The sequence below is a fragment of the Vigna umbellata genome, chromosome 3, assembly GCF_029865625.1.
Source record: "Vigna umbellata cultivar VRB3 chromosome 3, Vumbellata_1.0, whole genome shotgun sequence".
NCBI lineage: Eukaryota > Viridiplantae > Streptophyta > Magnoliopsida > Fabales > Fabaceae > Vigna > Vigna umbellata.
The window spans coordinates 18,559,941-18,704,119 of record NC_142167.1 but is presented as its reverse complement, the minus strand read 5'-3'; the positions used below and the strand labels follow the sequence as shown (position 1 = coordinate 18,704,119).

At 31.4% G+C, this 144,179-nt stretch overlaps 15 protein-coding genes, 2 long non-coding RNA genes and 1 pseudogene across 24 annotated transcripts; 10 read left to right on the top strand and 8 right to left on the bottom strand.

Moving 5' to 3' along the window:
• The first annotated feature begins 4,913 nt into the window (after window positions 1-4,913).
• LOC124832314 (uncharacterized) lies at window positions 4,914-6,204 on the top strand. Its single transcript, XM_047306494.1, has one exon. The coding sequence runs from the start codon at window positions 4,981-4,983 to the stop codon at window positions 6,073-6,075; it is 1,095 nt and encodes a 364-aa protein (XP_047162450.1). The 5' UTR covers window positions 4,914-4,980; the 3' UTR covers window positions 6,076-6,204.
• A 977-nt stretch (window positions 6,205-7,181) lies between these two features.
• On the bottom strand, window positions 7,182-11,870 carry LOC124832344 (uncharacterized). The gene is made up of 13 exons (XM_047306535.2): window positions 11,743-11,870; window positions 11,139-11,644; window positions 10,553-10,755; window positions 10,276-10,473; window positions 10,070-10,141; window positions 9,841-9,936; window positions 9,536-9,615; window positions 9,286-9,364; window positions 8,964-9,174; window positions 8,659-8,855; window positions 8,387-8,486; window positions 8,131-8,220; window positions 7,182-8,026 (listed from the first exon to the last, which is right to left on the bottom strand). Exons 2-13 carry the CDS (start codon window positions 11,638-11,640, stop codon window positions 7,302-7,304), a joined length of 2,553 nt encoding a protein of 850 aa, XP_047162491.1. The 5' UTR covers window positions 11,641-11,644; window positions 11,743-11,870; the 3' UTR covers window positions 7,182-7,301.
• Window positions 11,871-17,496: 5,626 nt separating this feature from the next.
• Window positions 17,497-24,514, bottom strand: LOC124832343 (uncharacterized). Its single transcript, XM_047306533.2, has 13 exons — window positions 24,375-24,514; window positions 23,291-23,796; window positions 22,076-22,278; window positions 21,796-21,993; window positions 21,551-21,622; window positions 20,953-21,048; window positions 20,389-20,468; window positions 20,207-20,285; window positions 19,774-19,984; window positions 19,492-19,688; window positions 18,930-19,029; window positions 18,609-18,698; window positions 17,497-18,516 (listed from the first exon to the last, which is right to left on the bottom strand). Exons 1-13 carry the CDS (start codon window positions 24,386-24,388, stop codon window positions 17,774-17,776), a joined length of 2,589 nt encoding a protein of 862 aa, XP_047162489.2. The 5' UTR covers window positions 24,389-24,514; the 3' UTR covers window positions 17,497-17,773.
• An 8,781-nt stretch (window positions 24,515-33,295) lies between these two features.
• LOC124832312 (fasciclin-like arabinogalactan protein 19) lies at window positions 33,296-34,782 on the bottom strand (annotated as a pseudogene).
• A 1,127-nt stretch (window positions 34,783-35,909) lies between these two features.
• On the bottom strand, window positions 35,910-37,402 carry UCNL (AGC (cAMP-dependent, cGMP-dependent and protein kinase C) kinase family protein). The gene has a single exon (XM_047306492.2). It carries the CDS (start codon window positions 37,344-37,346, stop codon window positions 36,075-36,077), a length of 1,272 nt encoding a protein of 423 aa, XP_047162448.2. The 5' UTR covers window positions 37,347-37,402; the 3' UTR covers window positions 35,910-36,074.
• Window positions 37,403-56,660: 19,258 nt separating this feature from the next.
• Window positions 56,661-60,045, top strand: LOC124832355 (AP2-like ethylene-responsive transcription factor PLT2). Its single transcript, XM_088109763.1, has 9 exons — window positions 56,661-56,809; window positions 56,916-57,099; window positions 57,187-57,553; window positions 57,648-57,730; window positions 57,869-58,080; window positions 58,168-58,241; window positions 58,588-58,638; window positions 58,748-58,824; window positions 59,043-60,045. The coding sequence occupies exons 2-9, from the start codon at window positions 56,961-56,963 to the stop codon at window positions 59,789-59,791; spliced, it is 1,752 nt and encodes a 583-aa protein (XP_087965889.1). The 5' UTR covers window positions 56,661-56,809; window positions 56,916-56,960; the 3' UTR covers window positions 59,792-60,045.
• Window positions 60,046-63,564: 3,519 nt separating this feature from the next.
• On the bottom strand, window positions 63,565-66,198 carry LOC124832342 (A20/AN1-like zinc finger family protein). The gene is made up of 3 exons (XM_047306532.2): window positions 66,038-66,198; window positions 65,821-65,914; window positions 63,565-64,412 (listed from the first exon to the last, which is right to left on the bottom strand). Exon 3 carries the CDS (start codon window positions 64,396-64,398, stop codon window positions 63,880-63,882), a length of 519 nt encoding a protein of 172 aa, XP_047162488.1. The 5' UTR covers window positions 64,399-64,412; window positions 65,821-65,914; window positions 66,038-66,198; the 3' UTR covers window positions 63,565-63,879.
• Window positions 66,199-75,774: 9,576 nt separating this feature from the next.
• On the top strand, window positions 75,775-76,319 carry LOC148201781 (uncharacterized). The gene has a single exon (XM_088111129.1). The coding sequence runs from the start codon at window positions 75,905-75,907 to the stop codon at window positions 76,121-76,123; it is 219 nt and encodes a 72-aa protein (XP_087967255.1). The 5' UTR covers window positions 75,775-75,904; the 3' UTR covers window positions 76,124-76,319.
• Window positions 76,320-76,919: 600 nt separating this feature from the next.
• On the top strand, window positions 76,920-79,470 carry LOC148201780 (uncharacterized). The gene is made up of 3 exons (XR_015784732.1): window positions 76,920-77,296; window positions 77,422-77,506; window positions 79,207-79,470. It is a non-coding gene; the product is annotated as an uncharacterized LOC148201780 (long non-coding RNA).
• An 8,077-nt stretch (window positions 79,471-87,547) lies between these two features.
• On the top strand, window positions 87,548-91,878 carry LOC124832339 (PI-PLC X domain-containing protein At5g67130-like). The gene is made up of 9 exons (XM_047306524.2): window positions 87,548-87,747; window positions 87,882-87,971; window positions 88,056-88,178; window positions 88,264-88,401; window positions 90,195-90,293; window positions 90,406-90,709; window positions 90,932-91,155; window positions 91,270-91,356; window positions 91,497-91,878. The coding sequence occupies exons 1-9, from the start codon at window positions 87,742-87,744 to the stop codon at window positions 91,686-91,688; spliced, it is 1,263 nt and encodes a 420-aa protein (XP_047162480.1). The 5' UTR covers window positions 87,548-87,741; the 3' UTR covers window positions 91,689-91,878.
• Window positions 91,879-93,935: 2,057 nt separating this feature from the next.
• On the bottom strand, window positions 93,936-95,052 carry G1 (transmembrane protein G1P-related 1). The gene has a single exon (XM_047306531.2). It carries the CDS (start codon window positions 94,910-94,912, stop codon window positions 94,178-94,180), a length of 735 nt encoding a protein of 244 aa, XP_047162487.2. The 5' UTR covers window positions 94,913-95,052; the 3' UTR covers window positions 93,936-94,177.
• A 287-nt stretch (window positions 95,053-95,339) lies between these two features.
• Window positions 95,340-99,378, top strand: LOC124832340 (zinc transporter ZTP29-like). The gene is made up of 12 exons (XM_047306525.2): window positions 95,340-95,599; window positions 95,673-95,731; window positions 96,777-96,869; window positions 96,965-97,057; window positions 97,165-97,246; window positions 97,356-97,411; window positions 97,499-97,555; window positions 97,829-97,869; window positions 98,118-98,185; window positions 98,390-98,446; window positions 98,529-98,646; window positions 98,988-99,378. Exons 1-12 carry the CDS (start codon window positions 95,470-95,472, stop codon window positions 99,025-99,027), a joined length of 894 nt encoding a protein of 297 aa, XP_047162481.2. The 5' UTR covers window positions 95,340-95,469; the 3' UTR covers window positions 99,028-99,378.
• Window positions 99,379-108,532: 9,154 nt separating this feature from the next.
• LOC124832315 (zinc finger protein WIP5-like) lies at window positions 108,533-111,027 on the bottom strand. Its single transcript, XM_047306495.2, has 2 exons — window positions 110,358-111,027; window positions 108,533-109,264 (listed from the first exon to the last, which is right to left on the bottom strand). The coding sequence occupies exons 1-2, from the start codon at window positions 110,922-110,924 to the stop codon at window positions 108,830-108,832; spliced, it is 1,002 nt and encodes a 333-aa protein (XP_047162451.2). The 5' UTR covers window positions 110,925-111,027; the 3' UTR covers window positions 108,533-108,829.
• Window positions 111,028-120,414: 9,387 nt separating this feature from the next.
• LOC124832338 (E3 ubiquitin-protein ligase BIG BROTHER-like) lies at window positions 120,415-125,027 on the top strand. 3 transcript variants are annotated; one of them, XM_047306523.2, is made up of 9 exons: window positions 120,415-120,625; window positions 121,408-121,527; window positions 121,624-121,791; window positions 122,007-122,238; window positions 123,071-123,108; window positions 123,251-123,295; window positions 123,830-123,957; window positions 124,423-124,531; window positions 124,636-125,027. In XM_047306523.2, the coding sequence occupies exons 3-9, from the start codon at window positions 121,651-121,653 to the stop codon at window positions 124,687-124,689; spliced, it is 747 nt and encodes a 248-aa protein (XP_047162479.1). In that variant the 5' UTR covers window positions 120,415-120,625; window positions 121,408-121,527; window positions 121,624-121,650; the 3' UTR covers window positions 124,690-125,027. The 3 variants fall into 3 exon arrangements, with proteins under 3 accessions (XP_047162479.1, XP_047162478.1, XP_087964625.1); XM_047306522.2 differs by having other exon boundaries at window positions 120,419-120,625; window positions 121,617-121,791; XM_088108499.1 differs by lacking the exon at window positions 120,415-120,625 and adding an exon at window positions 120,674-120,821 and having other exon boundaries at window positions 121,617-121,791.
• Window positions 125,028-130,517: 5,490 nt separating this feature from the next.
• Window positions 130,518-131,487, top strand: LOC124832317 (uncharacterized). The gene has a single exon (XM_047306499.2). The coding sequence runs from the start codon at window positions 130,631-130,633 to the stop codon at window positions 131,189-131,191; it is 561 nt and encodes a 186-aa protein (XP_047162455.2). The 5' UTR covers window positions 130,518-130,630; the 3' UTR covers window positions 131,192-131,487.
• A 1,979-nt stretch (window positions 131,488-133,466) lies between these two features.
• LOC124832352 (uncharacterized) lies at window positions 133,467-135,262 on the top strand. 6 transcript variants are annotated; one of them, XR_015784872.1, is made up of 5 exons: window positions 133,467-133,706; window positions 133,874-134,015; window positions 134,268-134,317; window positions 134,439-134,507; window positions 134,954-135,262. It is a non-coding gene; the product is annotated as an uncharacterized LOC124832352 (long non-coding RNA). The 6 variants fall into 6 exon arrangements; XR_015784874.1 differs by having other exon boundaries at window positions 133,874-134,051; XR_015784871.1 differs by lacking the exon at window positions 134,268-134,317.
• Window positions 135,263-136,069: 807 nt separating this feature from the next.
• On the bottom strand, window positions 136,070-138,484 carry LOC124832351 (uncharacterized). Its single transcript, XM_047306543.2, has one exon. It carries the CDS (start codon window positions 138,267-138,269, stop codon window positions 136,374-136,376), a length of 1,896 nt encoding a protein of 631 aa, XP_047162499.2. The 5' UTR covers window positions 138,270-138,484; the 3' UTR covers window positions 136,070-136,373.
• A 2,140-nt stretch (window positions 138,485-140,624) lies between these two features.
• Window positions 140,625-143,530, top strand: LOC124832336 (uncharacterized). The gene has a single exon (XM_047306519.2). The coding sequence runs from the start codon at window positions 141,234-141,236 to the stop codon at window positions 143,325-143,327; it is 2,094 nt and encodes a 697-aa protein (XP_047162475.2). The 5' UTR covers window positions 140,625-141,233; the 3' UTR covers window positions 143,328-143,530.
• Window positions 143,531-144,179: the final 649 nt, after the last annotated feature.

Below are 144,179 nucleotides of genomic sequence, written 5' to 3'. Positions count from 1 at the left end.
CAAATAATTGTTAGATATGAGATCTAATATTTAGATAGATTGGATTTTTCTTTCACCGGTTAATACTATTCTTATTATTTTTTACTCTCCCGTTGTGACTGTAATTTAAGATTCTTCAGCCAAATAAATAAATATATTTTTTGAATTTTTTATTAAAATATCTGAATTCTACGGATATTACTTTTAGGTAGAAAGATTAGTACTGTTTGAGAATTAATTTCACGATGAGGACTTTCTGCTCTCTGATTTCTGAAAGTGACCCCACATGCCATTTACATTCATGAAACCCAACCTAGCTAGCTAACTACAACCTTTATTTATTGCGCCTTTCATTTACATTAATTAACATTTGAATTAAAAAATTAACACCCAAATTAGTAGTTTTTTCTTTCTGAAAATTGTACTAACTATTTTTGTGTGATATTCAATATTTTGTTTGTTTCATATATAAAAATAAATAATCCATTTTTTTTCATGATTTTTTTTTCTTAATTGTATGTGATTTATAAGAGATTGGAAGATGTTGAAAATTAAGAAATCAATTTAACCAGACAAATTAACGATAAACCATTTTCTCATAGTCTCCTTTATTGAGTAATGACGTTGTTCCCAAGTTTCTGGATTGCTGAATTTCATATATCAATCATTGTCGTAGTTACTATCTATATAATGGGACCACGATCAATTTATTGGGCTTGTGAGTTGCGTGCATTGTAGGATCCAGCCCATTAAGGGTTATTTGAAAACAACATTTTTTACAAACTTTTGGATTATGCTGTTCAATTTTTTATATATATTTTATTGAACATATTTCATTAATTTTAGCTGTTTTAAAATTTCAAATAATACCATTATGATTTTAATATATTTTTTTCATTTTTAATTTCTTAAATAATATAACAAGTATAGTATTCATTTTATCAACGTTATTTTGCGCTTTGTTTTATTATTGATGTACGATTATCCGTCAACGTTGTGGTAGAAGGATTTCTTTATTATACAAAAATTTCAGAATATTGATAATAAATTAAAAGAAGTAAAGAATAATAATATCTTATTGTAATGCATTAATTGTTTGTTTGGATTGTATCATTAAATTAAAAGTAAAAGAATGCAAAATAAAAAAATGAAAAAAATTTAAGTTGAAATTAATATTTTTGTTTTATTATAACAAGTGAAAACACGTGAGAGTGTTAGTGCATTTATTTATTTTATTTTCAAAAACTAATAAAATAATAATAATAACTATTTTTTATTATTATAATCATGAAATCAAAAATGAAATTTTATTATAATTTTATTATAAATACTTTTTATTCATTTTATAAGTATATTTATAATTAAAATATGGTTAAGTTTAAAAAAGTCAATTAAAAATAGTTAAATTTAAAGAAATGATAAAATTAATAAAATCAATATTTTAATTTAGAAAATATATTTAAAAGATAAATGTAAAAATTAAATATGAACACCGAAAATAAAAAACTTATATATATATATATATATATATATATATATATATATATATATATATATATATATAACATAACATAAATATAAATAAAAAATCAACCCAAGTGGTCATCAATGTACATTAACAACTAACATATCATATTATAACATTAGAATTTTAACATCTTATAACTAATAAAATAGAAGTTTTTAAAATTGATAAAACAAAACAATTTTATCTTAAACTTATAAATATAATATTAATGTAATTACCTAAAAAAACAACATAATAATAAATATATTTAAAACAACTACAGATAAAAATAAATGAACAAAAACAAAATTTTACTTCATCTCTATCTTTTATAAGAGATGTTTCAACAACTATCTTCTATATGCTCACATCAATGAGGTGATTGTGACAAAAGAAACAAACAAAAGACTTAATAAACACCAAAAGAAATGCTAAGGTAAGTTGATGTGCAAAAAGATTTGGCCTAATATAATCATAAAAATATCAATTTATAAATTTGACGTGTATAACTTACAACTAGTCATATATTCATACAAACAGTTGACACTAAACTTATTATTCAAATACATGTCTTTGACATGTATAGGGTTTCAATGTAGGCCTGTACTTGTAATGGTGTATATGTTTTACATAATCATAAATAAGTGAGTTATCTCCCTACCACATACAAGATTAGTCTCATTTACGTCTAAGACCAAACATTGTCCATATTATAATTTTATGCGACTCTCACCACATAACTCATTTTACTTTATTTGTGTGAATAGTTAATAAAGTTAAGGATATTTCCTTTATGACCCCTATATGACAATTCATACACTAAACATTACCACCAAACAAATTTTCACATTGAAATTCTTTTAATAACTTTTTCAAACATATTCTCAACCATGTTATCACTCAATAAAAACATCATAGTACATCTTAAACATACAAGAAAACCATAGTAAATCAATCTAAAACAATTCATAGCATAAGAAAATTATAATATACACATTGATGCTTATAAGTGATGCCAAACATCAAACTCTTCACAAAAGGTGACGCTCAACCTAAACCTTTCACAAAAGGTAACGCTTAGCGACACTTCTGGCACTCAACGTCATTCTTTTTGCAAAATGTTATGCTCAACGACACCTTCATGTCACTTGGTGTCCCGAAACCAATATTGATCAAGACATGTTGTTAAACATGACTCTCAACGGTGCCCTACCATTGATCAAAGCTAAAGCATTGAAATTTTATTGCGTTTAGCGGTATAATACTGGTACCCAACGGTATAGAGTTAAAATGCTCTCAAGCTTGGACAATGAACTGACACTAAGTTCTAACTTGCGATTGCTCAACACTATATCATATATCATATAATTTTTTTGTGAATTGTGAAAATGAAACTTGTTCAAATTGTCCAATTGGTATTCCCTTCTTAGTACTTGGGTCAAAAACAATTTTTAAATGTCAAAACACATACCAAATAACTCAAATGATCAAATCCCCATTTGTCAAATCAACATAAACACAACCAAGAAATTCAACTAGGTAGCATCGAAAATAAACCAAAATGAGCATATTAAACTTATCATATGACTCAATCATGCAAATAACAAATCTCAAGATATCTATAATTTAAAAGCGATGAAATTGATTTTCCTTACTTGACCAATAGCTCATAAGATCATAACTAGCCAAACTCTTTCTAACTTGCACATACTCTATCTACACATAAAAACATAACAAGGATGATCATGATATACTATTATGATCATTGATCAACATAGACTCAGAAAGATGACTAAAAGGATTATGCAAGTGAAAAAAAGCTCACATACAACAAATAGCATAAAAGATCAATAAAATATAAAAATAGAGAAACTAATAAATCCAAATTGAAAAGTTCATATCAAAGTTCAATCCTACAATCTCGATTTAATCAGACAAATAGAAAGAAAGAACCATTAGAAAGAAGTTAGAGAATTAAAAAAAATAGTTTATTGAAACGATGTGTTTTAAAATAATGAAATTTGTTCATAATAAAACTATTTATATTAAAATAATCGAGTCTCAAACCACTTGAAATGTCATTTTTTTAGATTTTTACACATAAAATAGAAAAAAAATGTTATATATATGAATACAATATTTATATTGTGATTCATTATTTAAAGATATAATTGATTGTAACAAATTTCTTTTGTATCTGTTCATTAACACACTATTTTTGTTTTATATTATTTTTATTTTAATTGCTCTTCTTTCTCTTATTTTTGCATTTTCCCTTGCTTTTCCTTGTGAGAAAAGGCTCAATTTGGTTGTTTTGTTTGGATTTAACGTTTTAGCTATTGCACATTCATTTGTGTGATGAGTAGGGCTAGTCTTTTTGAATTCTGATTGTGACTCCAAAAGTACAGAAAATGAGCAAATCCTGTTACTAGGAACGTTAGTACAAATTAATTTTCCTTTAAACAGGGATCCATTGCTATAGGGTTTTGGAAGTTTCCTACTTCTTTCAGTAATCAAACACGTTGACCAAAATATTGGCTTAAGTGGTAGTCTAAGTGTTTACTAAATTTTATGTCATCCTAAAATGTCAACTTGCGTTCCCATTTTCATCATTTATTCATTATCATTAATGTTATTTAAATAACACTGAAATAGAATCTCCAGACAAGGTCTTACACAAAATTTATAGTCTATACGTGATGATCCGAGTTTTCCTCAATGATACAAAACAAGAGAAAAAGCTAATGGAACAAATTGTACTACATATATGTATATACCGACACGTCTTTGTAGACTGAATTCAAAGTTATTGTTTTTCATTAAGTTGGCTTAAGATAGTCTGTAAGTAACAACTGGTAATTTGATTTTCTACAAACACCACTATTAAATAAATAGTTTCAGTGTCTTTTAAAGGAGGTAGCAAAATTTATATCTTATTTTTTTAAATGTGGTACTTAGAAGAGTTCATATTTTTACTAAATTTTTTGGTATTGTCTTTTGATATTTTAATATTTTTTAATATTTTAAAATATGAAAATCAATATTATAGATATATTTTGAATTTACAGCGGAATAGGGATACGACAGAAAAATTCAATAGAAAATCTAAATTTTACTCAGACACGTCCCTTGTGTTTAGCATGCTCAGCCATTATTAAGAAAACAAATTAAGTTGACTATGCCAAAGGGTTTTGATTCAATTATTGAAATTTTTGCTGAGAAAAATGAAGTTGACTAAGGCGAAGAGTGCAGGAGCACGAGCAGGATTTCCCTATTCAATTATTAAATTCTGCTGATGAGCAGTGTAGCAGCATTCTTTTATTTTGTAATTAGAACTTGGAATAAATAAAAAGTTTTAAGAAAGGAACAGGATGGCGAGATTCAGTAAACAGATCAAGTTGACATTATAAATACCCATGTCAGGTCGATAACTCTCATGCATGCAGGCATCGCGCATCTCTGAACTTTCTCTTTCCCTCTCTTCCTAAACCACAATGGCTGGAATCTGGTTCACGCCGCTAACGCTGCTGTTACTACTCGCATTTTCCTCCGCAGTTCGCTCGTGTTCGCCGTCGGACCTGGCCGCGCTGCTACACTTCAAATCCGCTCTCCATGAATCTCGCAACGGAATATTCAACTCCTGGACCGGCACCGACTGCTGCGGCAACTGGCTCGGCGTCTCCTGCGACCGCGACTCTCGCCGCGTCGCCGAAATCAGCCTCCGCGCCGGTCCAGTCTACACCACGTTCGAGAAGCCTTACCGTCCGGATTACATGTCCGGTTACATATCGCCGGAGATTTGCAAGCTCACTCACCTCTCCACCCTCATCATCAGCGACTGGCAGGGAATCTCCGGCGAGATCCCGCGCTGCATCTCCTCGCTCTCCTTCCTCCGCATCATCGACCTCACCGGAAACCGCATTTCTGGCACTCTCCCAGCAGACATCGGGAAGCTTCGGTATCTGAGCCTCCTAAGCGCCGCCGATAACCTAATCACCGGCGAAATCCCGGCGACGTTGACGAGCTTGACTGGTTTGACGCATCTGGACCTTCGTAACAACAAGATCAGCGGGCCCATTCCGCAGAACATGGGCCAGCTTCAGATGTTGAGTCGGGCCTTTTTAAGCGGAAACCAAATAACCGGGTCAATCCCGGGCTCAATCTGTCATATATACCGTCTGGTGGATCTTGATCTGTCAAATAACCATTTATCCGGGCCGATTCCTGAAAGTTTGGGCCGGATGTCGGTTCTGTCAACGTTGAAGTTGGATAATAACAGGCTTTCGGGAAGCATACCAGGGAGGCTGTTGGCGTCGGGTATTAACGAGCTGAACTTGAGCCACAACATGTTAGAGGGTATCATACCTGACGCCTTTGGGGCTTCATGCTATTTCACGTTACTGGACTTATCGTATAATAACCTCAAAGGGCCAATACCGAAATCTATGTCTTCTGCTTCGTACGTTGGGTATGTGGACTTTAGCCATAACCACCTCTGCGGCCCAATTCCTAACTCCTACGGTAACACCGATGCCTCCTCATTCGCTTACAACGATTGCCTCTGTGGAAAGCCACTCAAAGCTTGTTAATTACTGCTATCGACTTCCCACACTCATTCACATGCACCCATCTCCATTCTTAACTGTGTCACTTTATTTCGTTCTGTAAAATAAAGCAGAAGGCTCCCATGTTTAATTAGAAGTGATTATTAACTCTAATTTTGGATTTCATTTCCATTTAGTTGCGTTTTTGTGTATGGTTTTTAGATTGAAAAGGTGATTTGGGGAATTTATTATATTCTGTTATCATGTGTGCAAAACGAATCACACTGAGGTTGACCATTCTATTTAGAGAGTAGCAGAGTTATTAATTCTGAACAATGGAATGCAGTTGAATTTAAATGCATGTTCGAAAATTTAATTTGGAGACAGTACACGTGAAGTAGCAGTGGCCACATGAATGAATGAATTTAGCTGTTAAAATGCATTTTGGAGACTTTCCAAACTTTTTTATCATTCAAATCCAAGTGTAAGAATGCAGAATAATAATCAAATAACAAACGAGTGTACTACTTTCAGTATTGCACACATGAAAAGTAACACAAGCATGTGTTCTGACAATAGTCAATTATCTCTGTCCCGCTTAAAATTGGTTTCAAACTAAAATAAATGCATACGAGAAAATTGAATTTTTTTAATGTATTTAATTAAATTTTACTATTTGAAATATAATATTATATAATTATCATAACACAACCGAATACATTATCAATTCATATTCACTATAATAAAGGTCTCTGTGTACATCACATTATTCAATTTTAATTTTTTAAATTCAATAAATTATAGACTATGTCTTCCGTAAATAATTAATAAAATTCCTTGAGAGGTAAATAATAATTTTATTTATTATTTCTACTTAAATTCAATTGTTACATAATTTTTATGATATTTGTATATATATTGACAAAAATATTTATTTTCTATAAATGACAGAAACCTTAAACACATTCTTAATGTCAATCTTTATTTGGCTTTTCAATTAAAGAAAGTTAATGAATGTAAATCAATGATATTTTTTTATTAATATTTTTTTACATTAAATATATTATATATATTAACTTATTCAATTTATAAATATTAATAACTTGTATTATAACATAAATATTCAGGTATTGCCAACACACAAATATGACTTGTTATAATAAATACTTTTGAATTAATATAAAAATAGTAAAATGAAACAATTTAAGAAACAAATACTGTCTCACCTTAGCGATGTGACATTATAATTTAAAGGAAAATGAGAAGTTGTATCAACCTGCAATGTTGAAATAAACTGTGTAATACTCATCTCTGAATGAGAATAACGGCTCCAAAAGAAAGTTCCTGTTTACGCCTTTAGCCACAAAACTGATAGGATTGTATTGGCTCAGTCCCTTTTGAGAAATAAAGCTTGTTGCTTCGTTGAACTTAGCATCAGAATCAGATTTGCAACTTAGCTTCACTCCTGCGCTAGAGCTCAAATCACTATACACATAGCAGCCCTTGTCACTCTGTGATTCTAAAGATATGCTTCCATTTCTTCCATCTAATCCTGGTACCACAACAAAAACAGAAGATGACGTGCCCTTGGAAGAATCTTCAATCACAAGAGGTTTATCTGCTCCTTGGTGAACCACGTTCATTCCAGGAAGATCAAATGGTTCTAACATCACTGATCTATCATTAGCATCTGCTAACGATGAAAACTTTGAGGAAGATTCTTTTGGGACAAGCCTAAAAGTTGCCTGAACAGCCATATCAGTTCCAGATTTAGGAAACTTTTGCATACCCAGAGTTTGGTTTGAATTTGCCAAAACAAAAGTTGAATTTTTGAAGTATTGGGAAAAAGAAACTAGTTGACTATTGTAACTGGCAGGAACAGGAGTAATCCAGTCTGCCCCAGATTTAAGGTGCCAATCACCACCGAGGGTATGACCGGCAAGAAGATAAGGACCATAAAGAATTGCTTGAGTAGATGCAAATTCAGGCCTGTCATCTGAATTCAGTTCAGAAACACTATCAGTAATAAGACAACTTAATTGTTAGAAATATATGCTCCGACAGAAAAATATCACCACACAGATTATCCTGCGAAGCTACCTTTTATGGCCTCTGTTCTTGGGGTTTGGGGGAACAGAAGGGTCAGGTTGTCATTAGCATTCCACTGTCTTGTGATTGACAGAAAATTTCCTGGAGGCAACAAAATAGAACACTCTCAATGTTTCATTTGTTAATGTGTTAGAAAATGTTTTGGTAGCACTCATTTTTATTTGGTGGTCTAACATTCTAGCAACTTGTGTGCATGAAATCATATAAGAAATAGAATCTCTGCTTTAGGATAGTAAAAGATTCACACCTGGAGTTGGAAGAGATAAAGTTTCACCATTTAATATCCCCTTGGCACCATCTAGACTAGTCCAAGTAGGCACTCGAAAGTTCAATGTAGTCCAAGTTTTCTGCAGAAGTAAAGCATTATGAAAAGGATTTAACACATTGAAAAATAAAATCATCACAGTAACAGTGCGAATCATGCCCATATTATGAAGACGCTTAATCTAAAAGGGTATCTAAGGTGAATATTATGCTGAATGATAGATGTCACAACCCATAAAACAATTTCACAGTTACCTCAGATGGAGAAAACGTAAATGTCACTCGTAAGTAAGGATCCCAGGAAGCAGCTGGAAAGACTGTCTGATTGAGCAAAATTTTTCCAGATTTCCAGTTAAATGAGCTCGATATGTACTGAATGATGTAAAGTGTAGAATTTCCCCCTTCTTCCTCGAAATATATAGAATCTCCCAACTTTGAGAATGATTCAATTCCTAACAAATAAAAAAGGTAAATTTAGAACAAAAATGGCTATAAGAGTGGTGAATTAAAAGAAGAATATGAAGCAGTCTTGAAAGTATATAAACAAAACAGATGCACACCCGTTCCATAGCAGCACCAGAAAGTGTCAAACGGTGTTCCCCAACTATGGTAAGTATGAGCCTTGGAAACCCCAGGACCAAGTGGAAGCATGTAAATCATCACTCCAGGATCTGTTCCTCTCTGAATGCTGAGCACTCCATTGGTTAATGCACGCTCATAATAGTCTGCATAAGATACTTCTTTGGTCCATCTAAACAGGTGGCGTGAAACCTGAAATTATTTACTTATATTAAGACAACCGAAACAATCACAAATATACACATTTTTAACATCTCCAGCATTTCATAACGAGGAAATACAATGATGAATGAATGGCTGTACCTTTAACATATTATAAGTTGTGCAGGATTCTTCATTCTCTGTTGTTTTTAAGTTATCTGCTATTCTCTTAGGATTTCTCCTATGAAAAAAAAAGGAAAAAGAAGTTAAGCAATAATATGGAGTTGATTATGAACTACTGCAAGATATAAACACTTCTGCTTGACGCCCTAGCAGCAAATAATTATTAAATGAAAGATTTAAAATTTGTACGGAATAGCAGAAACTAAAAATGAATGAAACATATTAATACCAGAATTCGCTGACAGATGTCCCTCCAGTTGCATAGCTGTGAGAAGAGTTTATGGTTTCCATGAAGAATGTCGCCATTTCCTAACACCAATAAACGAGAACAAAATCTCAGAAAGTTGAAAGCCATGGTTATATTCAAGGCATTACATATTGAAAGTTCAAAAACTGAAAAACGTATTACAACACAAAGCGATAGAAAAAAAGAACAAAAAACAGAATTTCATTTAAACTCAATATGAGTGAAGCAATTTAAGGAAAACAAAATTACATATATCAGTAATCTACATTGTAAGTAAAGCAATTGACCTTATGAAGTGGATCGCCTGTGATTTCATATCGCCTTTGAGATCCAACGACAATTGGGATATGCGTATTAGCATGCAAGTCAGCTATGTCATTAGCCTACATGGGAAAGCAGAATTTTAAAAATAGATACAACTTTTAGACCAGAATAAAAATGCTTAATTTCAACTTTAAAATATCTAATTGTTTCATTTGAAGGCCAGCATAACATATAGAACACAGTTACCATTACCTGCACTGCAAGCAACCCTAAAAAGCACGGCTTGTCAAAAAGTTGAGCCAAAAATATATGCTTAGAATCTCCCTACATAGAAAAACACAACAACTTCACTTACAAATTGATAATTGCGGGTAACTTGTGGTATAACATGAAATTACACAAACAAATAAAAAGGGCAATAATAGAGCCAAAGAAATTACACAAACCAATTAACTTACTGTTATGCTGTATAATCGGTAAAGAACATCATTCATTCCTCCAGTTTCCGTGTTCAGTGATTGATAGTGTCTATTGATAGTGTACTTTGTTATTACATTTTGCACTCTGTTGTAGAAGTAGTCAACCATCCGAATTACCATTTTTAGAGCTTGAGAGTTTCCAGCAAATGTATATTGATCCAAGAGACCAGCCATAATCTGTCAAAGCTGAATAGTTGAAATCCAACAACATAGGGTCGAAAGCACTTTCATTATCAAAATCAACTTATGAGGGTACCTTGTGAATGGTATAATATGGAGCCCAAACTATTTGAATAGCTTCAAATCTATCAAAAAACTCAGATGGAAATGCAGATAGATATCCCGTTCCAATTTTCTCCTGACAGGCAGACAGACCAGCAACAAGAGATGTCATTTTCTGTTTCAGCTCATCGTTCTGTGTGCTGGCCCACATTAGAGATGATGCGCTCAAGTAATGCCCTACACACAAAAAAAAAAGACATGATCTTTCTTTTGGTTCTTTTATCATTAATCAATGAATTTGGTCCCCCATCACTTCCCACATAGTCCAAATTCTATGCTGATTTTTTGGTGCTGTACAGTATGAGAAATACACTTATGTAGACAAAAACAGAGAAAACTCCACAGAATCCAAAAGACAGTAGTACTTTGATACCAGAATTATTTTACACCCATTCCACACTAACTCCTGAATTACCCCTCACTCTCTTCTTTAAAAATACAAAAATTAACTTCTGTAAAACTATTTTACCCCTATAATTATTGGTGATATAAATAAACCAAAAGTTAAATTAGCAAAAAAACAAAAGCAAAATCTAGAATGATTGATGAAATAAACTAACCAACAAAATGACCCCTGAGTTCTTCTTTGGGTTCTTCCCATCCTCCATATGGAGTACCAGGCGTGGGTAAACCCGCTGTCTTCCTGAAGCTCCAAATCAACCTGTCGACATCAAACATCAACAGATACTCCAAGTTTGTTCGCTGTGCTGTGCCATGGATGGAATTCTCATGCAACCTCACATCCTCAAGAGGCACTTCTTTCAGAAAACCTTGGGGTGACTCGAACACACCCATGTTCTTAATTTTCTTATACATAACCGCCCAATCATGTTGTTGTCGTTCCGACAAGAACTTCCTCGGCAGCATATCAGCCCACGCAGATTCATCCGTTGGCGTCAAATGGTAGTGAGACATCACCTCTTCCTTCCACGTTTCATTCTTGGATGACAATAGCTGATGCGTGAAGGTATGAGATTGCGTAGGAATGTTTGTACATTCTTTAATAGCAGCAGCACAACCGCACAACACCAGCACGACAAACACAGACACAAAAGCCTTCATCTTCCTGAAAAATTCAAAGTCAAAACCAACTCCATTAAAGAACCTAAAACCAAGCAATGCAACAACATACAGAATCATCAAATCAAAGTCAAAAACATTAACCTTCAAGTACTACTAAAGTGTACAACCAACTACAATTCCAACCTTTCACAAATTAAATCGAAAACTTGGACTTTGGTTTTCCAAATGAGATTAAATAGTTAATAGCATAAGAATGTAACACACACACACACACACACACACACACACATATATATATATATATATATATATATATATATATATATATATATATATATATATATATAAGGTCTATAAACAACAACTCACTTTTTCGCAACAGAAATTTTCTGTTAAAAACATACTTATTTTCTTATAAATTTTGACAGTTTTTATTTTGTTTTATTCATATTTTTATAAATATTTTGGATATTTGACTTTTGATTATATCCTTCTTCATTTAGAAAAAGAAAACACAAATTAACTAATTTTATAATTTTATGCAAAAAGAAAGTTAGCTAATTAATGTCCCATATAATTTTATAATTTTATGCAAATATAAAAGCAAGTTAATTAATTAATGTCCATATAATAAATGCAACAAAAAGGTATAAGTATTAATGCAAAATATTTTTTTTAAAATAATTATATTTAGTTTTAATAAGTTATGGCATGAAACATTACTTTTCTAGTTTCACATGAGAATATGTTATATAAGCCATTAAATATGATGCTTCTATTCATTTCATTCACACTTCTTTTTAAATCTTAAACTGTTTATTCCAAATACAATAAAAATTACCATGTTCTCATTTTTCATAAGAAAATTATTATAATTACTTTTATTATATTATGAACAATAATGGGTTTTGATTTTCTTTTCTTTGAATAACATAAATTGATTTTATAATTTAGAAGTTTCAAAAAATTCTGTAATAATGATTTAATATAAATTCTAATATAATATTTAATTTATATATTAAAACCGATAAGGATATATAAGTTATATTGAAGACAATAATTATTTGCTTAAATATTTTTAAAATTTATCTAATTTAAATTACTTAAAAAAATGAAAATTAACAATAAACTATTAAATAATATTTTTTATTTATTTAAAAGGTTATTAAAATATATTTTTTCTTATCTCAATATAAGAAAAAAAATTGACACTTATTTAAAATTGGAGTAATAGATAGTAATTTCTTTTTAAACAAAGTCATCATTTTTAAACATGGTACAACTATTAAATAGAATAATTGAAAATAAATTTTTAAAATTCTTTTTAGTAAACCCGTTTAAATATACTTATAATAAAAAAAATTCCTTATTATCTATTAGCAACAAGATAATAGTTAATAATTATGATTTCTAGATATATAATGTAATGCCATTTTTATTCATAAATTTGAATTACTTGTATGTTAATTTAAATTTAGAAAATATATAATATTTTTTAACTTATAAGGTCAATTAATAGAAAATTCATTTATTAGAATGTAGAGTTTATAAAACTAACTATTTAAAAATTGTTGAAAGTCTTGTATTAATTGAAGATAACATCAATCTAGAATATATAAATGATTACCTACCTCATCTTACATACAAACTGAGTTTTCAAAGAGTTATGCTTAAATTTACTTTTTAAGAAAAAAATATCTTCCAATTTTTAAAACATTTGTTTATAAATAATTAGTATGAAAACAAAATAAAAATATATTAACATTATATTTCCGAAATAATTAAAATAGTTAGATTACCATAGAACTATTAGAATGAATATATATATATATATATATATATATATATATATATATATATATATATATATATATATATATATATATATATATATTATAATGCATTTCTTGACGAACATAAAAAATAAAACTCTTTTTTTAAATGTTCTATTGATATTTTTTTAATAAACATTTTAGCTTTAGTTAAGGTTTCGTTTCTGATTCAATGAATTTGATTCTGTTATTTATATAATATTAACTCATTTTCTCATCTATAATATTTATAAATAAATATAAGTTAATTCTAGTAATTTATCTAAAAAACCACAAAACACCTCTTAATCAACACAAAAATAAACTCATTTTATTATGAACTTTAACTGTTTTTATTTTGTTCTATTCATATTTTTATAAATATTTTAGCTTTAGTTAAAGTTTAGTTTTTTATTTTATCTATTCATATTTTCTATAACACATTTGCTAATGGTGATTAATTCTCGCTTCTTCATCTAGAAGAAGCAAACACAAATAAATTAATGTTCATATAATTTATTCAAACAAAAAAATATTTATGTGTACATTTTTATTTTTTAAATTTACTTTTTAAATAATTTTTTAAAATTAAAATAATTATTTTATCAATTTAATTTTTTAAATGATCGTTTTTATAAATTTAATATTTTTTTTACTGTTTCTCAAACTGAACCATTTTCTTAATATCCAACATTTGACAACACTATTATTATCATATATATTTTTCACTACACTACTAATAAGAATATTTCAGGAAAAATATATTAAGAACAAATAAAACAGTGAAATTAACTTTCTTCCTAATTTTAATAATTAAGTTATTTTTTCTTATAAATTCCAAAATTTCACTTTCATTCAAAAGTCACATTTTTCAAAAAGAAAATTTTACTAAGATTTCAATTTTAGCATCTTATAACTAATAAAACGAGACATTACTGTCTATATAATTTATGCAATAAAAAAGTATAAGTATTAATGTAAACGATTTTCTTTTAATAATTAAATTTAGTTTTAATAAGTTATGGCACATTAATTTTCTAGTACGTACATTTCACATTAGAATATGTTATATACGCCATTAAATATGATGCTTCTATTCATTTCATTCATACGGTTTGTTTACTCCTTAAACTGTTTCTTCCTAATACAATAAACATTACCATGTTCTCATTTTTCAAAGAAAAATATTACAATTATTTTTATTATTATAATGAATAATGGGTTGATTTTCTTTTCTTTTAATAACATAAATTGATTTTATAATTTAGAAGTTTGGAAAAATTATGTAATAATAATTTAATACAAATTCTAATATATTATTTAATTTATATATTAAAACCTATAAGGATATAAGTAATATTGAAGACAATAATTATTTTCTGAAATATTTATCTAATTTAAATTACTTAAAAAAAATGAAAATTAACAAGAAACCATTAACAAATATTTTTTATTTATTTAAAAGGCTATTAAAGTACATTTTTCTTTTCTCAATATATATAAGAAAAAATAATAATTGACACTGATTTAAAATTGGAGTAATATATACTAATTTATTTTTAAACAAATTCATCATTTTTAAACATGATACAACAATTAAATGGAATAATTGAAAATAAATTATTAAAATTTTAAATTAAAACCGCTTTAAATATGTTTATAATAAAAAATAACTCCTTATTATCTATTAGAAAAAAAATAATATTTAAGAGTTTTAAAAGAATTGTGATTTGTATGCTAAATATAATGTGTTGTCATTTTTAGTCATAAATTTGAATTAATTGTATGTTAATTTAAATTTTAAAAATATATTATTTTTTAAAATTATAAGATCAATTAATAATAAATTTATTTATTAAATATAATTCATTCTTGAAGAATTATTAGGATGTAGAGTTTGTAAAATTAACTATTTAAAAATAGCTTAAAATCTCACTATAAAACCAATTTAAAATATATAAATAAAAGTTTTGTTAGATTTAAATTATATTCCTTAAAATATATTCCTTCCTATTTTAAATACTATTATTTATAAATAATTTACATGTAAACAAAAAAAAAAATTAACAATTTGTTTCTCTCTCATCTCCATACTCTCTCCATCTCCATACTCTCCCTCACCTACACACAACAATCTGTGACACCTTAATTTGTTACTCTTACTCTGTTCGTTCATTTGTTTTCCACTTTAATAGCAAAATAATTGATAATATTGATGTTGATTTTTGATTCGAGGACTCTTGTTATATATTTTATTAAATTTCATTTTTAAATTAAGTCACGGATGACAGAGAAAAGGTTGGAGAGAGAGATGAAAGAGAAAGAAATGATAAAGAAAAAGTTGAAGTGGGAGAGATGAAAGAAGAAGGATTGAGAATAAGAATTTAGGGGGTTTCTTTTTTTTTTTGAGAATGAAAATTATTAAAATACCCTTAACCTTAAAACTTAGAATCCATGATATATATATATATATATATATATATATATATATATATATATATATATATATATATATATATGGGGTTTGCTAACGCGCGCCTGTTTTTCAGTTGGTACATTTTAGCAATGTGTACCGGCCCCAAACCCTTACTCACCTCTCTCATTCCTCTCAACCCTTTCTCTTTTCTCTTTCTCACTCCAATCTTTTCTTTGTCATCCCTGTAGCTCCAATTGAAAAAATCAAAAACACTTGCTGTTAAACAATCTTACAAAAAACTGATTTTATAATGAGTTTTCATCTTATAATTTTTGTCTTATCTAATTTTATCCAATTTTCACAAGCATAAAGGAATTGGTAATTGACCTGAAAAAAATCAGAAATACTCGCTCTTAAACAATTTCTTACAAAAAATGATTTTATAATGAGTTTTTATTTTATAATTTTTGTCTTATCTAATTTTATCTAATTTTCACAACCATAATGACATCAAAGGAATTGGTAATTGGTCAGGAAAAAAATCAGAAACACTCAGTTGTTAAACAATTTCTTACAAAAAATGACTTTATAATAAGTTTTCATTTTATAATTTTTGTCGTATATAATTTTATCTAATTTTCACAAGCATAATGACATCCGAAAGAATTGGTAATTGGCCTGGAGGATTTTTTTTAGAGATGATGATTCAACAAATACAGATGATGAACCTTGAAGAGATCTTGAAATGAACCTTTGCCTTGAAGGTGAATATGTCAATGACTCAACTCTTTGCAAAGGAAAATTTTTTAAAGGCATGTGTTTCTGATTTTTTTCAATTGGGGCTACAGTAGGGATGACAGAGAAAAGATTGGAGTGAAAGAGATGAAAAGAGAAAGGATTGAGAGAATGAGAGAGGTGAGTAAGGGTTTGGGGGGTTTCTTTTTTTTTTTTTAAGTTTTGAGAATGAAAATTATTAAAATACCCTTAACCTTAAAACTTGGAATCCATAATATATAAGGGTATTTTTGTCTACTAAAATCCGGTACACATTGCTAAAATGTACCAACTGAAAAACAGGCCTACGCGCGTTAGCAAACCCCTATATATATATATATATATATATATAAAATAGATATTTATTTTAAAATAATGACTTTTAATAGAAAAGCATATGTAACGGTAGCTTTAGTGACATAAAGAAAATCTATCTTATAATAAAGCCTACATAATGTATCAAAAGAAAATCATCAATCAATTTGCTTTCTATTTTGAAGTCTCAATTTCTCATCTACTTCAACCCTTGAAGGCAATCATGATAAGAAAGAAGAGTTAAATTATTCTATAATATATAAAATTTCTAATCAAAAGACTAAAAAGGTAATATTGATATTTTTCTTCCTTTACATAGATAAGTGAGAAGAATAAACTTAAAACCATATCATTAGCTAAATTATGATCATGCCAGTATCATCATCTCATTTTAAGATATTATAAATATTATTTTTAATATTCTAGCAACCATCTCAAAAAATCTTTGAACTCTCTGGACTGTTTCTATCAAATCACATTATCAATGATATAGCATTATTATGCATGTGTTGATTAATTCATAAGTTAATTCTCTGCTGATAAATAAATAAGTTTAATATAGATAATTCACACATCAAATTGATAGAACACGCCAACTAAATTTTGATACACTGAAGTAACAAAAACAGCTACACTGAGTAGTGAGATATATCATCACTTCTCTTACCCCTCTCGGCTCTTTTCATTTATATAAATGAATACACAGAAAGGTCAAGTCACAGGAAGATATATCTATCAACTATTCTTTCTACATTTGCACATTTGCTTATTGATTGCTTGATCTTTTATAGATGAAGCTTGATTTTTTATAGATGAAGCACATTATACTGTTTATTTCCAAGGGGAAAAAATTGTATCAATCTTGAATGTTGAAATATACTGTATAAGGCTCATCTCTGAAGGAGAGTAATGGCTGCAAAAGAAAATTCCTGCTAACCCCTTTAGCCACAAAACTGATAGCATGGTATTGGCTCAATCCTTCCCTAGCAACAAAGCTTGTTGCTTGGTTAAATGAAGAATCAGAATCAGAATCAGATTTGCAACTGAGCTTGACTCCTGCACTAGAGCTCAAACCACTATACACGTAGCAGCCCTTATCACTCTCTGATTCCAAAGATATGGTTTCATTTCTTCCATCCAATCCTGGTACCACAACAAAAACAGAAGATGGCTTGCCCTTGGAAGAATCTTCAATCAGAAGAGGTTTATCTGCTCCTTGGTGAACCACGTTCATTCCAGGAAGATCAAATGGTTCTAACATCACTGATCTATCATTAGCATCTGCTAATGTTGAAAACTTTGAGGATGACTCTTTCAGGACAAGTCTAAAGGTTGCTTTAAGAGCCAAATCAGTGCCGGATTCAGGCAACTTCTGCATTGCAAATGATTGGTTTGAATTTGCCAACACAAAAGTCGATTTTTCAAAATCTTGAAAAAAAGAAACTAGTTGGCTATTGTAACTGGCAGGAATAGGAAGGATCCAGTCTGCATCGTTAGCTTCAATTTTAAGGTCGTTCCAATCACCACCACTTATATGACCGGCAAGAAGATAAGGGCCATAAAGAATAGCTTTAACAGAAGCATATTGTGGCCTGTCATCTAGGTTTGGTTCAGAAACACTGTCAGTAATTTTACCAATTTTTATTAGAAATTCTAGTATTCAACACTCATGGATTATCTCATCAAGTTACCTTTTATGGCCTCTGTTCTTACTGTAAGGGGCAGCTGAAGAGTGAGCTTGTCACTAGCACTCCATTGTCTTGTGATTGACAAAAAAGATCCTGGAGGTGCACAAAATAAAACATGAGAAACATGACTTTAATGTTTCAAGTGTTCATTTTTTCTGTTAAAGAAGTACACAAATATTATTATTTGCTGCAAAATATGTGCCCATGAATAATTTTCCTATTTATTATTTTGTGGCTAATCGTTCTAGCCACCAATGTGGAAATAAGACAAACGGAGGAATATCTGAGTTTGGATAATGAAAAGGAAGTTAGACACATTCACACCTGGAGTTGGCAGCGACAAAGATTCACCATTTAATACCCCCTTGGCACCATCTGGACTAGTCCAACTTGGTAGTCGAAAGTGCAGTGTAGACGAAGCACTCTGCAGAAGTAAAAAGATCTGAAAACTTGTAGAAGAAAAATGCAGAGGATCTTTCATTCCAAATCTTGTTAGTTTGTTCTCAAATATGGTTTTAAAATTTGCATTGTAAGTCCCACAAATTTATTACATTTCATTACAAATATTGTACCCTTCCATCATACTTTAGCTTATTCGTTTAGCAATTAAAAATTTAAAATAAGTCTAACTGACAAAGTATTCATAAGGTAATTTAGACATTCAAATAGGCCTTCTCCACCCAGTTCTGTTCGGAGGCCCCTACCTTCACATGATGAAGAAACATTTTTACCCTTTTTACTACCTGAAGCAGATTCAAGACATCTTTTTGGCACAAAGACACTAGACTGGACCAGTTATAATGAACCTGTTGTCCTCTAAAAGGTATCAAAGATGAATATTTAGCTAAATGAGATGCCACATCCTATAAAACAATGTCACATTTACCTCAACAGGAGATAACGCAAATGTGACTCGTAGGTAAGGATCCCATGAAGAAGCTGGAAGAGCTGTCTGATTGAGGAAGATTTTGCCAGATTTCCAATTAAATGAGCTTGATATGTACTGAATGATGTAAAGTGAAGGGCCTTTCCCTTCCTCTTCAAAATAGATAGAATCCCCCAGCTTTGAGAATGATTCAATTCCTAATAAACAGAAAAGGCAATTGAAATAAGATCGTGGTGCAGTATGATGCATTTTGGGAAGTATATAAACAAAACAATCGTATACCAGTTCCGTAGCAGCACCAGAAAGAGTCAAACGGTGTTCCCCAACTGTGTCCAGTTTTAGCCTTGGAAACTCCAATACCAAGTGGAAGCATGTAAATCATCACTCCAGGATCTGTTCCTCTTTGAATGCTGAGCACTCCATTTGTTAAGGCACGCTCGTAATAGTCTGCATAAGACACTTCTTTGGTCCATTTAAAGAGGTGGCGTGAAACCTGAAATCATTGTATTTTTGAGAGCCGAGAAAATGGAAACACTCACAAACACACATAAAGACATGAATCAAGAACATCTAATGATGAATTGCCATGTGATAATCAGTTTTCTCTCTTCTTACAGTTAAAATGACTATGAAAAAACTTTCATACACTCGTTTTTAACCTCCCAGGTATTACGTGACGAGCTGATAAATAAAATTATGAATGATTGGTTTGCACCTTCAACATGTTATAAGTCGTGCATGACTCTTCATTCTCTGTCGTTCTTAAGTTGTCTGCTATTCTCTTTGGGTTACTCCTGTGTAAAAGTTGAAGTAAAAGAGTTTGTAATCTGCTAATTAAGAACGTGACAGTTCCACTTGATACCAAAAACTAAAACTAAAAATGCAAAATCTTTATACCAAAACTCGCTGACTGATGTCCCTCCAGTTGCATAGCTGTGAGAAGAGTTTACGAGGTCCATAAAGAATGTCCCAATTTCCTATGACCAATAAACGAACAAATTTCACAAAGTTGAAAGACATGCCGAATATTAAGTAATAACGGGCTTAAATTTTGCTTCCAGTTTAACTGAACAAAACATTACCCCAACAAAGGGGACCAAACAAAAAAATGCTCTAGTTTGACAGATATGCTGCACACATACAAAGGAATGCAACACAGCAATATATGAAAATTTTCAAAATGAAGACCAAAAGTAAAAACTAAAAGGACAGACCGAATGCTCATGGAGTTGTCTCAATGACTCTTATCATCATGTTATATTAGCAAGTGAATAGGTTAATTTGGCAAGAAATTGACAACTTATGCTAGATTGTTGAAAACGTATAACAAGAGTATAAATTGCATATAAAAATTAAAGAACAGAATGAATGATATTACAGAAATAAATAGCTAATAAATACTATTCCATTAAACTTGATGAATATACAACTGTAATCTACAATGTGAGTGAAGCAAATCACCTTATAAAGTGGATCGCCTGTGATTTCATACCGCATTTGAGATCCAACAACAACTGGGATGTGTGTATTAGCATGAAAATCAGCTATGTCATTAGCCTACATCGGAAACAAGAGCTTCAAAATTAACTCTTGGGCATGACGCAAAGTTAAACACGATTTATGTACTAGAATAAAAAAGTCCTGAGTTCAACATTCAAATATCTCATTGTTTCATTCAAAGGTAGCACAACATTATAAATAACATTCTAGCAGAATAAAATTCTTCTATGCATAAAAGTGGAAAATTGACTCTATTTTCTCCTTCACAAGATCTGTTCTCCTACAAATTAAACTTGAAATACAAAGGGTGACTCAGCCTCCCACAAGATGCGAAGCAGTTTTTAGTATTTTAATTCCAAGCACAAGTCAGCAAAAATACAATTTCACTAAGGTTTTCCCACAAAAATATTAAAATTGGAAAAAAGCAACCCTTAAATTTCATATGGAAACTTATACAAATATAGGTACTCATTTAAAAATCAACATTACTTTGAAATTTCAATACAACTGATTTAAAAACAAATTGAAATTCTGTCAAGAAGAAAACTTTTAGCGTTACCTGCACTGCAAGCAACCCTAAAAAGCACGGCTTGTCGAAAAGGTGAGCCAACAATAGATGTTTAGAATCTCCCTGCATAGAAAAGCAAGACACATTTACTTCCAAATTGAAATTTACAGGTACCTTGTGCTATAATTCAATTTTGTTAACGCTTATGCTTAAGTATTACAAATATACAGGTCAAGAACATCATACAAACGAATCAACAACAGAGTTAAAGAAATTATGCAAACCAGTTAACTTACTGTTATGCTGTATAATCTGTAAAGCACATCATTCATTCCTCCTGTTTCCTCGTTCAGCGATTGATAGTGCCTATTGATAGTGGACTTAGTTATTACATTCTGTACCCGTTTGTAAAAGTAGTCAACCATCCATGTCACCATTTTTAGAGCTTGAGGGTTTCTAGCAAATGTGTGTTGATCCAAGAGGCCAGCCAAAATCTGTCGAATATGAACAGTTGAAATACCACAACATAAGGTCAAAACAAAGTACTTTCATAATAAAATCCACTTTTGATTGTACCTTGTGAATGGTATAATAGGGAGCCCAAACAGGTTGAACAGATTCAAATCGATCAAACAACTCAGATGGAAATGCAGATAAATACCCAGTCCCTATTTTCTCCTGACAAGCAGACAGGCCAGCAACAACAGATGACATTTTCTGCTTCAGCCTATCATCCTGTGTGCTGGCCCACATCAGAGCTGATGCACTCAAGTAATGCCCTTCACAGTGTCAAAAACAAACAATCATAAATTAACTTTCAAAAGTGAATTGCAGAGGCTCAAAGTTGTAGGCAGGGGTAGTGTGCTCGGTAAGTTACAAGTCCACCAAAGTCTAGAGAAAAAGAAACATGCATTTGTGTGTTTCTTTACACATCAGTTTGTGACAGTATTCAGAAGTCAGTAACAAACCTCAATCCTAGTAAACAAATACAGTCAGTAATTGAAATCCAACCTTTAGAATAAGCATTAGATATCGAAAGACAACCTTTACAAAACTCAGAAAACATTTGTTGCTGTTTGTGGATAGCAAAACAGTGCCTATGAAGTATTGTCTAAATTCCACTCCAATTTTTATTCAACAAAAAGTTTAATCTTCTCAAGCTCTGAGCCAAAAGGTGGAAAAACATTGTCAGAAAAAGAGCCTTCAACCGTTATTTCCTTTTAATCTTTGAAAGTAATCAATCAACTAAGAAGTTATTAAGTTTTGATTTCATTTAAGGCCTTTCCTCCTTGGCAATTGGATTCAGTACAGTTGATTTTTCCCGCATTTATGCTGTAAATGCATTGTAACTGTTGACAAAGACTAAATGACTCGAATTTTAAATGTGTTGTTTAAGTCTTAGTTGCCAACACAAAATATCAGTCGTCAGATCTTTCATCTAATGGTTGAGGAATCCGGATCCACCCCTTGTAGGAATTAATTATTAGCATGTGGGAGGCGAGTATAAACAAGAGTGATAGTACACAAACACCAACTTTTTACTCAACACCTATAAAATAACATTTTATTTTAAAATATGTAACTATTTAAGATGAATCAATAGACTAAAAAAATAAAAATGTTATTTTTTTTAGGTGTTAGGTGTAGGAAAATCGAAACCCTGCAAGGGTCTATGAGAGTTGAGTGTAACATATTGAAAATTTTCCCACAAAATTAAACACAAGGTAGACATGAGAAAAGGAAAAGATAAGAAAATAGGAAGAGTTAAGAGCATTAATGGAATAAACTAACCAACAAAATGACCGCGAAGCTCAACTTCAGGACCTTCCCATCCTCCATAAGGGGTACCAGGAGTGGATAGACCAGCTGTCCTTCTAAAGCTCCAGATCAATCTGTCAACATCTAACATCAACAGATACTCCAAGTTTGTCTGCTGTGCTCTACCATGGATTGAATCCTTATCCAACTTCACATCCTCAAGAGCCACTTCTTTCAGAAATCCTTCTGGGGACTTCGACACACCCATGTTCTTAATTTTCTTGTACATCATTCCCCAATCATGTTGGTTCTGTTCTGTCAATAATTTCCTCGGAAGCAAATCAGCCCAAGCAGTTTCGTCGGTTGGAGTTAAATGGTAGTGGGACATCACCTCCTCCCGCCATGTTACATTCTTCGATGTCAGTAACTCGTATCTGAATGAATGAGATTGAGTCGGAATGTTTGTACATTCCTTAGACACAGTATAGCCACCACACAAAGTAAGGGCCGCAAACAGAAACAAGAAACACTTCATCCTACTGGAAAATTCAGAGTAAGCCAACAAAAATCAAACAACAGTAAAACCAAAAAGCATTAAACATTGCCAGCAGACCAGCTCAATTCAACAACAGATAATAATTAACAGTCTAATAAACATTTACACCAGGAAGTCAGAACACCATCCAGAAGTTAATAAGTTGAATAAGAAATACAAAGGAAAAGGTAGTGATATACTTAAGATTTAATGAATAGAGTGTTGAACATAAACAGAGGGAGAGAGAGGAGGAGAAAGAAGGGAAGATATAGTTTAGACAGCATAGATATGTGAAGAAGACTGCATATATATGTGTGTGCGTTTAGCCACTAGAAAACAAAACAGGTTAGAGTCCAGTAGGTGCAGCCAACAAAGTGACACTGAAACTCATCTCGTGAAAGGCAAGGTTTGGATTTGGAAACAGAGAAAGCAATCTAAATTCACAAGGTGGTACACAACACCACCCGGAATTCAAGAAGGGGAGAGTGAAGAGAGAGAAAGGTTAGACAATGAATGAGCTATGATAGTACTAGAAAACATGTCTTAACTATAGGGACAAAGAGAGAGAGAAAGGTAACGCACCCCACAAAACACATCTCAACAATGCAAATGTCACGGATGAACAATGGGAGTGAAAGTATGGAACAATGTTATGTGTTAAAAGGTTTGGAGGTGGAGTTGGTTTACAAGTCACGACTTGAAGTGTGTGTATGTATGCTTTTTATAGTGTTAGCATTAGCGTTGGTATTAGAATATTGGTATTTTAGTATTAGTGAACATTTTTTGTTTTTTTAATTAGCTTATGTTGTGTCCCGTGACCAAGGATGCAGAAAAAGTAGGTCCAGAAACCAAGCTATGAGTTAGTATATGACCTTTGAGATAACCTATTAGCTTTCCCCTTCAATCAGCCATGACCATGCTAATCACTCACACCAACCATCCGCCCTCTATTATTCATCGTCACATGCCCATCAAATACATCTCATCAAATGTTGCTCACCATGTTTTCGACAACTTTCAATGCAATTTAACACTTATAATTACCCAGAAGAGCAAAACCAATAATAACTAAATTAATTAAGGATATTTAGGACTAAGATAATTAATGTAGGAAAAAGATAAAATTTAACTTTAAGTTTACAAAACTGAATTAAACAAACGGATAACACAATAGATCTGGAAAACAATGTTTAAGTTTAAATCTGTTTTATATCTAAGGACTTACAATTAATGTAACAAACAATTTACATAAACAGTAATATTCAAATTGGGAAAGTTTTTTGTTAGAGAATGTAAGGATATCTCCATTTATAAAATTTTACAATTCATATTATTAGTGAAAAAATGTCTAAGCTGAAGTTCATGTTTGTGCATTTGCACATTAAGATTACACTTCAGATGGCCCAATCGCCTGTCTTGCTTTCACGCACATAACAACTTTCTTCTAAATATTTTACTATTTTATAATATTGTTTTACATTTCTTACTTTTATTATAAAGAGTAATTCTTTTTCTGCAGTCACCTACCAAGTCTTCAAGTTTTTTTTTTCTTGCAGAAATGACCTCTGCTTCTACTTTAGTCTTTTTACAGTACACACGAATACACCAACTTCGCATAAATATGCGTGAAAAAGGGATTACTTTTTTATTAGTCTAAAAAATCATTAATTTATCCAAGGCTTTGAGAGAAGAATTTCAGTTTGTCTTTTTCTGTTTTTAAAATATTAGCAGGTATGTCTCTAAGAATTTCCACATACACCTTTAATTATATAATGTTTTTTTTATTGTGAAAGTGGAGTATACAAAACTCCATTTAGGATCTTTTGAAATGAGAAAACTGTAACAAGCATACCACATATTTTAGAAGTGATTATTTTAATTTGAAAACCTAACAAACCTACAATTCTAGAAGTGACTATTTTAATTATAAAAAAACTATCTTTTTATGCGAAAACTATAACTAACAGGTAAAAAATTTCAGAAGTTGTTTTTCTGCTAAAAATATATATAATTTTTGTGAGAACACTTGAAACAAATATGCCAAAAGTTTTAGATAAGATTATTTTGGTTAAAGAATATACGAGAAAATTATACTTATTTTTATTGTTATAATTATAATCATAATAATTTTGTTATTTTTTTATGGTAAAACAATAACAGGCATGCAAATATGTCATTTTTGTAATGTTTCTGATCACAAATGTAAGTAACAATGTATATATGCTTTATATAATTATCTAATCACAAAATTGTGTATAATAAGATTAATAATAACTTATATTTATATATATATATATATATATATATATATATATATATATAATTGAGTAACAAATTTGTTGGATATAGTGAATTTTATCATTTAAATTAATCTTGATATTATTTAAAAATGTCAAATATCAAAATTTATATAATCTAAAAAAGAATTCTGATTTTTTTTCTCCTTCCACCTTCACCTTTTTCTACTTTCACCTTATTCTACTTTCCGTGCCCCTCACCAACTCTTAAAACCTTCTTCCACCTCTCAGTATAGATTTCTTCAAAACCAAAATCTGAACATTGAAACAAAGTAACCAAGGTAATTAGGACCATAATAGCATTATGGTACTCCTTAAATAAAGAAATTGAAGAAAACATTCTATGCAAGCTATGCCCAAAATGAAGATATTTTAAAAATGTCAGAATTGAATTATGTGAGGTGGAAAGTTGGTTTGAGGTAGTGTTTCTCTCGAAGCTTTAGATTTGGAGAGAGGTGGTGGTAGGTGAAGAAATGTGAAAAGGAGAGATTAGAAAAATTAAAATCCATAGAAATTTAAGATAAAAAAATGTCTTAAATTTTGATAAGTGAAGCTTTCAATCTGTATTAATATCGATTTAACATAATAAACTAAATTGACTGTTTAAATTATATTTAAACTATGTTTTATTTAGTTTAGTTTATATTCCTTCTTTATTATTTTTGTGTTAGATAAATAAAGATAGTTTTGGTTATGTAAGAACCGTATAAATATGTAATAGGCACAATGACAAGAGTACAATATAAGCATGTTATCTTTATTTTGTAATTTTGAATTTCATTTCATGTATTACATGTCGAATTAAATTTGACTTTAAACATCTAATTTAAGTTTTTATTTCACTCAATCTTATAAATTAAAAGAAGTATCCCACATGTTACAATAATGCTATTAATTTCTAACTTTTTAGATTATAATTTTAAGCTAAAAATTAGACATGTGTTTTTAAATATGCTTAACAATGTGATAATTTTTTTTTATCAAATGAATAAATTATATTTTTATATTACACTGTAAATTATAATATTCTCTGTTCATTTTTGTCAAATTCATCCGTTTTTTAATTAAAATAACGTTATTATATTTGTTTCTTTTAAAACTAGATGACTTAATATTCCACATGGTATCAAATCATACATTCTCATAGCGGATTGTTCTCCTTCAACTTCCTCCCAATCTCTTTTGGGTTTTGCAATTTGTGATAAAGATAGGTTTTGTTTCATTATATATTTTAAAATTCAATATAATTTTGTCATTATATAGAAGATAACACAAAAGGGATAAGAAGAAATAACAGAGTTGAACTCTATAGAAAGCATAACAGACCAATTGAAGAAAAGAAGAAAAGTATGGTCTTAATTATTTAGCATTGAAATGACGTATTTAGAAAAACAATAAATATGATAGTGAAATAAATAGTGATATTTTCTTAATATTAAAAATTTTGCTACACTTAAATTTTTTAAAAGTAGATAAATTTGATAACAAATAAATGAGAAAGATTTATGGATACATTGTGTTATATATATATTTTCATTGAATAGGATATGTCCTTTGTGATGATGAATATTTCTTCAATCAATGATTTGTTTAGTGATCCACCCAGATATAATGTTAAAGAGATTTCAGGAAAAAACAGGAGAATTTTCTTGAGAAGGAAAGTCAAGTGATGTGAGAAAAACTAATGTGAACGTTAACAAAAGTTACTAGGCATTACGTTTGGTTCCAATTAATTTAATTTAAGATTGTCTGTGTCCATATAAAGTAAAGCCCACTCTTGTACCTTCCAACACGAAGGAAAAGTGAAAACACAGTCCAATGTTCTTCTGCTTAAATTAAGTTCAAGTACCAAACCTGGTTAGTGCGACTCTCCAATTAAACTTTCGTTAATATTCCATTTTCCCACTTATACGCTTAAAATAATTATATGATAAACTGGACTATATTATGATTTCATAATCGACATATCAAGAAAACTTAAAAGAAGAAATATAACACTGAAATGAGATATAAGTTCAATTAACATAGGATTGACTTTACTTCTAATTCAAAATCTTATAATAATAAATTATTGAATTTTTTTTGCAGAAAAAATTTTGATTTAAGAAATTTTTATATTTAATATCTTTTATTTATATTATAGCTCGTCAGAATTAGTCATTAATATAAACCATCGACTTTGATATCATTTATATGTCTCTTCATTTGAGATTTGAGAGATATAACATCAAAATGATATATGAATTTAACTTTAATAAAAAATTGGCATCATTTCCAATTTAAAATTTGTAGATAATGAATTTACTTAATTTTCTTATATTGTAAAACTTAAACTTACTTAAATTCTCAACGTACACATAAAATAACTTATCTAATAAATTTATTTATATATTATGATTTCATAATAGTATGTCAATATCAATTAATAAATGAATATATTAACTATAAAATTAAATATTTATTGATAGTTTAGTATAAATTTAATAATACATTATACAACAATTTAATAAAATTTGAATGAATGTAACGTGATAGTAAATAAAATAAATTTACACATCAATATCACAAAATCAGTTTCTAAAATAAAAGTTGTATCCCTTATATTATTATTCAATAATATACTTGGGAATGTGAAATTTTCTAATTTTGAGATAAAGACATAGTAAATGAGTATATTGGATGCACAACCAAACATAGGTCTAATTAGAGATGACAAAAATATATGTATATGTAAGCATTCGTAGATAAAAATCTTGACAGATAATTGATATCTTGAGAAATTTTTTACCCATAAGTATAAAGTATTTTAATACTTTTTTATAAACATGTTAGATGTAAGTATCATACTACTGGTAATCATACTTTTGTTAAAATTAAAAATTTAATTTATACTTTATTAAACTAAATTTAATTTATTTTATTTAGTTAAATTTAATTAAAATTAAAATTTATATTATATTATATTTTATATTTTATTTTAAAAAATTATAAAATATTTTTCCTAAATATCATTGAATATCTACAAATAAACATAAATTTTAAAAAACCTAATAAGCCTAATTGAGTTCAGGCATGGTAGGAGCATCTTGACATGTGGAGAAAAGATTGGATGATGTTTTACTTTAGGACTATTGGGATGCCTATTTCTTACTAACGCATGAAATAATGTCCATTGTGATTGCTTTATTGGTAACACTACAACTCATAGCAAGAAAAGGAATACTTTGTGGAAAACAACTTTTTTTTTGTTCGTAAATGAATTTCCAGGAAAACGATGAAATTAGGCTCAGACTTTGGTTTCTTCATATAAACTAGAAAACTGATGGCATACTCGACTCCGACCTAACGTACAAGCACATACCTTTCGTGAACTCAATAAGGAATTACCTAACATACATGTCAGAACGTTTCATTACAATCAACTGTGAAGTTTATGGAATCAATTAATAACTAAATCAGAAACTAATTTAAGCAGCTGTTTACATTAACATTTCATTGCTGTGTGGACCCATTTTAGAGCTTATATAGTGTGATTGATTTAGTAATAACTTTTACTAATTAAGTTTAATGATCAATAAAGAGACCCTGCTACCGAGCACCTTCGTTACTTGCAAATAAATAAATAAGAAAAAGTGTGCGAAAGAAATAGCTACGTTTTGATATCTGAATCACTCTGAATTTCTTAAGCCTTGGAACTTCAATTCTTGCTTAAGTCAGGCACATGATTGATCCGTGCAACACTACAGAAAATGGTACCTTTTAAGAAAAACTGCGTATATGCTTCAATTATATTCTCGTGCAAATTAACCATAAATGTCTCGTTTAGCTTAATAGGGCTTGAAAGTTTTACAATTCATATTTTCTTAATAAATTCATGAAAACATAGAAAAGATATGTAAGAGATGGCATGTAGTTGATTGCTTGAAGGGAAACACAAGTGAGTGATGATGGAATGATTGGTTTGTTGCATAAGGCATATGGTGATAGAATGAGTTAATAGTTTTCGAATTTGACACGGACAGAATTCCTTGTTTAGAAAGATGAGAGGATTTGGGTTGTACAACAATGTATGTTGCTTTCGCATAATTAATACGATGATGTCGATATGCAAGTGGGATGGCACTTTGCACTCATCCAAATTTCGTTGAACCACCCCCACACCATTAATTAGCCTTCCATTTTCTACCATTTCAACATATTCTACTTACACAAACTTTCTCATTTCCTATTTCTACCCAACCCTTTTCTCTCTATACATCCCATGCCAAAATCAACAAAATATCCAACATTTTTTCTTACAAACATTATCATACTATTTTCTTACAAAATTTTTGAATTTTAATTAAACTAAAAAAAAGAAGAAAGATCCAAATTGCATGTAATAATTGAAGGAGAACAAAACTACAGTTGAACATAAAACTGCAAGTAAGAGTAAAACATACGAAGAAATTAAGAATAATTAAAATATTGGGATAGTGTTATATAATCTTATATTTTATAATGTCCAAATTCTACACATAAATTATGGTAGAAAACGATGAAGTGTTTTCATCTTCATTCATCACAAATGTATTTAAAAGGTTAGTTTATGAAAGATATGGTTTTCTTATTGGATGTTATTGCAGACTGACCAAACATCTGAATGTTCTCCACAAGAGGAACACAACATCACAACTTTGAAAGTAATTAATTCCATCCGGTTCAAATTATTACCATGATCGAAGATTTGTCTAACGATTTCAATACCCTAATCATGAGACACTGGTTGATATGAATAGGGCTGCAATGGGCCAAGGCCTTTTAAGAAGAAAGGGAAGGAATAATGCAGATTATTTTATGGACAGAATCAAACAGAAGAAAACAGAGAGGGCCTGTAGATCCATCACTCAACTTGCTCTCTCCACTTTTATCTTTTTCTCAAGTGATTGAAATGTATATAAATTGTGGTGCAAACAACCACTTCTTTGTGGAAGAATGATGCAAACTCCATTGGCTTAATGCTGTAAAATGCATCATTTTCTTCTTGACTTTCTTTGTCTTTTTCCTACTCTAGAAAAATCCCATCATATTTCCCCTTCTATATGCAAACAAAATTAATACTAAACTGATTCATTGGTGAAAAAATAATTCATCTAAATATGGTTTTTAAGACAAAAACTAGCAACTTCAAGAACTCTAGCTTTTTTAAGTATATTTAATTTATCTTCATCCTTTTTGTTTTTAGTCTTTTTATGATCATTACTACTTTTCTTTTAAAGAAAATGTTAAAAATTAAACTTTTAACTTAACTTAATCTTATAAATTTAATTTGTAAGATGAGGTTTGTACTTACTTATATATTATAATTTAGTATTATTTTTAGTTGATATAGAAATTTCAACACACACTTCTCGTGTCAAAATACATCTCATGTACAAAACAACAATAAATTCAATAAACATCTTTTAAAAAATAAATTTTGACCTCTGATACTATATTAAGAAATTAATTTTAAGAACTTAGAATTACACATCACAATCATAATTTGTTTTAGAATGAAAACTTAAAAGAAACTAACATCCCAAATATTTACTTATTTATTTATATATTTATTATTATGGAGAAGAAAATCTAAAAATCAATATATGATTTTCGTTGGCAACTTATAATACATGGTATATTCTTAATTTTCATTTTCACTTATGAGTAAATATTTATATTTTGTACAACATATTTACACTTATATTAAAACAAAATTTAAATACAATACTAAGGTAATAAATTTAATCATATATTTAATACTATTCCAATATGTTGTATTAAGAACATATTTCCTTAAAAAAATATAAATTTTCATATTTTATGAAACAATTTATAACTGAGTAATTTTCTTTTAGATATTGTTAGTATATAATAATTAAATAGTTTAATTTTACATATATATATATATATATATATATATATTTAATATTTCTATGTTATTTTTACATATATGAAATAAAAAAAGTAGTATTATTTTAATAAATATGTAAAACATATATGGTATTTTATTAAAAATATAAGGAAAGTGAGTGACTTCTAAAACTATAAGGGATGTAATCGCTATTTATTTAAACTTAAGAAATATAGTTGCTTGTTTTATAACTAAACGAGTATTATTTAATATAATTTCATGAGAGAAAATAAGTGTATTTTCCTGAAAGTAACTGATGACTTTGATCAATCATATAACTCAGTACAATTCATTGAATCAATGCAAAACAGTCTAGTTGTTGAATATTTGGCTAGTTCTGAATATTTTTTAAATTTAGTATTGTGCTATATTTTATATCTAAATTATTGAGGTCTTAATTTCTAATAAGGATTCTACTTTTTATTAAATATACACTTTAACTCGACTAAACAATGGTCTAACAAGATTAAATCAGATAGATAAATAAAGGTAAGAAGCAAATTAGTACAAACATTAGAAAAAAAGAACAGTCAGTATTTCCTATCTTATTCTTTAACCGTGACAATAATATAATTTTTATTAAATCTAAAACACTGTTAAATACTGCTTATAAAAACATAGTAATTATTCAAATAATCTCGTCTTATTACTTAGGGGCTTCTTTTTCTTATGAATGAGGTTTCCAGTGACGGCTGGAGTCACCGGCGGTGGCTTTGGTTCGGTGGAAGACGTGATGGAGTTGAGTGACCAGCAAAGAGGGAAAAATGAAACCCTAGATGACATTTTGTTTTGGAGAAGAGGATGAATTTGGAAAAATTGAATGTTAAAAACACTCCAACATAATTAAAGTTTTCATTTTTTTAATTTAATATTTTAAAAATTAGTAATTTTAATGACACGTGGCCAAACGTGAGTGTGTAGAGTAAAATATTAGCAAAATTTTAAGGCTGATACATTTTAGAAACTAAAATAATTACTTTTAGAAAAACGAGAATAAAATTATTTAAGTTTAAGGTTTCGCACATGAGTTTTTCAAAATGACTTTCTGACTTTCTCCTCTTCTTATTCCTCTGCCGTAATATTGGAAACAACCGAAGCACAGTGATTTGATACCGTAAAAGAAAGTATTTTATCCCTTTTCTTCTGTTAATATTGGACTTCATTTAGTACTGCTTGGGCGAAAGGGTCACCACTCGGCCCAACTCTAATTCCAATTTTGGGCCTGAAAAAAAAAACGAAGAAAGAGTTACTCCCTCCACCACCACACACAACTTCCTCCACCTCCCCCATTCCTCTTTTGTCATTCACTAATATTTAATTTCTATTTTTATTTTTTTACCCAACAACCAAGCACTTCATTAATGTCCCCACCCACCATTATATGCACCTCCACAACAGTCAACCACTTCCGCTTGAATGAAATTCCTCTCAATTTTCTTCTTCCTATGATTTTTGTTTGCTGAAAAGTATGGTGGTGTAGTGTGGGGTTATTGTGGTGTGTTTGGTTGGAGATAGCAAAGCTTCGTTGCGGTGCAGTGATTAGATTAGAGGAAGTGGCAAAGCTTAGTAGTGGTGCAAGAAGGTGCAGTGGTAGGAGGTGGTGGTTGAAGGTAGTCCTACAAGTTTCACAAGTTTAAATATATAAGTCTAACAGATGTGGATATGAGTTGCTTCTTAAACGCATGTCAAGATTCGTGAAAGGATATCCACATCTGTTGCACACAATGTGAGTGTCACTCAAATTGAAATGTCAAATTCTTCCAACCCCAGACACTTTCTCATTCCTTCTAATGCTTCGGGCACTGGAGCTGAAGCCAAAGTGTCGGAATATCCCTCTGGTGGTTGTGATATTGCTGAACCAGGATATCTTAGAGGCAAACTTGTCGGAGTATAACCTTTTCACTCAGATTCCTCTTCTGAAGAACCAATCAGCGAAGTGGCCGATGTTGGAGCCTCAACCGGGGGAACGCGTAAGGAAGCGAATTTCAGAACTGGAGCAATAACTGGTTGGTTCGACGACGAGTTAGGACAACTTCTTAACGAATCGGAGGAGCCAACTACACCAACGAACGCGAAGGAGAATGAGAAGGATAAATGTTGGATCGGGGACTTAGAATTCCGGCGAGGCCGTGAACGGAGAAGTAGTGGTCGTAATAGAGGTCGGGGAAAGCAACGTCGACACCGCTGACGGCGATGGCAAAGGTATTGCGGCGCGTAAGTTGGAGAAGGCATTGAGGGAGGAGCGTGGGAAGCGTGTAACCGTCGGGGAGGAGGCGGAGGTAGGCGAGAGAGAGGCGGCGAGGGACGACGTGGAAACGGAGCGTGTCGGTGTAAGTGGAGGCGATCTGAGTCATGTTGAGGGCAAAGAGGGATGCGCCTGTGGGAGCGAAGAAGGTGAAGGCGCGCGAGGTGGTGTTGTTGTCGTTCTGGTGAGAGAGAAAGTCCATTTGAAGATTAGAGGTGACGATTGCCTTGTAGAGGTCGTAGCCTCTGGCCCTTACGGTGCTCAACATGAATCAAACTCTCTTTTGGGCTTGCACCTTACGCTAATTGCCTTGCACCAACCGGGGGAGTGAAAGTGAAAGTGAGAGGGGATTTGGGTTTTAAAAGTTAAAAAGTAAAATAGGCAAAGGTAAAAATAAAAAGGGTAGGATTGGAATTTAAGAAAAATGGGAGAGGTGTTGGGAGAAGATGGGGTGATGGAGGGAGTAACTCTCAAAAGAACAACATATGTTTTTTGGTCGGCAAGCCCATTCACAATTTAAGTCTGAGTTGCAATCTTATGGATGTTACTTCCTGCACCGTATCAATTTTCTTCCAGCACCTCTTCCCAAAAAATCTTCCTGGAAGTGATTTCATGCATTGTGAAAAATAAAATCTGAAATATGGAGTGCAAGAAGTAACAGCCCAATCTCATTGGCTATGTCCTTCCTAATTCATATGCCCACTTCTTCTTTCAAGACATTTTCTATCACTTTCATACTCATTCATTGTAAACAGATTCATGTAATATAAATGCTTGAAGTTTAAATTTCATTTAAAAACATTATGTACCTTAGTCAATAGATTTTAAAATTAAGCTTAGTTTATTTAAAATATAATATAAATTTCCCTTTTTATTTATTTATAATATTACTACTGCTTTTCTTATTTTCACCAAAAAATATCTCTCAACAGATAATCATAAACTTGTTTTGAGATTATTGAAGTAAACGTTGTATTTTATAGCAAATTTTTTCTTTATATACAGGGCCATAAATCGAATACACGACAATATACTCAACAAATTTTGGTGTTTATATTGTATGTTGGACTTTGTATGTTTCATTATTAGTTTCCTTTTTGTCAAATCTTTTCGTGTATTTTTTATATATAAACTTTACACGGGTAAACTTGTTAAAAGCAATGATTTGTAATAATTGGCACTCGATGCAGCTTGAACATTACAGTTAAACTCTTTAATTTTATGACCACTTTCTTACCGCCCAAAATCACTGTAATGATGTCAGTTTTTGAACAATATTCATTCATTCATTACGCTCCACACCCAAAACATTCTAACCATTCATTATCTACGCGCAACAACCAAACCACGACATTTTTTCATATGGCCAAACAAATTATTTTGACAAAAATAACTAATATCTATGATTTTACAAATTGTTCTATAACAAATTTTATATTTTAAAAATGTTGTATAATGTTTTATCTTCACGAAACTTTGATAAGAACAAAACTAAGACACATCATCCTGTGATTTTTAATAAAAGAATCACGAGTGCTTAAAAAAAGATGTTCTTATTTTACCTGAGATTGTTTTCGTATCCCCTTTTAAGGTAATTCATAAAGATGTTTTACAAGACAGGACAATGAGAGGGGAGAAAAAGGTTCGTAAAAATCGTATTCTGCAACTCTTACTGTTTCAAGTTTGTACTAACTAACATTGCTAATTCCGTTTTTCACCATCTACCGTTATTCTATACACACAATATTACAATATCACTCAAAAGAATAACAAACTCTCGCACGTGCTACAGTGCGCATGCACGTGGGTTAGAATTCCGTTAGAGAAACATTTCTCTTTAACTGCCACGGCGGCGATGATGGGAACGCCGACGGTGACCCTGACGGTGACGGTGGCACCGATCTAAGATTCTGAAAGTAACCCCTAATATCCATGCCAGAATTCCCGGCGAAAAGCTTCTCCATCGACTCCGCGGAGCCATCGTCCCGCGACGGAATGAACGGCGGCCGCACAACCTCGGTTAAATGGTCCCATTTCACCCCTCGGAAGAACTCATGCTCCTTGATCTCCGCAGCGCCGCGCGTGTAACCCAACCGCCTCGTCGGATCCTTCGTCAGGAGCTTCTCGATAAGGTCCGTTAGCGCGGTTCTCTTGCCGACGAACTCCGGCGCCTTGTTGAGGACGTTGCGGAACGTTTCCTTACGATTCTTGCCTTTGAACGGCGTCGTACCGTAGAGCATTTCGTAGATGAGTATTCCGAGGGACCACCAATCAACGGCGAACTCGTGGCCGTCGCCGCGAACGACCTCCGGCGAGACGTACTCCTCGGTGCCGACGAACGAGTTGGAGCGCTCGCCGTTGGAGAAACTCAGTTTTCGTCTACTCACCGGGCTGACTCGCGCGGACTTGGCTTTCTTGAGGGCGTTGGAGTTGGCCTTCCTACGGTTCCCGTCGAGGGCAGGGAGGGGGATCCAGCGGGAAAAGTTGCGGCGGTGTTTTCGGCGGGGTTCTTTGAGCTTGGGATTGGGCACGGGCATCGAAGGAAGAAGGGGTTTGGGTTTGAGGGTGAGTTTGCGGGAGAGGTCGAAATCGGTGAGGGTGATGTGGCCGTTGTTTTGGATGAGGACATTTTCTGGTTTGAGGTCACGGTATGCTATGCCCATAGAATGGAGGTGGTGGAGCGCGCAGAGGATTTCTGCTACGTAGAAGCGGATGACGGTGGGGGAGAAGGCGTGGTCGGTTTGACGGTAGCGGAGGACGTTGAGGTCGCCGCCGGGACAGTAGGGTAGGGCCCAGGCTAAGAACTGTGGGGACTCGAATGATCCCAGGAGGGTAGGAAGAAAGGGGTGGGAGAGAGTTGAAAGGACTTGGATTTCCCAACGCGCGCGGCGTTCGGCGTCGCGCTTTGCGTGGATGCAGGTTTTGTCGACGACTTTCAAGGCGAAGGGGAAGTTGTTGGTGGTGGTGTCGTGGACGAGGAAGACGGTACCCATGGCACCTTTTCCTAGGACTTTGAGAGCTTTGAGGTTGTCGAGCTCCAGCTCCTGCAACGGGGGAGGAGCTGTTGTCGCCGAATCCATTTAGCGGGAATGGAAGGAAGACAGATTAATGCTTCAGGTTGTGAATTCAAGAATGGGGTGTTTCTTTTTTATAGATATACCCCATTATTATTATTTTTTTCTTTATTCTCATTATTATGCGTTTAATCACACTTTACTCAAATCTTATTCATCTCACCAAAGTCATTTCCGGTCAACTTTACCCTAACAGAATTACTTTTATTTTTAACCTTAATTCTGGTCATTTGTAAAATGGTTCTGTTCCATGCAACTTCTTTTTTCCTTTCCTCACATTCGTTGTCTTTGGTTGTTACACATTATTTTGAGATATATATGTCCTTCATGAATACACCAAGGTTACGTAAAGCGTTGAAACATATAAGTATATACATGAAATAAAAAATAGACAATGTCAAATAAGTGATTTTTTTTTTTTAATTCAAACATTTTTTTGATAATATATTGTAGAACACAAACACTGTTTTGTATTGCGGATTTCTTGCAGATGAGGTGAGCAAATCACTTCTACAATACTCAAGGGCCCTAATTCTTTTAAAAATATTTAGGGTGGCATGGCATTTAAGTAACGTAATTCAGATGCGTCTAAATTAATTTATTTGAATAATAATGCGCTACATATCAATTAGAATAATGACAAAAGTAATAATAATGATAATATTGTTATTAATGATAAAATATAAAGAAAACATAAAAATGTATTGATTGATTTACTATCACGACAATGAACTCAAAATGTAAAGCAATTGAAAAGACTTTTGATGGACTCAGTACATAAAGCAATTCAAAATATTCAGCACATGTTTCTTAACTAGAACCTCCAAGAAGGAGCGTACAAAAGAAGACGAAGAAGAATTAAACTAGTTAACTCATGGGTTTTTTTTTTTTTTTTTATATAAAATTATAATGGAATTCTATAAGATAACAATAATCGGGATAATTCTTTGTTTGAAGATACTTTATAATTTTGTTAATGTTACTATGGCTCATAGCCGACCGAACGGTGAAGGTGCTGAAGAGTCGTTCGACCGATGATACTTTTCGGGCCGATGATACCTCTCAAGTCAATAATCGATCGGTAAAATCAGCCCGACCGATGATATCTCTCAGGTGAGTGAACCGATCGATTAAATCAGCCGTTAAGGTAATTAATAAGTAATAACTGTCGGAGAGTTAATGAAAAATAATTGTCATTTATTGTCGAGTACAGGTAACTTGAACTTGAACTAAACTTAGAGCTCTGATGACTAATCTTGATTACAAGATTACTATGTAAGGTCACTGATTTGAGCGTCGGAGTGTCTTTTGCAGGCATCCTCCCCCGCAGCTTGGACCAGGAGAAGAGAGAAGACATCACAACTGGACATCAGAGCAGACAACTTTTGAATATTTCGGATTAGGGTTCTAAATCCAGCTGAAACAGTATAAAGAGTTAGTTTACTGAATTTTTCTAGGGTTATTTTAGATGGAAGATACTTTTTTATTATATGGACTGCTATCTTTATCTCCTATAACATGTGGTTTCTTTAAACTGATTGTGTATATTATATTTTGCTTCTAAATTGGTTGATGTATCCTAAGTATATTGACATTTATAAATTCTTTTTGACTAAAAAGAAAAAAACAACTTTGATGTAGATGTTAAACGCAAACTGTGGGTTTAATTAACACATGAGAAACTTTTATTACCAAATAAGAAATAGAGTTCAATAACTTAATTAAGATATGACAGCTTAATTTTAACTAAACAATTAAAATCTAACTACCAATAGTTCTGGAAGCCAGCGAAAAAAAGATTTTGTTTTTTAATGATAAGAATACATAAATACAGTAATAAGATGAAAAAAAAATGAGAAGCATGAGTGGAGAATAGGAGTAAGATAAAGCAGAAACGCAGGGTGGCGTGAGAGGATGATTTCACTTGTAGAAATGAAAGGAAGAAAAGGCACACGTGCAAGACAAAAAGAAAAAGATGCATAGAGCCAAACAAAAATGATAAACACAGATTGGTGTTACGATTATCACATGGGGGCTCCCCTAATCTAAGGGAACGTGCATCCGATATCATTTCACCACTGCTTCTTTCCTTAATTATCAATTAATAAAACACCATTTATACTTAATTCCATTTTCTTTCCAACCAATTAATAAACAAACTCCAAATTATAATCACCTTAATAAATTACACCTTTCAATTATTTCTCTGCCATGTGTCTTCCATTTCTTTATATATTAAACTAACACATAAATTTGTCCTCATTTAATATTATTATACCATTTCATTCAATCAGTTTCATCAATCATCTTAGGGTTTAGCTCGGAGGAATACATATAGTTATAAAATACAGTAACATATAATTGCTTTTAAACATTAGTACAACAAAAACGGCTACCAATTCATTGTTTTTGTCCTTATTTTCGCCGTTTTCACACACTCACACACACTATATATATATATATATATATATATATATATATATATATATATATATATATATATATATATATTTATGCTAATGAGCTACTCAGCCATCACGTTGAGCTTCAAAATAAAATATTTAGGATTCGATACTTTATAAATGAAAAATTATAAGAAATTAGTTTTGGAGATAAAAACAAAATTCACTTTATTTGAAGAGACTAATTAAAGACAACAGTGTCAATGGAGTTTCACGTATTTGATATTCCATTAGTTAGAATTTACGTGACAACTGGTATTGCACTTCAGAATGATAATTACAATTGGTGATATGAAAAGCCACTAATTAATCTGGATTTTCCATGACCATGTTGATAATGCATTGGGTGGGTTCTGAATTAGAGATGCCTTTGTCAAAAGTGTGGGCTTTATGCCAACATAAAAGATAAATTAAATTTAAGTTGTGCTTAAGTAAAAGAGAGATTAATAGTTTTGTAGACAAGTGGAGGACATAATCATCATGCTTCCTTTGACATAAATTGATAAACCTTTTGATTTACAAACTTTCCTCTTCAAATTGTGGGTTTTAGATAGAAAGAAAGAAAAAATCTAACTTATTATTAAAGAATTCATTATTATAACATGCAACTTTATTCACATATATTGGAGTTTTATGAAAGAGAAAAAAAAACAATAAACATATAATTATAGTTTATTTATATTTCACTTTAAATTCAAAATATGATGTGATTGTTTTGGGTAGGTGTGTACTTGAATTCGGGTTTTTATTTTTATCTATTATCACCCTAAACTTAATCACATAATAAAATATCGTAATAAATACTTTTTATGTTAAGTTTTTTCATTTTATTTGAACTGAAAAATTGACATAGGCATATAGGAGCTTTTTATATTGTTTTTTCAATCAAGAACATGTGTCGTTAAAACAATTAAGTTACTAGTACTTTTTTATATTAATTCCAATACAATTATCATAAAATATTTGAAACATAGATATTTACATTACAAGATTGAATTTATATATGTTGATTTATAACTCTAACTGTCATAGAAATTGTATTTTCTTAATCTCAATTGAGATCATAATCGCAACTTAAAAAGTTAAATTTTTTAAGAAGGACATGTATTAATGGCAATTGAGATCATAAAAACAACATAAAAGGTTAACTTTCCTTTTTACGAAAGAAATGTATTGGCTTTATGCATTTTTCTCCCTGTAGACACTTGAAACAAATTATTCACATTGCAATATGCCTTTTCCAAAAACGTACAAACATTAAATATATAAATATTGGAAAAAATTATATATAACCTTAAACAATGTACAAAACACTAACAAAATGTACATATACTTATAAGAACTTACAAGCCACCATAAATACTTAAAAAAAGTAAATAAAATTTGAAATGATTAAATTTTAATAATAAAATCACCATCCTAACTTTTTAGAATTCATTTTCTTTTTAATTTCTTTTATTAAAAAATATTTTTTTATTTCAATTTTTTATAAAAACAATTTATTTATAGAAAAACACACATTATTACCTTTTACTATGTGCTTATATTTGCAACTTATAGAAAAAAAAAATTCTATATACACATGACTTTAGACACCGTTCTATAGTCACCTCATTTAAAGAGATGATGAGCTAAAAAGAAATACAACTTTATGATATATATATATATATATATATATATATATATATATATATATATATATATATATATATATTGACCTTGGAAGTGATACTATATTTCTAATTTATATGCATACTTGATTGAAGACAGGAAGCAATTTACCTGAAAAAATCTTCATCGAAGGTTCATAACGAAGAATATAAGAAATTTTTCAATCACTATTTAAATATAATTTTTATTAGATAAATTGTAGAGAGCTAATGTAAGGGTCAATCCCAATATCATGAAAAATATATTTTATAGAATGTGGGTGAAATTTTACAATGTATACATCACAAAAGAATATTATAAATGGATTGGAATACCCTAAATACTTTATTATAGTTATAAAATATTTTTGTTTTTTCCAATAAAAATGTAAAGTGTTCCAATCTATTTTCAAGTTTATATAAAAAAGAACTATGCATTATTTTGTTTCTAAAATGAGGAAAAAAAATTAGGTGTTATTGAATGTTTGGAGGCTGAGTAGCACACAGTGTTCCAATGGGTCCATCTATATATATCTTTATATAAGTGTGTCCAAAACTTATTTTTATTTTCGTAATAAAAATTTTACACTGTAGGCCTCAACCATTAGATACACATTCACAATGAAGTAATCCAATGTGGTTTTAATTATGAATGAGTTAATTGTTTTAATCAGTGAAAATTTTAAAAACTATACTAGTTATTTCATATGTGAATATGTCATGACTTCTGTGTAACACTACCAAGCAAGTTCTGCATTTTAAAAAATTATTTTATAAACCAAATTAATATATGTTTAAGAGAGCAGCGACGTAGAATTTTTTGTTACTTTTATAATTCTGCTACACGTGTTGTTTTTCCCTCCCAAAAAATTAATTGTATATGCTAACATGCAATAAATCTAGACAATAATTCTCAGTAAGATCTCATTTTCTGAATTAATATTTTAAAAAGGTAATTTCAAGATATTTCACAGTGCGTTTATAATTATTTATTGAGTTATTTAAATAAACTTTGTGGTTCTTGCATTTTTACTTTAAAACGTTCTTATTATTTCCTTCAAGGATAAACCATTATAGGTACTACCCAGTATCCTTTATATATATATATATATATATATATATATATATATATATATATATATATATATATATATATTCAATTATACTTTTCATATATAGTAGTTGAAATCACGTGTAAATCTTGATGGATTGATGAATCCATTATTGTAATGTCTATAAATCTTGGATACATCTCATGAATATCTTTGATGTCGTATTGAATAGTGATAATTAATTATGTTGTTTATATAATAGAAAGTGCCTTGTATTATTACAAGGAATCATCATTTGATAGATAGGTATAGCTTAGCTACTTTCTTTACCTAATTCATTAATTAAACACCTTTGCATTATCTTGATATCTAGAAGAATTAAATGAATTATAATTATTAATTACTTGACCTGTTTCGTATTATAATAATTTGAAACAATAAGTATAGACAGTTTAAAGCAAGCCACCACATAATTTATAAGAAAATTAATTCATCTTATTTATAATTATATAAACTTCATACAAGTACCATGTCCATATAGGGATTTTATTTACAAATTTGAAGTTAATGTAGTATATTGAAATTTAGTAATTAGAAAAAATGAAAAGGTTGAATATTTTATAAAGTAAAAAATTTATTAATTTAGTTTTTTAAAATTTTAGATTTTCTTATTATAAATTAGACTCGTGTATTTTCGATAAATCTTAAAACGCCTACCAATAACTAAGTTTCTATATAAACATACACAAACTACCCGAAAAGATAAACTAAATTTCTATACTCACCATATTTTCTATGCTTAATGAAAACTCTAATGGGTTAGATTAAAGTAAAGAAGATAGCTTTTAGTTTGTTTATTAGAAAGCTAAGCAAGTTGTCATGTGATGTTGTAGGGCAATTTGTGGGAGCTTAGTCCTATATAAGACTTAGGTGTTACAAAGTATGCAACCTAAGGAAGAGCTCTTCGGAAAAGAACCCCACAACCAAAACCCCATATAATACAACTTTAGGTTACATGAGAAATCTTATACTATTTTATTTTTGGTCTATCGTTTGAGTTCATACATGTTGAAGACACAATAGCCCCACTCCAAATTTTGAAACATAACTTTACATTAACTTTGAAGTTTCACCATATGCTTTCCTGTCGGTCATCATTCGCAGGAAGAAAATATAAGCTTCCACCTAAGCTTAAGTAAAGCGAAGAAAAAGAAACAGAGATATAAAAATGTACTGGTAGTAATTATATTCCTCCACCCATGTCAAAGTTTGGAACATCTCTGTACTTTAAAGAGAAAAGCTCTTTACACTTTGTTGATGCCATTGTCGGCCATCATCCAACCACCCAAAAGAATTCCTTTACAAAATTAATTCTTTAGGCTTCTATTAATATGCGAAGTGCCTTGTAAATTAAATCTACATCATACGGTTATTAAAAATTACTATGTTAGGTGGAAGAATGAAAAATACACTAGCTTATACGATTCATTAATTATGTATATATTATGTATCAAACATCATAAATTTCTGTTAGTTTCACCTACTTTTCTACCGATGCAACAATCTCAGCGCAGCTCAACTAAAATCAACTAAACTCAGATTTTTCAAATAAATAATTGAGCTAATGCTTATGCTTTTGCTTTGTATACGCACAAATTCATTCACGTATCAGAAATATATGGGACAAACATTTATGCATGTGTAGTCAGTTCCACGTTCAATGGTCTTAATTTAGTGATGATTAAATATTAATAAGATCTTATAAGGAAATTTTGATTTCTTACTGGACCTTGTCCAAGTAGATGAAAAGCAAGACCGAAAAGCTGACTCCTTGATGGTGGGTGACATACAGAAACTATTGAATACAATAAATCTCTGTCATGCTTTTCTGCAATGAAGAAAAGAAAGAGAAAAATAAATAAGAAATTGTTAGCATGATGATATATTAATTATATAATTATTACCTGTGTTATTCTGATATTTTTGTGAGGCCTGCACACGGTTGTTATCATTGAAGCTTAACTGCGTTTAAGTTTTTGTGTATCTTTTCTTTGATAAAGGTATCCCTAAGTTTTCATGAGAAGCAATTATGTATCATTTGTCAGAAAAAGAAAAGGGTACAGAAGTGAGTTATTTTAGAATGATGTTGATGATTTGCATTTTCATATATGGTTGCATCCACCTGGAAGCCTCACCTGCATCTCATCATGGAGAAGATACAAAGCAACGTTTCTCTTTATACGTTGTCATATAGCAGAGCCGTAAATTGTTCAACTTCTCATTTTGCATTTTATCTCTTCAGCTTTCTTTTATATATTCTTCTGGGTTCAGCCTCTTTATTATATATTGCTGGCATAAACAAATTTCTAGTATACTATCATTACACATTCTGGTTGGCATAATGAGCTATACATGTATTTTATATCTATCTATCCATCTATCTATATCTATATATATATATATATATATATATATATATATATATATATATATATATATATATATTAAAGCTAACAAGAAGGACAAATATATAGAGTGGAAGCAAAGTGGGATAAGATGAAGCATTTTGCCATTATTTTTATTTAGCTTTTGTTATGAAAGTTTTGTGTAATATCGTAAAAAACAACTTTTCATGATCAAATAATTTGAAAATTCTCACGTAAGTACGAGTGCACTATCACTTATCCAGACCATTTTAAATTAGTAAACTGAACTGCAAAATTAGATAATATTAAATTGGTTTGAACTTTGTACGTTTTTCAAACTAAACTCTGCAAGTTTTCTTTTATAATCAAATTGGATGTTTATCAACATGTTGCTGAGTACAAAGGAGTTAAGTTCTTTAACTAAATTAAGTTTTCTGTACAAACAAAAGAATTAATGTAAAAAATTTACTAAAAAAGCCAATTGGATTAAAAAATAAATATTCCACACAATAATTTAAAAACATAAGATAATTTTTGTTTTTATCTCGAATCTATTCAGATAACACATACGCTCTACTTAAAAGTGAGTATATTATTAAGTCAAAAGTAAATGATTGCCTGTAGCTATTTGTTTTCTTCATTACGTATCATTGATCCGTAACATACCAGGAAAACGCTTTTGAAGAGACTAATAGAAGAAATTTCTCTTTACTTAGATAAACTTTATGGGTAATCACAGAAAACTTATTTTTCATTTTTCAATTTTGATTGCTTGGTAATTTGTATAAGATTTCCATTATTTTTAGAGTTATTTTTAGTTTGGACATGTTTTCAAGTAAGTACATATATAGAGTGATAAAATTCCATGTTTTTTAAATCGTGAAAAGGGCAATTGTATTATAGTAAAATTGAGATAGATAATTGTTACAAAAGAACAGTGACCCAATTTTAAAAGATGAAAATTTTAAAAAATGTAAAGAATGAAAAAGAATCAGGAACTAAACATTTATGTTTGACGTGAATGTAACAGACTACATAGATTTAATTAATATTTTGAGTATGCAATGGGTATGAAAAAAAAAATCAAATATAATATAACACACACACACACACAACTGAAATTAAACCCAGTCTTTTTAGATATTTACACATAGGAGTCAATATCTTACTACATTATAGTTTCATGCTGAAGAGTTTATTTTTTATTTTGTTGTAGGTAGCAGAAGGTGCAGGCAACAAAGGATTAAGAAGAGAGAAACAATTTTTGATAATTCATTGTTATATAATTAATTAATATTTTTTATAATAATATTATTATACTAACATTTAAGTCGTTCAATGATAGTTTATTAATTAATAAAGTAAGAGATGGTCAATTGGTCATATAATTAAATTTAATTATCAAATATTAGTAAGCTTTTATAAGCGTGGATATTAGAATTTGCTTAAAAGATTAAATTTATTGAATAAATTACAATGGGAATATTTTGTGGAATTTTCAAAATTCGTGAAAATTTGCAAATAACTCACCTACTTAGTTATATATATATATATATATATATATATATATATATATATATATATATATATATATATAAATCATCAGGAAAATCCACAAAAAATTATAAAAAAATAGTATTTTAGTGAAGCATTGATGCGGTGTTTGGACTTGCCAAACAATCTTCTATAAATAATGATTGTTTTTAGCATTCAATAAAAACAACCCACATGAGTGTTGTTTTCATACTTTGAAAATTATAATTTGTTATTGTTATTGTATTAACACAGTTTTTAAGTAGCTTACTCAGTTATATTTGAATGAAATTTTTTTAACAAATTTTAATCTTTTAGTTCAGAGAGTATGAATAATAAATAAGTAATTAATACGTAATTTACCTTTTTACCTCCAACAACTTAACTATTTATCAACTTTGTAATGTATTTTGATTAAGGTCAGTAATTACAGTTTAAAGATAACTAATCATAATTCAACCTTTAAAAGAAATAGTTTTGGTGTTAATTTATTTTAGTTTGACCAATCGTTCTCCACATGTTTAGACTGACTGGTCTAATATAGTTGACTATATGATCTAACTATTGACCGGATAGATATATTGTAAAAAACTTTTTGAAGTTAAATTCTATTCTAACTTGCAATACGGGAAGAGATTATGATGATAGATGATGGTAGAAAAGTTAAGCAAATGGAAATAACTTGAGCTGAATGAGTCAACAAATACATATGGATCGTTTCAAAATCAGCAGTTGCATGGATTAATTAAGGTAGACAAGGACAGCATGGAAAGTTGGAATGAATGTCTTATGGTTTGCGATGGTGTGGTCATTGTGACATGCTAGGGACAAGGCTATTTTGAAGATGCAGGGTTATCAGAATCTGATATCTTGGAACATTTATAAGCTCAGGTATTGGTTAAACACTTAAAACCTAATCATCTCAGATTTCAGTATCCCATGCATGTCAGCATGCGAATCCACTGCTGTCTATTAATTGCTTTATATACATGTTCTACCCATTATAACACGATCTTTCCATCATCCATCATTATAACAACATGGAGATCATTATGTATCCATCAAGGTTATTTAAATTATTTCAACAGGCATTTGATTATTTTCAAATCTGCTGTTTATTGTTCCGCAGTTATTCTCTCGTAACTTATAAAAGGTCCACGTTTCTAATACGTTTCATTGTTTGATATAGTATATGATTATATAAAAATCAAGTTTAAATGAAGATTAAGGGGAGACTAATTGCTTGCATTTCAAGACCTTGAAGAAATGAAATGAACTGTGAATAATGAAGATTCGAAACATTCTCCGAGAAATGTAAAACGGCATTTGATTAAAAAGATGAATCCATATCATAAGGGTGCTCGAGGAAACCGAGGTTGATGATCTATGTCAGAATCTTGTCGGAGATTTGGTTTTGATGAGGTTTAGGATTCGGGGTGTGGTCGATGAGATTTGGGTTCCATAATTCAGGGTTAATTTTATTTATTTAAAGTATTTACATTCTTATTCAATTTCCCAAAAGAAATCAAATAAATCTTAAACAGAAACTCTTTTATCCTTTTAAAGACTTTTTCATTCTGAAACACTCCTTTTTATTTATTTTGGTTTCTATCAAATAGAAAAAAACACAATGGCATGGACTAAAAGATATGCTAGGACAATGATACTTTGACAACATTTTTTTGACAATATTTTAACATTGTCTACGTGTCATTCTGTGATTGATCCAAAATTATTCCACAATCAATAATAATAATCATAAACACCAATATAGACCAATCACAGAATGACACGTAGACAGTGTTAAAATGTTGTCAAAAAAATGTTGTCAAAGTATCATTATCCGATATGCTATATTTGCAGAACACTCAAACTAAAAGTCCGTTGCGATAAATGGTTCACGGTATTGTTTTTATCCATTACCATTTTAATTTTAAAAAGTAACTGAAATAAAAAGATACATTTAAATTATTTTTCACCTTAATTCTTAAATAATTTATAATCTTTCTTAATCTTATGAGGTGTCTTTGAACGAAATAGGTTTAAGAAAAAACGAATTGATATCTGTAAAAATTTTCAGACGTGAGAAACCATTTTTTTTCTTACAGAAGTTAAACGCAAAATAGCTACAAACCTATGACATATTTAAACTTGTAAAAATATTACGCATAGTTACTATATAGTGTACTTCTTTTTCTATTTGATTATAATATTTCTTATGGAAGTTTGTTGAACACCGAAGAGAATCTACACTCTTTCTTAAAATGTTTCAGTATATTTTGAATAACTAATAGTATCATCACCATTCAATAATAATCAGAATATTATCAATTTAATCAAGAGTTATTCTTGGTTAGTGATTGGAGAAGTCATTCAGCCCGCTCTTATATCACGGAAAATCAAATTGCAAACATTCCCTGCTGGGCCACTAGGCATTTTGGGCCTGCTTTGCCCATGATTAAAGATAAGAAACTGACGCTAGTTTCAGAGTTGAGGTTTCATCTTACACCTCCGAGTCCTTCATCCTACACCTCCAAATTTTAAAAAATGGTTAAACTATCCTAATTAACAAGGTTTTAATATTTGTTTTAGAAAAAGTAAAAGTGGTCAAAGATTCACACTGTAAATGCACAGGTATTATTCTTATATAAAATCAGATTTTCATATCCGATGTAAATTAATAAATTCATAGAAATTAATTTATATTAATTAAAAATTATATAATTACATTATATATTATACATAATTTTAAACTAAGAAAATAATTAAATAAGTAATATAATCAAATTCTATATAACATATTAAAATGTAATCGATGTTCACATCCGAAATAGTACAAATCGGATATCCAGATTGGATACATTCGGGTTTACATATGCTGATATTAACTTAATTTGATTGAGAAACAGTTTATTAATGTTAATAAATTAATATAAATTAATTTATATTAATTAAAAATTATATATTTACATTATATACTTATACAAAATCATACATAATTTTAAAAATAATTAAAAAGTAATAAAATAAATAAATAAGTAATATAATAAAATTTTATATAATATATTAAACTTGAATTGGATTTTGACATCCTTGTGCATCGGATATCACATCTGATTTTTGGTATATTCGAATTTCCATATATGATATAGGTTGATCTTAAATTTATTTTAATTTAAAAATAGTTTTATTAATTTTAGTAAATTCATAAAATTAATTTATATTAATTAAAAATTATATAATACATTATAAATTAATACATAAAATTAAAAAAAATATAAACTAATATAAACAAGTAATTTATACATAATATAATTTAAATCTTTCATATAAGTAAAATGTTAATCAGATATGAATATCCGAAGCTACTCACATAGAATGTCTATATCCTATCAGGCTTGCATCGGTTATCAATAACCAATGTGTACATTTTTTGATTATAAAATCAATTAGTTTTCTACTGTAACCATGCAAGAGATTAAACAAAAATAATATACTAACATGCAAATGCAAAACCAAAAATAAAATACTAACATGCAACAGATTAACTAAAAATTAAATATTAACCTTTCTCCGACAATATCAATGCACCACTACAAAGCACTCCAAATGTACCACACAAAACAAGTTAAGCTTCCTGATGCACCACTCCAAACTGCACTCAAACACTACCAACCCCTTTCAAATTTCTTTAATTTTCAATATCACACTCACTCAAATATAACTATTGATATGAACTAGAAAGAAAAATAGTCAAGAGAAAAAAAAGTTATTACAGAGTTCCAACTCAAATGAAGTGTAGGGGTGCAAGAGTGTAGGCAATAAGGGGTGCAGAGGTGTAGTCAATGTACGGGTATAGTCAATGCAAAATGCATGTTTGGCTATAGGAGAAAAATGGAGTAGCAGTCAACTGGACACATAAATTTTTAATAAACAAAAAATTATTAAATAACCACCTAACTTAATTAAGCGAATATTAGAAAATTAGAGGTACAGAATAAAATGCTTGGAGGTACAGGATGAAACCCTCTTCAGCGTTTTAACTGTAGGTTTTGGGCCTCAAATCTACTTTTAGGTCCAAATTGTTTCTGAATTGGGTGTTGCTCCCTCCACCACCACAGCCTTCTCCCTCCACCTCTCCTTTACTATTTTGCCCCTCAGTAAAATTTTATTTTTAGAATTATTGTTTTTTAATTTTACTCATTTATAACATATTTCACTGATAACCTACGTCGTTCCTTGTATGAGTAAAATATTTTTCTGCAAAGCTCAGTGATCGTAAAAAGAATTATCAAGCAATCTTCCTCTTGCTTTCGGTGCAGTACGTGGTGCAGTGCGTTTGTGGTGTAATGTGCTTGTCGTGGTTCCTCTCCAGGTACGTAGTCATAATCCTTCCAATAATCCTAAACCCTAAACCCTAAACCCTTCCAATAATCCTTCCAATAATCTTTCCAATAATCCTTTAACCCTAAAACGTAAAATGAAAACGAAGCCTAAACGGATGACATCCTTCAACGGATGTCAACATCCGTTTAAGGCAAAACGGATGTCGACATCCGTTTTGCCTTAAACGGATGTTGACATCCGTTGAAGGATGTCATCCGTTTAAGCTTTGTTTTAATTTTATGTTTCTGTTATTATTTTATTAGATATTTTAATATTTTGATTTATTATTTTTTAATATCTTTTTAATGTATTTTAATAATGTATATTTATATTAGTTTATATTTAAATATTAAAATATTAAAATAATAAAATAATAAAAATAAAAAATTTTAACTTTAAGGATATAATTGGAATTAAAGATAATTGGGGAGGTGGAGGGAGAAGACTGTGGAGGTGGAGGGAGCAACACCCTTCTGAATTTAATGCCATCTAGATGTAGCCTAAGCCCATTGTTGTGCTTTTAAGCATTCTTTGAAGGTTTTTTTCTAAGAGTGTTTTTATGTCACATTGTTTTGTTTTTATAAAGAGTTGTCCTTATAACCATACTTTTATTATTATTATTATTTTAAATTATGTTTAGAGTAAGATTTATCCTTTTATTATTATTTTTATTTCTTTTTGAAATTGTACTCAATTTTTGTTGTTGTTCTTTTCTTAACTTAAAAAAATAAAGCGTTTTTAAAAATATATTTTTTGGTTGAATATGTTTCTGGAATTTTAATCAATTGGATTTAGTTAGAATTTTATTTAGCTGGATTTAAAAAGAAGAAGCTATAAAACATAGAAAACGTGCACACTTCCAAAAAACCTAAATAAAAAACTAAATACTAACAGATCTTAAATCCTAAAATTGTACTCATAATCATGGTTTAAGAAAAATTTAAAATAAAAAAAATACTAAAGTGCTTCTAAATTCGATCTTCCAAAAAACTTTAAAAATAAAAAACGAGGTATAAAACACAATAAATAAATAGGACAAGGTGGTTAAAAATTACAGACCGAAATCGTGGTTACAAGCATGAATTCTTGGTCTGAAATCGTGTTTTCTGACACAATTTACGTGTATTTTATTCAAAACATTTTAATTTGTGTATATTTAACGTAGTAATAGTATCAAATATATTTATTTTTTACATATGAGTTGGACTTATAGATGGTATAGGAACTTTTTCCAAGACCCAAGTAGATTTCAAGATAAAATTTCTCATCACTTATCTTATGTTTATATACTTTTTTTTTCATCGACAATATTTTAATACAAAATCGTGTTCTTTTGTTTTTCTGTATCCTTTATATTTTAATATATATTTTTATCATCTTAATTTCCATTTTACCTATCACTACCTATTTTCATTTTATAATCTTATGTTTATAATGAAAATTAATTATTTCATTTTTTTAGCATTTGATGTTTTATTTTTTAATTTTTTATACAGTCCAAGTTAAAAAAGATTTAACGTTACAAATTAAAGTAACATATGTTTTATAAAAGTTACACAAAATAATAAAAAAAAGTAATAGCAGTTTAGATTGAAAAATAAAAACAATTTAAATTTCTAAAAAATAAATAAAATTTAAATTTATAAATTTTATATATATATATATATATATATTAAAAGGTAAATAGAAGTATTAAAAAAATTAATAAAAATTTACTTACTTAAAAAATTTTAAAAAGTAATTATGTAATACAATACGAGGAAATCTTTAAATAATGACTAATTTTAGTGAAAAAAAAACTAGTCATTATAATCAATTTATAAACTAAAAATTATTAGTAAGTAAAATAATATCTAATTCATCACTATAATCATAAATTGGTCTTCAAATGTATCACTAATATAGTTACCAAAAGAATTGGTTTCTACATTAATAATTATCAATTTATGCATCATGATATATAATGAAATTATGTGGGTGTATACACCACGATGCTTTATGCTTGTATATGTTCTAATTTAATGTTAATTTATTGTATCTTAATTGATACCCAAAATGGTATAAAATGGTAATTTTTTTACATATAAACATTTTTCTCATACCCTAATTAAATTTCTCACATTATTTAAAAAAACTTTGTAGAGAGATAGATTTTTCCTATTACACAACGTGGTAACGTGATTTTTAAAAGAATGAGTATAATTAGAATGCAGATGTGGAGCTCGTTAACCTTCAGAGATGAAAAGTGAATGTCACAGATACATATGCATCTGAAATATTTTGGAAGGAAAACAAAATATTTTGAAATATGGAAGAACCTTTTATGTTTTTTGAATGAAATAGAAAACATATTATTATGAGCATGTTTTCAGAAATACATGTAAGAATTGAGTGTATATGTTTTAATGAGTGTGCACTGAATTAATTCCCTTATATTTTCAAAAGCCAAGTTCCTATAAATGAGATCGAACTTGGGAGTTTTGGAAATCCCACAGGAGCACACATACATGCACAAGAAGTGGTTGCTTATATGCAGGGAATTTGATTTTACTGTTTACAATATGGTATGTGTGTTTTGTCTGATTGGTTATGGTATCTGGATCAGTCCCATGCTTTAGAAACAAACCTAAACCTACCTAGGAAGCTAAGGTTGCCTTGTGTGGTTCAAATTTAGGAGAAGAGAGACTCACTCCAAACATAACACATCAACCAACCTTTTCCAGTGTTTCATTTCGAGGCGACACGAGCACTTTCCCGGCATTTCCTCCCATCTCTTGGAAATTCTCAAAATTTTCTATGGATCCTCGTGACCTACTTTCTCCTCAAATGCCCTTCAACCCTTCGTTCAATTACCCTCAACTCCTCCTTCAACTCATGCCAAACAGACAGATAAATATTCAAAACTCTTTAATATCCGTAAAATATATTATAAAAGAGATTACATTTAAAGAAATAAATATTTATTAATCTTAAGATTGATTCTACTAAATGAAAAAAATGCATGATATCATGGCTATAGATACACAGTTGTATGTATGTATGTATGAAGTTGAAGGGATATATGAGGGATATAGAGGTAATGAGGGGGATGATAATAATGAAGGGATAGTTATGGGTAGGGTGGTGAGAACGTGGTCAAAGTTCTTTAGCTATACATGTTTTTTAGTGCAGGCATGCAAACCGGATAATTGGCTGGTTTGGCTGCAGAGTTTGAAAGTGAAAGCCTGAAGACAAAGAGAACCCTAAGCAGGAAGGGATAATGCACACGTGTCAGTCACATTCCCCTGACTCTGAATTTGGTCCAAGAACCTGAAACGGCGTGACAACCAGATTAATTTTTGGTTGACTGCGTATGACCGGTGACGAATCAGCACCACGCCACCATGCACCCCTTTCTTCCTTCCATTCGCTAAACTCTATTTATTCCCTTCTTCTTCCACATTTTTCAAGACAAAAAATTAAAATCAATTAAGACTGTTCACATTGTGAGAGTAACAGATTCCTAATGAATTCATCCACTTTCTTTGCTTCTTTTAGTTCCATTTTCATTCCTATTTATTCCCTTTCTGTTTTATGCTTCATACCTATGTTTTCTTTCTTCTTGCATGTTTAAGAAATGCTTGATTTAGATATATGGACAACAGAGTTTTCACGTTTGGAATAGAGAGTGTTTTTCATCGCTTGCAATTGCAAGAACTAGTTCTAGGTTTGGTTTTAGTTGTTGAGGTATAAAAATTATAACAGCGAGAGACGTGGGGTTTTGCTCCCTTATTGTGTTCACTTCGGTCAAAATCGCCTATTGTTTATGCACAAAAATTTGGCGGTTGCAGTGCATCATCAACATTGGCAGGTATTTGGAATTGTTTATTCTTCACTGCCAGTGCTTCTCAGTGTTATTTTTGGTAATATCGCTGCTACATTAATCAATATCTTATATATATAGTAATCCTATTTTTCAGTTTAGATTCTTCTAATTCATCTCATGACTAGCTAATAGTGAATTATATCTGAGATTGTCTGGTCCAAGGTTTCTAATTTATTTGGCAGAAATTAAAATTAAGTTTTTTAAGTAGAAACTATGCATGGATTCCCTCGCTCTTGCACTGACTAACTGATTAGTGTTTATGCTCTGAAAATTGTATATTCAATTACGGAGTCGTTCTTTTCTATAAATATAGCTGCGCTTTTAATCTTCTGTCTCCATGCATCAAACAAATGTGTAGCCATGGTATACCTTATATAACAGGAAAGTTTATGTGAAAAAAAATTGTTACTTTAATATTATAACTCAGCTTGTTGATTTGCTACATGTCCACACAAGGATAGCTTATAGCTCTCTCACGAGATGTTCCTTTTATTTTTAAATAAATCAAAATGTATAATATTATTCTAGCATTGTAATTTCATCCCTCTCAACAACACATTATTGTATGTCACATTTACATGATATCAGCGATATAAAAATCATTGTTTGTGTGTATAATTGTACTGAACATTTTAACGTTGTGCTTAAGCTACCAAATATATGCTCATAAAAGATATGCGTGTGCGTGTGTTGTGCTGTAATTGCGGTATATTACGAGATCCAAGCTTTGCCAAGCTAGTAACTTATATTATTCCCTATCTCTACTAGCTGAATATACTATAAACTATTGAGTGATAACTTAGACATTCCATAAAATATGAAATATTTGTGCCATGTTCAGTAATGATTATTCGTTCGGATACGTGAAGATGCATTAGGGTTAACATAGGATGGTGAGTGCGGGCAAGTTAAGCCACTGTACATAAACGGTGGTTGGGCAGATCGCAGATCTTTTTATAATTTGTATATATCCTATAAATGGTGTTTTTAGGAGGAAACTTAACCTAAGCAGAATACAAGCTTCTGGTGTTAGTGCAGATAAATGATAGCATATGTCTAAGTTAAATTAAACTAATTGAAGCTAGTGGGCTTTTGACGGGTGAGGAAATCGAGTAGGTGGTCAACATATTTTTACTTGGGGAACAAAAAAAACCCTTCAAATTATATTTCTTAAATGCTGCTCAATTGAATCACGTTAATTAAATAATATTAATATGCAATACAGCTTGGTCTCATTTTGAACAAAAAGTAATTCTTACTCTTTCATTCAGTACTTTTAATTTTTAATATGTCGGATTTTCACCATATAATAATGCATGACCGTACTCATGCATCTTTAACACATGCAGGACTCGGGAATCCATAGATTGGTTTTTCTTTCTTAATTTATATACCGAATTCCAGAGTTTCTCTACAATGGACTTGATCTTCTACCTGATGTTTAAATATCCCGTTTCAGATCTTTATTTTGGTTTCCTTCATTATATATATATGTATGTATTCATGTGGCTTGAATATACAAGGAGAGAGAGAGGTCGGTAGTCTAACTTTACGTAGAGTCGTTGATTTTGAGACCGAGAGATGATTTGTAGTGTGTGGGAATGCTGGGCTTTTGGGAGTCATTGTTTTCACAGAACGAGGACGAGAGTTCCAATAAACCAAGTGGGTGGAGAGAGAAAGAGAAGAGGTGTATGGCATTGTATTTTTTCCAGTTAGAATGGTGGTATTGTCTCTGGTCAAAGACTGAAGGATTTGAAGGATAATAGTTTAATAACACACTCGTGTCCCTGATAATATCTTATTAGATAGATATTAATTATTTAATAATGATTGTAGGCAGATTTTAACTTTGTTTGCTAGTGTTGGAAACTGGTGGAGAAGAGTCAGAGTCTACAAAATCGACCATAGCTAAGAGGGTGTCACAGTCACACATCATTTTAACTATTATACCTGGTAGGACAGAGAACGGGGAAGAAGGGAAGAGCTTTAAATAATGCTAAAATGTTCCTTTCTTAGCCCTTTCTCCTCTTCCATTGTCTTAAGCTTGGAAGTTGAAAGGCTTGGGAGATACAAACTGTTCATTGCTAGAACCCTTGGTAAACCTATATATGTTTCTTTGCTCTTCTCTTATTTTCCACATCTTTGGTTTCCCTTTTGCAAATATTCTTCATATCTTCTCCATATCTAATGTGTTAGATGCAGCTGTTTTTGATTTGTTGAAAGGTAAAGCAAGCAAATAAGGGCTCGATGAACAACAACTGGCTTTCTTTCCCTCTTTCTCCCACTCATTCTTCCTTACCATCCCATGATCTTCAAGCAACTCAGTACCACCAATTTTCCCTTGGGCTGGTGAACGAAAGCATGGAAAACCCTTTCCAAAATCATGGTAACCTTCTCTCTCTTCTCTCTCTTCTCATTCTATATTTATTTGCCTTGCTAATCTTTCTTTTCATCTATTTAATTAATTCCACAGATTGGAATCTGATTAACACTCATAGCAGCAACGAAGTTCCAAAAGTGGCTGATTTTCTTGGAGTGAGCAAGTCTGAAAATCAGTCAGAGCTTGCTGCTTTAAACGAAATTCAGTCAAATGATTCAGATTATCTGTTCACAAACAACAGTCTGGTACCTTTGCAAAACCCCGTGGTGGACACACCAAGCAATGAGTATCAAGAAAATGCTAACAGTAACTTGCAATCGTTGACATTATCCATGGGAAGTGGTAAGGATTCTACATGTGAAACCAGTGGTGAAAATAGTACAAACACTGTCGAAGCTGCACCTAGAAGAACTTTGGATACTTTCGGTCAGAGAACATCCATATATCGTGGAGTAACACGGTTGGATACTCATTCTGTGTTTCACTTAATCAATATTTTTTGTGTGTGCAAGGTTTGTTTATTTATTGTTCTAATTAAATGTATATATAAACAGACATAGATGGACTGGAAGGTATGAAGCTCACCTTTGGGATAATAGCTGTAGAAGGGAAGGACAATCAAGAAAAGGACGCCAAGGTGATTAAACTTCATATCAATTCATTTTTAGTTTTATTTTTGAAGTTTTTTAGGTGATATTTATTGATTGAGAGTTCTATTAACACATTTCTCTTGATGTTTTGCTTTTGTTCATACTTCTCATCAACTTTCCTTCAGTTTATTTGGGTAAGTGTTTCCATTTCAGTCTATTTTCCAGCCCCTTTTCATTTTCTAAGTTCCTGGAGATAGAAAATCAAACCACAAAATGTATTGTTTTCCTTTTGTTATTTATAATGTCAGGTGGATATGATAAAGAAGAGAAAGCAGCTAGGGCTTATGATTTAGCAGCACTGAAGTACTGGGGAACATCCACCACTACCAACTTTCCAGTAAGTTAATGGTGTACTTTCTCAATGCTTCTCAGACTCTATCTAGTTCAAGGAAATCTTGTTTGTTTTACTTTAATTTTTCCACAGATTAGCAACTACGAGAAGGAATTGGATGAAATGAAACACATGACCAGACAAGAATTTGTTGCCGCTATAAGAAGGTGACTAATTCAAAGACAGCGTGCATAAAACATGTACAATACAAGTCTACAATAGTGCAATAACGGAGACAAGTAAAATTAATTTTTGAATCCAGTCCACTTTGTTACACAAACACACTAGCATAGTTTAATTAGAGTCACTTGCTAAACTTTTGACAACTGAGAACGCAATTAAATTACGAACTTGATTGTGGCAAACATTAAAATACACAACATGGCTTCGTTTTGATGAGTTTGTATCTGATAGTTATCGAAATAGGTTAAAAAGTTTATAACACCATTTCATAATATTCTTACAACTCTTTCAAATGCTTATTAATAGGCATATTGTGGTGGTGATTTGCAGGAAAAGTAGTGGTTTCTCTAGAGGTGCATCAATGTATCGCGGAGTTACAAGGTTTCAAATGGAGCAGCCATGCTTTCTTCTTCTTCTTCCTCTCATCCCATGCATTCGATCCTTTTCTTTCTACTCTTTTCTTAGCAGAATATTATTATTCTTTGATCAGGCATCACCAACACGGAAGATGGCAAGCAAGGATTGGTAGAGTTGCAGGAAACAAAGATCTTTACTTGGGAACTTTCAGTAAGCCACCCACATAAATTTAAACATTGAAAGTTACACTAATCAGATTTTCAAATTAACCAACGTGAAACAATATTTATTAGGAAAAAAACATTACCCCATATGTTATAGTATCTCGAACGATTAAAGTCTTTGAATTTTGAACCCGGATGTCTTATTAGATTCATGAAAGAAAAACAAATATATATAGGTGAAATATACATTATTTCTCGTTGCAGGTACTGAGGAAGAGGCTGCAGAAGCTTACGACATAGCAGCGATAAAGTTCAGAGGTCTCAACGCTGTCACAAACTTTGACATGAGCCGTTATGACGTGAAAGCTATTCTCGAAAGCAACACTCTCCCGATAGGAGGAGGCGCTGCAAAACGTCTGAAAGAAGCTCAAGCTCTAGAATCTTCTAGAAAACGTGAAGAGATGATTGCACTGGGCTCATCTACCTTCCAATATGGAACCTCAAGCTCTTCCAGGCTACACGCTTACCCTCTAATGCAGCACCACCAGTTCGAGCAACCTCAACCTCTGCTAACCTTGCAAAACCATGACATAAGCTCTCACTTCTCTCACCAGGACCCTTTACACCAGGGTTACATCCAAACGCAGCTTCAGTTGCACCAGCAGAGTGGTGTTTCTTCTTACCTCCAGAATAATCCTCAGTTCTACGGCGGCTACCTTCAGAACCACCCTGCATTGCTTCAGGGAATGATGAACATGGGGTCTTCTTCTTCTTCATCTGTGTTGGAGAATAATAACAACAATAATAGCAGTGTTGGTGGGTTTGCAGCAGGGAGTGGGTTTGGTATGGCTTCGAATCCATCGTCGGGTAACGCAGTGGGCGCGGCGGAGGAACTTGGCTTGGTGAAGGTTGACTATGACATGCCAGCCGGAGGTTACGGCGGTTGGTCGGCGGGGGCGGCGGAATCCATGCAGACGTCAAATGGTGGGGTGTTCACAATGTGGAATGAGTGAGGGAAGGGAAGATAGTTCCAAGTGTATGGGACAAGACAACGTACGAGTCACCATACAATTTTGTTATGCTTTTTTTTTTTTTTTTTTTACTTTGGTTTTTATTATTCTCGCAATTGGAAAAGAAAATAGGTGCTGATTTTCTGAGACATTTGACCACTAAGGAAGTGAGCAAAGACCAAATATATCTATTATTCATGTCTTTTATTATGCCCAATGTTTGTGAGACTTTTGCTTGATTAAGGTAAATTACTCAAAGTACCGACTCATGTTCTATTCGCTTAGCATCGGTGCCACCCTTTTTTCACGCCAAAAAGTTTTTCACTATGCTTAATTAATCTGTCTGCCATGATTAGAGTTAGTTAATGGCTCTATTCCAAAAAATATTTAAGCTTTAATAAATATTCAGTTTCACGTTATTTACCTTAACATGATTAGAGTTAGTTAAATGCTTAACTAATATTTTTATAATGTAATATAATATTCAGTTTCACGTTTTATATATTTTGATTGATTGTACAAGACATTATAGTAGAACGTTATTACAAGAAAATATTTAAATAATGATTAATTTCAATCATAAAAAATAATTAATTATTATAGTGATCCATTTAGATACTAATTTATAAATTAAAAATCATTGATAACTAAAATAATTTCTGTTATAAATAAAAAATTATATATAATTTGTGAATTGATTTCTAAAGTAGTTATTACTATTAGCTCTCAAGACTCTCAAGATTTTGGCTACCAAAATAATTAGTCACAAAATTGGTCTCTAATTAAAAATAGAGACTAATTTTTTTTCATAACTAAAACTTTTAGAAGACCCCGTGCCAAGCTTTTCGCCAAATTGAGTTTCTTCAACGAGTATTTGTCCACAACTAAAAAAAACGAGAATGAAGTAAGAATTGAACCTTAACACAATCAAGGGAGAAGGAACGAATGGAAAAAAAGTCTTTCTTTGGTGGAGGAGAAAAGAAAAGTGTGTTCATAACAACGGGAATGCAACTGGACACTAGAAAACAAGTCAAAATTTCACAAAATTTACCTAATTCAAGAGGTACTGTCCATGATTCAATGTTCAATATGTTTTTTATGTTAAATATATACACATTATACTTTATTTATAATTAATAGATGAAATATAAGTTAAACCTAAAATACAAATAAGAAATAATAACAAGCAAACTTAAAATAAAAGATAAAAATAAGACAAGGTACCTAATAATTTAATATATCTAACACTTCTCCTCAAACTCGTTGTATGTACCAAATTTGTTACAAATATAATCAATTATCCACTCTTGTAAAGACTTAGTGAAAATATATATTAACTGATTACTTGAATTAACGAACTCAGTCAATCTCAATGTATTATTTGGTCCTCTCATAAAAAAAACAAGATTAAAACTAATATGAATAGCAGCTTTATTGCCACATATAAGTGTCATTTGAATAACATTTCCAAATTTTAATTCTCAAAACTATTGTTTAAGTCAAACAAGCTCACAAGTGTCCAAGGTCAACTATATATTCTGTTTTTGCACTAGATCTTATTACAATATTCAGTTTTTTACTTTTTCAAGAAATTAGATTACCACAACGGAGACACAATATTTGGATGTAGACTTTTTAATCAGAAAAAGATCCTACACAATCAGTATCTTAATAATAAATCACTCTTATATGGTTATTAGAATCATATAACAACCATTTTTTCATGAAATTGTTTTTATGTACTTTAATATATGAGTAATTGTATTTCAATGATCTTTATAAAGGAAATTAAGAAATCGTCTTACGGTTACTTGTCCTAAAATTTTCTTTGCCAATAATTTAAAAAAGGTTATCACCTTTTATATATGTTAGGTTTTTTTTATGATCGTTACCTATGCATAGTTAAATGTGATTTTTGTGAGAGTGACATGATGATTTTTATTTTAGGTTAATGAATGACTTTGTTATTCCTTTCTACTCTTTTATTTTTCTTTGCCAATATAATTTTTTTGTATATATTTGTTGAATCTATGCATCCATTATATTTTCTAATTTGATTTTATGGTGTTGAGTATGATATTATATAACAATTAATAGGGTATAAAAAAATTTACAAAATTATTTTCTTAACGTTATTTTTCCTTATATTTTGTGACCTCTTATATTTATTTTTATTTTTGATAGATGAAGTTTTGATTAAAAAGATATATTTTCTTAAAAACCTAAAGAGATTGTTTAAATTCCACATTAAATAAAAATAAATAACGTATACAAGTCCAACTATTAAGTTGGAACTTTATTGCATTGACAAAGATCTTGAAAAGAAAGAAGAGAAAATCCATTCCTTTATTTAATATGAATTACATTTCAAGAATATTTAAGTTCTATTTTTCGTAACATAAGAAGTATGATTTTCCCATGTAGTCATGTTACAAGTTGAAATCCATATTGTTATTTAATATTTGCATCAAAAGCAAATTCCTTGTCAAAAATAATATTATTTAGAAAAACTAATGAAAATACAGGCATTATGTATAATAGAATAATTTTTATTAAAAATAATTATAAAAATAAATAATTTATATATTATTTGTTATGAAAGAATTTTTTTATTATAAATAATTAATTGAATTTAAAAAAAATAGTTATTACAAGGATAAAATAGTAAAATAATTATTTTATTTTATAAAATAACTAAATTTAGATTAACAATTATTTAAAAAGTAAAAATAGAAATATACTTATTTTAATTTAAAATATCAGTTATTTAAAGAGGAAATTTGTATAAAACGGTTACAAACATTAGTCCCAGATATAGATAAATAAAATAACGAATACTATTACATGATCGATACATTATGTACAAATACTATGTTAACCTAATATATTATAGTTACGATATGTCCATTTCTTTTTTAAGAAATTTTTTTGAATATTTTGTTTTCAATGATTAGATGTCCGTTTCAATTCTCCATTTTTGCTTGGATTATTAGTTAGGTTGTGGGCTTGGGAAATGTATCGTATATGAATGTGCTGGGCTCTGTGAAAGCATAGTTGCATTGCACAAATACATTGAAGGTGAAACTGTCTGGCATAACCGAGTTTGATGAAACCAAAATTTTGTTGATGTAGCTCCATGACCTTTTGACATGTCCATTTTGTCGGGCTGTTGCCAAAAGTGTAACCAAATGGGCTCTGTATAATCCAAGTGAGTCCAGATTTGAAGCATCTATCTTTCTTCTGACAACACCAACACCATCTTCTGCCTAATGAGAAGGATCTTGATGCAACTTGAGCTTTAAAAACGGGATTTTTTTTTAGTTTCGATAAGGAATTGAGAAGAATAAATATTGGGACATGAGCTTTTAACGGGATTTTTTCTGGTCCCCTTTGGATTTTAATAAGATATTTAAGCTTAAGATTAAGCTTGTAAACGAACCAATGCCAATACATGTTTTAATACAGTTTTTGTGGGTTGATCAATTTTATTTTTTTAACTTATTCTAGAAATATTTGTTATTACATTTTTGACAAATTCTGAACTCAATGTTAGTTCAAGGCTGCATTTACTCCCAATATTAATTTTTATGGTCGGTGCCAAATTCACAAATATTAACCCAACTTAATACTTTTTTTCCCTTTTATTTGGTACTTACTATATTGAATAAGTGATGAAGTAGAATAAATTCTAAAAATTTTTGCACATGAAAAGCAGTCCAAAGTTTTATGCGAAATAAATTCATAGAAAGCCCACCACAATTACAATCTATCACATGTGTACGAATGCTCTTGGTATCATCTTCAAATTGCACATACCATTCTGATACAGGATAGAAGCATTACAAAGCTAACAACAACTTTCACCAAACCAGCAAAAATTTAAAAGCTTAAACACTGCGGCCAACATATATATTTTCGCCAATCACATGAAAGAGTCCTTCAAATTGCAGAGATGTGTCCTATAACTCCAAGTCACATACCACATATAACAATATAATAAGAACACCAATTAAATGTGAAGGAAACCCGGGTCATTTCACGATGAAATTGTGCATAACTTCATCTCAAGTATGAAACTTCGACTTTAAACCTTAGATCTTATCAAGCTTCTCAGCCTTGACCACTGGGTTTGCTTTAGCTATCGCATCCCGAGCAGCAGTGCGGTAATCAAACGGGCAATTATGCTTGTCTGAGTAGCGATGTACAGCACAAAAAAGATTGCCACATCGACAATTAAACCCTGTCAAACCAACTCGCTTATTGCAGCTGCTGCAACGTTTTGGACCATCCTTCGGCTTTGCCTCCTCGCTCCCTTCTGAAACTGAACCAAATAAAGGTTGCACAGAGACAGTTTTAGGCTCTACTGAAATAACTGGGATTTCAACATTAGCAGCAACAACAGGTTCATTTCCGGTGCTGCTAGATGACCCATTCATTATATTCCCAATGGACGATGCTGCAAGCTTGGCCTGCTCCTGTTTCAGCAACATGTCTTTGTGGCATTTAGAACACATATTCATGGTAGCTGCACTTCCAAAAAATCCACAGTTGTTGATGCACAGTATAGGAGCTTCGGGAGGAGCTTGGCACCCAGTCTTGTCATGGTCCATCTTTTTCAACTTTCCTGTACCAAAGATATTCAAAATACATATTCATCACAAATTTCGTTATAAACAAAAAGCCACATCAGAGCAAACCCAGAACGCAACTATGATTATTATCAAACTTATGTAAGGCAACAATATAAAACCTTTTCCCAAAGTAAAATATTGACGAAACAAGCTTTTGAGCATATCCATTTAAACAAGAAATAACAGAGAGATGTTGCATTGTTCCTCTTTAGGCATGAACATGCCAGGTTGCATAAACCGAAAAATCCTAAAGTTTCAAAATGAACCCGTAAAGAAATGGTAAGGAATCATATGCTTTGTCAACTTCTCAAGCACAAATTGAAAATAAATCACAAACCAGGCAGTAACATTATCAAACAATATTTGACTTATGAACTTTCAGAATCTTGCAAAAAATGCTTTCATAGACATTTAAAAAGAGCAATTTATAACAATCCAACCACCCTATCCCTAGCCCTGATAGAAAAAGTTACAGCACTGATTCAATTTTAACCAATTAGAGATACAAATTGACGTAATAGGCGTGTAAAAGTCCCACTGCATATCCATTTCAATTAAAATGAACCACACACAATGTGAAAGATATCAAGGCTTACTATCAGATATATTCACAATCATAAATTCATTTCAAAATTGTTAAAAGATTAAGATAGTTGAAGATGCTCAAGTTGTAATGTCATAGCAGTGAGGAGTAGAACGGTCCTTTCTAGCAGCTACCCCTGTTTTCAGCATTATTAGAATTTTTTTTAAACATGCATACATGATTCCTCAGTTAAACTAGTGTCCAATACCTGCTCAGTCGATGCATCACACCACAATCTTCCCAGAAATTAATACACAATTAAAGTGGTCACATCCTTGTATATATTGAAAAAGTTTTACCTCATAACTAATCATCGCAACAAAAAGCGAAACATCTAACTAGAATTAAGAAAATATCGAAAACATTGAACCTGACATCATTTAATCACCAAACTTTGACCAAAAGCTCATAAACATGAACAGAGAAATACAAAAAATAGAACAAAAATAAAAACCCCAAGAGAATTCAAGCCTCTACAATTAGGAAACAGAAGCCAAAGCCGGAACAGTAATACACACCACCATATGATATGGCCAGAAATCAATACGTGATACCATTGACACTCGTCACTGAAAATTCTAATAAATTGGATGAAAATTCAACAAAATCATAGTCATGGCCTTTGAGGAAAAAGCCATTCGCTGTACATATCTTCAAAAATACAACTAACTATTTCCACCTCTAAACTATAACTCAATTTTCTTCACAAGATAAACAAGAAACCATTAAAGCGAGACGAAATCGTCACGAACTAATCTACACAGAGACACGTCGCAGAAGTGAAAATTGCAAGAGAAATATATAAATGATAATCTAACCTGTTGGCCAGAGGAAGAATTTTTTACAAAAGAATCTGGGAAACGAAACCTTGTCGTGGATCTAACAAGCTCAGAATCGCATCGGAAATGAATCCTGGATTCACCGAATGACAAATAAAAAGACAAAACGAAAAAGAATGGTTAATAATCAAATACAATAGCTGTGTACAGAGAAAAACGAGAATTGAGAAGGAGATAAGGGTAATGGAACCCTAACCCTAGTGGAATTGGGATCGTGAATGAGGAGAGAGAAATCAAAGCCGAAGGAGGAAGAAGAGAGAGATAGAGAGGGAGAGAGAAAGAGAAAGGGAGAGAGAGAGAGAGAGAGAGAGAGAGAGAGAGAGAGATGCGTCGTTTGTGTGTGTCAGTGTTTGGTATTTAAAAGGTCCTTTTGTTGCTTCTCTCTATGTGTGTACCAACGAACTCCGTTTACTGAGAATTGAGGCGACGTGGGAAGTTACTATTGGCTGCGCGTGTTACTCTGACATTCCCTATTTTGTCCCTTTCTCGTTTACTATTAACACTTTTGCCAGCTTCCCAATATTATTTCATTAAAATGTTTTATTTTAACATCTCCTTGCGTTTCAGGGAGCATGCTCACAGCTATGTCACGCTCCAATAGGAAGAGCCATACACTATTAGCTTAATTAATCAACATTTCCTGGTGCACTGCTACTATCACAATAATAATATTTTCAACCAGTATTTATTTGTAAAATACCAAAACAAAATAACATTAAATATTTTTATTTTTTATTTAATATTTTATCATAAATAGAATGAGATGAATGCCTTACGATTTTTTTTCTCTAATATAAGTCTAAAATAACAATTATTTTGTACAATATCTTTTTAAGGAAATTATTTTTATAGAAATATCTTTAGTTGGTTTTCTTTATCGAAAATATCCTTAACTGCTTTTCTTAATATCTTATTCCTTTTCGGTCCATTATTTTTAATGTTTATACTTTTGACTTAAGTTTTAATGTTTTTGAAAAATAAATTATAATAACTAAAGATATATTGTATAGTAGTGTAAATCATCATAAATATAAACTAAAATTATATATTAAAAGAATAGTTATTGCAATTTAAACCTGATATAATTCATATTAAAATTATTTTTACTAAAATTGAGTTATATGAAAAAAAAATCAGTACAGAGTGTTACTGTCTAGAAGATACGAAGTCTATAATATAAATTTGAATAGTTGTTTCGAAATTATTTAGTCTCCACCAAAATAATTTAGTATTTTTAGTAAAATAACAGAAGGACTTAGTAAAAAATATAGCATTACCTTTCATATATAAAATATGTAGTTACTTTATTAATACCAGCAGAAATACATCACTCTAGGTATCTTCTTTTCTAATTATACACAAATTGAGTTTGATTTTTTTTTAATATGATGTGGTGCATTAAGTTTTAAGAAAACTCACCATCATACATCAATAAAATAGAGTATAAAATTAGTTTGTAAAAAATATGATAAATAAAACTAAATATATGGTAATATACTGTTTCTTACCGGATTTCATCGAAATAGTTTTTCAGATAAATTGTGAACTCTTAATAATTAAGTTGTTTTTGTTTTGTCGAAATTTATTCCAACTCCAAAAAAAAAAATAGTGGAACATCTATATAAAATTATTTAACGCTCAAATATAAGTAAAAAGAAAATTCACTAATGTTCCAAATGATTTACGTGATTTCAATTTTATCACTAAATTTTGAAGAAATATTTTTTATCAAATTCTAAAAAAGAGTTTTTTTTTTTTCAATCTTTAAGTTATATTGAATATTTTGAAAGTGTGCTGTATATTTTTTTATTCAAAGGTTCAAATAGTCTTTAGCCTACCGTCAACCCTTTATATTACACAAATGAGTGTTTTTTTTAAATCATTCCTTTACATAATTGGTTCAAAAACTTAACATTTAACTTGATATTTACTTATTTATGTGATTTTATAAACTATCAATTAGATTGTAATTATATTTATCTTGATAGTTAGATTAATTTATTTCAAGCCCAGACTATTAGCAAAATGTCAAATAAAGTAAAATGCTAAATTATACTAAATTTTAACAACTTGATCACTATATCTTTTCTTGTTTTTTTATTGTTTTTATTAATACGATGATAACGATGATGTAGATGTCGTATTTCTTTTTTTTGGTAGAAAAATCGTATATTATAAACCCATAAATGTGCAGATTCACATTATATTCCATTAACACTTCATAAAAGAAATTGATCAGGTGATTAAGAAATAAAAAGTTTTCATTAACAATTTTAATTTGTAATTTTTCCTAAGCCTTGGTATGTTAAAAAACTTAATAAATAGGTATAAATGATATTTTGCATATTAACATGAACTTTCTAGGAAGTTTTTTCATTGGCCAGAAAGGGAAATATCAATGAGGTAGGAGCATGTCATTTTCAAGAACAAAAGGTTAAAATATTGTTTTATTTTATTTTATTTTTCAAACTAGCCTTTGCAAACAAAGCAAGCCACTAGCTCATTGGTTTTTTCTTATCATACATACATGGAATAGGGAAAAAACACTTTAGTGGGATGTCGTGTGTTATTAATTTTTTTGTTGACCAATAGTATAATGGAAAGATATTTGTTTGTCGCCCTGTCAATCCATTATGTAAACTTTAAAATCACATCATATTTGCAACCGACTTAAATGGTCCATGTATAAACTTAGGGCTACTCTATATTAACAATGTTTCATATTCATTTAAATGTTAGATTACTTTTATACTATTCGTAATATTAATAATAGAAACTAATTTAATGTCATTTTAAATTATATTTGTACCATATACAAATATATTACTAGAAAAAAAATCGTCCAAGTTTTATGTGATTTTTCAAATATATATGTGTAAGTAAAATTTTCACAATTTTTTTTAAATGATGAAAAAGTAAGTCAAAATTTAATTTTCCATAAATTGAATTCTGACGCCATTTAAAAAATATATAATTTGAATTCTGATTATTGATATATAATTTCCATTCTATGTTCATTTGGATAACCAATAAAAAAATAAAAATTCCATATCTAAAATGATCACCAATTTTATAATTTTATTTTTATATTGGTTTGTGCACTACCAATGTCTTGCAATCATTTTCTTTGTGCGTTTTTCTAATTCCTATCAACAAAAAAAGAACAACCCAGCAGCCAAACTCATTGAATGGCTACTACTAGCACTAGGACTATAACTACTAAGTAGAAAGAAGAAGTTGACCATTTGTATATCCAGCAACCCGATTCTATTAAATATTTTAGAGAAAATTAATAATTTATTTTTTCAGATGTGCTAGCTATGTTTAACTTGAATGTGTTATATGTCTAGTGTAACTTGTTAAGTTTTTATTTATTGTCAGTTTTAATCAAGATATGTAAAATATTAATTGGTAAGGGTCGGACAATAATGGAGGGCCCATGAAGGGTAGGATGATCCTGAAGGATAAAGAACACCTAAACAACTTAAAGGCGAAGAGACATATGAACAAACAAGATCGGACGACTCTAGTAGTATTGAACGACCTTACCTGACAAATAGTCTTCTCCGCAAAGATTAAGGTAAATAGTGATTAAGAACAATGTGTTGAGATTATAGGTTGAGATTAAGGTGTCACTAAAATAAAGGTCAAATGTAAGATGTAGGTGATGACATTTACTATGCATTTAATACTATTGCTCTGACTCCCGTACGAATTATTTTCTGACTTAAGTATCGAAGAACTTTTGACAGGTATCCCTCTAGACGATTGAGGTGAAGGTGAAGACAGTATGAGAACTTAAGTACCCGAACAACTTTGAAAAGGAAATTGTGAAGGTGTTAGAAGTTACTTGACCCTATACTCGAAACAATAACATAAATATTTAAAAAAAATGTCGATCAAATGGTTTTTTCATGGGTTAATTTAAAAGGATTAATAGTAAGTTTCTTATATAAGTAGACATGGAGAGAATGTTTTCTTAGAAAATAGAGAAAACTCCTTCTTTATTTTAAACCTAATTCTCTAAAGAATCTTCAGTTTTTTTCTTCTAAATTTCTAATTTAACCCAAGATTAAATATGTTGAAATTCTTTAAATGGAGATGTTAGTTATGACGGATAATGTTGCCCATATGAGATAGAATGAATGTAATTTTGGTGATGTTATTGTTTATATTTAAATAATGAAAATGTCCTTAGATCTTGTATTGGGATCTTTAGAATACGTTGGATTGAAAAATCACTTAAGGACATGGCTAAACTTTGAATTCCTGTGCTGTGTAAAGAATAGATATGAGAGAATGCATTGATTAAGGTGATATTGAACGTGGCATTATATTTGTATTTCTAAGAATGTAATATGCACATTATAACATGAAAATTAATAGTGAAAACCTTAGATGAGAGAAATGCTTAAATTGCATAAAAACACATTTGTATGTTTCATTATTGTTAGGCGACAACCTTCGTCATTGGACTCCACTTTAAAAGGGTTTCTTAGTTGGGCGATGCCTAGCTATTGCTAGGCGTGATAAGTTCAAGTGTTTGTCGTCGAGTAGCGTTGGAGTGGTGTCGAGCATTAGCGAGGCAATGAGGCTCTAAACTTGTGGTACTGGGTAGTAGTTGTTGGCGTTGGGTGGTAACTTTGTGAAATTATTTACATGCTAGAAGTGATTTATAATTCTTCTGAATGATTCTCCTTGGTTGTTGTTTAAGATAATTATGATTGTATGAATATATGTTTGATAATGTATATGTACATGTGGAGTTCTTAGTGTCTTGTGGTAGTCAAATTAATTATTTTCAAGTAAAATGTTAATTTAGGTTGAGTCTAAATGTATTGAAGAGGACCTGTTATGTGGAACTGACTATTTTGACTCTGTTAGTATCTAATGAGGAAGATAACTAGGAGATAAAAGTCAAATAAGACTTCACAAAATAAACGATATCTTATAAAAGAGGATCATACTAAGTTTCCTAGTTTATATTTTGAATTACTTTTCAATTTATTTTAAATGTATTTTAAAGTATTACTTTTCTATTTTAAAACTTGTAGTAAGAATTTATTTTGAAATACCATATAATAATTAAATATTGCTATATGGTGGTTAGAATTTTTGGATAGTTATAGAAAAAAAATATATTAAAAATATATTTATCACTAATAGAATCGGCAATGGATATTTAACATGACTACTTTCATAATAAAACAGTTAAATTAATCTATTTCATTAAAATTTGTATCACTAAGATATTTTTTTTTACATTTATTTTCTCTTTTAAACTCTTCAAAATTAAAGAGGTTAATGTAAATTAGTTAAAGAAAAAAATAAAATTGATGTTTTTTAAAATTTTGTCATACAATCTATTTTGGTTATTTTGTTTTCCTACTTATATTTTAGAGTGACAGAAAGGTAAAGACTTAGAAAATGACATTTTAAAAGTGATAGTGGTTTAAAAATAGTGAGACTCAATTATTTTAATATTAAAGGGTTTTAATATAAATAATTTTGTTGTGAACGAGTTTCATAATTTTAAAACACATAATCTCCTTAGAAATCACTTTTCTAGAGTTCTTTTATTTCTTTCTAAGAGTTATCACCCTCTTTTTGGAAGGATCAGTTTTTTAGATAGAGTAAGTTCGTTTTGTGCTTCATTTTTTTGGTATATTTTGTCTTCCTTTGTATGTGAGTGTGTTATGGATACATGTGACGTTTGAATCTTCTATAAGGTTCTCTGTTGATCATTGGTCTTAACGGTGTATCCTGATCATTTTTCTATGGTTCGTAGGAGCGTATAAGACTTCCTATGTTTATAGAGTCATTTTAAACTTTGTATAGCGGTTTGGTCTTTTATAAGATAAGAGAAGATAATTACCTTTATTTGTTAACTGATAGACAACTTTTAGGACTGTCAAGATGGAGAAGAAGTGAAGGATGTGAAAAAAAACGACAAAACACGAAAGTTGTGCAGAGGTAAAGGATATGCGAAGCTGGAGAACAAAGTACCAAAGGTATAACGAAATGAAAGTTTTGGTGTCAAATATTCAGACACTCAGCAGGAGTTTGGTAAACAAGACGTTGGAAATGTATTTTCTTAAAACTGTCGAAAAATTTCTATAAAAAACCTTAACTGCAGTTTTGTACTGAAACTATCGACATACGTTTTTGAAACCACTTGAAACAAACCCCTACTATGTTGCTTTATATTTACAGTGAACGAACGTATTTTTAACCTGAATTTCAAAGTAGTTTTTTTTAAAATAAATTTAAAGAACTTTGTATGAAGTTGTGAGAGCGAGGGGAAGAAATTGACTTAGACAAATGGTCGAATCAATGTAAAACAAAAGATGTAGATTTGGATAAAAACAATATAAAAATATTCAATATTAGCTTGTTAAATGGAAGTGGAGATTTGCCACTGAACACCACAGTCTTCAAAGGAAGTATTACAATCTAAATATGGGAATTGGCTTTGTTTAAAATATTAACAAGAGTCACAATATGACTCTTGGTAGTGGCAGGATATGAATAAGTTATGTAGAACAAAATCACAAACAAGTTGGTTTGACAAACATATATATGTCCTGGAAAGTGGGCTTGACAAGAATATTAAATTTTGGATAAATATATTGGTTGGAAACAACATCATGAGGATTTATAGCTCAATATTAGGTTAAGAAGTATAAAAAGGTTTAAGATCAAACCCAAACAATAGGCATTGTGAAGTATGTCGTAAATCAAAAGTGATATATATAACACAATTCCAAAATAATAAGGAGAACAATGAGAATAAGTAGTCCAAATTATGATTGAGCTAAATCATCATCCTTTGGTATAAGGCTTTGCAAGTATAATATTTTGTTTAATTTTATAAAGAATTCACGTGTTTATACTATTTGCAATGGAGGGCTCTTGCCTTGCATGTCACTTTGTATAGTTACTGACATATGGATCTGTTGCAATACCTTCTCCAATCACTTGCACTCATTTTATCACGTGTATATTAAATTTGAATTAATATTATTCTAAATTTAAATTGATATTTTTTAAAGATTTTATTTTGGTAAAATAATTAAAATTTATTTTTCTTATTTAGGTAAAATATTTTAATTGTTATTTATCACAATATTATTTAAATATTAGATTATTATTAATAACTGAAAAAGTCAATATTAATTACTATTTATTTTATTTTGCTTTATATTAATTTTCTATTCAATAACACATATTTTTACATAAAACCAAAAGATTTAGTTCTATAGAATTTGATCTCGTTCAATTGACCCAACAACTAACTGATAGCAAACACTATGAGACCTTATAAATTTATTGATGAAGCATTATGCCCAGAAAGATCTTTGTTATATACTTTGTCTATAAAGGCTTCTTAAACTACTACATAGAACACTTATCGTGAAATTCAAATAACTTTGGAGAGAATAAGTATGAAGGAATCAATTATTGAGGTGTAAAAGCACGCAAATAAAACAATAGAATAGCAAAGAAAGTTGATAAATCAGAAGAGTGAATGAAAAATAGGTTTGTTTCCCAAGTACATATGATTATTTTTCCTCCTCTTAAATATATTCATAAAAACTGAATTTATACTACAATAATCTTCATAATATTTACGAAATTTTATTAATAAAATAAATTTATCGTAAATTATAATTTATCAATATATTTTAAAATTTTAATTATCAACGAATAATAAAATTAGAATTTGTATTACCTACTAATATATTTTTTTATAATATATTTGTTGATGATTTATAATACTTATTATCAATGAATTTATTTTATCGCGTAAATTCAGAGTCTACATTTGGAGCGCATAGTCCACCTTAATTTAAATTCCTAAAATCCAACAGTATCAACAAAGCATGACATGTGTGTTTCTTTTAATCAATTTGATCATTTATTTTTTTTCTTCAGTCCATCCAAAAGTAGCTAACTCATTTGTTTTTAGTACATCCAAAAGCAATCCCCTCATTCAATTTTTTTCCCCTTATTTCAATCTAGTTCATAGTCATCTCTATTTTCAACATACTTATATTATAAAATTAAAAATTTTAAAATTATTAATATTACTTAAGACTTATAAAATTTATTATTTCTACTAATTTAATTAAATAAATTAAAAGATGTCGTCAATTAGCTATTTTTTTTAATGTTATGTTGTCTTAAATATAACTCCTTATTTAAAAAGTCAGATATCTTAAATTTTAAAATAAATATTTATTTGATTATATAAGTAACTAATATTTAGTAGATGATATAAGAAACTAACAAACATAATTAAGATAGAATTTGATATCATTTTGGAATATGAATTTAAATTTAACTCAACATTAAAAAAATAAATTTGTAAGAGAAGATTTAACCTCACTTATATGTTAAAATTAACGGTATATATTATACTTTAACTCTCTCTGCAGTTGATATATGGGATTTCAACATTTATATGAACAAAATACATGTCGCAGAAAGAACGAAGTGCAAGTTGGCTTCTAATGTTTGCATATGCAATAGTGAAAGGAACATATGCAATAATGTGAAATTGGTATCTTTCTTTTTCATAGATTTAGCAATTTACTGCAACTCTGCTTGTAAAAGGCGAAGGAAGACGAGAATGGAGTTTCAACAATTTGATCGTTGTGCTCGAGATATTTATCATTTCCATATTCTGAGAAAGTTGCTGATATAGATACCAGAATTTGAGTTTGGTAGATGATGAAATCTGTGGCATCAATATAAGGAAAACGATGTTATATGTGGATTATATAGAAAGAGTTTAGAGGATTAAAACATGATTTATTAGTATGTCTGATTTGTGATCGAGAAAGGTGCGGGTGCACATTCATTTCCAGCATTTTTCGAGCTGTTTTAGAATATTCACTGCCCAATCATCGACCCTTCATTTGATTTTATGTTGAATAGAACAGGTTTTAAATTTTAACGAAATTATTTTTAAATAATTGAATAGGTTGCTACGTTATTAGTTAACTTGAACCATATCTTTTTCGTTATGACGTATTATTTTTTTAATCGAAAAGTATGGATATCAACTTTTTATTATAACTACAAAACAAACGACCCCAAGTTATATACTACTTGTCAATAACAAAAACATTGTTTTAAATGAACTAGAAATAAAAATATAACACCTACACAATTAATTAAACTAAAAGTAATAATTTATTTATGTCGATATCGTATTTAAAAATGAAGAATCGCATCTAAAGATTTAACTTACATGAAACCAGCAGGAATTTTCCCAGCTTAGACGAATTAGATAAAGTTATTATGAATATTAAAAATTTCAATGCGTTAAACTTTGATCAGAGTTTGAAAAAATGTCCGTTCATTTGTGTTTTACCCTTTATTCTCTCTCTTTGTTTGACGGTCAAAAGTCGAATTAAAACGAAAATATAAGTTTTATACAGTGCAGGATAAATTATTCGTATACTGTCAAACAGTGATAAGATCTGCGAAACCTTAGCCAACATGGCCATGCAGAACCTTTTAAGAATAAAAAAAATATTTACACACTATTATTCCGTTCATTGTACTCATCTTATAATTGTTTATCGTATTATATCTGTCTTTTTGCTTATAATTTATTGAATTTTTCTTTCGCTGATTCCAACAATAATTTAATCATAATTTGAAAAGAAACTATGGAGGGTCACACCGCTGGATGTTGGCGACACATGTCCTGATAGCGGTCTGAGTTTTCAGAAAACATAAAAGCATGGAATAGCCGTTTGAAGCCTGCTGTTCGAAGGGACCACAACATGCTCTGTCCAATGTCTGAGTGGGACCTACACCAACCACAAATCATTCAAAGCACATAGACGTTGCCACTAAACTCAAATTAACCTAATTATTCGCTAATCTTCAATCAAATAGAGCCTATAAATCAGTGATCTTGTTTCTCACTAACACCACAAGATACCAAAGCAATTTACTTACCCCTACCGCCACCTCTCTAGCTCAAGCTATCTGCCAGTTACTTCATTATTATCTTTCTCTCTTTCTCCACATATTTCGTCTCAGAAAAATGGCATGCATTAGCAAGAGCAGAACGATGTTCTTTTTCATGTTTTTCTTGGTTGGGCTTGCGCTTGCTGCCGGAGTGGGAGCACAAACCAGTGAGTTTCCTCAAGCACCGGCGCCGGCACCCACCATGGACGCCGGAGCTGGATTTTTGGTCACTTACTCTCGAGCATTTGTTTGCTCCTCACTGCTCCTCTCTCTTATTGCCCTTCTATGCCATTAATTCTTCAATCTGTATTCAATTTTTTCTTTTTCAGATTCTGTTCACATTTATCCTCATTCTGCAAGTGAGTGCTTTTGTTGATTGATAACTTTGATATTGTTGTATTATCTTCTTCCCTAATGATCGGTTAGGGTGTGATTTATTACTTGAGCTTCTCTACTAAAAATGAGACAAATATACAGCATTTGAGTTTTGATTTTCTCTCTGTCATCTTTTTCTTATATTTTCTGACGTTAAATTAAAACTAAATCTAACCCATATTTTCAGACGTTACATTAAATTGCACTTATCACGGATAATTATAATGGTCAAACATGTCATAGATGATAACCAGTAGATCAAATCAACACAAGTTGCATACTTAATAGACAATTAATGATAAACAGAAGACTGATAAATCCTGATTAACTACCAACAGTACACATTCAGAACAGAGCTAGCAAAAGTCATCAAACAGAACAGCTATAAACCTATAACTTGAAATAATTGTCGGTCTAAGAGTTCAGCCATGTAATGAAAAGCAGAGGTCGGTTAATGGTTACTTTTTTCTTTTTTAATTTTTTTTTTGCTGTTATATGTTTTTAGAAATTGTTACATGATTTTAGAAAGATAATTTTTGTTTCTATTCCTGATTTATAGTTAGATTATTAATTTTTTATATAATTACTTGATCATTTAATATAATATATAATCATTTGATTATTTAATATATTTTACTTTTATTTTATAAAATAATATTATTTAAATAAATAAATTTTTTTCTGTATTATTTTAAATTGTATATGTCAGAACCAGTAAAATTCATGCACGTATCGCTTAGTGGAATTCACGTGTCAAGAGGAAGGCTCGACACTCAGATGACGGACGCCAGGTGTCAAGCGAAGAGAATTCGGAAATCAGTTAGTGGACAACAGGTGTGGATAGATGAGGGGACGTCCATTTTGAAGTGTGAAGCAAATCTTGGATTTTCAGAAAATCTACCCCACTCTCTACATGCACCCTCTTTTCAGATTTCTGAAGAATCTCATTCTCTCCTCTTCTCTCTACATCCTCTTCATCTTCTCTCTGAGAAAACACTCACTTTCTCTTCTCCGATCACTATTCCGGCACCGTAGAAGCACTTCCGGCGTCAAGAGCTTCCAGATAAACCGTTCGGTTTGTGAAGCTGGGCTGGTAAGACCTTCTTTTCGCTCTGTCGTTCGTTTTCCTAAACATGCAAACCCAGTTCTGGGTTCGTGTGTTGATCACCATTCTTAAAATGAGCGGTTCTGATAGTGTCGGGTTTTCATTTGGTGTAGTTTGAATTGTCGAGCGTTGGCGGTAGAAGAATCTGTAGTGGTGAAATTGTATTTCTGCGTCTGGAACGTACGTTCACGCTCAGAGGTAAGGGAAACTTATTTAATTTAATTTGTATGTTGTTGTATTGTATGAACGTTCGTTAGTTGACTGAATGATTTTGATGCATGATGGTTGATATGATTGGATTGAATGAACGTTCGTTTATTTAATGAGTGGAACTGAAATATGGCTGAGTTATGTTATAATGTATGAAATATATGAAACTTATATGATATGGATTGTATGAAGTATGAAAGTCGATTATAATATGAATGTATAAAGGTATGAAACTATATGTTTAGAAATGAGACAGATATAAATGAATTCTGGATATGAAATATCTCATATGAAAGTGTACGTTCGTTACTGAACGGTCTTCGACCGTTCGGTTCTTCTGGTAAACATAGTTGAAATGAGATTCTTTCATTTAGAGAGAATCCTAGTTGAGGACGAGCGTCCTCGTGTGGTAATACTATGCTTGAGCGTTCTTCGGCCAAGCATAGTTGTATCTGGGTATCCTGTGATAACTTAATTTTTATATATATGTAATGGTATATTTTCGTTGTTCGTAAACACTACTTCAATAGTATCTGACTATATTTATCAAGCCTTTTATTATAAGTTCATTAGTGCTCGGTCTTACACCTAGCGCTCGTACTGAGTAGTGCTCGATCTTACACCAAACGCTCTTACTCGTTTCTTATATAATCTATCTGGATGAAAAATAGCGTTCGCCTAACTTCAATAGAATTTCCTTATTTACCGTGCTCGGTCATTGACCGACATTCGGATTTCTTGATGTAAACTCACATAAGCTAAATATTCTTAAGCGTTCGGTTTCTTCAGGTGAATCCTTCTAAGTATTCTTCTCTGAAAGTCTCGAAGTGTATACGTCCATTTGGTTCTGGCTTAGAGCTTTAGTATTTGGCCTAGTTCTTTCTGTGTTTGGTTAGAACTCTCAAGGGTCAGTTCATCTAATTGACTCATTTTGTAAGTAACGTCCGTTCTAGTCATTCTTGCGATATGCAGTTTGAACTCGGTTTCTTTCGTAATCCGATAGTAACCCTCTCGGTCTTATTCTATTCTGGAACTGGAGACCTCTCTGTCTCGTTCCAAGTGTTCGTCCTCGTTCTGAGTGAGGATTGAACGTTCGGTATCTGGTGTCGTTATGAAACTTTGAACAAAGATGAAATTAAAATGATTGATAATGAAAGATGAAACTGAGATTATTGATAATGGAAGATGAGGAGAATATGATATGAATGAAATTTGTTGGAATTATGAACGAGCGTTCCGGGGAGGAACGACTCATGTTTGAATATTGAATTTGTAAAGTATGACTGTGGGAATTGCTAAGCTGGTTGTTCATCTTGATGTTCCGTGGGTACTCGTCTTCACGTAGAGGAGGGTAGGCCATGTGTGGGAACGGTAGGAGGTCCTAGTCCTTAGGGGTACTTTGGACAGATAGGACTAACCTCAGGTGGCAGCTGATGAGAGTATTACAGTTACTACATCACCCGGGTGCACGAACGGCTGTAGCTACACAGATTTCATACAGTCCGGACAGTCAGTCTAGTGATAGGCTTTGTATAATACGTACGTTGAACTTATCTGGTGTTGGATTATTTGAAATATATGTTTATGCATGAATTAAATTACATAAGCTTACCCTGCGTTTCCTGTCGTGTCTGGTTTTGTACGTCCGTCATTGTCATTGCAATGATCATCCGTGTGGATGTGAGCAGAAGGAGACGAGCTGTTGGAAGAGGCGCTGGAAGAAGAAAATTTGGAAGAAATCGAAGTCAAGACCGAAGAGTAGGACATTCAGTCAATAGTCTAGTTATAGTAAGGTGGTCGTTCGATCACCTTCCCTTTTGTTAAGAATGGTTGTTCGGTATTTTCTTTTGTAAACTGTTCGGTCAGGTTTGCTTATCTTGTACGGTTTAAATTTGCAACTCTTTCTATAAGGCCGTTCGGCCATGAGTGTACGCTCGACTCTAATGTATGACTGATCTGGATTATTATTAATGTGATCATTCTATATTATAGTTTATTGCTGTATTTTTGGGATGTTACAGTGTACTCCAGAAAATATTTTAGATTATATAATTTGAAATAAAAATTAAAACAGACGTTTACAATCTGCATTAAATAATTCAAAACAATATTATAGATTGCATGATTAAAATACGATGTAATTCATGAAAAAATAATTTTAGATTACTCGCAATTCAATTTTAGATAATTTCAAATCACATAAATGAAAATGTCATATATTATATATTTTAAAGTATAGTTTCGCATTAATACATTAATTATATGACGTTAATACATTAATTATATGACGTTAATACATTAATTATATGACGTTGTTATGATGAGATATATTGAGCTTTTCTTATAAGATATTGGAGTGGAAGAAGTAATTATTAGGTGGTGGAAAAAGTCAATCAAACTAGTCCCTAAAGACATGATGTTGGGCCGTCTTAATTTCACCATGTCAACCGATGCATAATAGCTTCTATACTCCGTAAGGCCTACAGTTGGCGGCGAACTCGCTTTGGGAAAAAACGTATTAGTAGTTTCCAAAACATATTAGTAGTTTATGTTAAAAAGAAGGTTACAATTCTGAAGATGCTGTACTCATTAGTGAGCGCCTGGTTTATGAAGATATTTTTACTTCTTTTCACGAAAAAAAAATATGAAATTCATACTTATATGTGACCATATATAATATATGGTGTAACATCCCAAAATACAGTAACACCATATAGTAGAATTAATTACATTTAATGATAAACAAATCAGTCTTAAATTAACGAAAGCAAGGGTTTTGGCTGATCGGCCTTACAAGAAGTTAAATAAGAAAAACACGCTCGACATCAACGTACCCAACCAATGGTTAAAAAGCACAGATATAAACCGATCGACCAAATAATATAAAGGTCGATTCAAAAATTAGTACAATGAAACATCTAGTCCAAACAGCTAACCGAACGTCTACTGTTCGGCCTTCACTTCAACATCTACAAGGGTTGCTTCCTCCAAATTTTCTTCTTCCAGTGTTTCCTCGAGCAACGCCTCACCATCTGCTCACATCCACACGGATGATCATTGCATAAACAGGACGGATGTACAGAGACGATCGACAACGCAAGGAAGAGAACACAGGGTAAGCTTATTGAATTTAATTCAAGTAAAATCATTCATTTCATAGTATCTCAACATATCAAGTATTTCACAACATATAATTAAATCAACCCTTAACTCAAATCAATTCCTAATACTAGACTGACCGTCCGGACTGTATGAATCTGTGTAGCTACAGGCGTCCTTGCACCCGAGTGGTGTAGTAACTGTATTACACTCGACAGCTGCCACCCGAGGTTAGTCCGTTTCTTACGTCGCCCATGTTAACTTATGGACTAAGGACCTCCTGCCATTCCCACACATGAATTACTCTCCTCTACGTGAAGATGAGTATCACGGAATATCAGGATGGACCAAGCCAGCATTAGCATGCCCACAGTCATACTTTACAAAATTCCATATTCAACCATGAGTCGTTCCTCCCTGGAACGCTCGTCTAAAATTCACAACCATAGTTCACCTCATATAATGTTCATCATTTTTAATCTTTCACTTTTATTTTCATTTTTGTCTTTTTGTCTTTCAGTCCAAGTACATAAAATCACTACCTCTTTATAACGAGAACTAATGTGAGGAACGAGACCGAAGAACTTGCCCCTTTCCAAGATAAAGTAATACCGGCTTCAAGATAAATGGACGACCTATATTACAAGGCGGCTCGACACGGTCGGTCGACCCAGATGGACGACCTACATTAAGAAGGGTGGTCGACACAGATGGATGATCTGTATTGACAATGGTACTCGACACTGTCGGTCGACACAGATGGATGATCTGTATTGACAATGGTACTCGACACTGTCGGTCGACACAGATAGATGATCTGTATTAACAATGGTACTTGATACTGTCGGTCGACACAGATGGATGATCTGTATTGACAATGGTACTCGACATTATTCATTATGAGCTCTAAGTAGAAGACCGACACAACACATACTCAACCAGAATTCTTCCCAAATGAAAGAGTTCAACTATTTGAAAGGAGTTACTGAAAATACCGATCGGTCAAAGACCGTTTCGATATCGAACGTTCATTATCATAGAATTTCATACTTAAATTCAACTTACGGTAAACACATTTTTCAGTATAAACTTTCATACATTAATTTACTCATAACATAGCATAATCCATATTTTTCGTACATTGCCTCATCATCAAAATCATATAGTAAAGTCTAATATCATAGGTCATACTCAATAAAATTCATAGAACAGGCATCCGACACAGTGTAACTCACAGAATAGTCATGCATCACAGTATACCTCAAGAATTAAACTTAATAAGCTTCCCTTACCTTGGATCAGAAGTGAACGTTCTAACTCAAGGTGTTTGGTTCGTCCGCTAACAGTTCTCTACTCACACAGGATCACTTAATTCTTCCAACCCGATCTAACCATAAAACCAAGAAATACTAAGAACTCAACCCTTCATGCAACCAGGATTTGGCTTTGCATGAGACAGAAAACGTTCGACGAAGAAGAGAGACTTACCAGTATCAGAACGTTGAGGTGATCGGTTCAAAACGAAGCTCACGACACCAGGAATGGTTCTACGGTTTCTGAAACGTGAACGGAGAAGAGAAAGAAGAAGTTTCAGTAGAGAGAAGGTAGAGGTTTCTAGAGAGAAGGTGAAGAATATGAAAAGTTAGAATCTGAGGAAGAAGAAGAGTGCATGCAAAGAGTGATGCGGACTTCAGAAAATTCATTTTTGTTTAAAAACCAACGTCCGTTCTCTTGCTGCCACTTGTCTTCCACTACTGATTTAGGAACATTCCATCACGACACCTGGCAGGAAGGCAGTGAGTCTGGAAGTGCGTTTTAAATGCACGGCAGAAGGGTTTTTAGGGAAATTAATGAGGATGAGACAGAGATTAATGTCGCTCGTTTTTCTAGGGTCTTACATATGGTTCTGAAAGAATCACTAATAAAATTTTATATTTTGAAGCTAAATTACTTTAAAATTTAGACAAAAATAGAACTATTATTCTCGAGTCATTGATTGAAACAGATCATGTTTTAGTAGATAAATTAATATTCAAATAGTAAAAGAATCCTCGTATTCCCCCGAAGATAGATTATTACGAGCTATACTTGGCATTCAAGTATTCATTTTAAAGAAAACTTGTCTAGTTATAGACGACAGAGACTGAGATATTGATGTGAGATGGATCCAAAAAAAGGGGGGTTCCAGTTATAATCCAAAAATAATTCGAATATCTATTTTATAAAAATGTGAAATTAAAGTCAAAGATAAGATGACTAGGATATATAGAAATAAAGATATAGATATCGTTTGAAAATTTTTGTCTAATATATTCATAAATTTCTTCCAGCACTTTAATAAATTGGATTCAAAAGTCTAAATTCTGCATTCTAGAATATATAATTGATTTTATACTTTAGAATACACTATTTAAAATTTATTTTTTGTATTTTGGAATATAAAAATTATATTTTAGATTATAATTTATATTCAAGATTATCCAATCTAAAATATATTTTCTTATTTTTTTATTTCGAAATATATAATTTGAAATATAAAAAATTATATTCAGAACATTTCAAAAACATTTATGGTTACAAATTAAAAGAAATGACTCTATTATATATATATATATATATATATATATATATATATATATATATATATATATATATATATATATATATATATATGTGTGTGTGTGTGTGTAAGTGTTTATTTTAAGACGTTATTAGAAATTTGATATTAATTATAAATAAGATGAATTAATAATATATAAAAAATAAAAATTTAATCTCATAAATTTATTTTGTAGAATTGAGTTAAATAAATACACGTTTTAAGAAAATATTAAAGTCATTTTAAATTTTGTATAAAATATTTGTTATGTGTTCGGACCTATTCTATCATTATGTTAGACTATCCTTTAATATTTAATCTATATTTAATATATACAATTTTAAAAAAATAATTATCGACGATCATACATCAGTTAAAAATAAGATAAATATACAATATATAACTAAATGTAAATTTTACTTAGATTATGTGAATTTACCTTCTTAAGAATTTGAAAATTTATTAGTCAATCTATAAATGTTAACAATTAACAATATTTGCATCCGTACCCGGTAGTTAACGTAAGACAAATTTGAAAAACTTTTAGAAAGGCCAAGTGTTATCTTTGCTAGTTGACAAATAGACATTACATAAAATATACAATATAGTATTCATTTAATGTAGTTGATAAATTGTTTGGACTTCATTAGCACCCATCACAAAGGAGAAACTTTTTGATTAAAAGTTTTCTATAATTGGTCGCTTGACAAGAAGGAACCAAGTTGATGTAAAAAAAAATTATGGGCTAGATCAATGAAAAAACCTTTTATTTTCTCTCTGAAAAAAGAATTAGATCCCTAATTTAGTAGTACAATTATTTTTATAATATAGATGCATGTTAATTGTTAATAGCTTAGTTTTTATGAGCCAAAATATTAACTCACGGTCTGTTATCTAATAATTAGAAGTTTTTTGCCACAATTTAAACATATAGAAAGGGGTTATTGGAAAAACTACCTACTCTTGCATAGTTATTAATACGTTGAATTTTGGTATTTTTAAATTAATTGTTATTTAGTTATTTAGGGCAAGTGGCAATAAATTAAGGACATTATTAGTGGTAAGTATATAAATATACCACAGAAAGTCCAAGATCATTTTGAATTCCATTAGAGCATTCAACATCATTACAAATGTCAAAAGAGAGAACAATTCCACATCCATCCCTTCTTTTTATATTTCTTAAATTTATCTTTTAATGTTTAATGCAAATTTAATTCAATAACATTTATTTCACTTTTACCATTGTACCCCTTTGTATTTCCTTACCATTTTGTGTTTAACCTTCATTTTAATCTAAAAGCACCTTATATTCTTATACTTTAACATGCTTTAAATTAATTTGATTTCACTTTGCTCGTGCACTTAGCTGTTTTCCCTCTATCTTTCCACCTCCATTTAATTCTTAAACTACTATTAGTCTTTGGTGCAACTTAATTTCTCCACAGGCTTTTATTTTCTTTCTAATCTTCTGATAATTTGCATTCTTAATTTTTTGTTAAATTACTTTTTCTCATCAATCAGTTGAACATTTTGTAAATCCATAGCGTGCTTTGAACTGTTCTATCTTTTTCCTTTAACAATTCTTCATTAACGTGACATTATGAGATATCATGCTTTGAACTATTCTTGCTTCGGAGTTTTAAAATATTCTCCATGGCTATTCAGAGCTTTGAATATTGATTCAAGTGAGAGCAAAGTTTGAAATTATAAATCTTTTCATTTTAATTAAGTAAATTGTATCGTATAACTGCATGATCAAATTTACGCAAAAAATCGGACGATTTATTTATCACAATTTGTCAAACAGTTCAACTTTCACAAAATTACTAATAATACTAATTAGATTAGAACAAAATATGATTATCAATAATTAGACTGTGATTAGATCACTGTTAATCTAAACTTCATTATGAAAACTATGAATAAAAGTTTGAGATAATCTTTCATTTTAATGAAATGAAACCCAAAACAAACAGTGATGAGAACAAAAGTTTTAACATTAAAACATATATAATATAACAAACATATAACAAACATAGAACTATTAGAGACATCCCTTCCAATTTAGTAGTAGTAATATAATTCTCTGTCTATTACCATATCACTTTTCTGAATGTTCCAGGGAGTGCAGTTTCACTTTGAATTTTTGTTTATAGTAACTCAGATAGTTATACTCCAAATCTAATATGTAATATTATATAGTATAATAAATATATATATATATATATATATATATATATATATATATATATATATATATATATATATATATATATATATGCGTGTCGTGATTTAGTTCTTCAACTGTATAGAGAACTTGTATATGTTCCACGTAATTGTTTTTTCTTTTCAAAGAATGTTCCACGTAGTTGTTTTTTTTTCATGGTATGTTACACGTAATTTTAAATGCATTTTATTATCTTAACGTGTGCCTTTGATGTTTGACGTACGTTAACAATTTATGAATTTTCAAATCATTGAGTAATAATCAAATAGTATTTACTCTGTCAAGATAAAGTGTACTTGCTTTTTGATTTATTAAATAATTACTAGAAAATAATAATTTCACTTTGTTTCTTTACTTTGTAATCCTATCATCTTAATTTTCTTATAACCAACGAAAATGTTTTATTTTAAAATAAAGTAAATTACAAATAAATTCAAGTTAACTATTATTATAAATTTTACATTTTAATTATGTTGATATTTATCAAATTATTAAAATAAAATAAAATATAAAATATAAAATATGAAGGATTACACCAAATTTAAATTTATGATAATCATAAATAAATGAGGTTTAAAATTTTTACAAAATAATAATTATTAATAGAAAAGGTTAACACTTAAAAAAAAGAACTTTCCCAATATATTATCAAAATTTCTGCAAATCGATTACACGACAATACTAATGTACGTTTGAAAAATTTTTGGAAATCATTTTGGGAAAGGTAAAAAAATTTGTAAATTAAAATAAAAAATAGCTTCTATTAATACCAGTTTTTCTCTAACGAACTTTTAAATTTTTATATAAGTTGAATTATTTGAAATAATTATATTTGTGAAATATTCTAATAAGATTGTGTTAGAAAGAAATTGTAAAAAATGTATTTAAAAAACAGGATCAATTTTTAATGATGATTATAACCTCGTCACATCTCATTTTTTTATTTTTAATTTTTAATTTTAGATGGGCTTAATGATAGTTATAGTGCAAACCGTCATTATAAATTTTACATAATTTTTTATTTAATTTTTTTTAACGACGATGCCTATAAATCATTGTGGTTTGGAATTTTAAAAACTTTTAAAAACGACTGTTTCAATGATTATTCAAAAGTCATAATAAAAAGAACTTTCAACTATCATCAAAATCCATTTCTACATTGGTATTATAATATTATCATTAAAAAGTTATCCGAGTTAAATTTAATTTTTTGGATTTATGATATAAGACACTACTAGATAACTATCAAATTATCTATACAGATAAATAAATACAAATTTTACCTAAACTAATTTTATAATATTAAATTAAACCTAAATACAGTCTTAAAAGTATAAAAAAAATCCCTTGTAAACGCGTCATTCAAATTCAAACCATTGATTTTTTTTTTTAACGAAAGTAATTTTTATATGAGGATAAATTTTAGGAAATTATTTTTAATGCATGGTTAGGAGGACATGACTTTTACATCATTAATGAAGTAGAAGTTATGTTAAGTATGATTTGAAACTAATTATTATGAAATTAAATAAACTTGTCATACATAAACACACAAGCGTTTATAATTTGAAGATAAAACAATAAATAATTTCCAATGTATTTTAATTATATCCTACAATTCAAGTACCGTGTGACTGAATTGAAATTAAATTTTTAATCACATCAAAATTGTAGATGTCCCCAGTATTGTTAAAAATATTTTTTTTATTATTATGTAAAAATCGTCCGTTGAATAAACAAAGGCACTAAGATTTGGTCAGCATAAAATTATTTGAAACATCCAACAGGTTTAATCTTCTAAAGTTTACTCATTCAATTATTGCCCTCTCCACTAATTGATTATTATTAACAACTACAGGACCATTACTTTCTTGGGTTAAAAGAAGGCCAGGCAAAAATAAATCAGGAGAATTTAATTATAATTGTTTGATAAAGAAAATAGAAAGAAAAACTAAAAATAAACAGATTCTATAATACATTTTATTTTATTTTTTTCATTTTTTTTTCGTCACTTGATTTTCTTCTCTCTATGCCAATTTATAAACGCGTTTTCAAAACCTAATTGAAAAAGGAAATAAAAGAATGCATAAAGGCAACGCAGGAGAATAGAATAGTAAGATAGACTGCACTATAATACCTAATTGAGTTGTTGTGTAATATCAGAGCTTAACTCGTTAGTTTCCCACCCTCACCTTCCCTCTACCGAATCCACTGTCCTTTTATTCACGTAAGAACTTTCCTCTTTCAAAAAACAAGTTTCTCTGCTCAAAAACTTTCTCAGACGACAACACAACAATGAAGGTAACGAAAAGTTCTACGCTTGGTTAGCTTTGTTACATTTATATCCACATTAAATATTCAAAATATTGCTTCATCTTTTTTCTCAATCCTTTCAATTTCGCACATTAATCCATATGATGTTTCATTTTCTGCAGGGGATACACAGTAGCATTGGCATCCCTGATTTACGACCGCAGCTTGTGCTAATCGCATTTTGTCTTTTCACCTCTTCGTTCGGCTCCAAGGTTGTTTTTCTAATAAACGCTGAAATTCTAATAAAATTGTTAGATTTATTTTTTATGTTGTTGTGACTGAGTCCGAGGTAGCAGATCGGAGAAACTTGCGGGTCGGACAACAAATGCGATGCAGGACTCAGCTGCCAGACATGTCCCGCGAATGGAAATACCCGACCGAGATGTTCGCGGATACAACCCTTGCATCCCACTTCTAAGGTTAGGGGTCCTTTTCCCAATTTTTTTTTTCAGAGTTCGAATCAATGTTAATGGTTTTGGGTTTTGGATTTTGGATTCCGTTCAGGTGAATGGATTACCGTTTAACCGGTATTCGTGGCTCACAACTCATAATTCTTTTGCTCTGGCCGGAGCTAGATCGGCCACCGGTTCCGTCATTTTAGCACCGATGAACCAAGAAGACACTGTTGCAGAACAACTCAAAGTAAGATTCTCTGTCCCTGTTTTTTAATCATAATAATCTGGAAATGGGAATAGGAATAGTAATGTGCAGCCATCGATTAAACAAAACAGAGAATAGCGATTATTTGCTTGCGCTTGCTAATTGCTCAAGGATTGAACCTTTGATTATACTTAGCAGGTATTAATTTATTGATTAATTTGTAAATTCGGAATATGGCATACGACAACCAAGAAAAAGATTATACTGCCAATTTTCAAAAGGGTATCTTTTTGGGTTTCGAAATTGTCAAAGGGTGATTGCGTATATATAACTTTGCTTTAAATACTTATTAAGAAATTATAAATAATTACCTCAATTTTACATTTTATATGTAAACTATCACCATTTTATGAATTTTACTATTTATGTTTTGTATCTCATATTTTATCCATACGATATTAGATTTCTCGTAAAGTAATGACGTGTTATAAAAATAATATAAAGTTAACAAGATTGTTTTGTAAAATTTGACGCCAAAATTATGTTTTTTTTTTGGGATACATCAGTAATATGTTGGAAATTTAACCTGTTTATAAAATTTGTGAAAGTTAAAAAATATTAACGGGAAGATAGGTGAATAACAAACCTACGTGGTAAAGCTCTGAATTAAATAATAATAATAAATTTATAAAGTTAGTAAAATTTATGTTGTTAACACTTTTCTTTCAAAAAAAAAAAAATTGTTTTAAATTTATTTTAAGAGGCTTATTTTAAAAGTAGTAATCTTGACTCTCTTTTTTTTAATTTCCTTCAAACTAACAAATTTTTTTTGAAAGGAATTTATGCTTTTTGGAAGGACTATTAAGCTCTTAGGCATATCGACATGCATTGGGCGGGTTCCATCCCTTTACTGTTTTTGTCTTTGTTTGCATTAGTTTACCATGTGAACGAACGTTTTTTAATTGGTATAGTACAGAAGCCAAACTAGCCAGTAGTTTTTGGATAAAGTTATCAACTTGTATTCTACAAATTTTGAATTTGTATTGTATATATAAATTATAATTTAAACATCGAATATTTTATTTGTGGATATAAAAAAAATATACAATTATCACAAAGCATATATAGAGCTTACTTTGGGAATTGACACTCTCAACCTCCGTTTGTCTATTAGAAAATAAATCACTGCCACTCAGTTTTCCTGTATAAACAAATGGATGCTTTAAGTGCTTATTTGCTTACGGCAGTATTGATTTTAACAAATTCAATTTCAAAGTTTTATGTGAACTAATATTAATCTTAATCATATTTTTGTTAAATTGAGTAAATTAATTTTGTAACTTTTAAACACAGTCGCCCTTTTTATTTGAAAAACATAGATGGTCTGTCTGAATCATGTGCCACTTGCATAATATTTCAAACATACACTAGCTCTGTCTTGTCTTTTTTGACTCTTTTTTTAAGAGAAAAATAAAAGAGAGAAAAAGTCTTGGAGGGTTATGCATTTTTTTAACAAATAAGTAGGACACTTTAAGTTTAGGTTCTGATGTGGTGAATGAATTAATCACATTTGAATTATCCGACCGGTTAAATTCAAGGATAAAGATCTTGATGAATTTGAGAGAAAAATATGTGAAATTCAAATTGCCCGGCATCATTTGTAAATTCAACTATAATTTTGTTCCTCTAAATTTAGTGGTGTAGTGTAAAAACAAAGCACTAACATTATTAGAATTGTTTAATGTTGATGTTTTAATATACGATTATGAATCCTTTATAAATTTTGTTCACAATCTCTTTGTTTCTTGATGTTTTTTCTATTGGATCTACGACAGAACGGCGTGAGAGGATTCATGTTAGATATGTATGATTTCCTAAACGATGTGTGGTTATGTCACTCCGCCCAAGGCACATGTTACAACTTCACTGCATTTGTAAGTGCGTGGAAAGTGACCCTGCTCTGTTCAATTTATAATGTGCGACATAGAAGTTTGGTCGAAAATATTTGTCGTGTTGTAACATTGAAATTTCCATACGAATGTGCAGCAACCTGCCGTAAACGTGCTTAAAGACATGCGATCGTTTCTAGATGCAAATCCATCTGAAATTATCACCATCTTCATAGAGGACTACGTGAAATCCTCTCAGGGTCTAACAAACTTGTTCAAAGCTTCGGGGCTAAGCAAGTATATGTTCCCAGTGTCTCGCATGCCCAAGAATGGCGGAGATTGGCCAACTGTTGATGACATGGTTCAGAAGAATCAGCGCCTAGTGGTCTTCACCTCCAAATCAGCCAAGGAAGCTTCCGAGGGCATCGCTTATCAGTGGACTTACGTTGTAGAAAACCAATGTAAGTTCCCTACCTGCCTCTGCAATGAAACATGTTTTACTTCTGTAATTTGACTCAGAAGTACTAAAGATGAATTTAGTTTTAAAATTTAGCTTATACATAAATTTAACACCTTCCCACTTTAAAAGGGAAGTGATGATCTAAATTTACATATGTTTAAAGTATAACAGTAAAAACACATTTTTTCTGAATGTTGATTATTGATATGCGTGGGAATTACAGATGGAGATGAGGGGATGAAAGCTGGTTCTTGTCCAAGCCGTGCAGAATCTCCTGCAATGAACACAAAGTCTAGATCGTTAGTTTTGGTAAATTATTTTCATTCTGCTCCTAATCGAAGTCAAGCCTGTGCTGATAATTCGGCTCCACTGCTTGGCATGATGGAGACTTGTCATGATGCAGCCGACAAACGTTGGCCAAATTTCATTGCTGTTGATTATTACCAGGTAGATACTTGTCTGACTTTTTATCAAATCCTTCGTCAGTTTAATCATTAATTACTCTCCACTTAGCCTAAAAAATATTTGAAATTTATTGATGATAATAATGATGTTTTAAAGAGGAGTGATGGCGGAGGAGCACCAGAAGCAGTTGATGAAGCAAACGGCCATCTCACTTGTGGCTGTGGCAACATTGCCTATTGCAAGGTTTGTTTTCGATTTTCTTTCACCTCATGTGTAGTTACTGCTTACTACTGCATTTTTACCTATGTAAAGTAACGAAATTGATCCTATATTACGAAATGTAGAGAGATTGAACTATTAAACTGTGTATCAATGACGCGCAGGCAAACGCTACGTTTGGCACTTGTGATGTTCCTCCCATTTCTCCACCTCCACCTGCGTCAGTAACACCCTCCGACAACCAGCAGTCTCAAAATAATAATCATGCAAACGATGCTTATATTGGTAGAACAACCAAGTTGATGCAAACGGTTGTGGTGATTTTGGCGACGATAACTTTGTTGGCATGGTTATAGAATGTTATTAGCTTTGAGTAGTTTCTTGTCATTGAAGATATGCGTGCATGTATGTTGTAAACGTAGTTCAAAATGGTTCGGCCAATTTGATTCCTAGTATTGCATGGAATCTGGGTCATTCTTCATCACACGACACACTTTATGGTTGTCTTCTGACTCCTTTTTATAACACTTTATGTTTGATGATTGACATCCTGAGAAACTAATCAAAATCTTGCTCGTGAAAGCACTTCTTTCTATAACACTTGTTTCTCAAAGGTCGTTAATTTTAAGGTAACTTGTTTTAAGAATATCGTGGTAGCCATCTAACTATTGAATGGGAACAGTTCCCCTTAGTTTTTTTTGTGAAACTCATTAGTTCGTGCATCAGTTAATGTTTCCCCCAATCAGTATTATCAAGAAAACTATACTCAGTTTTTTTTTTCAGCTTACTGTTTGAATTTTAAGCTTAAGCCTTATCCTGAATTTCAAAAGTACAGTTTTTTTCTTTTTTGGCGGGGGGGGGGGGGGGGGTTCATCATCTGTGCAAGGAAATGACTATCATCGTCCCCTAAACTGCGCATACTATAACGTAAAGTCCATTATACCTTTTTTAAAACAAAAATTCTTATATCCGACTTGCATTTTACACTGAGTGCTACATCTAAAAAGAACTTCCAAAAAGTTATGCAGGTTTGCAAATGAGCATGCTGAATGTGGTAGAAACTAGGCCGCCCCAACCGATCAACAATGCCCATTATACACACAAGAATTTAAGTCAAATTTAATGAAATGAAAATTGCCACCCAAAGGATCCATCTTCAGGCACTTAGCACTTACCACGAGAGCTGGAAACTTTAATTCAACACGTATCACAAGTTAATAATCCTATAAATTGGAAAAAAAAATGAAGACTGGAACAGGTAAAGCTTCGTTTTTGTTTATTTTTTCTTTACCGCCAACCGACTTTTGTAAGACGAGGCAAGGGAGAATAGAAAGACTGCTCCTGTCACATTTTGCGAAAGAAAAAGCAGAGTGAAATGAAGTGATCACTGATGTAGGCCTAAGTAGTGGTGAATATACGGGTTTAACATGGACCCTAGTACGATAGTAGCTCCATTAGATTATAAACACCATGGAAGCAAAGATACAGAACAGGACTAGACACCAAAACGTGGATGCAACAAATTTATTAAATAACAAGTAACCTCTATGTTACATAAAAATTGATATACTATTAACTAAAAACACAACACAGATGCTAAATTAAATTAAAATACAGATATCCATATTCTGCAAGTTAGCATTAGTCAGTATAGATGCAATTAATGCCATTATTTATCTAATCATTGCGGCATCCCATTTTGTATTTGTATGGAAGTTTAGAAATGATAAAAAGAAACAAGATAGAAGCGTCCAAAGGTGAAGGAAAAGTGCCAGTGAAATATCAATGCTTCTTAGATACATACACTGCATACGGTCCATTGCAGTACTATTCAAAGCCAAATGCAATGCTAAGGTTGCCCAGTTACCCTATTGCTTTAAGGTTGCCCAGCCATTCATTCATGATCTATTGCTTTAAGGCCCTAATTATCGTTTTTATCATTGTAGACATTCTGAGGACAAGATGTAAAATTAAAATAACAAGGCCGTACATATCAAAGTTGTATAGGATGTTTTGAAATTTGAATAGTTAACAATGGCTACATATTTTAACATTGCACACCCTCCTTATCTCTTTTCCTGCATACAAAGAAGGTTATTTGCCCAACTAGGATGCCTTGTACTGCTCTCCACTATATATACTCCAGAAACAATCTGGATCCTACAAAGTAAAAAGCTCTAACACGCTACGACCAGCAAAACCGAAGTCAGGCCTCTGTCCATCAATAAACTATGTCACATCACATAGTTACAAAGGTTAAGGGCTTAACCCACAAGTGGAATTCAAATTTCTAAATTGCAATGGGTTAAAATCATCAAATTAAGTTCAAGATCCACACAGTCTTGGCTTATGTAACTAGACACCATTTCCAGGCATTCACATCATGATCCAAAACAGTGCACAAACTTCAGCTTAGCATAATCAGATGCCCTTCTGAGACAACTCTCTAACAGGAGGGGAATGAAAGCACAAATCCATTACCAGTGTTAAACCATATCAATCCAAGGGCACAGCTTTAAACCCCATTCCGGACCAAACATGTTACCCAAATTATACAACCAGCAGTAGCTAAAACTATTTTCAGAGCGGAGTTTAGAAAGAGCTACATTATCATTGGGCTAAACATTTATTAAGAAACATAATCGCACAACAATGTATTACAACGACAGGGAACAATTGCCCCATGTAATAAGCAATCAAAATTCCTTTGTTTTATCCATATTCCATCCTAATTATTGCTCTAAAAAATTTCTCATCCTATAGTTAAATAATCCATCCTCATCTCTAAAAAATGACGACACTCTATCTGTAAATTCAAAAATTGATCAATACCGTGAATATCCATCTAGGTGGTCTTGGGTACCTCCGCCGCTACGCTGACAGCGGCAGCTTCTTCAATAATCTTCTTATTCTTCTCAATAGCGGCGGCAACTTCTTTCGGCATATACTTCTCATCGTGCTTAGCGAGAACCTCCACGGCAGAAAAATAACACTCCAATCTCCTGGCCTTCTCGGACACGTTATTTGTCGACACCTCCTTCTTGATCTCCTCCGTGAACGGTTTCACGATCCCTTCCGCCACCACGGAATGCCCTTCCCTAAACAAATCCGGCAAGGAACCCTCGTACCGGACAACGATGTCAGTGATCAGATCGGTGATGACGAACTCCACCTCCGGCTTCGACGCCGGGTAAACCACGCTGCCTTCGAGAACCAAGCCTCCCAACCGGAACCGCGCCTTGGAGGGATTGGTCGCGTACTTTTCAAGCGCATCTGTGGGAGTGATGTAGAACACCAACTGGTCTTGAAAGTTGTTGAGCACGATCACCACGAACCCTGCGAGGCCGCTGAAAGTCAGGGCGTAGGCCCAGAGGCGCCGCGTCTGGAGCTGCCGGGCGCGCGCGCCGATGTCGACCGACTTCCGCGGGCGTGGCGCCGAGCGGCGCGCCGTGGAGAGGAGGCGTTGGGCGGAGAGGAGTGGCGACGAGGGTTGGAACGGAGGGCGGCGGAGGGAAGAGGGGAGGAGTGAAGCGGTGCGAAGGAGATGGGATCTGAATCGGAGTGCGAGTGACGAAGCCATTTGCCTTGGTAAAGTGAAAGGGAGTAACGAATGATTGTTGGGTTTAGGATTCTGAATTAGACTAAGCCGCCGCCATGGCTGAAGCTGAAACTCAACAACCCGACGTAACGGAGAAGTTTCTCGTACCCATTAAATGAAAAAATGAAAAAAGGAAAACAAATTTTGATATGACAAAAATCAATAAAATTCTCAACAATTTTTTTGATAAATATAGATTAAAATATAAAATTATAAGGTATGGTATATTAAACATTTATATAATATTTTAAAATATAAAATTATAAGCTGAAACATTTATATAATATTCTTGCTTCGTAGCTGCAGGCCAAGAAGACATGGGCCTAGAAGTATTTATAAGAAGATACAGTGCATTATGAGGTGATTCCATAAGAAATTAAGAAAAGTGAGTAATCTCTGAGGGAAGTGTAAGAGAAGGAAGAAAGAATTGGGATATTTTGAAGGGAGAGATAAAAAGTACTTTTCGTGGACCAATTACGCAATTCATCTCTTTCTTAATTTATTTGAGTTGCAGTTCCTTCCACTATTGGCAATCATGAATGTATAAATACTGCTCTCCCTCCATTTCAAATTTATCTTCCTTATTTACTATTACTGTCATCTTCATGGATTCTCAAGTCTTGCTCGGCGTTGCACTTTCATCTGTCGGTGGTTTCAGCACTTCCATCGGTACTTTCATTCATCATTCCATTATATATCTTTTCAATGCAACCCTCTATATTTCTACTTCATATTTAAACAGGTGCACTTTTCGTAATCCTTAGTAAAGCTCCAAGTTTGAAGGTGCTTGGACTGTTACAGGTGATTTTCTATCTCCTTCCAACTCCAAAACTACGTTTTATCTGTTTTCAGATTCCATGTCTTTTGAAAGACGAAGTTATTTAGATATATTTTGTGCTATTTTTTTTGGGTGTAAAATATCTATCTAAGTCGGGTTTTAAGAGAAGCTTCAAGATAAAATCTCATAAGTTTAGTGAGTTTTTCTTTCAAGACCTTGTTCTTTTGAGTGGATTTAAAGAAATGAATTTGAAAGAATTGGAGAGGATTTGAAAATAATTTTTTTTGTCGTTCTTTTGAGCGAATTTAAAAGTAATAAAAAATAAAATTTATAAAAATTAGTATAAAATTATATTGACGTAACCAATTAAAAAAATTATTTTCAAATTCATTCTCATTTAATTTTAAATTCATTAAAAAAACGAAAAAAAAAATTATCTAAAAATCCTCTCAAAATCCACTCAAAAACAGCCCTAAGTTTTCTATATGATATTCAACGTCATATTCAATATATATATATATATATATATATATAAAAGGGTAGAAAGATGCACGGAAAAACATAAAAATTAAGTGCAAAAATTAAGGACTTAGAAGGTAAAAAATCACGTGAATTGAGAAGAATTTGATGACTAAGACATTCCTGAAGATTTGAGAAGAATTATTGGGTATTGCAAAAGATAATGGATTATATTTTTTACATAATCCATTATCATTTTAATATTTATGTTTTTCATAATACAATAAATAATAAAATAAATAATAAATTAACATAAAAAATATTAAATTTTATTTTAATTATATTTTTAAAAACAAATTTATATTTTAAATTAGTTTTAGAAATAATTTTACAAATTACTTATAATATATTAATATAAATTTATTGTACTATATTAATAAAATCATTTACTATCTTTTTACTCACTTTTACTATTTTTTTATACGTAAAAAATCTAACATAAAATCATGTAATTTAATGTTTATGATTGTTTTTTATAAAATGTATGATTGAATTCTTTGATTTTTGCATGCTTAAGCATAATAACTAAAAGCATATCATTCCATGAAGGGTTTTGCTGCTGGTTTGATGCTGAGTATATCATTCTTTGATCTCACTCATAATGCCTTGAACTCACTCGGCTTCCTTAGAGGCAACCTTTGGGTATGCTGTTCTGTCATCTTCCATCATAATTCAATTAATCTACCATCTTCCTTCAAACTTTTTCTCACCATAAATTTTCACTTCTTTTTCTCTAGTTCTTTGCTGGTGTCATATTCTTTGCTGTTGTTGCCAAATTTATACCAGAACCGACACCTGCTCCTCCCTTTTCAAATGATAAGAGTACCAAGGTTTGAATGAACTTTTACCTGCTCAATCACTGCTCAATGGCATTGCAGATTCTGAGTTATTTTCCACAGATAAAAAGTACTAAAATGTGTAACACTCTTGAAAATAGAAATCTGGGAATGAAGGAAACAATGGCATTATGAAAAGGCGTCGCCGTCAAGTTTTACTCAGTGGTGTTATCACAGCCATAGGTACGGTTAATTGCATCAGCTCTTTCCAATAGAGAGTGGAGGAAATTTGAATTTTTCTTTTCATCATATAAGTTGATTTCTAACTTTTCATTTGGATTTTACCACACAGGTATAAGTCTACATAATTTTCCAGAAGGAATGGCAGTGTACCTTGGATCCATGAAGGTAACCTTTCTCTAAAAGACTTATATTCTAGTATCTAATATGATTGTTAATTCCACTTCATTTTTTATGATTTTCTTCTTTTAATAGGGAGTTCGTGTTGGTCTTAACCTTGCCCTGGCCATTGCACTGCACAACATCCCTGAGGTATGAATTTGTCTCCTGACTATATGCTGTAATTCATGAGTCTATCAATCGATATCAAAGAGATTCGAATCTAACTTATGTAAGGAATTAACAATCGTTTTCAATCTAAAATCTTAAAACAAAACAAAAATTATGAATCTTTATTCTTATATAGTTTTATGTCATTTTTTTCTATAAAATTTCATGCCATCTCTCTCAATGTTATAGTTTATTTTTGTAGTATCATTTGTGTTTCACATAAACAATTATTTATGACAATCTTCTGTTTTTCAGGGTGTTGCTGTTGCACTTCCCGTCTATTTTGCGACAGAAAGGTAAGAACCTTCGTGGATTCTATATACTCTATTGTATAAGTTTATTTTTTATTTCTAAGAGTATTAAATACAAATCAGATGCTTAAGAAGTTATATGTACATGATGTCATTGCGAAGTTGAAACAGTGTAATTCTTTCTTTTGATACACAACAATTATTGATCATAAAATCTCTGTTGTCTGTTATGTTTGTATTTCACTGGAAATTTGAATGATAAATTTCCTTGTTCATTTGTAAATGTGTCGTAGTAAATGGGAGGCATTCAAATTGGCATCACTTTCCGGCTTTGCTGAGCCACTGGGCGTTATAATTGTAGGTAAATGATCTGCTTTCTTTGCTTCGCATCATACAAATAATTTGGCATATTAACATTGGATCCCTTTCTCTCTCAATTCCAGAGAGAGATATTTTGTTTAATGGTTTCCATGCAAAGATATGTTTTTAACACTCTTGGAGTTAAAGATGTGTGTGAGTTAATAATTTTGAACTTAGTGCGATGATTTTTCTTCCTTCTCTGTAGCCTGTTTATTCCCTACCAGCCTAAATCCTGAGATTCTTGAAGGTATTCTTGGATCAGGTTAGCACAAACACAATTTCTAGAATTTGTTTGTGGGCACTTTTTTATTTATATTTTCTGATGGTTCTATTTTGATTAACAGTTGGTGGAGTTATGGCTTTTCTAACCCTTCACGAAATGATACCACTAGCTTTTGAGTATGCGGGACAAAAACAATCTGTTAAGGCCGTCTTTTGTGGGATGGCTTTCATGTCTGCAAGGTACTTGAAAAAACATCTGAAAGACATGCAACATTTAGTTTTTATTGTTACTTTGATGGTAACTGTTTTAATGCAAATTAAGGTGACAAAAGTAAGTGTAGATGATTGACATAGATGGTTAAAAAACTGGTAACAACAATTCTTACCTTTATCTGATTTTCAATTTCACAACACCACTTTTCTCATTTCATGGACAACATCCTCAGGAATATTCTCTAACAATCTAGCAGTTCTATCATATTATTAGCGTCCTGCATACTAGTTTTACTACAGTGCCCCCCGATTTTACCACATTTTATGTGAGCAAGAGTTGATAACATAGAGTATTGCTGGCTGTGCAGCTTGTATTTTCTACGTATGAGTTTACCAGAGGACATGTAACTGGGAACAATCTCTTTCTTTTCTGAATGAGATGCATTTCAGACTATCATTATGGGCTGTCTTCTTGCTGCTGTAATCAGGAAGATGCCTTCAGAGACGAACTCCAAAATTTCCAGTAACATTAATGTACAGCAGGAAGATATAGCAGTTGAACATGAAGCAGGTAGGAGCCATTCATCTGTAATGATGGTTCCCCTCAATACATATGTACAAACAAAAGCAACTTGCAATTAATGTTCTTCTGTTATCTTAACTGGTGTTCTTTATTTACTACTAGTTCTTGAACTTATACAACACACCATTCGTTGGACAAAAGTTTCATTTTCTGAAAAAAAATCGTTTCACAACTCACTTTGCTTCCTCTACTCTCACATGAATCTCTGTATCTTCACTACATTTCTATTTAGCAGCAAGAATATTATCCTACGATTATGACAGAAAAATTCACAATGTGATGCACCAAAGTTCGAATTCTTACCAAGAGAGATCAAAAAAGGAAAAAGCATTCTTATGTCATACAGAAAAAAAATATTATTTCTTCATCCAGACCCGAAATTAGTGGAGAACTTAAAATAAAAAGGGGATATATATTACTTACAGTATATATTTTACTTACAGTGAGCTAGATTTATAACTCTAAGGGAGTTTGACAAAACATGTTACAATTCAAAAACAGCATTTTAACAAAAAAAGTTGTGTTTGTTTGAGTGGATAATCCTGTGCACTCAGATTTACCAAGACCGAAATGAGTGATATCTAGTGTTCGTATGGACTGATTTGACAGTTATATCCAGGACGAATTTGCGAGATTAGCCAAACACATGCATCTGGCGCGCTGATTAGAAAGGATTTGAGAAATTTTTACACGTTTTGTTATAGAATTCCTGCATCTTTAAGATAACTTTTTGACTCACCATTCGTGGTGTTTGTGAATTGGACGTTAGCTTTTCTCTCTCTATGTTATCATTCACATGACCTAAAAATGTTAATATTATATATAATATTAATATTAATATTAATAATAATATATTATATGTATAATAATATTATTAATAACAATATTATATATATATATATATATATATAATAATAATAATAAATAATAACAGTAAAAATAATAATATATCAATTTTTATCATAAGACAAATTTTATATTTTAATTTACTAAAATATTTTTTTATCTATCGTATCTAATAAAAGGTTTAAAGAATAATTCTGATATATTATTTCAAAGAGTAGAGTACCATATATATACATTTAAGGATCCTATAATCCTTCATCTATTAAAGGAATGATAGGTGCACAAATCTGGACAAATTATAATAATATCTAAATTATAACTGACATAATATTTGATTGCCTAATATCCTTTAATAGAATATTTGGCATATCTTAACACCTCCACTCAAGTTGGTGCATGGATATCACACATTCCCAACTTGAATAGAGACTCATTAAACAATCTTTTTGATACTCCTTTGGTGAGAACATCAACCAACTGCAATTCTGATCTTACAAAAGAAAATGAAATTATTCCAGCTTGAAGCTTCTCTTTGATGAAATGTCTATCAATCTTCACATGCTTTGTTCTATCATGTTGCACAGGATTGTGAGCAATTGCTATAGCCGAAGTATTGTCACAGTACAAATTCATAGGTTCATTTTGTGTAAAGCCCAAATCTGATAGCACATTTTTAATCCACAAAAGTTCACATACACCTAGTGCCATGCCTCTGAATTCTGCTTCAGCACTAGATCTTGCTACTACAGGTTGTTTTTTACTCCTCCAAGTTACAAGATTCCCTCCTACAAAAGTAAAGTATCCAGAGGTAGATCTTCTATCATCTTTTGAACCTGCCCAATCTGCATCAGTGTATCCTTCTACCTTTAAGTTTTCATGATTTGAGAACAAAATTCCTTTTCCAGGAGCGGACTTCAAATATCTCAAAATCCTTTCAACAGCATCCATATGAAGCTTCCGTGGGTCATGCATAAATTGACTAACAACATTCACTGCATAAGTGATATCTGGACGTGTATGGCACAAATAAATTAATTTTCCTACCAGCCTTTGGTATCTTCCTCTGTCTATGCTTGCTGAATTTGAGCATTGAAAAAGTTTATGATTTTGTTCAATTGGTGTATCAGCTGGTTTACTCCCAAGCAGCCCAGTTTCTGATAGTAAATCAATAGTATATTTTCTTTGGCATAGAAAAATACCATGTTTTGATCTAGCTACTTCAATACCTGTGAGATGACACATATTTACTAATGGGATATTTAACTTTGGCTTGGAGGTCTGGTTCATATTTAACTGGAGGTTGACCACGGTTAGAACGAGGTGGAAGAATATATTGAACAGTAGTAGACTCAGTGTTTGGTGTGCTGGTGGTCTCACGCAGACAAGAATAAATTTCATGATCAATTTCATTGGTATTATCAGAGATAGTATCAGAAGGTACCTCTGAAGAGTCAAGTTGAACTTGTGGAGAAGATTGAGCCAATTGGTTATGATCAGAAGACACTGTATTATCCAGAAAAGAAGGGTCCATATTTAGGATTGGCTCATTTCCTGCAGAATGATCCTCACACAATAATTTATCTTCACAATCAAACATACCAACATCATGATTATGCACTTCACTTTCATTGCCTCCCTGAAGTGGAGAATCAACATAAAAAAATTCATGCTCATTAAATGTCACATCCATAGAAATATAAAATTTTCTTGATGGTGGATGGTAAGCACGATAACCTTTTTGAGTTGATCCATACCCAACAAAAACACATTTGATCGCTCGTTCTTCAAGCTTTGTACGTTGATGTGGGTGTAAGTGAACATATATAACACATCCAAAAATATGAGGTGGTAAATAAACTATGGGAGGAAGGATACAATGATCAGACAACACATCAAAAGGCCTTCGAAAGTTAAGCACACTAGAAGGAGTTCGATTAATTAAATAAACGGCAAAGCTCACAGCCTCACCCCATAAATGAGATGGTACATTACCATCTATCAAAAGTGATATTGTCACCTCTAATATATGTCTATTTTTCCTCTCAGCCACTCCATTTTGTTGTGGTGAATAAGGACATGTAGTTTGATGCAAGATGCCTTTAGAGTTCATGAACTCTATTAATTCAGTCTTAAAATATTCTCCTCCATTGTCTGATCGAATGACCTTAATGGATGTGTTAAATTGTGTAACAATCAAATGATAGAAGGAACGAACCACATCACACACATCACTTTTATATTTAAGCAAATATACCCAGGTTACCCGAGTACAATCATCAACAAAACTGATAAACCATTTTTTTCCATTATGTGTAGATTGCGGGGCAGGGCCCCAAACATCTGTGTGAATTAATGAAAAAGAAAAATTAGTTTTGTTATTGCTTAAAGGAAACACAACATGATGATTTTTTGCCAAAACCCAAGTCTCACAAAAAAAATCAGAAATATTGCATTTATGAAATAGTGATGGAAATAGTTTTTTTAAATAACCAAAAGAGGGATGTCCCAACCGTCTATGCCACAACCAAATTTCTTTTTTGTTTTTATCTTGTATGTGATCATTCGCAAGACAAGTCAATCCTTTCTTATGGTTTGATTGTGAGACATTTTCAAGATAATACAGTCATTCACTCTCTCTACCACTAGCAATCTTCTCCTTGAAATGGATGTTCTGAAAAAGACAATGGGTTGGGTAAAATAAGACAACACAAGAATGTGATTTGGTTAACTTGCTGACGGAGATAAGATTACAGTTTAATGTAAGAACAAATAAAACATCAGGAATCGATAAGGAGGGTGAGAGGGATATAGTACCTATACCTTCAATAGAAGATGAGACCCCATTGGCATTAATAATAACAGTTTTAGAACAATTAGAGGAAAAATTAGTAAATATATGAGGATCACAAGTCATATGATCAATAGCACCCGAATCAATTATCCAATTACTATCCTTAGTAACAACAGAAAGATTAAGGGCAGAGATAGATACACCTGACTTGGTCACAAATCTGACAGCAGTAGAAATATAACTCTTGGAAGCAGCGAAAGTTCCAGAATCATGTTTCTTCGATTGATTGTCATCGGAAGAAGCCATCAAAAATATTCAATGAAAAAAGGCACTGATTCCTATATCTTAGAGGATATCTGGCTCTTGATACCATAATAAAAGGTTTAAAGAATAATTCTGATATATTATTTGAAAGAGTAGAGTACCATATATATACATTTAAGGATCCTATAATCCTTCATCTATTAAAGGAATGACAGGTGCACAAATCTGCACAAATTATAATAATATCTAAATTATAACTAACATAATATTTGATTGCCTAATATTCTTTAATAGAATATTTGGCATATCTTAACAATATCAACTAAATCATTCACAAACTTTCTTTTCAAACTCACTCACTTTTATATTTAAATCCCTTCAAAGAAACACCATAAATTCATCCACTAAAATTCATCTAAATTTATCTACTGATAACTTTTTGGCAAGCATACCAAATCGTTCTAAGTAATACAGTGAATAATTAAAAGTATCGTTCTCCCAACGGACTTGTGCAACACATAACAATTCTTCCTTTTATAACTCAATTAGACATCAAAATGCACAAAACAACACAAGAAACTCTTTTTGGTATTTTATTAAACTGTGTGCAAGGAATTATATTTAGAAGAAACTTCGTTGGAATTGGGTTTCATGAATCATATAAATATAAAACTCTGTTCAATATTTCATTACTTCATTCAAACATTCACATCAAGGAATACTAGTCCTAATCTCTTAGCAACTAGTTCTAAATTAATATATTAAAATGATAATTCCTTAGTCAATTTAACATACAATTTGCATTAAGTCTCAGGTTAAAAATGATAAGTTAGTGAGTCTATCTTTAGATCCCAAATCACTTAAGTGTTCTATTTATGTTCAAAGTTACTTTCCAGTAATCAAAGACATTCAAATAATAAATTCAAAAAATAGCATATGAAAGAACAACGATATATTGAGCAGGAAAATTATATCACAGTTCATTACATCCAATTCCAACAAAATAAAAACTTAACTACTCCTAGACATATAGAACGTACACATTTGAAGCAATCTCTTGTAACAATGGTGTTTTGATTCCTTGAAGTAGTCTCCGGAAGTTCCTGATATGTTTTCGTTTCTTTGCTCTGTCCGGAACTTCTATCACAATTTGTTGTGAAAATTGGCTGACAGAATCTAAGCAATACATCCTTTCCTGTACAATATTTTAAATAACAATTTACTACCTATTACAACTTTTCAATGAGAAAAATATAAATAATTTCAAGATTGAGTTCATTTTTAATTTTAGAAACAACTCTTTTTCACACTTATCATCTACAAACTCTTCTTCAAATCCTTCTATGTAAAGGAGCACACTTTAAGAGAAAGGAAAACATTATGATAATTTTGTTTAGACAATTAAAACAATAATTAACCACAGAAATTACAGTTACCAGTATATTATACTGTATAATACTAACATTTTCTATTTTATTTTAAAACAATTAGTTAAGTTTTTCTTTTTTCTTAAACTCCATGTATATTCTTTGTAATTGTTAAATAAACATTCGCTTTCATCGTATTTTTAATAAATAACACTTCTATTTTCTATTTATAATAAAATTATACTTATTTTCTTTATACTTTTTTTTAATTTTATATAGTTTTTATAAATTTTATTTAACGTTTAGTTAATACGACATTTTAGATAAACAAGAAAAGCAAGTCTCAAAAGATAAGTTTTATAACAATTTAATTAGATGAATTCAGGTCTATATTTATTGTGGGGTGTGTGTACAAGGTAATCTTTAATGTCTTGGCTAATAGGATGAAGACAGTGCTGCCAAAATTAATAGATAATTCACAATCCACATTCATAAAAAGAGAATATTTAAATTAAAAAAAAAAAGAAAAAAGTCCTTACTCGTTGTTTATTTACTATATGACCTTTGTTAAATATAGTGAAAATTATATATGGGATTAATCTCCTGGTGTTAAATACACACATAGGGTTCTCTATTTATAATAGAAAAAATATGGGATAAGTCCAAGATACAAATAAAAAATAATAATAAACTAACTAAAAGATAAATATTAGTGAAAATTATATATGGGATTAATCTCCCTTGTGTTAAATGCACACATAGGGTTCTCTATTTATAATAGAAGAAATATGGGCTAAGCCCAAGATACAAATAAGAAATAATAATAAACTAACTAAAAGATAAAAGATAAACCCCCTCAAGCTGGTGCATACAAATGGTATGTTTGTTACTAATATAATCCAAAAAGACTAATAGAAGAAATATGGGCTAAGCCCAAAATAAAAATAAGAAATAATAACAAACTAACTAAAAGAAAAAAGATAAATATAAAATAAAGATAAAAGATAATATATCTAACACTCCCCCTCAAGCAACAAATCTGGGAGGTTGCTCCATGTAAATCTCTTCTTGCACATCATCGTTGAAGAATGCCACTAGTGGTAATTGTTGAAGAGCCACCATGGTTATAAATAAACTAACAAGAACCATCTTTTCCATGGGAAAAAAACATATATAGACGGATCAAACATAATATTGACAAAAAGAGAGGTCAGAAGAAACAACAGTGGAAGGAGCCATGGATGAATAAGAGAGAGAAACCATAAAAAATCCAAAATTCTCCAATCAAGACACCTGAAAAATGAAAAAGAGCAACATCGATGCTCTAAACAACTACTAAACATGCCACAATGCACAACGAAAAAGGGAACGAATCCATAACTTTAAAAGGAACTCTGATGAAGGGAGAAAATCCATAACTTTAAAAGGAACTCCAATGAAGGGAGCAAATCCATAACTTTAAAAAGAACTCCGATGATGAAGGGAGCAAATCCATAACTTTAAAAGGAACTCCGATGAAGGGAGCAAATCCATAACTTTAAAAAGAACTCCGATGATGAAGGGAGCAAATCCATAACTTTAAAAGGAACTCCGATGAAGGGAGCAAATCCATAACTTTAAAAAGAACTCCGATGAAGGGAGCAAATCCATAACTTTAAAAGGAACTCCGATCAAGGGAGCAAATCCATAACTTTAAAAAGAACTCCGATAGTGATAGCGGTAGACGATGAATCTTATGAAATTTTTAAGGGTTGCCGGCGGCCATGACGGTTGGTCGGCCGATCGCCGACAGACAGCAAAGACCATCGAAAGATATCAGAAAACCTGCTCTGATACCATGTTAAATATAGTAAAAATTATATATGGAATTAATCTCCCTTGTGTTAAATACACACATAGAATTCTCTGTCTATTTATAATAAAAGAAATATAGGCTAAGCCAAAAATATAAATAAAAAATAATAATAACCTAACTAAAAGATAAAGATATAATATATCTAACTACCTTAGCTAACTTTTTTTTATGAAAAAACAATATTTATGGAAACTGCTGTTTCTTGATTGAGAAAAGTTGTTCATTCTGTGGTGGGTTACAAATTTTATCAAGATAAAAGACACAGGTTCAACTTTAACAGCAAACACTTTTTGAACTGTGTGATATGAGTGTCATCATTGCATGAAACTGTGTTTTGAAAAATCTACCAAACAAAGTATATTTCTTTTCGCACGTGTGTGGCGAACTAATACTCCATAGGCATTGCTTTATTTGTATTATTATAAGGGTTTTTTAATGGATTAAGAAACAACGCTATATATTCTTTTATACTATTTCAATAATTTATATAAATCGTTAAAGGAAAAAAATAAATAATTTCATTGTATAAAAAGCATCGAAAACATTATTTTTTATTTAAGAAAAAATATCAGGTATGAAGAGTGTGGAATGTAGTTCATTATTTGATTCTGCGCAGATCCATTGAAATTGAAGAAAAGTTAGAAAAAAAAGAAAAAAGAAAAAAACTGTTATATATTAAAGTCTACAATGTTCCATCACATCTCTGGTTGACAGGTTGGGGATGTTGTGACAGATTGACGTTACACTGGATTCCATTGATACCAAGCAAAGAATCACATAATTAGCCATCGTTTTCATCACCTGTTTTACTGTTACGTTAAATCTACAACTATAGTGCAGCTATAAAAAGAAACCCTGTTAACAGTCATACACTACTACCATTATTTAACATCTTCAACTCCATGGGAAAACCTTCAAACACACTTTACCCCAAACAAAACAAAATATATATAAATAAACAAAAAAAAGCAGAACAAGTGGGGACAATGAACGTGGAATCCCGATTTTGTTGGCTCAGGGGAATGGACTCGAGAGAGTGTATGATTCAAACTCTGCATCTCTGCTACTTTGAAATGACATTTCAAGCTCTTCTCTTTCTCTTTCTCTTTCTCTTTCTCTGTCGATTCACGCATTCTTCCCAAACCTCCATTTTAGATACCTTCTGCTACCAATCTTATTATCATTACATTAATCAACTTTTTTAATGCTGCTGTGTGATTAAAAACCCTTCGCTTCAAAAGCTAATCATTTTCGTATAGAAATCATTACGGTCAGTCTAAACATAGTATTTCATCTGTCCATCATGAAGGACACAACAAAAGTGGGATAGCAGCATCATGCGACTCATAAGGCTGAACCATGACAGCTTCTAAAGCTTCCCCGAACCTACATTGCTCTTCCAACATATTATTATATTAATTCTCACCTCTCACTAATTTCAGCTGTTTTTGGTTTCTATTTCTATAAATCAAATCTCTCTCGTGTACATATATTATTACATGAGCTGTTCGTGTTCGTGTACCGTTGCATGCACTTAGGTTTAAAACTATATATTCACCGTAACGTGGATATATAAGAAGTTTTATGAGTTTGATAGGAGTCTCTCAGCAATTTGCATCGTAACTTCATGCTATTAGAAGCTGTTTATTCTTTTATACATTTTTTTTCTATTAATTTATTGAAAATATTAAATGTCAAACTAATTCATCATAAAACATATGAATCCAAAAATACATCATTTCTAATTAAAAACTTCAAGACAAGTTGTTTTCTTCTTTCTATATTATTCAACTTTCTTATTTTTACTTGATTCTTTAAATATATACAAAAATTTTCTCCATTAGAAACTAAACAAAAAGGAATCTAATCATGCATTTCTTTATTAATTAAACCCTTCACCTCTTATTTCTTTCTCTCGTTCTATCTTTAGGTATCATTTAGAATAGGTTATCCCTATCGTTTTCAAAATACGTTTCAAGTTTACTTTTTCATCCATCATCTTCTTTTCTTTTTTTATTTAACTTCTTTCCTTTTTATATATATTTCACATATGTCGTTTTTCTTTTATCTTCTATCACATACACACCTTCTTGGAGTGTGCATTTACCTATCTCTCGCGAAGACAGGTTTGAAAGTTATACCTATCTAATTAAGGTTAATTGGAAAGGAACGACAAGATTAGGACATATGTGTTGGAACTTGGAAAAATCTCCTCGTACGCCTGTCTTAAAGGAACATTCTGTCTGGTATTAGTTACACCAATGACGTACGATCCTCGCAGATCATGGATATTGAATAATGTAATACAAATTACTTCTCGTTTATGTTTACAGAGAGATAGAAATTTAAACCAAAACAAAAAATGACACGACAGGAGCATTTGTTACAGTCTGATATGAAATACCAAGACGCAATGAGAAAATTAATAAAGGTGATGAGATATGAGAAACCAGCAATAGTTACATAGATTGACATCATATAAACTGCGCACTGGAAAAGCTGCATTAATTTTCTTGTTCAATTTCAGAACCTGCTTGATCATCATCTTGGTCAAGGTTCATGCAGTCATTTCCATGAGCCGTGTGTCCATATCCAAATGCCTTGATATGATCTTTGAGGGACCTTTTGTGCTTGAAATCAGAGCCACAAGAGCAATACCAGCGTTTCCCACAGTTCTTCTCATGAGTTCTCCAATCACCCCTCACAGCAAAGGTTTTGCAACATTTTCTGCACACGAAAGGCTTTGTCCCATGCTTTCTCTTGTAATGTGTTTGAAGGGTTCTGAAGTCTTTGAGTGGTTTTGCTCTCGGATGGTCGATGTTGTTCTTGCATCCTGGAGCACAGCAATAGCAAGGGAGCCTTAGCATAGCTGTTGGTTGTGTTCCCCTTAGAGACTCTGGTCCCTTTCTATATTGAGATCCATGCCCCCACATATGCATCTGAAAATTCCTCCACCAATATTATTATGATGTAATAATAACACCAAATAGTCAATACTTGGAAAGGAAACGAAGAAAAATAAACTATAAAAGACAAACCTGAAACTAGGTCTTTAATTTGTTGCATGTTGTTATGAAAAAATTTAGAATTTGAATTTGAATTACTTTACCATATGTCGGCCAGGTCTTTCAGTAGGAATTTGATGGAGAAAGGAGGATTGTACAATTATATAAAATAAATAAATATAATGCTCATTTTTCAGAAAACATTAAATTTGGAATATTTATCAAAGAAGAAAATTTTGTACTATCTTCTCTCTCTTTACAAATCTTAACACCGAAACGTGCTAACTAGGAACTGCTTCCTTTTAACAAGTTTTAGAGCTTGTTCATCAACAACGCTCTGTGTGATTAAAGAAATAGGTGCCAGTGTAGGGCATCCTGTTAAAGAAAAAGTTCAGGAGCCCAGCAAGAGAATATTTGTACAGTTAAATATATTTATATTCATTTTTATGTAACTCAATTGATGTCGTTTCAATTTATGTCTCCCTTGTCGGTGTGTTTATGTTTTTTGGTATAAACTAATTACACTTATAATTAACTTATGGAGAGAGAGAAAAACCTTGTAGATGCAAAAAGGAATATCATTAACCATATATTTGGATACTGATCTTCACAGAAGAAGTGAGAGATCTCATTTTTATCTTAGCAGAAAAAGGGTGATAGATCGAGTAGTTTGAAGCTCAAATAAAAGGAAAAGAAACGTAACAGGCTAACCAGGAAAACCCTAAATTATAATGCACACTGCGGATAAAATCTTCCTCCTTTGAGGAATATTTCAGGTGAAAACTTGAAGTGATACTATAGATAGAACTGAGAAGAATTGATTTTCTTTGGGACAACTTTTCTGAAAACGGGATCTGTGAAAGTAGGGGTATAGGAGAGTAAGAAAAACAGGAAAAAGCTGGGAAAAGGAAAGATATTCTCTTTCTTTCTATAATTCTATTCACAGTTAATTATCGTATATCTTGAATATTTTATTATTCTCCTCTATCGAGGGAATTGATCATCAAAATGACCAAAGGTGACAAACCTGCATGTTGTTGTATCTGTTGAACGTCTTGAAACAAAGAGGGCATGCGAACTGTGTTGGACCAATCAGAATCTGAGCAGAAGTAGGGATCCAATATTGTCCTCTGTTAATTCTATCTGACGGTAACCCCGAAGCATCAGTGGTTTTTTCTCCTTTGTCTGAAACCTCTGCTGAGTATAGGCTTGAAGCTAAATCAGCAGATGCAGCAGTGCTTGGAAGCCCTAAGTGTAAAGCCACAGTGACAGCATCCTCTTCGTCTAAGCACTTGGATGATGATGATGTACTCAGCTCTTTCTTTTTCTTGTCTACTTCCATGGCACTGAATGAAGATTCAAGACATTCTTCTTCTTCTTCATCATCGTCTTGTTGTTGTTGTTGATGTCTTAGATGAAGGAAAGGAAGGAGTTTTGTTTGATGAGGAGGAGGAGAAGTGTAGGTATGATAATTGGAAGGAAAATAGAATGATGGATTGATGGGAGGAGGAGATGAAGAAGGAGAAGAGAGAAGACATGGTGAATTGAGGTCCAAGCAAAAGTTAAGGTCATTGGATCTGTAGGAATTGGTCATGATGAGGGGGTGAAAAGAAAAAGGTGTATGATCAGCTATAGAAAGGGTTGTGATATTAATTATACCCAACTGAGTGCACAGAATAAAGGGAAAGGGTAGTGGAGTGAGGGTTGAGATGTGCAGAAGATAGTTTCAGTTTTTAACAAGCAAAATAGCTACAATGAAAGAGTTAGGTGAAGGGTTAAAGGATGTGAACAAATTAATTCAATGTTGGTAAAGCAAGACCAATAAAGTTGAGGGAGACAAGAAATCACTTGGAAAAAAGTTCAACAGATTCAATATAAAATTTGGTTTATTAAAAATATGCACTTGTCATTTAGCTTTTCATAATCATGCTTCGTTTTAATATTTCAAATTAACATTCACTAACATTCATTTACCAAAATATATATATATATATATATATATATATATATATATATATATATATATATATATGGGGTTTGCTAATGCGCGTACGCCTGTTTTTCAGTTGGTACATTTTAGCAATGTGTACCGGGTTTTAGTAGACAAAAATATCCTTATATATCATGGATTCTAAGTTTTAAGGTTAAGGGTATTTTAATAATTTTCATTCTCAAAACTAAAAAAGGAAAAAAAGAAATCCCCCCAAATCCTTACTCACCTCTCTCATTCCTCTCAACTCTTTCTCTTTCCTCTTTCTCACTCCAATCTTTTCTCTGTCATCCCTACTGTAACCCCAATTGAAAAAATCAGAAACACTTGCTGTTAAACAATCTTACAAAAAAATGATTTTATAATGAGTTTTCATCTTATAATTTTTGTCTTATCTAATTTTATCCAATTTTCACAAGCATAAAGGAATTGATAATTGACCTGGAAAAAAAATCAGAAATACTCGCTGTTAAACAATTTCTTACAAAAAATGATTTTATAATGAGTTTTTATTTTATAATTTTTGTCTAATCTAATTTTATCTAATTTTCACAAGCATAATGACATCCGAAAGAATTGGTAATTGGCCTGGAGGGTTTTTTAGAGATGATGATTCAACAAATACAGATGATGAAATTAGAGAGGTTAGTGAAGATGGTGAAATTGAAGAGATCTTGAATGAACCTTTGCCTTGAAGGTGAATATGTCAATGACTTAACTCTTTACAAAGGAAAATTTTTTAAAGGCATGTGTTTCTGATTTTTTTCAATTGGGACTACAGTAGAGATGACAAAGAAAAGGTTGGAGTGAGAGAGATGAAAGAGAAAGGATTGAGAGGAATGAGAGAGGTGAGTAAGGGTTTGGGGGGTTTCTTCTTTTTTTTTTTTAAGTTTTGAGAATGAAAATTATTAAAATACCCTTAACCTTAAAACTTGGAATCCATAATATATAAGGATATTTTTGTCTACTAAAATCCGGTACACATTGCTAAAATGTACCAACTGAAAAATAGACGTACGCGCGTTAGCAAACCCATATATATATATATATATATATATATATATATATATATATATATATATATATATATATATATTGAGTTTATAACAGAGGTTTATTAAAGAAATATAAATACTAATAAAATCAGAGTTTAATCACATAAAAAAATTAATTTTATTTTTTATTCAAAATATTAAGACAATAAATTAATGAATTTTTCACTTTATATAATATTTTTATTTTTATTTTTATTTAACATGAAACTTAGAATCATATTTGAATTTCAATAATTCAATGATAGATCACAGTCAACTTTCATGCTCTGTACTTTGTTACACTACTTGAAAGTAACTATGGTTTTAAAATTATCTAAGAGAATTACTATGAAAAAGTATTATGTTATGTTAATAATTAAATAAGAAGTTTGAGAATGTAACCGTGTGTATGATATTAAGCAATTGAAAGAAGTGCTGGTAATTAGTATTTCCGAGGAAAACATAGTTTGTTTGTTTGACATCATCGGAAAAAAAAAAATACTTTAATGGATTTGAATAGAAGCATTTGCTTTGGCTTGCACGCTGTGGTCGACTTGGGTCCTCAAAGCACACAGGTTTTGTCTGTCTCCAATACTCTTGCATGCAATTGTTCACTGTTCCATCAACCATGTCTTCCTCGTTCACAACACTAAAGCAAGCTTTTTCGAATTAGTATTACTATATTAAAAATGGCCAAAAATGTTTGTTCTTTCGTTTTTCTGAACTTATGTATTTATATAGGTACGTTGAATTTATTTTGTATAATTATATTTGTATTTTCATGTGGCATAAAGATATAAATAATATAAACATTATTTTATAAATCGATTTAAAATTTATTTTTTATTATAGTATTTAATTTAAACTTTTTTAAGTTATAAATTATATTATGTCATTTTTATTAAATTGTTATTGAATCACCAATTAATATCTAATTTTACATTCAAAATATATATACATTATTATAAAGAAAATGTGTTAAAGATTTTGACTAAAGATAAAAATAAAATTATAGTATACAAATATAAATTTTATTTTACAAGTGATTTTTATAAAATCATATTAAATTTCTATTTCTTGAAGCTTCAAAGCAATAATTTATAAGTGATAGATACTGGGTTTCATTTGTATGCATAAAGAAGAATATTATGTGGGAAGAGACACTTGTAGATATTGTTACAGTAGTTTGGGTTAGAATTTTATTTTTGTGCAACAAAAGACATCAATGGTTGCCACGTTATTAGTGATAATTCAATTTTAATCCTAATCAAACATTGAAAGCATATAGCATTATATATTATTATTTTCTAAAATAGCACCGGTATCTCAAATGACATATTCCTATTTCTAGATTACCTAATTTTTTACCCTGAAATTTATTTATTTTATATTCAAAATTTGAAACATAAAGCTTTAAATTGTAAAATACCCTTACAAAAATATATATTACTACTCTAAAAGGAAATATAGACTATGGTCATCGTCTCGAGGGAAGGCCCAAGGGTGCAGTATTCTGGGCTTCAAGTATCAGCCCATTAAACAACTATAGGTATATTGGGTTAAGGCTGCGAAGGTTGCTCCCTCCACCACCATTGATACTCCCTGCACCTCCCCATAAAATTTTTAATGATAAAATGATCCTTTAAATTTTTACTTTTTACTTTAACCTTAATACTCTAAATAATTCTTCACTCTCCCCTCATTCAGCCGCACCCCCCTCTCTGTCTACTCTCTTCTCACATCCGTGCTCTCATTCTCTTCTCTCTTTTGGCGGTGAGATCCGTTTTTCTCACCGTTTCTTCTCATCATCCAGATCTGGTTGGTGCCGTCCATATCCGTTGGAGATTCGTTGGTGGTGTGGGTGTTCGTGTTGTGGTGGTGTGGCGGTGGTGGTACGCCGATGGTGCGGTGATCATTCGTGGGTGGAGAAAGTTGCTGGTGGAGGTTAGTTTTGTTTAGATATTTTGAATTGAATGTGAATGTGTGTTGTATGTTTGGTTTGCTGGATTGTTTTGATCGTGGATGGGTGTTGTGTGTGCGTTTAGTGTTCACTGTGTTGTGCTGTGTATGTGAAGAAGATGACCGGAGCGCCAGAACGGATGTCGCATATCCGTTTGACACTGAAACGAATGTCGCATATCCGTTTGGCACTGAAACGGATGTCACATATCCGTGGACGGATGTCGCACATCCGTTTGAAGGCGAAACAGATGTGGACCATCCGTCGTGCTTGTGGGCGGTTTTTCTTTCATTTTTTTAATTTATTTAGTATTTAAATATTTTATTTATAAAATATTACGTAAATGTTGTTTATTTTATTTAATGAAATTATTATTATAAATTTAATTAAATTAATTTTAGTTTAATTGAATTGATTATTTAAATATGGTTTTATTTAAGTTTGTTTTTAGTTTTTAGTTTATTAGTTTATTAGATTTTAAAATAATTTATACAGTATTTAAAATGTAAAATTTAATTATAATATGTTTACGAAATTATATGTAAATTAATTTTATTTTATTTAATGAAATAATGATTTATAATTTAATGAAATCATTATTAATTTAAATAAAATATTTTTTATCAGAAATGGTAAGAACACGCGGTGTATCTTATACTTCTCGTGGAGAGAGTTCTTGAGAGGAGAGTTCTGCACAAGGCGAAGCTAGGAGACGACCTACAACTTCGGCTCGAAGAAGGCGTGGAGCTCCTATTCATGATGACCCTATTGCTGAGGATCGAGCGACTGAGGAGGAGGCATATCAGGCCTATGAGGATGATGTTCAGGAGGAGGCCTATGAGGGTGATGTTCAGGAGGAGGCATTTGAAGCCCCTGACCACGATGATGATGAGGAAGAGCATGCGGATGTTGGTGCCATAGAAGAGGATATCGGTGATTTCCTGGAGGTCCACGTGATGCTTCATTGCTTATGGTATTTCGCAAGGCCGGGTGAGTGCAGAACTTAAATTTGAATTATTAATTTGTTTTCGAATACAAATTATATTAAATATTGTTTTGTAGGATCGAGGGGACATGCTGAAGTTGATCTCGCACGATAAAAAAGTGAATAAGTTAGGATCGTGCGCCGAGGGAATTCAACACATTGTGTTGAATTCCTCTTTGATGCCTCTCATAGAGATTTGGTATGATTATGTTGATAAGGGCTTCTTGCTTGGTTTCATAGAGAGATGACATTTTGAGACGAGTAGTTTCCATCTCCCTGTAGGGGAGATGTCGATCACTCTTGACGATGTGTCGATGGTGACGATCCATCGACGGATATCAACATCCGTTGAAGGGAGAACGGATGTTGACATCCGTAACTCCTTCAGCGGATGTTGATATCCGTCGACGGATCATCACATCCGTTGAAGGATTAACATAACTCTTTTCACGTACCTGAGACGAAGCTCCCTCTGCTGCTCCGATAACCACCACCACAAACCCGAGCTCTCACCATCGAGGTTCCTTGCACCACTTGCAACATTCCACCAGCACAGCCCACCACCACACCGACTCACACCACCATCACAATCTCACACGACGCACAGACTCACACCACCACCACAATCTTGCCAAGAAGAAGAAGAAACGAATAAATGATTTTTGTGTGAAAGTTTGTGGTGTGGGGGTGCATTCTTATAGATGGGATCAGTAATTAATGAAATAGGTTAATATTGGTGAAAATTTACTCCGAAACAAATTTGTCACGAAGAGGTGTAGGGAGTATTTAGTGGCGGTGGAGGGAACTCTCTAATGCTGGTGGTGCTTAGAGCTTATTGGGTTCAGATTTTACTTACAATCTTTATATATATATATAGGCTGGTGGTACTTACAGGAATGCAATATCTTGAGCCTTAGAATATAAAAAGTTAAATGATTTTACTAATTTCACTAATTAGCAATCTCGACTTTCATACCCACAATAATTAGTCAAATTGTTCTTTTAACAAATACAATTATTTCAGACACTTTTAGTTCTTGAAATATTTTCTGTTTATTTCTAGTCATCGTCAATGATTATTCTAGTTTGATAGTGACGTGTCATTTGTCGTGTTACATTGGAGTATGCGACATGTAGTATTAAAGAACACAACGTGTCATTAGTATTGTTAGCATCAAATTACACATGCGCACACTAATATTTTTTTTTTAACCTTAATCTTCTTTATAGGTGAAAACTACACAGTACCGAAAAGCTCATTAATGGTAATTTGGTTTTTAAGTGAATTTAAATATTAGGTTAGCATGTGATAGGGTGATGGAAGAATTATCTATTTTAAAGTTTGAAATTTAGTTATAATTTTTTTTGAAAAATAAAAAAACAAAATATAATATGTAAATATTTTGTGTATAAAGTATAATTATTGTAAATATAATGATACCTTTTTCTTTCCTCACTTCACTTGCACGCCGGCTTTTTGTATCATTCGCTTCTCAATTATGATGTGCGTGTTTCTCAGCGTGATTCCCTCACATGCTGCTCATTTTCCACTTCTTCATTCTCACAATTATTAATCCTAATAACTAATATAAAAATACTTTTAAATTCTAACTGGAATATTTTTAAATTTTAATTCAGCTTTATTTTTATTTTTTTCTCTTTTTCAACCATGTTCCATTCTTAAATCTTAATATATCTTCTTAATTTTCTTCAGTTCATATTACTATTTGCAAAATTGATTTTTAATATCATAAGAGTCACCTGACAACCCAGAGATAAAATAATCATTAAAATAAAGTAATTTTTATATTTATAAAAGAAAAAAAAATTAAAGGGTAAACTTTTGTAAAGACTTTTAAGGTATCAAAATAACTGCTACTTGTTGTTCTGGTCAGGTTATGTTTGACAACAATTCAATTAGTTTTTTTATATTCTTATTAATTAAAACCTTTTGTTTAGTGTAGAAAAATATTTAAAAAAAACAGTATTATTTATTCTTTCAAGTAACTGTATAGTTTCTAGTTTTTATTTTTTATATTTATTTACGTTTTTGTAATAATATTTATTATTATTTTATCTTTTGAAATATATTGCTTTTTATTATATTTAATAAATTTTAATAACGAAGATATAATATTAATTCAAGAGATTTTATTTTTAAATTTACTGAAAATATTTTAAAGATATTGTGTAAAATCAATAATACAATATACAATGTAAAAATGCATTTTTGAAAATAAAAATTAGAAGACTTTAAATTAATTAAAATGAATAAGTTGTAAATATTTCAAAATATATTTCATTAATTAATTTAACTAATTAAATTAAATCGAATTCTAAATAAAGAGAAATAAAACTAAATTTAATATAAAAATACTATTTAAACGTAGCCACTTATATTTTTTATTTTCCATTATTTAAAATTTATCTGTTATTTCAACATAAATACTTATTAAATACATATAATTTAATAAAGTAGTTTAAAAATTATCAAGCTATCAATTTATAATTCAATAAGTTAAATAAAAAAATTTCAAATATTGAATAAGATTTAATGTTTTACCTCTACCTACTTATTTAACTTTTTTTATATAAATATAATTTGTTTACATTTTTAAAATATAATTTTTATCATGAATTTTTTTGTGATTTAAAATGTTGTATATTATTTTATTTTTTCTTTTTAATAAATTTTTATATAATAATAAATGATTGATAGATTTTAAGATGTCAAATGGACTATAATTTGTGGATTAATCTATTCATGAACGGGTTGGGTTGAAATTTTCCCTCCGTTAACCTGTTTTGATCTAACATACCAAAGAGACGGATTAACCCGCCGTTAACTTGTAAGCTCTTTTTGTTTTTTCATTTTTTACTTTTAAATTAAAAAAATAATTAAATTTTATATATATTTTTTAAAGATGCAAATATACATATTATTATAATTTAAATTAATGCTTACAAGTTAAATTTCAATTATTATTTTTAATAGAATAATTTAATATGTAATTATAATAATTATTTTAATTTAATTATTAATTTTAATAGAATAATTTAACATGTAATTATAATAATTATTTTAATTTATCTAATTAAAAATATTAATTAATCTGTTAAAAGCTTAAAAGTTTTTATATAATTAAAAATATTTTAAATATTTATATATATATATATATATATATATATATATATATATATATATAAACAAAATTAACAAAATTAAAAAATTAAGAGATTAAAAACAAGTGACAGCCGTCTTGTGACCGGCGGGAACCACACAAATATTTGTAAAAAAAAAATTCAATATAAAATATGTTTTTAAAAAATTTCTTCATATTTTCGTGCCAAAAATATTTAGGTTCTTTTAAATATTTGATAATAATAATAATGTTAGAAAGAAAGTTTACATAAATAACTGTCTTACCATAGTATTAGTTATATATTTGAATGAAATTATATTTATTAAATTCAATGTTAAAATTGTTATATTCACGCTAATTTTGTCAACAGTGTTAAAACCTAAAAAATACATTTGACTTTTAGATAAAAAAAAATTGTTGAAAAACATATTTACTATGTTAAAAATTGTATTAAAAAATACATTTTATCCTGAAAATGATGTTTTATAAGGCTTTTATGTTTTCAACTAAAGTCCCTGTTTGAAATGGTACCTAGTTAAGAAATGGTGATGTAGTTTTATTTTAACATTACTCAGAGAGGGTAAAGAAACCTGGTTGATTGCTAACTAACCATAACTGATACCAACTTAATCAGACCAGTTTTGTTTGGCCACCTCTCTTCAACCATTTTTATGTTTCGTATTATTCGATTTGTCAACATTGGCCAACAACTAAGGATGTCCCTATCAAAGAACCTCAAGGACTTCGTACCCTCCCATGTGAAACCTTTCCACGTCTAATTTTTTAGATGTCTGCATCTCATCACCTCTTTAATATTAAAAAAAACCAAACAAAAGCTCTTTCTATCCATTTCTCTTTGATGCTTCTCTTATTCAACAAGTAAGAATTACTCTAATTCCACTTAATTTACTTGTTTTCATACCACTGAAAAAACATATATGCGCATAATATTTTTTTATGATAATAAAAAATAAAATTGCAAAATAATTATTTTAATCTAAAACATTAATTATTTAAAAGATGAAAATAAAAAAATAAATATGTACATCAAAACATATAATCTTATAAATAAAACAGAACTAATTATACATTAATTATTATTTACTCCTGTTCAGTTTCAAATACATCAAGAAAAACGTCAAACAGTCTTCGTATGTATTTTATTTTCTTATATTGGGTGAGTTAAAGAGAAATAAAAACAATATTATTTGATTTTCGAGACATTTTTATATAAAATAGAATGTCACAACTAATAAAAAAAACCCCACTCTGTTCTGTACTTCTTGATTTGGATAATTGAAAATGAAATATCAAACACGTTTTTAGTTGTTTTATTTCAAACCATCTAGACAACAACAAAACATTACAATATTACATTTTATTTAATTTTTTTATAATTCACTTAAACATAATGATTTTTTTCACTCTAAAAAATATTGCATAAAATAAAAGTATCTATATTCTTTATTAATTTTATTTTAGTTAACTAATAATGCTTTAATTAAAAATGTTTATCACAATAAACTATACTATATATATATATATATATATATATATATATATATATATTTCTTATATTTTTATGATGAATTTTATAACAAATTTTGTTACAATATTAAATAATAAAAAATATATTAGACATGAATAAAGTAGTTATTATGAAAACTAACAATATGCTAATAAAGAACACATGGTAATAAAATAACATGTAGATTCAGTTTATAGACTATTTAAAAAAATAATTTACATTAGTAATGCACATAGTTTTGTACTGTGGTTTGATTATAAATTAATATGTCTAATAATTTATTAGTTTTATAAAAAAAAATCACTTTAGAGAAAGTTTTCTTCTAGCTTCAACATACCTAAAATAATATATGAGAGTTTAGATTTATGATTTTGAGAGTGTCAGATGAGAAATACACTGTTTGCTCCATCTACCTACCTAATCCGTTTGTCCAGTTATCAGGGGTTGGAAAAAAAAATTAAAAATAAAAATGCGTACCGTTTGGTGAAAAGGTGCGATGCAGCTGATCATGGTCTATCTAACGGAGTTTGCGTGTAGGTGAAACCAGCTCCAGAGCAGTGCGTAAAGGGGGAGAGAGATGAGTGAGTTACAAAACGAAGAGTGAATAAGCCATTTCGCCATTATCACTCTCTCGCAAAAAGCAATGAAGCTCTAGGTCAGTCTCTTCCTTCAATTTCACCTTTCGAATCCAATCCTTCTCTCTCTCTTTCTCCTTCTCATTCCATTCTTTAAATCGATTCTCATTCCTCATCTTCACACTCCTAGTTTTTCTTGTTTTCATTCTTACATTTATCTCTGCGGTTGCGATCTCTGAAGCTGCGAGATTCTTCTGCCTGGATTGCGCACTTCATGTGATTTTCCTTCTATATAACCAACTATTCTACTACTTCGTTTTTTGTGCCTTGTTTGGTTTCGGAAAAAATTAAAATAAATAGAACTAAAGGATTTCTGGTTTGTTGAGGAATACACCTCATTGCGTTGTTTTGAATTTTTATTGGCTAAGGTCAAATCATCGGTTCAGATGCGAGGGTCTTGATTCTTATCCTCATCATTGAATCTCTGTTTCTTCCCTAGAGATCTCACTTATTTTTATTTTATTTTTACTTTTATGTGATCTTAGGCTTCATTATTCTGATCAGCTGATACAAACTGTGAAACTCATTTTGATATGATTGCATTATTGTTATGGCAGATTGCTGGCTAACATTTTGTAAGCTTTGGTATCAGTGCCTCTCAATTGTTTTAGTCATTTTTTGACTGCAGTTGTTAGTTCTGAACATGCTTTATTCTTGATTTGAAATTCTAGATTAGGCATTCTGGATTTCTCTTGCTTTTTGACTGCACGGATTTAAGCAATTACTGATAGAAGATAAAACCATAATTGGTGGAATTCCTGGAATTGCCCTCATAACATCTGTGTAATTTGCTCTTTTGCAGGTTTGCATTTTAGGAGTAGCTGAATCATATGAGGCGGATGGTCTTGTGCTCATTACTTCAACTTTTGTTGACAAATCTGCCTTCGTGAATCTGTTAAGATTGAAGAATAGATTTGCATAGGTTAGTGCTGAACCTTTTTTTCCTGTTGTGTGCTTCATTTTCTTTGCCCTGATTGTTATAACTTAATTTGCTCTGAATTGACTTTGCAGACTGCAGATTACTTGTCTGGCAGAAGGATTCAAAATGAGTTGGAACCCACACATGGATGTCCATTACAATAGCATTAGTTATCCCTATAATACAGCAGGAAGCTTTATCGAATATTTTGAAGGTCTTACCTATGAACATGTCAACTTCATTTTTTCTGGTGCATCACATGCTCAGGTGCCTGCAAAAATTGTCATTTATATCCTGTTTGAGATAGTTTTTGTAAGCCTTAGTTTAATGGAACATGTTCTTATTTTCTTGTTTTATTAACGTAGATCTGCTTCTATAGCTGTTTTTCATTATTTTATCCGAAACTTTGTTGTTCTTTAAATATTAATGTTGAGAAATTGGAAATATTCTGATAATGAAATGACATTCCATCATATACGCAGGAGAGTTCATACCCTTCAAATTCAAGCTTTTACAAGTTTGGACTATCTGAACCTGATAATTCATCATACTATCGTTACAGTCATGGTTATGAGGTAAATCATCACGAACCACTGGTGGATGAGTATAGGAGACCTTCAGAGAACTCATTGACAATCAACGAACAGACAGCAGCAGTAAACACAGAATGGGTTGAAGGTGGCAACACTGACACACGAGACAATTCTATTGAATGTACGTTTGTGATTTTCTTCTAAAAATATTTTTTTGTAAATTCCTTAGTGATGAATAGCAGTTTTTGGGCATTGCTGCTTACTTCATACGCTACACCTTGATTCTTTATTGTGAGCATCATATGTAGAAACTTAACTGGTTGTTGAAGTACAGTAATTAATTCAGTCATCTCAATGCCATGATGTTCTGCACTTTATATGATCCTTAGAATTAGCCATAATTTAGCCGATTTTTTCAAAACTAGACTATGGATATTTCTCTAAATTATAGGCTAATTTAATTTTCAAATTTCCTATACAACGCTTTATTAAGTCTTGGAAGGAAAATGCTGAAACTTTTAACTATTGTTGTAAGGAAAATATGGACTTGGGTCCTCTATGGGTAAAAAAATGATGAGCCTAAAATTGAAGTAAAAAAATGATGAGCCTAAAATTGAAGGGATAAAAGTATGAGACTGAGTATTAGTGACAAAAGTCTAGTAAGCATTAGTTACATAACATACAAAGTTTAAATAAACTAATGAGACTCACCTCCTTGGATCTTTCTCTGGTCCTCTATCCATACTTTGTTCTACTCCTTAAAGAGACAAACAAATCAGTTAAATGAGAAGCCCCGTGTTGTTAGCCATCCAAATACGGTAGCTCTTGCCCTTAAAAAATATTGTAGGACTTTTTTTACGTTCCAAAGATAAGGCTGCAGATTCTTTTAATGGCCTCTTCATTTATATCCATGGAAATCCCCTTTAGCAGATCTGTCATTTGATAGTCAAGTCCTTTCATCCTACATATAAAATGTCCGCTCACAATTTAAACCAATGTTTCATTTGGTTCAGGTCCTCGAAGACATCACAGTAATTCAAGTGATTATCAGGTATTTTGCCTTCAAGATTCCTGGTGCCTGAAATGGTTTAGTGCTACGAACATCTAAGAAGTTTATACAGTAACTTTAGCCATTCATCAGTTTGAAGCACAATAAATGGTTATCTGACTAGGCATTTTGTGAAATTGTGCAGGTCATTTGGCAAGACAATATTGATCCCGACAACATGACCTATGAGGTTGGATTGAGAGTCCCCGATTCCTTCTTTTTCTTGGCATTATATAGTGTTTCCTTAAGTACAGCTACTATATATTTGATTACTTCGGAGTCAGTCTTCAAAATATATACAAAGTCAATCTTGTAATTATTTGTCTAAGGAGTCGGACATAGGTTACTCATTTATTTTTATGTCTTCCGTTATTTTATGCTTCACGGTACATTATTCTAAGTGGAGATTGTTACTCTTGGAAAGTATTGGTAGGCCAAATCATTTCATAAAATTCTCACAGCTAATTATGTGTCCTTATGAGCTGATTACATTACATATTTTAATTGCAATTCGTAAAAGCTAAAAGAGGTAACATTTATATAGAAAATTGTATCAGTTCAAAGTGTTTTTCAATTAAATGTGTCAAATGGTTGTGTGATCATAAATCATTATAGTAAGTGAACATCTTTCTAGATGGCAATTTGAAAAATGGTGGAAGTAAAACACTCCTCATATTTTTGAGTTTATTATTTTTCAACATCAATATGGTATCATTTATTGCAGGAACTACTTGAATTAGGTGAAGCTGTCGGAACTCAGAGCCGTGGTCTCACCCAAGAACAGATCTCCTCACTCCCAGTGTCGAAGTTCAAATGTGGGTTCTTCTTGAGGAAGAAGTCTCGGGGTGAGAGGTAATATTTGGTTTATGGACACTATGTTTTAATGCAGTTGTTGGTTTTATTCTCCTATGATTTAATATATATTGTCGAGTGTCTAGCTTTCAAAATCCTTGTTTCTGCTTGTTATTCTTGAATTCCACTTGTACATGATTGAGTAATTTTTATAAACAGTTGTTGTATTTCTTGGTCCAAATTGATATTCAGGACTTTTAGATTGTTGCTACTGAGCTTATCAAAGAATTTTGTCTGGCATGATCTGTAAATGAGAACCAAGTCTATGTAAAATAAAATGAATAAATGGTGGACTATCGTACAGCAATCTTCCTTCAGGAATCCAGCTACAGCAGTATAATTTGGAAATGGAAACGTCCAGATGGGAATTAACTTAAAAATTACGTGTATTATGTCTGTTGCGTGCTTTGAAGTTAGAACGTGCGTTCTCCTAGCTAATTGATCTGACTTGTTCTTCTTGTTTAGATGTGTGATTTGCCAGATGGAATATAAAAGAGGGGACAAGCGTATCACCTTGCCATGTAAACATCTTTATCACGCTAGTTGTGGGAACAGATGGCTCAGCATCAATAAGGTAAGATATTTACCATTTTATAATGAACTCAGTAAGTGCTTTTAGTGCTAATTTTCACGTCTGCTGATATTCTTTTGCTTTTCCTCTTGGGCTTATATTTTCAGGCTTGCCCAATATGTTACACAGAAGTGTTTGCCGACAAGTCAAAGCACAAATAATCTAGCAGCGGATAAGTGACCTGCATATGTTTCTGTTTTTCCTTTAATGTGGAGGTCTTTCATAGAAATACATTTTTATTTGTTTTTACCTTTTCTTAGTGAGGTAAGTAAGCCCTGGGTTTTAGAAAAATTATTACAGAGAGAATCCTAAAGTGTTATAAAAGAATATGAGTGAACATGTATCAATTATCATGGTTGTACTGAAGAGGTTGGATTACGGTATGTTTTCATAATGTTTAATACAGTGTGCTATGATTTCACATAATTATTCCCTCATGCTACTGATACAGTGTTGTTGGAAAGGCATTCGCCGGTTTTATGAAAGCTTCTTTAGAGAATTACCGAGTGCGTCAGGTCATTGGACATTGCAGCACCTGGCCATTATAATAGTGATGAAGTGGATTGCTTTAAATAAGTCCACCGTTTATTTAGATTACAAGAAAAGCCGCAAACCATCTTTGTAGACAAATAGGCATTTACTCCTGATGTTTGAGTTGTGCCATACTACAAATGTGACGGAAATAATCAATGCTGTCTGCTCAGACAAACTTTCGCTTATGATTACACAAGCAGTAACTCTCAACCTTATCATGGCAAATATTTGTTACCAGAAAATTAATGTTGTTTGGGTACAAAATTTAATGAACACTTAATAGGGTAAAAATGAAACATTAAATTGTGTAACTTAATGTTTGAAGAAGTTACATCAAATAATCTTTGGAATGAATTCAATGAGAATGGAGTATAAATGTTATGAAAAATCTGATCATTCAAATTTTGTTAAAGTTTGTAGATCGTTTAATGTCATGAGGATGTGTTTTCCGTTATATGTGGTGATATGTATCTTCTAATGTTTGTATTTGTGATGAATACTATTAGAAAACGTTTAGTTCTTTCAACTTAGACTGAAATTAGTATTATTTGGAGTTGTTACTTAGGTGTTGTCGCTTTAGGTTAACGATAAACATTGTTCGCGTCTCTTCTTCTTTTTTGTTAATTTGTATGTATTTTATGGAAGTTAGTTATGTTATACACACAGGAACCTTTAACTTTAGGTTATGCTATTTACGTGCAGTGACTTCTCTTGTGTACTTGAAGTTAATATTTTAAGAATAAAATATATTTAGTTTTTAAATTATAACGTGAAATTAAATTTTATTTTTGTTTCAAAACTTTGATAGTGTTTCCTTTTTAAACTTTGATAATGTTTAGTTTCTAAATTTTAAAAATAATAAATATAATTTTTATTATTAAACGATGTTAATGATTTGCTAATATGGATTGACACATTTATGTTTATATGTTACACATGTGACAACATTTATTTCTAAAGTTTGATGACTACACTATCAAAATTTAGAACAGAGACTAAACTTAATTTTGCATCATAATTTAGGGATTAAATCTATTTGAGATGAAAGTTAAGGAACTCAAAATATATTTAAAAAGTTAAAATTGTATTTTATATAGTGATAAATATTTTTAAATAAATTTAAAGTTTTTTTAAGAAAAAACTAAAATAAAAAAAGTTTAAAAATATACACAAATTATTATTTAAGACATAAATTAAAAATGTATATTATTCTTCTTAATATGTTTTGCATTTTTTATTTTTTATAGTGGATATTTTTAACTGAACAAAAAAAGTTATAATGATTAATCATTATTAAAAGAGAATGAGTATCATTGAAAACACATTTATTTTAAAGTGCTTATTCCCTTTCTACTTTTTTTAAACATTAAATGGACTATGTGTGACCAATCATTGTTTTTTTCCCAAATTGATCTTAAATTAATTATTTTCAGTCACATTTATTGAAAGTGTATGGTTATTTAAAAAAAATAACATATTTATTGTTAATCTTAATGTGTAAAAAAAAATTATGATAATTTTAAAATAGAATTATTTTAAAATAATTACTATTATGAACTAAATTATATCTTTATTCTTATTAAGTATAAGAGCATGACTTCTTTTATAACTTTTCTATACTTATTTTATATTCATTATGTTCCTTTATAGTATTTTTTTAAAAATATTTTTATGTATGAAAACAAAATTAATTATTATTTTATCATTCATTTAATCTTTGGTTAATTAGTTGACAGTTAAAAAGGTACAGTATAATATCTTATACATATTTTATTAAAATTAAGAAAAAATGCATTTATTATTTATGTAAAAGAAAATTTGATTACACATACAAAAGGAATAACTAACTCCAACCAAGTTAGGTTATGAAAATTATTTGAAAGAGAATGTTATATTTTCAGCCATATTTATAAGAAGTTAAATAAAACAAATATAATTAATACTTTAAAAATATAAAATGTATTTCGTATTTATCTTTTAACGAAAGTAAGAGAAATAAAAAGAAAACAAAATTATTAGAGTATTCAAAAGTAACACAAGTCAAACGTTTAATTAATTAATTAAGTTAAATATATTTTTAGTTTTCCTATTGATACAAAATTAGATTTCATCTCAAATTTTGATATATTTGGTGAGGTTTCCACCTCAATTATATATTATAAATTGGTCTTATCTCTAATCGATGTGAGATTTTCAACACCTTCCTTTACGTCGAGGTATAGACATCTCGAGCGTGAGTAGAATTGATGGGTTCCAAATTATAATATATATGCAAACCTCACCATTCAAATCAATTTTGTGGAGTTGAGTTAGACTTAAAATCACTTTCTAATATGGTACCAGAGTCATGGTTTGAGTCTTTCCTAACGAGATCTTTGTGGGCATTATGTTCCACCTGTTGTCGGGTCACTATCGGACCACCCATTATTTCTACTCTCACGCTCGAGATGTCTATACCTAATGCCATCAAAATGGGTTGAAATCTGTGAGCCAACCCGGCTCACCACGGGTTTGAGCCGGGTTGGGTTAGAAAAAAATATGAAAATTTTGATGCAAGCCAATTTTGACCCGGCTCGCTAAGAACTTGGCTCACCCGAGTTGAACCTGTGGTGAGTCGGGTTGGCTCACCAACCCATCTATTTTTTTTATTGAAATCAAATTAATTAAATTAATTATTCAAAAAGCACAACCTTTACTTCGCAGTAGAGTTTTTCGTGCTACGGTGCCTATCCAAAAGTTCCCCTCTGCTATATATTTTTGTTAACGACTATATGTAGTTTCTTGGTCAAACGGTTGTGTATGTCTCATTAAACTAAATTGACAAAATTTTATACTTAAGAACTTAGAATATATAACAAATAGAGTTTTTTTGTTTCATTTTCTTTTATATCAATTGGTCTAGTTATTACTGTTTCAATTTGATCGATCAAAATAACATATTATAAGAATCTCAGAAGATGAGGGTGAAAAAAGTTAAGTGAGCCAATGAGTCAACCTGTTTAACCCACCAACCCGTAATGGGTCGGGTCGGGTTCAAATTTTTCGGCTCGCTAATAAATGAGCCGGATTAGGTTAGCTCATTAAGTGACCAACCCGTTGTAGGTCGGGTTGGGTCGGGCCGGGTTACCCGTTTTGACTGCTCTATCTATACCTCGACATGAAGAAGTTGTATTGGATATCTCACATTGACTAGAGATAAAACTAATTTATAATATATAAGTGAGGTACAAACCTCACCATATAAACTGATTTTGTATGGATGAGTTAGGCTTAAAATCACTTTTTAGTAACCACCGTTCTTTTCATGAGACATAATCGAAGTCTTTAGGATCAACGAAGCTCTTGGATAGTTACTTTGTATGTGTAAGTGGTAGCCCCGTAGACAATAGCAAACAAAACTGGGTTATCAATACAAGATTTAGAGAAAGTTAAAGGTTAGACATCGGAACTTTCACTCTCTCTAATCAGGTAGCTAATTTATAACAGAATAACTTCACTGATTCTATAGCACGGTTCAATTTTGGAAATGGTCTCATCCGGAGTGGTAATATAATCTGTTTATCTTTTATTTATTTGGTTCATATATAAGGAAATCTATCATTAAAAAATCGAAATAAAATTCATTATAATTTAAAATTTATTTTTCTCTCAACGGTGACCTTATTTATAACTAGCAAGACACACTGACATCAAAGATTACAATATTTTCAACCAATTCACAACCTTTAGAAAATTAGTTAAATTAATTAAAAACAATAAATTTGTCATAATTTGTATGTTGTTCCGAAATCACCCTCATATATTTAATACTAGAATAATTGAGAAATATATATATAAGGTATACACTTAAGATATTTATGTTGGTATAAATTGTGATACGCGATACAATTTAAACACAATTTTAAAATGAATTAAGTATGTTTTTTATTTTCAAATTATCATTAATTAAAAAAGTGTGTTTTGTTCCTATTTTAAATTATAAACTATTTTATCCTAAACTTTATGAAAGTGATGTTAAATCCTCTCGGCAAATGATCTACAGATATTATATTATCCAATATGAAATTCTTTTTTGTCACATAAAAAATACTTCTCATACCACATTTGTTACAAAACATAATTTTTGTATAATAGTTTAAAAAAATCAAATTTAAATATTTTAAAATTTAATGTTTGTAACTGTATTTTCTTTTAATATATTACTGAATTTTGTCAGTTTTAATGGATGGAAGAATTTCAGCTCACCTTAATAGAATTATCAATCGTTTATTGAGACATGAAAATAACTTAGAAACAGCCAAGTTATACACTCAAACCCTAAAATTAACTTGTATGATTTGGACAAACCTCCATTGTTAGAAGATTTTAGGTGCATTCCTCTTTTCTTCTGACAACCGGTGTTTCTACAATCATTCACTGTTTGCTCCAAAAGTTCATTTTTCTTGTTAAAATTTCTTTTATCAGAATCGTAAATCATTTTCGTACGTTGCTTCCACAGAAGCACTACTGACAATAACTTCTCATAAAATCCCTAGTTGTTCAACGATTTTCGGCAAATATATATAATTAAATAATAAGTCCCTTTTAGTTTTCGGCAAATAAGTTGAAAATCTAACTAAAGGACTTTTTCAACCATTATGCTCGTTCGTCCCATAATGTAATGATATATTGCCCTTGTGATGTAAGGAATTTAAGTCAGCAAGTGCAGCAATGGTGCAAGCGTTGAGCTCCAAAATCACACGACCTTCATAATCTAAGAAAATGTCTTGCCTCCCTATTATAAACTAACATTTGTAACATCAATATAACTACTACATATGAATTGATCAAACACTCTGAAAAGAAGTTCTACCTTATGAATTTGCAATCTGGTTTACAGAAGAAAATGACAAGCTACACAATGTAACAGGAAATTAATCACACGAGTTTTGACTAATATAGCTAATTTACTAAAACTGAGAAAAGCAAAAGGAGAATGGGAGTGATTCAAATCTGGTAGTTAGAAAGGCTAATCAAATGAGGAAGAAACACAAGTCAAGCAAGCAATATGTTAATTTAAGTAATCAACGAGTTGCCTTAGTCTTATTGGATCATTAACAAAATCCGATATGTATGTTACAAGTAAACTAATTAAACAAGTTAATATATAGGTAATATAGCATCACAGAAATTTACTCAGTCAATCTAAATTTCTAGACTCGGCAATTTTGTGTTACAATAAACCTGCCTGAGCTTTCAGTCTGAAATCCACTACAATGGCTTAAAATATAAAATCACTTGGTATATATTAATTAACCTTTGATAATCTTTCGAGTACTTGTTCAGATATGACATCACCAACATCCTCAAGCTTATTGACTTTGTTGTGTTCAAGTTGAAATAAAAAACTGACAGAAATCTGGTTTTATACATTACATAAAGCAATGAATCCAAATAAAGAAATCATCCCAGTTTCGATAGAAGCTGGTACGAGTACTATATAAGGGAGTACAATCCTTACTCGAATTCCAAGTAAAACAGAAATTCATTAGTCTATCTTGGAAAAGGCACAGACTAGGGAAGTAGAGAATGGAAATCTCAGGTGAGGCACTCATCTATGGTGTAGTCTTCTGCATAATTTCTACCATGGTTGCTGCTGATGGCTATCCTTACTATGGTGGAGGCCAACCATACAACAATCCATATTACAAACCATATGACCCCAAATACCCTCCTAATTATGATCCATATTACTACAAATCTCCACCTCCTTACTATAAACCCAAATACCCTCCATATTATGAACCCAAATATCCTCCATATTACTACAAATCTCCACCACCTCCACGATATGAATACAAGCCACCTCCATATAACTACAAACCTCCATACAACAACTACTCACCTCCTCCGTATGAATACAAGCCACCACCATATTACTACAAACCTCCATACAACAACTACTCACCTCCTCCATACGAATACAAACCACCTCCATATTACTACAAACCTCCATACAACAACTACTCACCTCCTCCGTATGAATACAAGCCACCACCGTATTATTATAAACCCACATATCCAGAATACAAGCCCCCATCATCACCTCCGTATGAATACAAACCACCACAGTCTCCTCCCTATAAATAGAAATCTCCACCCCCACCATCTCTCTCGCCGCCTCCCCCGTTACGTCTATAATTCAACTCCTCCTCTGTCACCTTCACCTCATCCATTACTGCCAGTCTTCAACAACTATTATTATTTTACGTCTGATCCCTGCCACTTGTGTATTAAGCTAGGGGTTTAAGCTGTTTCAAGTTTTCCATTCAGTAATTATATATGTATCAGTGTTGCATGTTATGGATGTACTCGTGTTTTACTCATATATATATGTATCAGTGATCTGTGTTATTTAATGATTAAGTTTGTTTTAATTTCTTTTATCCAATTTCATATTTTCTTCTTGCTGTTTCCGTTTTCCTTCTCTGTGTTCTTATATATTCTATGAATTTAAAGGTGGGTATTGGATTTTTTTTTTTATTGATTTAACGGGGTGAATATAAAGTTGGGAGTCAAATTATAGAGGAGAAGAGAAAAGGAAAACGAGATTGCAAAGATGAAATGTTTTCATTCATAACAAAACACCGTAGAATTATTACAAGCTTACATATTGAACAAATTACCTATCTTAAATATGTTTTTAAAGATATAACAACAACCCTGATCAGGATTTTGATTTACTGATTAAATCCGTAACGGAAAATCTAAGACGGTTCAATAAAATTTATAAATTTTTACTGTCAATATAATTTTTATAATTTATAAGATTTTTAATTAAATAATATCGAATTTTGTTGTTATTATAAAAAACTCATGACCAAGATATTTATTAACATTATTGGAAAGTGTTGTTTAAGTTGTATAATATTTTTTTATCTAAATAAATCGTTTCATATATATTCTTTAAATTTTTAATCAAATACTCTCTACGTACTTTTATATATAGGATAGAATATCCTAAAACTTTATTTAATAATATATATATATGTTATTACAAAGTACTTATATCTTAATCTCGAGAAAAAGTAAAATTAATATAATACAAGTACTAAAAAGAACATTTCTCACAGGTTAACAAAATAAAAATATTATATTTGGTGAAACTCATTATTATAATAAGAAAAATATAAAAGGTTAACCATGTGAGAAAAATGAATATTGTTAAGAAAGAAGGGTACATCATATAGCACAATGTCATTTTCCAGCATGAAAAGTCAAATACAACAATTTTTTTTTAAAAAGAGATGAAAACATTACTGGGATTGACAACTATAGAAGTCTAAGTTGCCAAACAACGTAAGAACAAGAGGCCAATTGCTGTTTGCATAACCAATCTAGAAAAGAAGAGCAAATACTTATCCCTCTTGCATCAGCAAAAACCAAAAAAATCTAAGTGAAAAACACCATCAAACATTGATAATCAATTTAAATATATTATCATAGTTCTTCTGCCTTCCAATATGTTAATATTCATGAGTTATTTTTAAACAGAAATATATTATGTTAGAGTGTTCTTGCAGGCTTGTCTACTGTGTCAAAGTCTATGCTTATGCAACATGCACACATGAATTATTTTGTTTACGTTTTTATCTTTTAGAAAGTGAAAACGGAAAACAACATGGATATGTACAATAAATATATAAACTTTTTTGGAATCTCAGCTTCTCAACATCTAGGGTTCCTGTGGATGTGTTATGCATTTATTTACAGTCTTGAATTTTGCCAAAAATAATCCAAAAGTAAATTATATGCTACTCAAATCAAACATGATTAAATAAGTAGGAAGTAGATGTTGTATAGTGCTTTTATATTTAAATGTTATTTATTAAGGTATTAATAGATAAGTTCTTTTTAAAAAAAAGTTATTTATATTTGGACTGATCAATAAAAAAACATTTTTATATTTAAATAGATATTTTAATAATATTTTTTTAACAATATTTTAACATCATTTACGTGTGCATCTGTAACGTCCCGGCAACTCACAGGGACCGTTGCTCCAGGCTAAGCACGCTTAACTATGGAGTTCTTATGAGTCAGGCTACTGAAAAGTAAATGCATTTTGGTGATATGAGTAGCCAAATCAATCCCTTTTAAGCTATCCTTCAACTGTATAGTCCCATACCTACACAGTCTCCAGATCCCTCTCATTCCGGTGTGGTTCGAGGATTGGTTCATGTTGAAGTTTATGGTTATTCTTATTGATTATAAAATAATTTTGGATCATTCACGTAGATGATATTAAAATATTATAAAAAAAATGTTCCCTAATTATTATTATCCTTTTTGAGATATCACTTCTACTTAAAAAAAATTATCTATGGCTTATTATTATTTTAAAAATTAAAAGAATTGGCGCCCATGTAAAGCAAATTTCTTTCGTCTTCTCCTTTGAAATAACACTCTAAAATCCATCGCATAACGCTCTGAAATTCATCACGTATAGCTCTCAACGATAGCTCCATTCATTAATCTGCATCCATCACCGTAGCTCTCAACGACAAAGGTGCGTTTCTTCTGCAATCGTGCAGATCTTCTTTTCCGTTTGCAATTTGTTTCATTCGAGTGGTGCCGGTGAAAGCTGCAACGTGATTGAGTTAAGGTATGTTGCCATGTGTTTTGTTGAATGGAGCATGACTCTATACAACTTCTCTTCTCTATTTCTATAACCCTATATTTATCGATTAAGGTATTAGTTTGATGTGTTCGTTTTCGTCTTCTTAGCATCAGGGTTTCTGATTTTAATTGAAATTTTTGCTTTGGCTGAAGGAAGAGTTGAAGATACCAGTTGATCTTCAATCGTACAAGTTGGATCCACATTTCACCAACGTGCAAGGAGTCATGTTGCGAACGCCGACTCTGGAGAATCATTTCAATCTGCTAAACCTCAACATTTTCCAAAACCCTTTCGGTACTCTGTCAAATATTACTTGGATGTATTTACCAGGTTTTCCAATCCATACGTACTCATTGGCACAGTTAAATCAAATCCTTTTCTTTCTCCTGTGAAATTATTTAGTCAAATAATATCAATAAATTCTTTTGCATGAACCTCGTATTCTATAAAAGAAAATTTGTAATGTTTTTTTGAATCACTTTACTTAATTAAGTTGTTTTTTGTTTTTACGGGCAATAAGCATAACTTCTATGTCTCTCCTTGCAGTAGAGAAGTTATGAGATATTTCTCTAACATATTTCATTGGCTTGTTCCAGGTGGGAACTTAACTCTGTTGGTCTTAAAAAGACCTTATTAATGCATGATTTTTGCTACTTTACTTAAATTTACTAGTACCTTTGAGCATAATAACTAGATTTTTTTATCATTCTATTTCAGGCCGAAGTAGCTGCTGCTTCAAGAGCGGTTATAGGCTTGAATCATTTAACTGATGTTGAAATAGACAAGGTATGAAACTTATTAACACTAATGGACAATATGCTAAGTAGTACATCACTACTTTTTTTCTTTCAGGACTTTTGGTCAAACAATACTAAATTTGAGTTTTAAAAATTAAATTAAGCGTTTTGAAGTGAGCCAATGCAACTCTTTCTTCCATAATATTTTTATTTTTTTTATAAATTTCAATATAAATTAGAAATATTTCTTATTCAACTTGATAAGTGATGAAAAACATGAGAAATATCAGAGTCATATGTTATTATTGTTAGGAATCTAATTATGAGTTGAAAGTCTCGTTACATTTGTATAAAAAACTCATAATTTAGAGATGCTCAATCTCTTTGGTGTATCTCAGTCAAAAATATTCAACAGTGGTATTAGGATACATAATATGCATACCAAATTTTAGTTCGAGGAACGAATATTGATCTTTGCCAAATGTTGTATTGCAGATAAACAAACCATATCGCCCATTGGCATCAAGAGAGTATTCTTTTGGAGCTGATGTCATTCTCACTGCATCATGTTTGATTCTTGTATTATATCTAACATTGTCCTCTTTGTAATGCACAACATGACTCCTATTTGATGTTCCTCGTTTATAGTATGTTCAAGGAACCAATTAGTTTCTACATTAATATATTAGTCAATTATTCAGTATAATTTTAGATATGTATTTGGATTTATTTCCAGTTTTTGTTTGTTCCATTCTCTTTTTAATATCTGAAATAGAAAGAGAATCAATGAAAATTTTTCATAAACAGTCTGCTTTCTTTCAATGTGTATGTACTTTTGTGATACTACTAGAGTTCCCCCCTGCCTGGGATTGTTACAAAGTAAGAATTCAAAGTCATTTCATTTTAATATATATTTCATCTGGTCTATGGCCTTACCGTTGTTAGAATTCGATTTTCTTTTCTCTGAAATGTCGATCTAACCTTCAAAAAGTTATACTCTCTTTCAGAATTGTCTAATGTAATGGTTATTAAAAACTATCATTTTAATCTCTTTTACAGAGTTTTGGGATTGGATGGATTGTAGGTTCCTCCATTGTTGTGGGCTCTTTCCATCCATTTTTTTCTGGGGACTGCTTCTTCAATCGATGTAAGTTCATTTTGATGGCATATACACATCATTTGCCCCCTGGTTATTTAGGGCATAATTGTTAATAGTCATTGTACGATTTGTTCATTTTCTATAACAAGAATTTTATTGTGCTTTATCAGATTCCAGTGAACATTATGCAATAAATGTTAAACACCATCTGTACTTACACTTAATTTTCCTGTTAGGAGGAAAACTTTGTGTATTGGAGGAAAGCTTTAAGGATTGGAATTATGTGACACTTCTTTTATTTTTCAGTAGTTATATTTGAATTTAAGCTTCTCTAAAGCCTCTGTTCAGAAACTTTGTTTGATAGTGACTACATTTATGATCGAGCTCACATATATGTCTGCACGTGTAGAGATGGAGAAGAAGCTGTGAATGAGAAAGTTTCCATTTATCAATGTTTCACGAATGCCATTCTCATAACTTCAAAGTGCAAAGAGGAGAATGAAAACCAAGAATAAAGTATGATAGTAAATGTATATTGGAGAAAGAGATTAAGGCACACTTCTGAACTGACAACAATAAACAAGCATGGCTACAGTATATCCAAAGAAGGATTACTTCAGTGCAGGGCTTATTATCAAGAAATTCATAGCGTTACAAATTAATGGCAACAATGTTGAACATAATGAAAAAATTGATATTGATTTAGCCGCAAGCTTAATAGATAGGAGGCGGGGGTGGAAACTTGTAGTAATATGGTGGTGGAAACTTGTAGTAATATGGTGGTGGTGAAGAAGGAGAAGGAGGTGGTGGTGACTTCTAATAGTATGGTGGAGGAGGCGAGGGAGAAGGTGGAGGAGGAGACTTATATACATAGGGAGGAGGTGGAGAAGGTGGAGGAGGAGGAGGAGAGGGAGAAGGTGGGGGTGGAGACTTGTAGTAATATGGGGGAGGTGGTGAAGGTGATGGTGGGGGAGGTGACTTATAAACATATGTAGGTGGAGGAGGGGGAGATGGCGGTGGTGGGGATTTGTAGACGTAAGGTGGGGGAGGTGAAGGTGATGGTGGAGGTGGAGACTTATAAACATAGGGAGGTGGTGGTGAGGGTGATGGTGGTGGTGGGGACTTGTAAACATAGGGAGGTGGTGGTGAAGGAGATGGTGGTGGTGGGGACTTATAAACATAAGGAGGTGGTGGTGAGGGAGATGGAGGAGGTGGAGACTTGTAGACATAGGGAGGTGGTGGTGAGGGAGATGGTGGTGGTGGGGACTTATAAACATAGGGAGGTGGTGGTGAAGGAGATGGTGGTGGTGGGGACTTATAAACATAGGGAGGTGGTGGTGAAGGAGATGGTGGTGGTGGGGACTTGTAAACATAGGGAGGTGGTGGTGAAGGAGATGGTGGTGGTGGGGACTTATAAACATAGGGAGGTGGTGGTGAAGGAGATGGTGGTGGTGGGGACTTATAAACATAAGGAGGTGGTGGTGAGGGAGATGGTGGTGGTGGGGACTTATAAACATAAGGAGGTGGTGGTGAGGGAGATGGAGGAGGTGGAGACTTGTAGACATAGGGAGGTGGTGGTGAGGGAGATGGTGGTGGTGGGGACTTATAAACATAGGGAGGTGGTGGTGAAGGAGATGGTGGTGGTGGGGACTTGTAAACATAGGGAGGTGGTGGTGAAGGAGATGGTGGTGGTGGGGACTTATAAACATAGGGAGGTGGTGGTGAAGGAGATGGTGGTGGTGGGGACTTGTAAACATAAGGAGGTGGTGGTGAGGGAGATGGAGGTGGTGGAGACTTGTAGACATAGGGAGGTGGTGGTGAGGGAGATGGTGGTGGTGGGGACTTGTAAACATAGGGAGGAGGTGGTGAGGGAGATGGTGGTGGTGGAGATTTGTAGACATAGGGAGGTGGTGGTGAGGGAGATGGTGGAGGAGGGGACTTGTAAACATATGGCGGAGGTGGTGAAGGAGAGGGAGGGGGTGGTGACTTATAAACATAGGGAGGTGGTGGTGGGGACTTATAAACATAAGGAGGTGGTGGTGAGGGAGATGGAGGAGGTGGAGACTTGTAGACATAGGGAGGTGGTGGTGAGGGAGATGGTGGTGGTGGGGACTTATAAACATAGGGAGGTGGTGGTGAAGGAGATGGTGGTGGTGGGGACTTATAAACATAAGGAGGTGGTGGTGAGGGAGATGGAGGTGGTGGAGACTTGTAGACATAGGGAGGTGGTGGTGAGGGAGATGGAGGAGGTGGAGACTTGTAGACATAGGGAGGTGGTGGTGAGGGAGATGGTGGTGGTGGGGACTTATAAACATAGGGAGGTGGTGGTGAAGGAGATGGTGGTGGTGGGGACTTATAAACATAGGGAGGTGGTGGTGAAGGAGATGGTGGTGGTGGGGACTTATAAACATAAGGAGGTGGTGGTGAGGGAGATGGAGGTGGTGGAGACTTATAAACATAGGGTGGAGGTGGAGATTTGTAATAATATGGAGGGAATTTATCTACATAGGGAGGAGATGGTGGTGATGGTGAATGTGGAGGTGAAGATTGGTGGTAATAAGGAGGTTTTTGGTATTGATAAGGTGGTGTCGGGTGTGGATAGTAGTTGGATGGCTGGGCATAGTTAGGCTTATCATCGTCAGCAGCAACACTGATAGCCATAAGGCAAAATGCAAATGTAAGGATCAGACGAGGCCATTGCCTCGTTCCCATCTCTTCTTTGAATGTGAAAACTTAGCGATCTTCTTTTAGAACACTTATTATGCTTTTTTCCTTTCTTGCTTCCCAAACCATGGATTGGAGGCCTTTATATAGTTTTTGCCTTCGCTGATGGCTGGTAACATATCTCTGTTTGATCACTGTCTGGCATCAACTTTGAAAAAAATATATTTATATTATCTGAACATTTCAACTTTATGTTGTGGTTTGCCATTTAACGATTTTATAGTTTTATATAACAGAGAGTTGGTGATGGCATGGTTGAATGAACTTTTGTTAGATTTAACCAAAGAATTTTGGAAGCGCGTCACGGCTGAGAATGCTGATTACTTCCTTTGCCTTTTGCAGAGGGCTGATAAAGTCAAACGCAACACATGCCAGAATTCTTTGAGATGTCTTTTATTTATGATTGGCTTTGGTTTGTTTCTTCCCAATTGCAATTTTTTATGCTTAAATCATCGGTGTAGATTCAGCTTATAAGACATCCTTTTGTATAGCTTAACTAACATGACTCGGTGAAAATTATATATATGACTGAAGAATATTCTGATTGTGGCTTAAAAGAATAACTTAATTTTTGACTTGATTTATAATTACTCTTTGCATTTAAATGATATTAAACCTTTTAATTTTAAACAATGACACTTTTGTCACCTATTTATTGCCTTGCCTATGGATTTGTTTGAATTTCTAAATTTGATCAGTTCCACCGCATGGCCATATTTTCTCTTATGCAAACATAGCAGACAAATATATTGTCGAGTTAAATTTATTTGAGATAGTGGTCTCGTTTTTTAACAAATTCTGGATTTGAAAAAGTAAAATGACGAGTTCGAAAACTTTGTTGATTGTAATGTGTTTCGATTTTCTGTTGAACTTGTATGATTATAAGTGTTGTTTATGAAATTTGATGTATGCGACTTTTGAATACTTCGCTTAACTAATTATGCATGTTTCTTCATAATTTCATTACTTCTCCCCACCAGATAATAGCTGTCCCTTTTACTGTTGCTTTCACTTCTTCAATCTTTTTTAATAATACATAATTTTTTGCATTAATTTCTTCTTAAATATTTAGAAGAAAAAGTTTGCGCTTTCAATCTTGCCAAAAAGATATTGATCTGCGGCTCATCAAATCCATAAAGAGGAGTTTTTATAATGATTCATTTGAATCTATTTCATGCTTGAATAAATGTTTCATCACATTCGTTGGCAGAATGAAGTAGTTTCCTGTTTCCTGTTTCCCTTGACTTGACTGAGGGAAGAATTTGTGTAGAAATTTTGTAACAACTTCATCCTATATAGTTAGACTATTATTAGGAAAAGAAGAGTGTAATCACACTTTTGCATTGCCTGCTAATGAAAAAGAAAACAAACTCTGACAAATTGCTTCATCAGAAGGTAGATCTTAATTGTGTTAAAATATCTAAGAATGTAGTCAAGTGAGTATATGAATTCTCATGAGATAATTTATTAAATTGATTGTTCCACATCAGATGAATAAGAACAAGTTTCATCTCCATATTGACAGTATTCACCATTAGCCTAACAATATTGTTGAAATTCAACATCTCAGTACTTGTTGAATAATCTCCTAAATTAAATTGTCTATCATCTTTCCCAGCCATAGCTATTTCTTTTTCTTAATCTGACAGTTAAGGAGTACACAAATATCAAATATAAAATGATGTTTTGTCTCCCTATATGTCTTTATAAAATTATTAGAAAAATGAAAGATAACAAACAAAATGCCCAACATGTCTATTATGTCAACACAGACGTTCCAACATGCACCGCAGAGGAAGCAAATAGTCCATGTATAAACTAGCTTTTTTGGGTATGTTCAGTTAATCGGAAAAAAATATTATGAATGATTTTTTAATCTTATGTAGAGAAGAAAAGAGATTCCTTTTTTATATTTTCCCCGGAAAATTATTTCAAGAATCTTTTGACATTCTTGACAAATTAAAATGTCTAACATAAGTCGCATGATTGATAAATATTCTAAATATAACTCACCATAAACATTTGAGACATTCTTGTCATATTAAAAACAAAGTTATTTAATGAATACTATGAGATTAATAACAACAAAACTGAAAATAGAAATAATAAGAATGTTAGAAGTTTTCCATTGATTAAAAATAAAACAATTTCATATTATATATAAATGAATGTGTAAACTTCTTACAAATTGATTTTATAAAATTTATTTCTTAATATAATATTAAATTCATCCATTAAAAAACTAATCTTTTATCCCAGGCAAGGCAATAGGTGACAAAAGTGTCATATTGTTTAAAATTAAAAGGTTTAATATCATTTAAATGCAAAGAGTAATTATAAATCAAGTCAGAAATTAAGTTATTCTTTTAAGCCACAATCAGAATATTCTACAGTCATATATAATTTTAACCCAGTCATGTTAGTTAAGCTATACAAAAGGATGTCTTATAAGCTGAATCTACACTGACGATTTAAGCATAAAAAATGGCAATTGGAAAGAAACAAACCAAAGCCAATCATAAATAAAAGACATCTCAAAGAACTCGGGAAACTGTTGCGTTGGACTTTATCAGCCCTCTGCAAAAGGCAAAGGAAGTAATTAGCATTCTCAGCTGTGACGCGCTTCCAAAATTCTTTGGTTAAATCTAACAAAGTTCATTCAACCATGCCATCACCAACTCTCTTCTTGACTTTGTTCTCAATCCCTGTTATACAAAACTAAAAAATCGTTTAATGGCAATCCACAACATAAAGTTGAAATGTTCAGATAATATAAATATATTTTTCCAAGGTTGATGCCAGTCAGTGATTAAACAAAGATATGTTACCAGCCATCAGCGAAGGCAAACACTATATAAAGGCATCCAATCCATGGTTTGGGAAGGAAGAAAGGAAAAAAGCATAACTGTTTTAAAAGAAGATCGCTAAGTTTTTACAATCAAACAAGAGAAGATGGGAACGAGGCAGTGGCCTCGTCTGATCCTTGCATTTGCATTTTGCCTTATGGCTATCAGTGTTGAAGCTGATGATGATAAGCCTTACTATGCCCAGCCATCCAACTACTATCCACACCCAACACCACCGTATCAATACCAAAAACGTCCTTATTACTACCAATCTCCACCTCCACCTTCACCATCACCACCACCTCCTCCCTATGTAGATAAATTCCCTCCATATTATTACAAATCTCCACCTCCACCCTATGTTTATAAGTCACCACCCCCTCCCTCTCCTTCAACACCTCCGCCATATGTTTACAAGTCCCCTCCTCCACCATCTCCCTCACCACCACCTCCCTATGTCTACAAATCTCCACCACCACCATCTCCCTCACCACCACCTCCCTATGTTTACAAGTCCCCACCACCACCATCTCCCTCACCACCACCTCCCTATGTCTACAAGTCTCCACCTCCTCCATCTCCCTCACCACCACCTCCTTATGTTTATAAGTCCCCACCACCACCATCTCCTTCACCACCACCTCCCTATGTTTATAAGTCCCCACCACCACCATCTCCTTCACCACCACCTCCCTATGTTTACAAGTCCCCACCACCACCATCTCCTTCACCACCACCTCCCTATGTTTATAAGTCCCCACCACCACCATCTCCCTCACCACCACCTCCCTATGTCTACAAGTCTCCACCTCCTCCATCTCCCTCACCACCATCTCCATATGTTTATAAGTCCCCACCACCACCATCTCCTTCACCACTACCTCCATATGTTTATAAGTCCCCACCACCACCATCTCCTTCACCACCACCTCCATATGTTTATAAGTCCCCACCACCACCATCTCCTTCACCACCACCTCCCTATGTTTACAAGTCCCCACCACCACCATCTCCTTCACCACCACCTCCCTATGTTTATAAGTCTCCACCACCACCATCTCCTTCACCACCACCTCCCTATGTCTACAAGTCTCCACCACCTCCATCTCCCTCACCACCACCTCCTTATGTTTATAAGTCCCCACCACCACCATCTCCTTCACCACCACCTCCATATGTTTATAAGTCCCCACCACCACCATCTCCTTCACCACCACCTCCCTATGTTTACAAGTCCCCACCACCACCATCTCCTTCACCACCACCTCCCTATGTTTATAAGTCTCCACCACCATCTCCTTCACCACCACCTCCCTATGTTTATAAGTCTCCACCACCACCACCTCCCTATGTCTACAAGTCTCCACCACCTCCATCTCCCTCACCACCACCTCCCTATGTCTACAAGTCTCCACCACCTCCATCTCCCTCACCACCACCTCCTTATGTTTATAAGTCCCCACCACCACCATCTCCTTCACCACCACCTCCCTATGTTTATAAGTCCCCACCACCACCATCTCCCTCACCACCACCTCCCTATGTCTACAAGTCTCCACCTCCTCCATCTCCCTCACCACCACCTCCTTATGTTTATAAGTCCCCACCACCACCATCTCCTTCACCACCACCTCCCTATGTTTTTAAGTCCCCACCACCACCATCTCCCTCACCACCACCTCCCTATGTCTACAAGTCTCCACCTCCTCCATCTCCTTCACCACCACCTCCTTATGTTTATAAGTCCCCACCACCACCATCTCCTTCACCACCACCTCCTTATGTTTATAAGTCCCCACCACCACCATCTCCTTCACCACCACCTCCCTATGTTTACAAGTCCCCACCACCACCATCTCCCTCACCACAACCTCCCTATGTTTATAAGTCCCCACCTCCACCATCACCTTCACCTCCCCCACCTTATGTCTACAAATCCCCTCCACCACCATCTCCCCCTCCTCCACCTCCATATGTTTATAAGTCACCTCCCCCACCATCACCTTCACCACCTCCCCCATATTACTACAAGTCTCCACCCCCACCTTCTCCCTCTCCTCCTCCGCCATATGTTTACAAGTCTCCTCCTCCACCTTCTCCCGCGCCTCCTCCACCATACTATTACAAGTCACCACCACCTCCTTCTCCTTCACCACCACCATATTACTACAAGTCTCCACGCCCGCCTCCTATGTATTAAGCTTGCAGCTAAATCAATATCAATTTTTTCATTACGTTCAACATTGTTGCCATTAATTTGTAATGCTATGAATTTCTTCATAATAAGGCCTGCACCAAAGTAATCCTTCTTTTGGATATACTGTAGCCATGTTTGTTTATTGTTGTCAGTTCAGAAGTGTGCCTTAATCTCTTTCTCCAATATACATTTACTATCATACTTTATTCTTGGCTTTCACTCGCCTCTTTGCATTTTGAAGTTATGATGATGGCATTCGTGAAACATTGATAAATGGAAATTTTCTCATTCACATCTTCTTGTCCATCTCTATTCTTGGTTTTCATTCTCCTCTTTGCACTTTGAAGTTATGATGATGGCATTCGTGAAACATTTATAAGTGGAAATTTTCTCATTCACATCTTCTTCTCCATCTCTACACGCACACACATACATGTGAGTCTTGATCATAATTAAACAACAAATAATATAAAGAAATAAGACATTGTGCGTGCAAGTATTCAAGAAATAGTTACAAATATATAGTGGATTAATAAACTAAATATTATGTATAGTATAATAGGTTAAAGAATCAGTGTAATATTAAAAATAACTCAATAAATAAATTAGTAAATATTTTTATTGACTTAGTGTTATAAGGCAATATACAGGCATAATATACTAATCTATAATCAGCATTTAGTAATGAGATAAAAACACCAATATTTCCTAACTTCAATTATTTGATTGTGATAATATTGTTGACCCTACTTATCTCTTTTGAATGTATAGTTTGTGACAGTATCACCTAAACTAAACAATAATCAAGCATATAACACTTATTCTCATTTCACGAACACAAATATAATATGGAAA

Bases quoted from the DNA above. Each gene is read 5' to 3' on its own strand.
- LOC124832314 (XM_047306494.1), top strand. From the start codon at position 4,981: ATGGCTGGAATCTGGTTCACGCCGCTAACGCTGCTGTTACTACTCGCA.
- LOC124832344 (XM_047306535.2), bottom strand. From the start codon at position 11,640: ATGAAGGCTTTTGTGTCTGTGTTTGTCGTGCTGGTGTTGTGCGGTTGT. The intron at 9,616-9,840 runs GTCAATTGCTTT...TATTGGTGTTAG, and splicing joins CAGGCGATCCACTTCATAAG to GAAATGGCGACATTCTTCAT. The intron at 8,856-8,963 runs GTGTGCATCTGT...TTTATTTGTTAG, and splicing joins CTGGTGCTGCTATGGAACGG to GAATTGAATCATTCTCAAAG.
- LOC124832343 (XM_047306533.2), bottom strand. The intron at 19,689-19,773 runs GTATACGATTGT...TCTGTTTATTAG, and splicing joins CTGGTGCTGCTACGGAACTG to GAATTGAATCATTCTCAAAG. The intron at 19,030-19,491 runs GTAAATGTGACA...TTACTTCTGCAG, and splicing joins TTGCGTTATCTCCTGTTGAG to AGTGCTTCGTCTACACTGCA.
- UCNL (XM_047306492.2), bottom strand. From the start codon at position 37,346: ATGGATTCGGCGACAACAGCTCCTCCCCCGTTGCAGGAGCTGGAGCTC.
- LOC124832355 (XM_088109763.1), top strand. From the start codon at position 56,961: ATGAACAACAACTGGCTTTCTTTCCCTCTTTCTCCCACTCATTCTTCC. The intron at 57,554-57,647 runs GTTGGATACTCA...ATATATAAACAG, and splicing joins ATATATCGTGGAGTAACACG to ACATAGATGGACTGGAAGGT. The intron at 57,731-57,868 runs GTGATTAAACTT...ACTTTCCTTCAG, and splicing joins ATCAAGAAAAGGACGCCAAG to TTTATTTGGGTAAGTGTTTC.
- LOC124832342 (XM_047306532.2), bottom strand. From the start codon at position 64,398: ATGGACCATGACAAGACTGGGTGCCAAGCTCCTCCCGAAGCTCCTATA.
- LOC148201781 (XM_088111129.1), top strand. From the start codon at position 75,905: ATGGCATGCATTAGCAAGAGCAGAACGATGTTCTTTTTCATGTTTTTC.
- LOC124832339 (XM_047306524.2), top strand. The intron at 87,972-88,055 runs GTTGTTTTTCTA...CCGAGGTAGCAG, and splicing joins CCTCTTCGTTCGGCTCCAAG to ATCGGAGAAACTTGCGGGTC. The intron at 88,402-90,194 runs GTAAGATTCTCT...GATCTACGACAG, and splicing joins CTGTTGCAGAACAACTCAAA to AACGGCGTGAGAGGATTCAT.
- G1 (XM_047306531.2), bottom strand. From the start codon at position 94,912: ATGGCTTCGTCACTCGCACTCCGATTCAGATCCCATCTCCTTCGCACC.
- LOC124832340 (XM_047306525.2), top strand. From the start codon at position 95,470: ATGTATAAATACTGCTCTCCCTCCATTTCAAATTTATCTTCCTTATTT. The intron at 97,870-98,117 runs GTAAGAACCTTC...AATGTGTCGTAG, and splicing joins GTCTATTTTGCGACAGAAAG to TAAATGGGAGGCATTCAAAT. The intron at 98,186-98,389 runs GTAAATGATCTG...CCTTCTCTGTAG, and splicing joins ACTGGGCGTTATAATTGTAG to CCTGTTTATTCCCTACCAGC.
- LOC124832315 (XM_047306495.2), bottom strand. From the start codon at position 110,924: ATGACCAATTCCTACAGATCCAATGACCTTAACTTTTGCTTGGACCTC. The intron at 109,265-110,357 runs GTTTGTCACCTT...AGGAATTTTCAG, and splicing joins ACAGATACAACAACATGCAG to ATGCATATGTGGGGGCATGG.
- LOC124832338 (XM_047306523.2), top strand. From the start codon at position 121,651: ATGAGTTGGAACCCACACATGGATGTCCATTACAATAGCATTAGTTAT. The intron at 123,296-123,829 runs GTTGGATTGAGA...CATTTATTGCAG, and splicing joins CCGACAACATGACCTATGAG to GAACTACTTGAATTAGGTGA. The intron at 123,958-124,422 runs GTAATATTTGGT...CTTCTTGTTTAG, and splicing joins AAGAAGTCTCGGGGTGAGAG to ATGTGTGATTTGCCAGATGG.
- LOC124832317 (XM_047306499.2), top strand. From the start codon at position 130,631: ATGGAAATCTCAGGTGAGGCACTCATCTATGGTGTAGTCTTCTGCATA.
- LOC124832351 (XM_047306543.2), bottom strand. From the start codon at position 138,269: ATGGGAACGAGGCAATGGCCTCGTCTGATCCTTACATTTGCATTTTGC.
- LOC124832336 (XM_047306519.2), top strand. From the start codon at position 141,234: ATGGGAACGAGGCAGTGGCCTCGTCTGATCCTTGCATTTGCATTTTGC.